Here is a 144,179-nt window from a genome sequence, read left to right as displayed (position 1 = left end):
CACACCAACAGAAATACGCCCATGCCATTACGACCCACGAATCCACGTGGCGGTCTTTCAACCGCGGTATTCCATTGGCGGTACACACCGCCGCGGTCGAAATACACGTACAAAACACTACCACATTGGACAATTCAAAATACACACACCTGATACACATACACACACCACTCCCACACACCCATTACAATATAAAACACACACCCACATCACCCACAAACTTCCACTCCTAGAGATTCGTGAACACGCACCGAGAAAAGACATCCGAGCACCCAGGCCCCCAATTCACTGTCACCCTGCAATATTAGCACGCACTTCACACAACACAACAATACACATCAGCACACTTAGCACCACACAATCCATCCCACACATCACCCACACCACCCCATGGCACCTCAAAGACACCCCAGGTTCTCAGATGATGAACTCAGGGTCATGGTGGAGGAAATTGTACGAGTAGAGCCCCAGCTGTTCGGGACACAGGTGCAGCACACCACCATTGCCAGGAAGATGGAGCTATGGAGCAGACTAGTGGACAGGGTCAACGCTGTGGGACAGCACCCAAGAAATCGGGACGACATCAGGAAGCGGTGGAACGACCTACGGGGGAAGGTGCGTTCCATGGTATCAAGGCACAACATCGCGGTGCAGCGGACTGGCGGCGGACCCCGACCTACTCCCCCACAATTTACAACATGGGAGGAGCAAGTCTTGAACATCCTGCATCCTGAGGGCCTCGCAGGAGTAGCTGGAGGAATGGATTCTGGTATGTCTCATCTTCACTACTTCATCCCCCCCACCCCACCTGCATGCCAACTCATACCCCCACCCTCACCCCCACCCCCATCACAACTACCCCTTGCAAATGTCTCACCATCACAACCCACCCATCCCAACCCCAAGCCCTGCATGCGACCACAAAGCATGGACACCCATCACCAAAGCATGCCCAAGGCACATCACCCCCCCAAAACACCGTCACAACAGCCCCCACAAAGGAATGCCAGCACTGGGGTACACGGGCACCCACCCATTGCACGCCATTGGCACACACAGAAGCAATAACCATACTTTTATACCCCTGCAGGACCCGAACGCCAGGTCACCGCGCAGGAGGATCCACAAATGTCCACTCCACCCCCAGAAGAGGCCCACAGTGAGGACAGCAGCTCTGTCTCCCTGGATCTAGATGACCAGCCCGGTACATCGGGGACCTCGGGACAGTCGGTTCCCCTCAGACAGCCACAGGCCACAGCAGACCTTTCCCCCTCTGGGAACACCGGCACAGCACCCACTCAGCGGGCCATACCTCTGTCCCCAGGACACGTCAATCAGCGGTGTGTCCACCACTACAGGGAACCCAGGCTAACCCAACACCCCAACAACAACAGGGACCTGGGGGCAGTGGTAGTGGGCACACGGTCCAGGGGACAGAGGCCCAGGGAAACAGGGGAACAGGGAGGGCTGCTGTGCGACAGGGGGCGGACAGGCCAAGGGAACCCACTCTCCACGAGGCCCTCTCCTCAATCATGGGAGCATACCACCACACCCAGGAGACGATGGCGACGGTCCTGGCCAGGTTTCAGGAGATCCAGCTTCTGCAGGAGCAACAGTATATGGGGTTCAGGGAGGAACTAAGAAACATAAGTTCCGCCATGGGTACCATTGTAGTGGCCCTGAATGAGTTAATCACCACATTGCGGGACACTGTGGCACCTCAAAGGGCCCCTGTCACTAGCATGGACCAAGAACTGGCTACCACCGCCGCCGGCGCTAGTGGACAGGAGGCCCCGACACAAGACCAACAGGCCACCAGAACCCCACCCCCTGCAGAAGGAGAACCACCCCGCAAGCGGACCCTGAGATCCAGGAAGAAGACAGAGTAAGATGTCAAGACCCCCGCCAGCAAAGGATACCGCCCTGATTGTCATCCCACTGTCCCACATTGTCACCCTGTCCAACTTTAAACTGCCCATGCTCCACTTTCCACAGGCATTTGGACAATGCACCTGTGATACTGATAGTCTGGACTCTGCCATGGACAATCCTCCACCATCACCCCTCACCGATTTGCAACCACCCATCCAATTTAGAGCACTTGAATAAAATACACTTATTGCACAAAACAATCTGGAGTCTGTCTGTGATTTTAACAAATGTATTAGACATGACAGTGCCAAAATGTTTATTCACATTGTGATGCCAACAAACCGCTGTCACACAGCTATAGTCCATGGGGAAACAAAGCAGATGTCACGCAGTGGGGCCCACATCTCTGAAAACGGAAGGGAAAGTCACAACACAGTTACCATACACTGGGGGAAAAAGTCAGACAGTAGAGAGGTAGGAGTCTTGAAGTAAATGTAATATGCCGGTGTGTACTCTTACCTGTGTGTCTTTGAAAATACTGCTCTATTACTGTGTTCCTGTTGTCTATGTCGTCCTCTTCGTCTTCCTCCTCTTCACTCTCCACAGGCTCCACAGCTGCTACAACACCACCATCTGGACCATCCTCCTGCAGAAAAGGCACCTGGCGTCGCAAAGCCAGGTTGTGAAGCATACAGCAGGCCACGATGATCTGGCACACCTTCTTTGGTGAGTACATTAGGGATCCACCTGTCATATGTAGGCACCTGAATCTGGCCAAAGGTGCGTTTGATCACCCTCCTAGTCCGCCCATGGGCCTCATTGTAGCGTTCCTCTGCCCTGGTCCTGGGATTCCTCACTGGGGTCAGTAGCCAGTACAGGTTGGGGTAACCAGAGTCCCCTAATAGCCACACACAGTGCCTCTGGAGTTGACCCATCACATATGGGATGCTGCTATTCCGCAGGATGTATGCGTCATGCAGAGAGCCAGGGAACTTGGCATTAACATGGGAGATGTACTGGTCAGCCAAACACACCATCTGTACATTCATGGAATGATAACTTTTCCTGTTCCTGTACACCTGTTCACTCCTGCTGGGGGGTACCAAAGCCACATGTGTCCCATCAATGGCACCTATGATGTTGGGGATATGTCCAAGGGCATAGAAATCACCCTTCACTGTAGGTAAATCCCCCACCTCAGGGAAAACGATGTAGCTCCTCATGTGTTTGAGCAGGGCAGACAACACTCTGGACAACACCTTGGAAAACATGGGCTGGGACATCCCTGATGATATGGCCACTGTTGTTTGAAATGACCCACTTGCTAAGAAATGGAGTACTGACAGCACCTGCACTAGAGGGGGGATCCCTGTGGGTTGGCGGATTGGTGACATCAGGTCTGGCTCCAGCTGGGCACACAGTTCATGTATAGTGGCTCGGTCAAGCCTGTATGTCAGAATGACATGTCGTTCCTCCATTGTCGACAGGTCCACCAGCGGTCTGTACACGGGAAGATTCCTCCATCTCCTCGTATGTCCCAGCGGACGGTGCCTAGGAAGGACAACAGCGAGCACAGAGTCAATCAAACCACAGGTACGTTCCCACAACTTGCACACAACACGATTCACTATGCATTGAATGGTTTGTATGAGTGTTGAGGAAAGGCCTAGGTATGTGTGACGCAGTAGAAATTAAGCCATGTGGGCCCTTGAAATGGCGGCTGCCTGACCTGTGAAGTGTGACAATGGGATGTGAGGTCAATGCGCTGGCGTGGCACACCGTGGCGGTAGGCGGTCGAAGACCGCGGCGCAAAGCCGCATTGGTTAACATTGAGCCCTATGGGTTTCACGAGCCAATGACGATGTGCGCCGGCGGTCACGGTACGCACCGCCGCGGTACGCACCGCCGCGGGCGTGACCACCATTTTCTATCAACTTAATCACTCGATACCTGATCTTCCACAGGAGAGGACCTACACTGCAAGTGCTGCTGTGACCTCGGTCTGGAAGAGACAATGGCTGCTGCGACTGGGCAAAGGGCCCCTGCCTTCACTTCTGAAGACAACTCGTGGATGGGGTCCTCCCCCAGTATGCGCTACTCTACGGTCCTCCAGACCAACAGGTAAGTACACTGGGACCATGCTTTGTGGCCAATGCCTGGGTTGAGTCGGGTGGATGAAAGATGGTGGGGAGGGGAGCGATTGAGGCATGCATCAGACGACAGATGAGAGCATGTGCCACATGGCAAGGGTGGGGATGGGGGGCCACTCACATCGAGCATGCAGAAGGTGATTAATTTTTTTCTCCCCCTGTACATGTCACATAGGTCAGCGCCCACCAGAAAGTCGCTATTTGGTGTGCCATCGCCAAGGACGTCCGGACCCTGGGGGTCCACAACAGACGGGGCACCCACTGCCGGAAGAGGTGGGAGGACATCCGACGCTGGAGCAGGAAGACGGCGGAGGCTCAGCTGGGGATGGCCTCCCAACGTAGGAGGGGTGCCAGTCGTCAATTGATCCCCCTGATGTCCCGGATCCTGGCGGTGGCCTACCCCGATTTGGATGGGCGTGTGAGGACATCACAGCAGACACAAGGGGGTGAGTACACTCTCATTCTGGTGACTTTGCGCGCAGTGGAGGTGTCTGGGTGGGGGAGGAGGGCTGTGGGTATCCCTAGGCCAGGGCGATTTCTGTAGGCTAGGCTCCTCCGTAAGGCATGGCCCTGTGCCCCCACCCACCACCTCTGTAGGGTGCCAAGTTCAGGTATCCATGGCCCTGTGTCATCTATGTGTGCAGTTGTCATCCATAGGCTTGTAGACCATGTCCCACTGATTGAGTAGTGGACCCCAAGTGCGCGGCGTAGTGCAGGGGCTTCTGTGTCTGTCCTCTCTGCCAATGGTGTCGCCAATGCATGCACTCAACATGTCTTTCTTTCTCCCCCCCCCTTTTTTGTGGTCTTCCTGTTCATGTGTGCATTAGCATCATCAGGCGGAGGAGAAGTGGCATCGGAGCACGAGGGAGCTGCATCCCACATGGCCCTGGAGGGCCATGCAACGGACTCTGAGTACACCAGTGGGACGGTGGGCGAGGGGAGCTCCACAGCGGGGACTCGTGCTGATGTCAGTGGCAGCGACTCGTCCTCTGAAGGGAGCTCCCTTGTGGTGGCGGCAACATCCGTGCCCCCCGCAACAACAGGTACAGCCGCCACCCAGCGCACCAGCACCGCCCTCCCAGAAGCCCCTCAGCGTTTGCCCCGTGCCCGCTCACCCAGGAAGGTGGGCATCTCCTTCGCCCCAGGTACCTCAGGCCCTGCCCCTGTCACCCCTGCTGCCCTCAGTGAGGAGGTCATTGACCTCCTGAGGACCATCATTGTTGGGCAGTCTACCCTTTTGAATGCCATCCAGGGTGTAGAAAGGGAGGTGCACCAGAGTAATGCATACCTGGAGGGCATTCATTCGGGTCAGGCTGCCCATCAGCGATCGTTCAACGCTCTGGCCTCAGCACTGACGGCAGCCCTTGTCCCTGTCTCTAGCCTCCCCCCTCCAACTTCCTCCACCCACACCCTATCACCTGTACCTCTGCCTATCCCAGACACACCATCAGACCAGCCTGCACACACCTCAACACCCAAGGGAAGCTCATCCAGACATAAGCACCACACATCACACAAGCATTCACACAAGCAACATCCACATGCAGACACACCAACACCCACTGCCTCCACTGTGTCCCCCTCCTCCTCGTCTCCCTCCTCCCTCCCTGTGACGTCTCCACTCACACTTGCATGCACAACATCTTCAGCCACTACGTCCATCACCAGCACACCCACCAGAACACTCCGCACACGTGCAGTCACCACCCCCACTACCATTTACACGTCCCCTGTGTCCTCTCCCAGTGTGTCTGTCACCCCCTCTAAAAAACCACACAAACGCAGGCAGCCACCTACCCAACAGCCATCCACCTCACGACAGCCTCCAGCCCAAGCACCTGCACCCAAAGACACCAGACTTCACACTCCTACAACCACATCCTCTTCCTCCACTCCCATACCCACTACACCTACCCGTCCCTCTCTTTCCAAATTGATTTTCCTTTCCAAACTTGACCTCTTTCCAACAACTCCCGCACCCCGTCCATCTCATAAGACTGCAATCAGCACCTCAGCCACCACAAAACCAGGACCTATCAAGACTGTTGTCGAAGGACTGTGGAGTCCCCCACCCTCAAGGGCGACTAGTTCTGCTAGGAGCCAAGGCACGGCCAGCCCATCCCCGGAAAAGCACCCAAAGATTACCAGTGCCCGGCGAGAGATGCCAAGGACACCAGGGACCAAAATCCCTACCCTGGCTCCGGCTGGAAGTGGGGTGCCACCTGGCACACCGCCAAAGGTGGGAAAGGACCACAGACGACCAGGGAAGGGTGGGAAGGGCAGCACGCCCGAAAAGTCCGGCAGCAGGCCAGCTGCCCAGGAGGGCCCCACCAGCCCCATCCCAGGTGTGCAGGAGGACACCCAGAGGCCCGGTCCTGCAGCCCAGGAGGGCCCCGCAAGCCAACAGACAGATGGGCAGGAAGGCCCCACCAGCCACATGTCAGGTGGCGAGTGACATCCATGCCTGGGCCGAAACCGCTGCACTGGACACTCATCTCAAGCACCGCTGAACTGGGCACCACCGTCTCAAGCACCGCTGAACAGGGCCCTTCATCTCAAGCACCGCTGCATTGGGCCCTTCATCTCAAGCACCGCTGAACAGGGCACCGCCGTCTCAAGCACCGCTGAACAGGGCCCTTCATCTCAAGCACCGCTGCACTGGGCCCTTCATCTCAAGCACCGCTGCATTGGGCCCTTCATCTCAAGCACCGCTGAACTGGGCACCACCATCTCAAGCACCGCTGCACTGGGCCCTTCATCTCAAGCACCGCTGCATTGGGCCCTTCATCTCAAGCACAGCTGAACAGGGCACCGCCGTCTCAAGCACCGCTGAACAGGGCCCTTCATCTCAAGCACTGCTGAACAGGGCACCGCCATCTCAAGCACCGCTGCACTGGGCCCTTCATCTTAAGCACCACTGAACAGGGCACCGCCGTCTCAAGCACCGCTGAACAGGGCACCGCCATCTCAAGCACCGCTGCACTGGGCCCTTCATCTCAAGCACTGCTGCACTGGGCCCTTCATCTGAAGCACTGCTGAACAGGGCACCGCCGTCTCAAGCACCGCTGCACTGGGCCCTTCATCTGAAGCACCGCTGAACAGGGCACCGCCGTCTCAAGCACCGCTGCACTGGGCCCTTCATCTCAAGCACCGCTGCATTGGGCCCTTCATCTCAAGCACCGCTGAACAGGGCACCGACGTCTCAAGCACCGCTGAACAGGGCCCTTCATCTCAAGCACTGCTGAACAGGGCACCGCCATCTCAAGCACCGCTGCACTGGGCCCTTCATCTTAAGCACCACTGAACAGGGCACCGCCGTCTCAAGCACCGCTGAACAGGGCACCGCCATCTCAAGCACCGCTGCACTGGGCCCTTCATCTCAAGCACCGCTGAACAGGGCCCTTCATCTCAAGCACCGCTGAACAGGGCACCGCCATCTCAAGCATCGCTGCACTGGGCACCGCCGTCTCAAGCACCGCTGCACTGGGCCCTTCATCTCAAGCACCGCTGAACAGGGCACCGCCATCTCAAGCACCTCCGAACAGGGCCCTTCATCTCAAGCACCGCTGAACAGGGCACCGCCATCTCAAGCACCGCTGCACTGGGCACCGCCGTCTCAAGCACCTCTGCACTGGGTCCTTCATCTCAAGCACCGCTGAACAGGGCACCGCCGTCTCAAGCACCGCTGAACAGGGCCCTTCATCTCAAGCACCGCTGAACAGGGCACCGCCGTCTCAAGCACCGCTGAACAGGGCACCGCCATCTCAAGCACCGCTGCACTGGGCACCGCCGTCTCAAGCACCGCTGCACTGGGCCCTTCATCTCAAGCACCGCTGAACAGGGCACCGCCGTCTCAAGCACCGCTGAACAGGGCACTTCATCTCAAGCACTGCTGAACAGGGCACCGCCATCTCAAGCACCGCTGCACTGGGCACCGCCGTCTCAAGCACCGCTGCACTGGGCCCTTCATCTCAAGCACCGCTGAACAGGGCACCGCCGTCTCAAGCACCGCTGAACAGGGCACCGCCATCTCAAGCACCGCTGCACTGGGCACCGCCGTGTCAAGCACCGCTGCACTGGGCCCTTCATCTCAAGCACCGCTTAACAGGGCACCGCCGTCTCAAGCACCGCTGCACTGGGCCCTTCATCTCAAGCACCGCTGCACTGGGCCCTTCATCCCAAGCACCGCTGAACAGGGCACCGCCGTCTCAAGCACCGCTGCACTGGGCCCTTCATCTCAAGCACCGCTGAACAGGGCACCGCCATCTCAAGCACCGCTGCACTGGGCCCTTCATCTCAAGCACCGCTTGTAGGAAGTTGGCTCTGTATGCACTATTTCAAAGTAAGGAATAGTATGCACAGAGTCCAAGGGTTCCCCTTAGAGGTAAGATAGTGGCAAAAAGAGATAATACTAATGCTCTATTTTGTGGTAGTGTGGTCGAGCAGTAGGCTTATCAAAGGAGTAGTGTTAAGCATTTGTTTTATATACACACAGGCAATAAATGAGGAACACACACTCAGAGACAAATCCAGCCAATAGGTTTTGTTATAGAAAAATATATTTTCTTAGTTTATTTCAAGAACCACAGGTTCAAATTTTACATGTAATATCTCATTTGAAAGGTATTGCAGGTAAGTACTCTAGGAACTTTGAATCATTACTTTAGCATGTATACTTTTTACATAAAACACAATAAGCTGTTTTAAAAGTGGACACAGTGCAATTTTCACAGTTCCTGGGGGAGGTAAAGTATTGTTAGTTTTAACAGGTAAGTAAGTCACTTACAGGTTTCAGTTTTTGGTCCAAGGTAGCCCACCGTTGGGGGTTCAGAGCAACCCCAAAGTTATCACACCAGCAGCTCAGGGCCGGTCAGGTGCAAAGGTCAAAGAGGTGCCCAAAACACATAGGCTTCAATGGAGAGAAGGGGGTGCCCCGGTTCCAGTCTGCCAGCAGGTAAGTACCCGCGTCTTCGGAGGGCAGACCAGGGGGGTTTTGTAGGGCACCGGGGGGGACACAAGTCCACACAGAAAGTACACCCTCAGCAGCGCGGGGGCAGCCGGGTGCAGTGTGCAAACAAGCGTCGGGTTTCCATTAGTTTTCAATGGGAGACCAAGGGGTCTCTTCAACGATGCAGGCAGGCAAGGGGGGGGTCCTCGGGGTAGCCACCACCTGGGCAAGGGAGAGGGCCTCCTGGGGGTCACTCCTGCACAGAAGTTCCGTTTCTTTAGGGGCTGGGGGCTGCGGGTGCAGGGTCTTTTCCAGCCGTCGGGAAATGGAGTTCAGACAGTCGCGGTCAGGGGGAGCCTGGGGATTCCCTCTGCAGGCGTCGCTGTGGGGGCTCAGGGGGGACAACTTTGGTTACTCACAGTCGTAGAGTCGCTGGAGGGTCCTCCCTGAGTTGGTTGTTCTACACCAGTCGAGTCGGAGTCGCCGGATGCAGTGTTGCAAGTCTGACGCTTCTTGCGGGGAGTTGCAGGGGTCTTTAAATCTGCTCCTTGTAACAAAGTTGCAGTTCTTTTGGAGCAGTGCCGCTGTCCTCGGGAGTTTCTTGTCTTTTTCGAAGCAGGGCAGTCCTCAGAGGATTCAGAGGTCGCTGGTCCCTTGGAAAGCGTCGCTGGAGCAGGTTTCTTTGGAAGGCAGGAGACAGGCCGGTAAGTCTGGGGCCAAGGCAGTTGGTGTCTTCTGGTCTTCCTCTGCAGGGGTTTTTCAGCTCAGCAGTCCTTCTTCTTGTTATTTGCAGGAATCTGTTTTTCTAGGTTCAGGGAAGCCCTTAAATACCAAATTTAAGGGCGTGTTTAGGTCTGGGGGGTTAGTAGCCAATGGCTACTAGCCCTGAGGGTGAGTACACCCTCTTTGTGCCTCCTCCCAAGGGGAGGGGGTCACATCCCTAATCCTATTGGGGGAATCCTCCATCTGCAAGATGGAGGATTTCTAAAAGTTAGAGTCACTTCAGCTCAGGACACCTTAGGGGCTGTCCTGACTGGCCAGTGACTCCTCCTTGTTGTTTTCTTTGTTTCCTCCAGCCTTGCCGCCAAACGTGGGGGCCGTGGCCGGAGGGGGCGGGCAACTCCACTAAGCTGGAGTGTCCTGTGGTGCTGTGACAAAGGAGTGAGCCTTTGAGGCTCACCGCCAGTTGTTACAGCTCCTGCCTGGGGGAGGTGTTAGCATCTCCACCCAGTGCAGGCTTTGTTACTGGCCTCAGAGTGACAAAGGCACTCTCCCCATGGGGCCAGCAACATGTCTCTAGTGTGGCAGGCTGCTGGAACCAGTCAGCCTACACAGATAGTCGGTTAAGTTTCAGGGGGCACCTCTAAGGTGCCCTCTGTGGTGTATTTTACAATAAAATGTACACTGGCATCAGTGTGCATTTATTGTGCTGAGAAGTTTGATACCAAACTTCCCAGTTTTCAGTGTAGCCATTATGGTGCTGTGGAGTTCGTGTAAAACAGACTCCCAGACCATATACTCTTATGGCTACCCTGCACTTACAATGTCTAAGGTTTTGCTTAGACACTGTAGGGGCACAGTGCTCATGCACTGGTACCCTTACCTATGGTATAGTGCACCCTGCCTTAGGGCTGTAAGGCCTGCTAGAGGGGTGTCTTACCTATACTGCATAGGCAGTGAGAGGCTGGCATGGCACCCTGAGGGGAGTGCCATGTCGACTTACTCATTTTGTTCTCACTAGCACACATAAGCTGGTAAGCAGTGTGTCTGTGCTGAGTGAGGGGTCTCCAGGGTGGCATAATACATGCTGCAGCCCTTAGAGACCTTCCCTGGCATCAGGGACCTTGGTACCAGAGGTACCAGTTACAAGGGACTTATCTGGATGCCAGGGTGTGCCAATTGTGGAATCAAATGTACAGGTTAGGGAAAGAACACTGGTGCTGGGGCCTGGTTAGCAGGCCTCAGCACACTTTCAATTCAAAACATAGCATCAGCAAAGGCAAAAAGTCAGGGGGTAACCATGCCAAGGAGGAATTTCCTTACACCGCTGAACAGGGCACCGCCGTCTCAAGCACCGCTGAACAGGGCCCTTCATCTCAAGCACCGCTGAACAGGGCACCGCCATCTCAAGCACCACTGCACTGGGCACACCCGTCTCAAGCACCGTTGCACTGGGCCCTTCATCTCAAGCACCGCTGAACAGGGCACCGCCGTCTCAAGCACCGCTGAACAGGGCCCTTCATCTCAAGCACCGCTGAACAGGGCACCGCCATCTCAAGCACCGCTGCACTGGGCACCGCCGTCTCAAGCACCGCTGCACTTTGTCCTTCATCTCAAGCACCGCTGAACAGGGCACCGCCGTCTCAAGCACCGCTGAACAGGGCCCTTAATCTGAAGCACCGCTGAACAGGGCACCGCCGTCTCAAGCACCGCTGAACAGGGCACCGCCATCTCAAGCACCGCTGCACTCGTCACCGCCGTCTCAAGCACCGCTGCACTGGGCCCTTCATCTCAAGCACCGCTGAACAGGGCACCGCCGTGTCAAGCACCGCTGAACAGGGCCCTTCATCTCAAGCACCGCTGAACAGGGCACCGCCATCTCAAGCACCGCTGCACTGGGCACCGCCATGTCAAGCACCGCTGCACTGGGCCCTTCATCTCAAGCACCGCTGAACAGGGCACCGCCGTCTCAAGCACCGCTGAACAGGGCACTGCCATCTCAAGCACCGCTGCACTGGGCGCCGCCGTCTTAAGCACCGCTGCACTGGGCCCTTCATCTCAAGCACCGCTGAACAGGGCACCGCCGTCTCAAGCACCGCTGCACTGGGCCCTTCATCTCAAGCACCGCTGAACAGGGCACCGCCGTCTCAAGCACTGCTGAACAGGGCACCGCCATCTCAAGCACCGCTGCACTGAGCACCGCCATCTCAAGCACCGCTGCACTGGGCCCTTCATCTCAAGCACCGCTGGCCCATTGGCGGAAGGGGCAGTGCCACATCTGTGTCGGGCAGGGCTGCACGAAGCACTCTGGGCACCAGTCCCCCTCCAGAACCAGTGGACACTGTCATCCACTTGAGAGTCTGTGGCTTTGCACTCCCCAGGATTGCACAGTGGGCATCCCACCCACTGTATGGACTTGAGAGACTGTGGCTTTGCACTCCGCAGGATTGCACAGTGGGCAACCAACCCACTGTATGGACTTGAGAGACTGTGGCTTTGCACTCCCCAGGATGGAACAGTGGGCAACCCACCCACTGTATAGACTTGAGGGACTGTGGCTTTGCACTCCCCAGGATGGAAAAGTGGGCAAACCACCCACTGTATAGACTTGAGAGACTGTGGCTTTGCACTCCCCAGGATGGTACAGTGGGCAAACCACCCACTGTATGGACTTGAGAGACTGTGGCTTTGCACTCCCCAGGATGGAACAGTGGCCATGGAGGCCCCTCGTGGATCTGGCATTGTGTACTCGTGGCTGAGGTGCCCCCCCTTCCCTTCCCCCTGTGGTGCCTGTAGTTTTTCTATCTGATGCCCCTGCAGTGTTCTCTCCGTTGGTGTCAGGTATCCTGCGTGGGCCTTGCCCATGTGATTTGGGCCCAGTGGTCCACAGAAAATGACTGCTAAAATTATCGGACTTTTAATATTTATGTATATAATAGTTTTAAATGTGTGATATTTTTATAAGCCAATAATACAATATATTCGACTGTTTATGATCATTTCATTTTGTCTTTGCATTCTTTCGGGGGGTTTGGGGGTTGTAACAGTGATGTATTGCTATGCATTGATGTGTGTGTTGTAGTGGGTGAGGGTGGTGGTGGGTGTGTCGCGTATGTGTGCCCGTAATATTTTCTCCTCCCCTCTCCCCTGTGTCGTAGGTGCAGTACTCACCGTTGTCTTCTGCGCCGACGTTCGTGCTCCTGGTAGAGGAGCAGGAAGACAATGGCTGGGAGGATGTGTAGTTCTGGTTCCATGCTGTCCAGATTCCTCGTGGGGTGTATGGAGGTGAGTGTTTTCCGTTCGAAATGGCTGTTTCCGCCGTGTTTTTATCGGCGGGGCTACCGCCCCGGAAAAGGTGGCGGATTGGTGGCTTGTGATAGGGTGGGCGGTACATTGACTCCCGCCTGTCTGTTGGCGGTGACCGCCGCGCTGTTTGTTTGTACCGCCGTGGCGGTCGGAGTGTTAAAGTGGCGTTCTCTGTTGGCGGTTTCCGCCAGGGTCAGAATTCCATTTTTTTAACCGCCAGCCTGTTGGCGGGTTAGCCGCCGCTTTAACACCAACCGACAGGGTTGGAATGACCCCCAAAGTATCTTAGGCAAGAGTGTCATTTTTACTGCCGCTAGCCGCCCCAGCCAGGAGAGACCATGTGACTTCCATTTGGTTAAGTCGGAGCGAGTAGTGTCCAGTATCTGATTGTAATTACTGTCAACTGTAGCCGCTATAGTGGGGAGGATACGCAAACCCAGGTACATAATCCCCTGCCTGGCCCACTGAAAGGGGAGGGAAGACTCCAAGGAGGTCTGGTCGGCCTCCGAGGTAGTAAGGTTTAGTAAGGAAGATTTAGTTAAGTTGCATTTAAACCCTGACACCAAAGGTGTCAGCTCTGCCATAACGCTGGGGAGCAAAGTCTGGGGCTGTACCAAGTGAAGGAGCATTTCATCTGCGTAAAGGGACAGCTTATGTTCCCTGCCACCCATTGGCACTCCTGAAATGTGTGGGCGTTGTCGTATGTGCTCAGCAAAAGGCTCTATGTATAATGCAAATAGTAGTGGCGCTAGAGGGCAGCCCTGACGAGTGCCCCTTTGTATGGGGAACTGCCAGGATAGGCCCCCAGTCACAGTAACTGCTGCTCTAGGTTTGTCATAACTGCACCCAATCCACCCTCGAAACCTGGGGCCCAGTCCAATACTTTTTAAAACTGCGTGGAGGTATTTCCAGTGAACTCGGTCAAATGGAGAGGAGCAGTGCTGGGATTTTAGCTTGATGGACCTTGTCCAGTAGGTTGCATAGTCTTTTGGTGTTGTCACTACAAGACCGTTCAGGTATGAAGCCGGTCTGATCTGGGTCAACCAGGTGCTGCATGTACGGGTTCAGCCTGCGGGCCAATATGTCCGTAAAGATCTTCATGTCTACAGTGAGCAGTGTAATGGGACGATAGGAAGAACAGCTCCGGTAATCCTTCCTGGGCTTAGGAATGACTGTCACTATGCCCAGTTGCATCATGGGCGGTAGTGAGAGAGATGGGCCCAATGCATTATAGAGTCTGGACAGAATTGGAGCCAACTGTGCGCCTTGTGTTGTATAAAACTCTGCCCCAAAGCCATCCGCACCCGGGGCCTTGCCTGGCTTCAAGCAGTGTATAGCCTCGAAGACCTCCATGGGCGTTATATCCTTCTCTAGTGGGGCACTATCCACAGGGGGGAGACAGGCCACCGGTGCAGAGTTCAAGAAGTCCTCAACTTCCGACTGGTCGACCCCCTCCGCGGTGTATAGGTCTGCATAAAAGTGTTCAAATTGTTGGCTGATTGGCTCTTCCCGGCAGGTCAGAGTTCCGTCAGGCAGCCTGAGATCTGCCACTCGGCGCTCCATGGCCTGTATACGGAGTCTATGTGCAAGCAATCATCCCACTCTGTTCCACCCTGTGTAGAATTTTTGCTTAGTGCGGAGTAGAGCATACTCTGCTTTACCCTCTCTAAAGCTCGTAGCTGTTTTCATTGGACGGCGAGCTGTCTTCTTACTGCCAGGGACCCGGACTGTCTATGTGTCTCTTCTAATGCTCGTATGTCATCCTCTAGATGTTGACGCTTGTCATGACGCAGGACATTCTGTCTTGCAGCTATCGCTATAAATTGTCCTCCAACGACCACTTTGAGAGTTTCCCAGAGGGTTGCAATACTGGTTTCAGGAGTATCATTTTCAGCCAAAAAGTGGCTGACCGTGTCCTTAATTTCCGTTAGGGTGCCCTCATACGCTAAAAGCCTTCTATTAAGATGCCATTTTCGTCTACCTGGTTTGTGGGCCAGTAGCGTAAGAGAAAGTGTGAATAGGGAGTGATCTGAGATTGAGGCCACTCCAATAGCCGAGCTAGTGGACAAGGTGGTAATGCGTGGTGAGGTGAGGAAGAGATCCATACGGGCGTGTGTTTGGTGTGCAGCTGAAAAGAAAGAGTACGCTATATCTGTTAGGTGTTGTTGTTGCCAGATGTCCGTCAGGCCCTCCCCCTGAAGCCAATCCTGGAAACCCTGTGTGAAAGCGTCAGTCTGACCGTATCTTTGAGCTGACCTGTCTAATTGGGAATCTGGTGCCAAGTTAAAGTCTCCACCCATTATATCTTCGTCAGGTGTCGTCAGAACCTTCCCCGGTGCATCCTTTAGAAAGCATTCTTGATAGTCATTTGGACCATATATGTTAGCAATCGTTAAGTGATGCCAGTGCATATCAATTTGCAGCGAGAATAGCCGACCAGGGATCTCAGCCTGCACTCGGATCACCCTTCCTGGGAAGTTCGTGGCCAGCAGGATCGCCACTCCCGCCCACCGCCCAGGGCCCGATGAGTGGAACTGTCGATCAAACCAACGCGTCCTCGTCTTATTCCAGTCTTGGCGGAGTAAGTGTGTCTCCTGCAGTAGGCATATACGGCAGTGCATGTTTCGAAGCTGGAGTATTAGGGCCTGTCTCTTCACCGGAGCATTAAGACCTCTCACATTAAGACTCAGTATAGTTATCATCTAAAAACTGACAGATGTTGCTGTGTTATATGTCGTCTTAGTGAGTAAAGCGTGAGGTGATTCCCCCCTTGTAGTCAGAATTGATAGGGTAAAAGGCGTCTGTCTCCTCAAGGATGGTGTACGCGATAGGGTAAGGTGAACAAATAACTTAGGAAAAACTTGAAACAACGTTCCCCGCCTGGGAACAGTCTTCAGCATCGTGTGGGGTCTGTTCCTGTACATTGAACCGCCAAGGGTTCGACCGTCTCTCCGTTGAAGTGGAGCTCCGCCATCCGGATATCCCAGTCCTTCATAGCTGTGGCCATGTCATTGGTTGGGCATTCACCAAGGCCACTCACGGGGGTCCAGTCCAAGAGGGCATATAAAATTGCGCATGGCTGCGTAATGTAGTTCAGTGGTCCGAGTCCTCTTCGGGCACACTATCTTGGCTGCCTGGGCTTCTAATTAGTGCCGCCTTCTCCTTTTGTCTCTTAACCGTTGAGGGTTTCTGAGTTGTGCATTGTCGATTATTTGGTTTCAGGCGGTCCCGGCCTGGGCTCCGTTGCTGCGCCAGTGGTGCTTCCATCTGGGCCCACTCTTCAAGATTCTGTAGCATCCCCTCCAGTCTCTGAGCTTCTACAAGGGTGCAGACACTGCGTAGTTCATTGTGCCATGTAAAGAGTAGTCGGAAGGGGTGACCCCATTGGTACTTGATGCCTTCCTCCCTGAGGATTTCAGTCACTGGTCTGAGCAGTCTATGGCACTGTAGTGTTAACGTAGAAAGATCCTGATATAGCCCAACCCGATGGCCTTCAAACTCGATAATGGTCGTATCTCGTATTGCCGCCATGATAACCTCTTTCTGTTTATAGTAGTGTAAGCAAGTTAATATGTTGTGAGCCTGTCCCGGAGTGCAGGCGGGTCTGCCCGCCCTGTGCATTCTATCAAGCACAGTGTCCTGCTCCTTCAAGGACGGCGCCACGTGACGGAAGAGACGCACCACAAAGTCTTCCAGGGACCCCGCCACTGCCTGAGCCGGAATCCCTTTTATCCGAATATTAGAGTGACGTGATCTGTTTTCAAGTGCCTCTATTTGATATTGCAAATCTAGTTTCTTATCCTGTAGGGTGAGGAGTTCCCTTCTATGACAGTCCAGCTCTTCCTCTCTCACATCCTGCGTTTGTTCTACTGAGTCCACTCGCTGGCCCAGATCTATCACCTCCTTTTTGAGGTCTTTAATGTCTGCCGCTATGTCTTGTTTCAGCATTGCAAAGTCTTCACGTAAGGACCCGAAGAGTTGTTCCATAAATGCTCTTGTCAGGGGAGCTCCATCACCCTCTGACGGTGCCGGTCCCATCTCATCACCACCCTTCGGTTCTTGACTGAGCCATTCTTTTGGCATAGGTTTTGGCGAAAAGATCTCTGAGGGAACCCTCCTTTTTGCTGTGCTTCTGGGATGCCATTCCGAAAGCCCCAACGTGACCGATGACATCTGTGGGTGTGCCGCCTCTCTAAAATTGCCTTGGCCGGGGTACTCAGCTGGGCTTTGGTTTACTTTGCACCACCTTCACTCTATTCTGTGGCCCGGCACTGCGGGGTCCGTTCCCGTCGGCTCCCCGTCGGCCACTCCAGGGGTCCCTCACAAGCCACCCCCCTTCCATACCTCTGGTTCAGCCAGCCTCTCACCTCTGCTCCACACTGTTTACAGCCAAGGCTCCTCCCCCGGGAGCGGCCTGCCAAGCTCCCCACCCTATGGGATTCCCGTCTTCCACCAGTCGCATGCTGTTTCAGCTTTACCGCATCCGGTAGGCCAGGCCGTCAAACGCCTCTCATCTGCGCTCCGCGTAGGCCCCTCAGGAACACCTCTGCACTGGGCGGCCCTGACCGGGTCCTGCCCCCTCACTCTGCTGCAGGTCCACTAGGTGGGCTTCCCCCATGCTGCTGCCGCTGCAATCAGGGGGGCAGTTCAATGTGGTGCAGTGGTCTCCCCCAGCAACACCGTTTCGGGGAAACCAATACAAAAGCTCCATCCCCGCCGCTGCCGTTTGTCCTGCGGGCTGTGACTCTCACGCAGCCGCCATTTTGAAGCCGCTCCAGCTGCGGTGCTTGGCGTTCTACAGCTCCGGGCCCCACAGGGCCCAGCGTCACCTTTCTGTGTCACCAAGCGAACACGGGAGCCTCCAAGGGGCCCAGGGCATCCCCCTACTCTCTCCGGCAGCGTGTTCCAGCTCCCGATCCGGGTTGCTGTGCCATCCGACGGCTGAGCTCCGGCAGGACGCTCCTACTCGGCGGCCATCTTGGCCACACCCCCCTATATATTTTTTTTGATGTAAAGTATAAGGTCTATTGCTGTGCGCAGTGAGATGTTGGACACAGGGCCTGTCCTAAAGTTTTTTTTAAACTTTAGGACAGGAGGCTAGAGTGCTGTAATGCCTGCCAGCCACAATTTTCCCATGCTGCCGGCAGCCAATCAGAGCACTCGCTCCCGCAAGAAGTATGACTCTCCCGGGAGCAAATTGGCCCACGGGAAAAATCTCTGTAGGCCAATCAGAATGCTCTACTCTTAAAAACTGCATTTGAGGAGCTCTTGTGAGAGTCCCTCGAACCCAAGCGTACCTATATACAAATATATTTAAACCTTAATTTGTCATAAACTGACACAAAGATTTACACCAAATCACAAAAAGCACAATCTGTGAAACAAGAACTAGCTTCCTGCCAAAGTTGGTGTAATTGCATTCAGCAGTTTTTGCTAAAAGCTTCTGACAAAAGTCAATGGGAAATGTATGGGGATCTTGCGTTTTTGGGACCACTCCCTTTTTTCTCAGACCCCATTTTATGGATCACCCCAAAACTTTCCATGCACTAGAAAAAAAAGATCACTTTTTAGAGAAAGTTTTGCGAAGATTCGTCAAACTATATATATATATATATATATATATATATATATATATATATATATATAGAGAGAGAGAGAGATATAGATATATACATATGTTTATATATATAGTTACCTTATAGCATGAGTTATAGTTACTATAACTAACTATAACATCCTTGTAATCTTTGTTTTTTTTAGTGAATTTCTAGGATTATTTTAACATAAAGTAATATTTAATTACCATACGTTAATCCAACCACTGCCTCACCCTGCATGGCTAATTACCCCACATATGAAATCACTCATGACAGGTTCAATCACATCATTGATAACATCACTGCCACATCTGAAGTGAGAGTACTAATGACAACAGTATGCATGGAGAGAGTTTGAGTTATAGTTACTTTCAGGTATGTGTTATTGTTGCTTGAGCTAACTATAACTGGTGAATTTCAGTGGTTTTGTTTGTTTAAAACTGTATGCTTAAATTAAAGTTTCCTATCACTGTATCTTCACTTTCACCTTTATGTATAAATCTGGTTGTAACTGGGTAGTTATAGTTAGAATTGAGTTTTTTGTTTTGCTTAATTTATTTGGCACTGCTTGACTCAGTCCTGAATCCTAGGAAGAAAGATTAAAACAAAACATAAGGGGGTAGGATAAGAAAACCCTGACTCCCTAGGTCTGGTTGTGGGGTCCTGGACGGATCCCAGCTAAGGCTGAAACCTTTATTTTAAAAATTGTGCTGCACATTCACGGTGGACTCAAATATTTGCACTTTAAGAAAATACCCTTTAGGTGCACCAGGGCTAGGGGTTGAAGCAAGCTATTTATTGTGGGGAGAGGGCACATACCCCCCTTCCCAAGCCTCTGTGAGGCCCCAGAGTCAGTATATAAAATTAAGGGAGGGGGGACACGGCCCCGTCCCCCAGCCCTGTTAGGCCTTGTGGACCCCATCCCCCGGGGCTGAATTCATAACCAGTTATAGTTATGTCAGGTAACTAGAACTCATGCCCTAAGGTAAATATAACTCATGCTCTTGTCATGTACTGCAAATTACCCCACATATTACATTACTCATGACTACTTCTACGATATTAGCAATTAAATTATTGATGAGAAAACTGTATAGGGCAGGGACACGAGTTCTAGTTAGCTCAGAGCACGAGTTATAGTTACTAGAGATAACTATAAAGTATATTTCTGTGGAATTCCTGTGGTTTTGTAGTTTAAAACATTACATTGTCACTGAATTCGTCACTTGACTATAACATTTCATTAACCTTTGTGTTTTTTCAGCGACTCTCTCTCTCTCTCTCTCTCTCTCTCTCTCTATATATATATATATATATAGATAGATATATACATATATATTTAGACATTTAGACACACGTATACTTACCTTAAATATACTTATCATACGTCCCTCTAGGCACGGATCACACACATTTGGGTGTGCTCAAGCGCAGCATAGATCATGCGCTTTGCATATAAATACAACTTTAGTTGTCGAATTTGTTCAATCGCAGTGGCTTGAAATGATAACAGAGAAGTTAAAGCCAGCAGTATAGAAGAACCGAAATGCACAGGTCGGCGCATGAATCTTCGGACTGTAGGGCAACATATGTCCTAAAATATTGCTTAAAATTGGATTTGATGTATTCTACTAATAGTTCCCTCAAATGTAGCTATGAAAACTAGAGTTTTCGAAGTGCTCGATGTATGGAACACATTTTAATGAAAAGTACAGTTTTTGAAAAAACATTATTTCTATGCAATTCTTTCAATTTTAGTTCATAATGAAATACCCCACGGTTATTCTTATCGTTTACATATCCTGTTTTTTATTTAATTTGTGCACAACGTTTTTTGAACAACCTTTTTAGTTGAAGGGGTGGACGTTCACTAAAAACCACTTCACAAATGCGAAACACATGGTAAAATCGCAAGAAAATGAACTGTTGAAATCTGATTAGATTTTCTCTTTGGCAATTCTCTTTTGCTGTCAGAGCACCCCCTCTAAGTAAGCGACTTGTTAGCTTGTCGAGAATGCAAATTTTTTCCAAGTAGCCCTGTGGCAAATATTTTTTTTTTACAAATGCTGATAAACCCAATGTAAAAGCATGACTGTTTTTGTAATGTTAATTGGTTATTTAAATCAGTAAAGTCTATCTTCAACCCTTTAACGGTGATGTAAAAATGGAGAATATCAGCTGTGGTTTAAATAATTAGGGGTTTACATTTTTAACTTGAAAGTGTGCACAGCTTTGACAAACTGCATTTACTTGAATTTTTTTGGAATGTTTGATCAACTTTTTCATTAAGCGCTGCTCTGGGCACATTTTAGTATTGTAAAACACAATCCACTAACTTCAACAGCTTTTGAGATGCTAAATCCGGCATTTCTATGGTTGGCAGAGTGGAAGCACATGTTTATGGTAATCATGATTGCCACTGGGAAATTTACGTAGGGTAGAGGCCCAAGCTGGGAAACCTAAAAAAAGTTGTACATTGGAAATCCTTTCAAAAGTAATGGAAAAAAGATGGCTATGAAACGAAGTTCCGTTGCACCCTGCAAGATGTATTCCAGTCATCATTTTGGACCAAAAGAGAAATGCTGCATTCATATCTGTAGCAGCCACAGGCAATATTGGTCGTCAACTTCATTAAATGTAATGCACGACCTTTGAGCTCAGGGGAGTTTATTGATATGAAATATCCACGAAAGCTGATCACATGTACGCCTGCCTGGTACTGAGTTCATCCAGATGTCATTCGCAAGACTGTGATGTTTTATAGAATTACGTTGTCTGGTTGCAAGCATTGCTTCTCACAATTGAGAAAGGCATTTTACCCAACATGCCTGATGGAGATAATTTGTGGGAAAGTGCTACATAGCACCGTATTATGCATTCTAAGTATGCATTTTTCTATGTCGGCGAATAGAAACATTGAATTTTGCAATTGCAAAAGAAGGCAGACTTCCCGCAATCAGAGCTAAAAAGTGCACCTTTACAAAATGAAATGTAGTGCTAAATAATCCTTTTGGGTAAAATATCACCATTAAGATAGATGTGAAAGGTAATGCTTTGCTGGATATTCATTTGTTAATTTTTGCATGCATTATTTTACTTATTCATTCATTAATTTATTTATGTTCTATTTTAAGCATCAGCCAGGCTTCATTTGAATTGTGCAATCGCCAAAGAAGTGCTTAAGTGCATACAGGACAATTATGTTCCTTATATGCAAAACTATATTCAGCTTATAGTATCATGCAGCAGTGGAAATTACCTTGATGCTCATCTCTTCTCGTCTGGGAGCCAAATACGAGGTCATCATACACACACATCCAAGCCACCTTGGCCGGGTGAGTGTCAGCACATTGCACATCCAAGCTGATGGATCTTTGGCTCCATTTGAGGCTTAACATCATCAGTTCAATAGCATATCAATAACAGTGAAGCACATTATGTCCCACAAAAATGACAGAGAGTAATACATTTGCAAACCATGAAGGTTTATTAGCATATTAGGTAATAAAACAAATCAGTCAAATTAATTTTAAATCAATATTCGCTTGGTTACAACATACATCAGATTAATCTAAATAACTCGGAACACAGTACAAGGTCAAGTCATATATAGATTATTGTAGGCAATTTGTAAAACTTGTTGTTTCCTTGGAGGAAACCTTCCTAATGCTAAGCTAAGGTTTCAGAAGTGAACCTAGAAAAGTTGTAAGTAGTAGGTATCCTTAAACTTAAAATAAAGTCTCTATGGCATAACCAAATAAAGGCCCCAATCAAGAAAAAGAGGAAAGGCTTTGTGCAAGAGATTAAGGGCCTCAGTAAGAGGCTGGCAGTCCTGAGACCGTCAGCCTTGCAGTGGCCTTCAGTACCACCGCTGCTGTGGTGGTCCGACTTTCACATTAAGACCCTGGCAGTTAGACTGCCAGGGTACCACCATCACCACCAGGATCCATGATCCCAACGGGCTGGCTGTCGTGGAGATCGGAATCAACCAGTTGATTATGCCCATGTTCTCCATCAGCCTTTTCATGGCGGCTTTACTTCAATGAAAAGGCTGGCAGAGAACAGGTGCAGGGGGCCACAAGGGGGTCTTGGCATGGGCAGTGCAGTTTCCCCCTGCCAAGAATCTTCGCAAGGTTCACACATGTCAAGTGTGTTGGAGCCCCCTGCAGCAGCAGCTTTGTCAACAGCTCAATTACGAGCAAGCGACAATGCTGCTACCAGTTGTCTGCTGGGCTGGTGGGCAGAAAACTCGGTTTCTGCCTGCCAACCCAACAGGAAAGTTGGAATGGGTCCAGCGGAGAGGGAGCCAGTGTGGCGGCAACCTCCCAATCGTAAGTTCAGCGGACTGTTCAAACCGTCCGCTGAACTCCTAATCAGGCCCTTTCTCTGTGAGCAGAAATAAAAGAAGCATGGGATGTCAACAGTGGTAAAGGATGTCCGCGTTCAAAGATGGACAGGAGCAAGCCTAACACAAAAATACACATTTGAATCAAGAAATTCATCCAAAAAGACAGTGAAGGAACCAATACAAATTAAACATTTATGAAACTTTCGGTATCAACCTTCTTCTCATGAGTTCTACAATGGAAGATTTTCAGGGCCTTGGCCTTAATAAATATTGCACAAGGAAGGCTTATTTTTCACTGAGTCATCTCACACATAGATTTACTGTTCAGTTCATTAAAAGATACATTTTGTGGCCTTCACACACAGTCTAACAATAACAATACAGGTAATGATTACACTGCTGGACTGTAGTTTCTGGAACAGGAGAACAGATTATGTACAGCAAACAGAAACACAACATTTCAATTAACATGACCTGTAGTGACTATGGCTAACATAACATAAACATACCCTATCTGTGGTTAATTATTGATGTAAAATCACTCAATACGGGCAATTTTAAAATAAAATCACACTGAAATATGAACAAGATTACATGTGAAGTAATATAACCTGTTGTAGGAAGCTGTCTCTGTATATACTGTATCAAAGTGAGATACAGAAAGTCCAGGGGTTCCCCAGAGGCTTAACAGAGGCTAAAGTAGATAATACTAATGCTCTCTTTTGTGGTAGTGTGGTCGAGCAGTTAGGCTTATCAGAGGTAGTAAAAAGCATTTGTTGCACACACACAGGAAATAAATGAAGCACACACTCAATGACTAACTCCATGCAAATGTGTTTTATATAGCAAAACTACATTTTGTTACTTTACTTTTAGAACCACAAGATTCAAGTTGCAAGTAAATATATTTGCAAGTAAGTATCCAACATATGCATCAATACCACTTTGTTTCAATTTGGCAATTTATACAGTTTTTGGATAAATAGCAATAATCTGTTTTAAAAGTTGACATTGCAATTTTCAGAACAGTTCTGGGGGAAGAAAAGTTAGTTCAGTTTCAAGGTAAGTACAAGACTTACAGTTCCAACCTTTGGGGGTTAGGATGTCAACAGATTGGGGTTCAAGGTCATCACAAACACCCACCACCAGCAACACGGGGCGGTCGGGTGCAGAGGTCAAATTTGAGGTCGATTTGACATGGGCTCTTATGCAGGCTGGGGCACTCAGATTCAGGGCAGCTTGAAGGTAAGAACCCGTGTCTTCAGAGGGCAGACCTGGGGGTTTAGTGGAGCACTGAGGGGCCAAAGGTCAGCACCAAACATACACCCTCAGTGCCACAGGGGTGGCTGGGTGCGGGGTGCGAATACAGCGTCGGGTTTCCAATGCTTTCCTATAGGGGAACCCCAGGAGTCACAAAGATGCTGCAGGCGAAGTTCAGGGGGTCGGTTCTGGAAAACCAAAGGCTGGACAAGGAGGAGGGCTGCCGCTGGATGTTGCTGCATCAAAGATGGGATTCCCCAAGGCCAGGGGGGTTTGGATGCAGGGCTACCTTTGGCATTGGGAATCTTCATCTGGTTCTGTTGCTGTAAGGGGGGTCCTCTGGACTTAGTCGACGCAGAATCACCTGAGGACCAGCTCTAGTCGGTTGGGCCACCTGGACATGGGCTGTGGGTGTCGGGTGCCGAGTGGACAGGATTTGCGGATTCGGGGAGGTTCTGGAGTCCTTTGTTGGTGTTTCTTCTTGGACAGGGCCGCTGTTCTTGGGATTTCTTGGTCCTCTGAGGTGAGGTTTTTAAGAGGTCGCTGGTCCTGCAGGATGCATCTCCTTTTGGTTGCAAGGCTTCAGAAGCTGGAGACAGGCCTGTAGGGCTGGGGCCAAGTCAATTGGTGTCTTCAGTCTTCTCTGCTGGGGGTCGACTTAGCAGTCCTTCATCTTTTCTTCTTTCTTCTTCTTGAGGTCGCCAGGACTCGGACAAGCTAGGTTAAGGGGAGCCCTTAATTCCTGGATTTAGAGGCGTTACAGAGGTTAGGGGGCAGTAGACAGTGGTGAGGGTGACTACACCCTTCCGGTGTCCACTCCCTTTGGGGAGGGGGACACATACCTAACCCTACTGGTCACTGTCCTCTAAACCAGGATGGACGATTTTGCAGGGAGGGGTTCATTTCAGCTCTGGAAACCTTAGGGGTGGTCCCAGCTGAAGTGGTCACTCTGCCTTGTTTTCCCTAATTTTCCCACTGGACTTGCTGCCAAAAGTGGGGCTTTGTCCAGGGGATGGCATCTCCACTAGCTGGAGTGCCCTGAGGCACTGTAACAAGAGAGCCTTGGAGGCTCACCGCCAGGTGTACAGTTCCTGCAGGGGGGAGGTGTGAAGCACCTAGTGCAGGCTTTGCTTCTGGCCACAGAGAGCACGAAGGCTCTTACCCCATATAGCCAGAAAGTCATCTGGAAGTGGCAGGCTGGTACAGACAGGTCAGTCCTGCACAAGACGTTTGGCTAAAATACAAGGGACATCTCTAAGATGCCCTCTGGCTGCATTTTTCAGTGAATTCAACACTGGCATCAGTGTGGGTATATTGGGCTGGGATGTGTGATACCAAACTTCCCAGACTTCAGTGAAGCCATTATAGAGCTGTGGAGTTCGTAATGACAAACTCCCAGCCCATATACTTTATATGGCCGCACTGCACTTAGTGCACCCTGCCTTGGGGCTGTAAGACCTGCTAGAGGGGTGACTTACCTATGCCACAGGCAGTGGTATGTATGTATGTCGACTTTGTCTTTTTCACCCCACCAGCACACACAAGCTGCAAAGGCAGTGGGCATGTGCTTGGTGAGTGGTCCGCAAGGGTGGCATAATACATGCAGCAGCCACTGGGGACCTTCCCTGGCCACAGGGCCCTTGGTACCATGGGTACCTTTTACATGGGACTTAACTGTGTGCCAGGGGTGTGCCAATTATAGGGACAATGGACAGTTTTTGGGAAAGAACACTGGTGCTGGGGTCTGGTTAGCAGGATCCCAGCACACTCTCAATCAAGTCAGCATCAATATCAGACAAAAGGTGGGTGGTAACCATGCCAAAAGGGGCACTTTCTACACCTGTGGTCAATCGAAAATGATAAATAGTGGCACACGCGGCATCAATTCCCCCCTCTGATGGGTAGCAGAACCATCATACAGAACATTCACAATCCCTTTCATGACTGCTTCAGATACCAGTTGTTGACTTGTACTTCTTACGTTTAGACTCCTCTAGTTCTTTCAATTCATTAGAAACATTGAATTGTCACTCTGCTTGCTTTCATTTCAGTCCTTCACTTTCATTTGAATCCTCTCCTTCTCTGTATTTTGACCCTACTTTGGCTATATCAGCTTAAATGCCTTCACCATCAAACACAAACAAATTGCACACATTGCAATAATCAATATGGACCTTAATATAGTGCCTAAAAGCCCTCTACGAATTCTGCTAAGCCAGCTACCTATAGCGGAAAATCCTTTCTCAGTTGCTTCCCAGGCTCCTGTCTCTTCAAACTCGTTTAAGCCTTTAGATAGACTGGTGATATTCTTCACATACTTGTTGATTTCCCTACTCTCATCTGGCACATACATGCAACATTGCTGACATGTAGCATTTTACAAATGCCCCCTACTTTGCGATCAAGATGTCTAAGGCAAGCATATTTTGCAAAACCATTGCCCTAATGGCTACTGTTAGAAATGGGGTCTTTGGTTGGCAGTCAGGTTACCCCCTGTCCAAGGAAGGACCCTCACTCTTGTCAGGGTAAGTCACACACAATCCAAATTATCCTGTGCCCACCCGCTGGTAGCTTGGAACTGAGCAGTCAGGCTTCACTTAGAAGGCAATGTGTAAAGTTTTTATGCAATAAATCATGCAATAACATAGTAGAACACCACAAAAATACACAACACAGTGTTTAGAAAAATATATAATATTTATGTGGTAAGATGCAGGTCAAAACGATTAAGATGCAATACGTATATGTTGAAATATCACTGTAAAAATGATATAAAGTGTCTTTAGTCTCTTAAAAGAAACAAATGTCTCTTGCAAGCACAAAGTACCTGGTTTGTGTTCAAAATCTCCACAAGGAACTACAGAGGATGAGATGCGTGGAAAACAGGGAGCTGTGTGTCGATTTCTCGGGCCGCACGTGGCGAGGAGCTGAACTCTGAAAAAACCGAAGTCCTCATCCTCGGCAACACCCCGTCCGCCTGGGACGACTCCTGGTGGCCCACGGCCCTCGGCACCGCATCGACCCCCACAGACCACGCCCGCAACTTCGGCTTCATCTTGGACCCTGTTCTCACCATGACTAAGCAAGTCAACGCTGTGTCCTCCGCCTGCTTCCTCACCCTCCGCATGCTCCGTAAGATCTTCCGCTGGATCCCCGCCGACATCAGAAAAACCGTGACCCACGCCCTCGTCACGAGCCGCCTGGACTACGGCAACACCCTCTATGCCGGGACCACAGCCAAACTCCAAAATCGCCTGCAACGCATTCAAAACGCCTCGGCCCGCCTCATCCTAGACGTACCTCGCAGCAGCCACATCTCCGCACACCTGAGACACCTGCATTGGCTCCCAGTCAGCAAAAGGATCACCTTCCGACTTCTCACCCACGCACACAAAGCCCTCCACGACAAGGGACCGGAATACCTCAACAGACGCCTCAGCTTCTACGTCCCCACCCGCCACCTGCGCTCCTCTGGCCTCGCACTTGCTGCTGTCCCTCGCATCCGCCGCTCCACGGCGGGTGGGAGATCTTTCTCCTTCCTGGCGGCCAAGACCTGGAACTCCCTCCCCACCAGCCTCAGGACCACCCAGGACCACTCCGCTTTCCGGAGACTCCTAAAGACCTGGCTATTCGAGCAGCGTTAACCCCCCCTTTTTTTCCCCTAGCGCCTTGAGACCCGCACGGGTGAGTAGCGCGCTTTATAAATGTTAATGATTTGATTTGATTTGATTTGATTTGATGAGTCGCAGAGAAGGCTTTGCGTTGAATTCCGGCACTCGGACTTGGGTTCTCTTTGGGTTGCAGGGTTTTCGGACGCCTCCGGGGCGATGCGTTGAAATCTGACGCTGGCAGGACGAAGTCACAGAGGCTGCGTCAATCCAGTGGGAGTTGCGTGGAAAATTATACCACACAGCAGGCGCTGCGTCAGTTCCTCTCAGGAAGATGGGCTGCGTCATTCCGGTTCGACGTGCGGTGATTTTCTCACCATGATGCAGGCTGTGCGTCGTTTCTTGCAGGCTGTGCGTTGATTTTCACCACACAGGGATTTCTTCTTGCAGGAATGAAGTCTTTTTGGTCCTGAGACTTCAGGGAACAAGAGGCAAGCTCTATCCAAGCCCTTGGAGAGCACTTCTCAGCACAGCAAGAGAGCAGCAAGGCAGCAGGGCAACAGCAGGGCAGTAGTCCTTCACAGGTCCAGCCAGGCAGTTCTTCTTGGCAGGTTGCAGGTAATGTTTCAGGTTCTCTTCTCCGGCAAGTGTCTATGACAAGAGTGTCTTGTCAAGAAGTGTCTAAGTTGGTAGGGTCAGAGATCCTGCTTAAATACCCAAATGTGCCTTTGAAGTGGGGGAGACTTCAAAGAGTGGCTTAGAAGTGCACAAGGTCCCCTTTCAGTTCTATCCTGTCTGCCAGGGTCCCAGTACAGGGTGTGGCAGTCCTTTGAGTGAGGACAGGCTACTGTCCTTTGACATGTAAGTGGCAGGGCCTCCACCCTCCCAACCCCGGAAAACCCATTCAATGTGCAGATATCCTCAAGTGTGACTGAGCATCCCATGTTTGGGGTTTGTCTGAGTGAATGCACAAGGGAGCTGGTCAACTAAAGCTAGCCAGACATGGATTGTAAAGCACAGAAGGATTCAATTGCAGAGAAATGCTCACTTTCTAAAAGTGGTATTTCTGAAATAGTAATATTAATCCAACTTCACCATTCTGGCCATGCTAAATATGACCTTGTTACTCCTTTCAGATCAGGAGCTACCACTCAAACAGTATATGAGGGTAGCCCTAATGCTAGCTTATGAAAGGAGCAAGCCTCACAGCAGTGTAAGGTGAAATTAGGAGTTTTACACTACCAGGACATGCAAACTACACAGGTACATGTCCTGTCTTTTGTCTACACAGCACCCTGCCCTATGGGTTACCTAGGGCCTACCTTAGGGGTGACTTATATGTAGAAAAGGGGGTCTTTTAGGCTTGGAAAGTGCTAAGTCGAAATGGCAATGAAATTGCACACACAGGCCTTGCAATGGCAGGCCTGAGACATGGTTAAGGTGCTACTTAAGTGGGTGGCACAATCAGTGCTGCAGGCCCACTAGTAGCATTTACTCTACAGGCCCTGGGCACATATAGTGCACTTTATTAGTGTATGATCCAATGTCATCATGCCTGTAAGGGAGAGAGCATATGCATTTTAGCCCTGGTTAGCAGTGGTAAAGTGCTTAGAGTCCTAAAACCAGCAAAAACAGTGTCCAAAAAGTGGAGGGAGGCAGGAAAAAAGTTAGGGGTGACCACCCTAAGGCTGTCAGGTCTAACAGCTACCAATCTTGTATTGATGGCTAAAAGGCCAGCAGTGTTGGCCACATGGATATTGACCAATGTAGACAGCCTTCTAATTTTCAAATCATTTAAGACTGGTCCTACTGAGGCCATTAAAACCTACTATTTCTGAAACACTATGCTTACTTCTTCCATAAAACACAATTTCCTGGTCACCTATTTTATGTACATGATACAGCTAGTGGAAAATGAATGCTAAACAAGAGCTCCCAGCCCAATTTGTAGGATGCTTGAAAATTGCATTCTTTCTACACACATAATACACTCCAGAAATCACAGGATCATCTCTTGTAAATATCAGATCAGTATATCCTCCTTGCTGATTTCTGATCGGAAGATACTAAAACCTCAAATCTGTACAGGCATTCACTCCAATCCATCATCTGATAGTTTCAAACATTTGACTTTCTCTTCATAAAGCATAATTGCCCTTGCTCCTGCCAATCTAAACTCAATTTCAGTTGAATTCCAGCTAATGTATATTCTTATTCTTCCTTTTCCCATTCACCCTTGGATTCTTCATTTACATTCTTTGCTTTCGATATAAGTTCTTCCTTTCTATCTTCCAGATCCTCAATGAAATCCTTCTCGACCTATCTCAGTTTGCAAGTCATATTTGGCCTATGGACTCAGGCAGTGTCAAACTTAATTTGAGGCCTAAAGAAGGGCCACACAGTGTTCATATATGTATCATTAGTATGATGATTTATATGTTTATACATGGGCGTCACTGAGATAATTAAATAATAGTATGAAAATAATATGTAAAATGGCCCGCTGGTACAAAGGACTAAAGATTACACGATAGTACAGTCCAGTAATAAGTGGAATGTAATGGTAATTCATGCCCTTCACCACAGAGGCAGGCAGATGAGTACATACCTAACAATCCTTTGCAAGCATCAAGCAAGAGTACTTGTGCATAAGATTTAAAAATACCTTCATCATAAAACTTCCCTCTGAACTATCTCTTAATGTTTTTTAGGTCAAATCTAGGTTGTTCCTCTAAATGAGTAAGGTTAGGTTTAGTTTTAGGGGTAACTTGCTCTAATGGAGAACTCAAATCTATTAATAAACAGATCATGGTGATCAAAAAGAAGTGATCAATACTAGTCCCTCTATTGCTCTACGTTGGATAAGTAAAAAAAATCACCATGGTTTCTGTCAAACCAGAAAATAATATTAAAAGCTCAAAAAATAACATAAAATGAACAATCCAGCTTGTCACCCTTACTTGTGCAAATCTGCAAAACTATTGATACATTCACAATGAATATCAGGAATAGTTAGATTCCTTAACACTACATAAATCTTCTTCTAAAATGACAGCCTTTCTCTACTATAGGAGCCTCAGCCCTACGAAAGTTGCAGAGTTAAATGTAAATGTTCAAGCACCTAGAAATATCAGTTGACTTCAGATCAGTCAAAAATCAGAATCAGTCAAAATGTATTGTTGCAGCTTTTATCATGGATGTTTTTGAAAAACAGTATGTTCATCCTCACTCTGAGTAAAGTATGTTGATTCAAGCGCTGAGTACCTTTGACTAGGCACTCGTGGTCTTCTTGATCTTCTGACTATTGGCTGGTCACTGTTACTGTCACTTTGGTCACTTGTCTCTTTCTCTTCATCGATGGTGTCTGGTATATGCTCTTCAGACACAGAAACTCATACTCTCTCATTCTTCCTAGGACATCTTTTACTTCTAGCCCCACCTGATCAAACTGCATGTCCCTTGTTCTGGCACTGCGCTTACAACTTCATTAGCATGATTCACTGTGGATACTCTTGACTTATTCACCACATGCTTTGACCTTATCTTGCAATAGCTTGTAGTGTGGTTAGTTTTACGTATATTTTGCGCATTAGCTTCAGGCTTTAGGCCTTTGTGCACTTTGTCCTGAATGTATTTTATTCATTTGCTGACAGCTTAGAGCCTCTGTGCACTTTGCTCTAAATGCTTTTTATTAGGCTTCGTACTGTTATTTTTCAAATAGCCAGTTCTACGGTGTTGTTTTTTATTCATATCACACTGTTTTGCCTACTTCAGCACTGGAGTTCTTCATAACATATTCACTCTGTGCTTCAGTCAAGGATACAGTCTGGTACATTGCCGATAGACGTGGTAGGAGTTTAGATTTGGCATTCCTGCGTAGGGACATTTTGTGATCACGATGACATGTTAGTTATAAAATCACTTCCTTGTCCCAATACATGCAAGAGGGAGATTCCGACCAGAGACCCACAGCTAGACGCTGACTGCCTCGTTGCAGATGCTGAACCAGATCACAGGCCTTTGCTCAGATATGAGGGCTTATGTCTCCCCAGTGATTCAGAAAGGCAAGCTAAAAGCTTAACATGCTGTGCTCTAAATAGAACAAGCAGAGGGAGAGTAGAAACTGTTAGGCAATATGATAGCTTTGTTCTTATGTTTTACTCTCCTGGTGACTATTTCAATCCTACTATGTTGTATTGTTCTGGTTATTGCGGCTCACGCCTTATTATCTAAAATACAGTTGTTTTATTAAAACATTATATAAAACTTATACTGTCTTTGTCATTTGTATATGAGACCATATTGTAAATGAGAGAGTTGGTTTGGATCTGAGTGACCACGACTTCCCTGAGAAGTTCCAAAGATGTCATGCGCTCGGCTGCCTAATCATTTCTTCCCCCTGGGAGAAATGAGGCACTGCTAGTTAGCCGGAGCAAAAACCGGATTTAGGGTGACAGAGTTCTTTACAAGTGGGTCAGACTCAGTCCCCTACATCGTTATCGATCCTGCTGCCTAGAAATCCAGTAGTCTCATTTAGGATAATGAGAGCCCACGCGACAAGCTTTGAGACACTTGTGTGCATTCTTCTTCTCACTCTGAGTGCTCTGATTCCACTTGAGCTCAATTCTGCAATTCAGTAGGTGGTTATCACCACATCTTCTCCAGCTTGTCTTACTCTTCTAGTGTGTGAGGCATGAATCTAGTTTGGAAGGCTTCCACATTTAACTGATGTGCTTGTTACCATACTTACCTAGTGTGAGAAAACAGGGCTGATTGCAGAGGCCCCATAACTTTTTGCCCCCATTTTCCACTTTTTGCTGGTGTTTTCCTGACTTTAAAGGTGCCCTGGGTACTGCTAACCAGTCCCAGGGCCTGTGCTCTGTGTAAAATGGATATGCAAATTAGGCTAATTATAATTGGCTAAGTTAACCTACCTATAAGTCCCTAGTATATGGTAGGGCATGTAGGTTTAGGGACCACAGCATAGGTGGTGCACACCTAGGTGCATTGCTGAGGTGCCCAGTGTCATTTTAAAAGCAAGCCTGCCTTGCTGGCTGCTTTTAAATTAAAGTTATATGCAAATTCGACTTTGGAATTAAAGGTACTTCCAAAGTCTTAAACTACCTTATTGTTACATATAAGTCACCCCTAAGGTGTGCCCTATGTGCCCCTAGGGTTGGGTGCCATGTAACTATAAGCAGGGACTTTATAAAAATAGATTTATAAGCCCTGGTGAGGTAAAAACAGCCAAATTCGTTTTTCCCTCATTGAATTAAATGGCCTTCATAGGCTAGAATGGGCAGACTTTATTTTAAATTTTAAAGTCTCCTTAAATGTTACATACCAAGAATTTGGTATCAAATTAATTGTTGTAATAAATCCCACAACTTCCAGTTGTTGGATTTAATATAACTTGTTCAGGTAAAAAGTTTAGACTTTACCTAAAAAGTTGCCAATTTCAGCTCTGCATTGTTTTTGCTGCTGTGCTCTGATTGGCCAGCCTGCAGCAGCTTCTGCCAGGCTGCCTTGATTAGGTGTGAAGTGGCCTGGCTTCACACAAAGGAATGTGCTTGGGGGAGAGAATCTCCCCTCAGCAGATGGTGAGACAGGAAGGGGGAGGGCTGCCAAACTGGTCTTCAAAGGCAGAGAAGGACATTTGCAGCACCCAGCAACACCCCCACATCCTGCAACCCCAGACAGCTAGGTGCCCCCTTGATTAGATTAGGAGAAGGCAGGAGAGGGGTGTGTTTATGATTTTTAGCCACACCAGTGGGTGGGCTCAGCCAGATGTAACCTCCAAAAATCAGATTCATCCATGTTGGATTTTTAGAGACTGTTGCCTTCTGGGATGGATTTTTGCCACACTTCCCAGGAAGTGGTCATCACAGGGGGACGACCCTGTCCCTGATTGGAGAACCAGGGCCCCCCTGCTTTTCACCCAGGAGCAAGGATAAAACTGCCAGACCTGCACCCACGCCTCAGATCCCCACCAAATTTCAAGATGAAAGAACTTAAGGAGAAGAAGGACTGCCCTGCTGGACCCCTGGCCTGCACCTGGAACCTGCACTCAGAAGGACTGCACCAGCTGCACACTTGGGCTTCACCACAAGAAGGACTTTGCCTGGCTTCAACTGGTTCAAGGAGGGACTCCCTGTTTGCTACAGGTGAAAAATTGCTATCCAGAGTCCCCTGCACCAACTCCTCAAGAAAGCGACCAGCTGACCACTGTCCAGTGGCCAAAAAGGAGTTTGCGCCAGGTGCATTCTGGGAGTTGAAGTCCGCACCCCCCAAGGACCATCACAGAACTTCTGGACCCTTGGGGTGAGCTGTGGACCCCAAAAGAACCTTAAAAGAACATCTGGGTGAAGCCCCAGAAGTTTGGAGAAGATTTGACAAATTTTGTAAAAAAGCTCCAGAGAGGGACCGACCCGCCGCGGAAATTCTAGCCGGCTTGCCTCAACTGCGACCCGGCCTGACTTCGTGGTTCGTCCCGGTAAAGAAAAACATCCAAAAAAGAGACTAAGTCCGAACGTAAAAAGTTGACCGGGACCTCCCAGCCATCGTATCCGAGAAGGGCTCCATGGACGTCGGATCAAGATCCAGGTTTACCCCGGTCGAAGGATTTTCATCTCGTAAAAACGACTAAGTCCGAAGGTAAAAGTCTCCACCGAGGAAACCCACATCGCGTATCCGGACAAGGGCTCCAGGAGGTCGGATTCAACTGGCAGGTTCGTCCCGGTGAAGAAAAACTTCAAAATAAAGACTAAGTCAGAAGGTAACTTTTTAACCGAGGCCTCCCGCGACTTGTAGCCGAGCAGGGCTCCATCGCGGTCGGCCTGAAACTTTGACTTTGCCCCGGTCCTGGTGCAACCAGATGACCCGATTGCCGCTTTTTGTTTCTAAGCGCTAGTAAAATAATAATACTTTAAAAATTCATATCTCCGGTTCCCCTGAACCAATTTTATTCGTTTTTGTGTCATTTTAAAGATAAAAATATAAACTATTTTTATAAATTGGTTTTGGATTTTTAAACTGTTTCCTGTGTTTTATTTAATTACTGTTTTGTGATATTTGAATGCTTTACACTTTGTCTCCTAAGTTAAGCCTTGACGCTCGTTGCCAAGCTACCAAGGGTTGAGCTGGGATTAATTTACTGAGACCTAACTGTACCTAATTGGAGGTTAGTGGCTTGTTGCTAGGTGTAGGTACCTACCTGCCCTTACCAATAACCCATTTTCCAACACCTAGTAGAAGCCACACTATTGGGAGCGAGACACAACTTCCTCACATACTCCTTAACCAAAACCCTGTCACCAGGACCAAGGTCACTGCACTAATCTGGCCTTGGAAGGGGAGGAGCTAATTCAACTTGATGAGAGGCAGAACACACCACATCAGCCTTTGTGGTAGTCAAAAACCATATCATTCATAATAATTACAAGTGCATATGTAGGCACAGCAGGAAGTCTCGTGGCTCTGACCGTAAGGATTTCATGGGGGACAATCCCGCCCTCCAACCCCGATGCTTTTCAGACTGATCAGCACCAGTGGAAGGGCATCGGGCCACTTTGAAGATGTGGATGAGCACACTTTAGCAAGACAGGATTTCAGCGTGCCATTTATGTGTTCCACTATGCCTGTAGACTACAGTCTGCAACTATTATGGAACCTCTGATCAACTTGTAAAGCTGCCTACAAAAGGTTAATCAGCTCATTCTGGAAGTGACCACCACGGTCTGATTCAAGAGAATCTGTGATTCCAAAATGAGGGATCAATCTCAACCTATATGGGTGGCACCATGCAAATGTTGGACAATGGGGGGGTAACAAAGAGTCAAGCAAAACAGGTCAGCCACCTACTGAAACCCAAACATTGTCCTCATTTTTCATACATCTTGCTCTGATCCACCTATCCTGTTCACACTCTGATGCCTCTTCTTGCAATTCCTCAACCTCTTCCCATGTATCCGCAACAGTCAAAAACAATATCATGGAAGTGTCACTTTCTGATTTGTTGTAATAGTCTCCATTCAATGTGCAACACCCAAAACCGCAATACCTATCTATTTCATCTGTGTACCAATTCACAGTGGCCACAAAATCACTTCTGCTCTTGTGTCCTGCACACTTCACCACAGCCACCGCAGCAGGAAGTTAATGTGCCTCAAGCAAGTTTATAATGTAATTTCTGTTTCAAATAGAAGGTCCAGACAAGGTCATAAAACCCCTCTCAGATCATAATTGCATAAAAGCATGGACCATGCCAAACTAGTATTCACTATCAGTGTAGATGGTGAATCTTCAATTGTCAGAGACACAGCAAGCTCTAATCAGAGTGATCAGTTCAGCCACCTGTACAGAAGATACATTGCAAAACCAGGAGGCTTCCTCTTCTTTGAAAAGAATGAGGGATTCAGAGGAAATAGAAACAGACACCAAAACCTCAAAAGTTATGCAGCATTGAACCATCGAATTCTGTCACTTAAAGACAAAACCACGATGTGTTTTTGAGGTCTAGGGTAATATAATTAAAGTCCACAAAAAGAATAAAGATGTGGTATTGTTCAGGCCTGAAACTATAAAGACTGCGTGAAAGGCCTGAAACTATAAAAACAGTTTGAAAGAGCAACAATTAAATATTTGTAATGTTGTTTGATAAGCGATTAAATTCAATGAAACCGAACAACACCACACCTTTACTCTTTTTCTGGAATTTATTCATATTAGTCTGGACCTCAAAAAATGTCTTGTTTTTGCTTCCTGTACACCTTTTAAGGTACAAACGTTATAGGCTGCTTTCAAAACCGTTCTTAATCTAAGAGCTGTCCACAAACAACATATAATCAAGCTCTTCCGGAGGGGCATCTCGAATGTTGGCTTTGGCTTGGTATGCAATTCTGTCACATCAAGGCAATCATGGTCTGTCCCATAATCATCATTTTCATCAGTGACAGGCAAAGGTAACAATGTTGCAGGTTTGAGACAGGAGCACCTCTGATATTCTCTACAGAGAGGATAACCTGCTTATACTGAGTCAGAGTGCTGTTGGCTATTTGTTGTGTTCAAGTGCGAGAGTGTAGAATCAAAACTATAAGAGGTACCCCATACCAATACCCTCATATTGCTGAATACTGACACCAACTGTAACCACCACCTTTAGGCAACCTGGCAATGCTGCGGCTAGTAGATCTAGAATGGCTGAGAAGTATGCAATTAGTTGTTTAGGGTTACCATGAATCTGTGTTAGTACTGATAGGGAGCACCTTTTCCTTTCATAACAATACAAAATGAAAAGCTTCTCATAATAAGGCATTCCTAGAGCTAGGACACTGACTTTCTGTCAGCTCAAGGAAGGCATTCCTGCATTTGTTGTCCCATGGTAGCAGATCAAGCACATTTGCAAAGGCTGTGCCACTAGGGAAAAGTTAGGAATCTATTGATGACAGTAGCCCACCAATCACAGAATTATCCTGTGGCTTGGGAGGGTTAAGTTTTAGTATGGCAGAGATTCTCTCTTAAGACACTTTCTTGCTCCTTTCTAATATGATATCCTAGGTATGGGACTTTTAAAGTATTGTAATTAAGGACCTGATTCAGATTTCGGCAGAGTAGTTACTCCATCACAATGGTGATGGATATCCCATCCACCAAAATCTAAATACCACAGGAATCAATGGGCGGGATATCTGTCTCCGTTGTAAAGAAGTAACCTCTCTGTCGAAATCTAAAACAGGCCCTTAGTTGGGGACACTTCAGGGCCATTTTCAGTCAAATCATTCAAGAGGACAGTAGTATTTTGTCTGCATGCATCTTGCATTTTTGACGACACCAATAGGTCAGTGATGTGTTAAACCAATACTGAATTGTACTGCAACTGCAGGTTCTCCAGATTCTTCTTTAGTATCTGATCAAAATTGAAGGACTTTCTGTATACCCTTGAAGAACTTAGTATCATGCCAGAACTTTATTTTGGAATGGGAATACAAAGAGAATCTGATTTGCTCATGCAACAGAATGAAAAAGAATATTCAGCACAGGTCAATGACCATGAACCACTCATCATCACAGGCTATTTGAAACAATATGATGATTCGGTACCACAGGACAATATAGAAAAACAACATTAATCTTTCACAGCTCTTACAAGATTCAACACTTTTTTTGGTTTCTGCAAGCCCCTTATTCTGGATTTACAAGTGCTCCCTAAGATTTATTTTAGGATGCCTTTATCTAACATGGACTCAATTACAGAAGTAATTCCTGCTACTGTGTCTGGTGAGAGGCGATACTTGGGCATTCAGGTATATTCTTCATTCGGGTTTCCTGTTATACTCATCTGCTCAACATCTTTGATCAGATCAATGTCCTTGCCAGTATACAACCAGACTTCCTACCACACAGTCTATCTTTGCCAAAATGGGGACCAGCCCAACAGCTGCTTTTTGTGTGCTCAGTTTAAAGTCTGCATCCTCATGTGTCTGAGCACAACACCATCCTGTCTAGTAAATCATGCAATTCAGTCTACATAAAGGGTTCCTGGCAAATAAGTTGGCTGGGCTTGAGTCACATATTACACATCACAAACTGATGATCCTCTTCAAGGGGACCTATGTTCCCAGGGACTTTAACCAAAACAGAATTTACTATCTGCTTAATTGAAATTCCTTCAACTTGGACTTGTTTTCAAATGAGGGGTAGGTTTGGGAATTCTACAGTTCTTACAGTAGAACAGGAAGCACCTTTGTCTATAAGAAAAGACACAGGGTGGCCATTTACCTCTCCATCCACATATGGGCCACTTTGGTCTACTTCAAAAACTGTACCAAGCACACAATTTTCATCCCCTTTCAGGCATTGTCATTGTGATTGATCGGACCCTTGATCTCTGAAACTGCTGAAGAATGGGAACTGTTGATAACTTTTAGAATTTGTGGAGGGGTGCTATTGAGCTCGGTGTTTGGGTTCACATAAAGTCATGGGTTATTTAAGTTATATCACATTATTTGGGCTAGGGGAATATTATGGTTCTGGGGACTTGGCATTTGCATGTTGTGAGCTGGGACAACATTTGCATCTAATTTTGGGTTTCATCTACACTTTTTCTTTCAATAGCCAAACTTGCTACAATAATGACAGGGCATTGTCTTCTTTAACATGGCTATATCCATTCCTGAATTAGGATCGATAGGCATTCCTTGTCTTCTACCCTGTGGGGCAACATTCACATTCTGCATCATCTGAAAGCCACCTTAATATCGATCTCCATGCATTCCAGCACCAAAATCAGAACTATATAATGGATTTGCCAGAGAAACATCATTTTGAAATCCCTTCGGGGCTACCTTTGTTCGAGACATTAATTTCTCTGTGATTTCAAATCATCACTGCAATACTTTGTGTATCGCTGGATTGTATATAAGTGCTGAGATTGACAACAAATCACATTCTGATCTACATATCAGCTGATCTCTGGCTGCAACCAAGTAAAAACTAGGATGTAAAATCACATGCATATCTAGCAGGCTCTGTACACAGAAACAAAAACTCTTCTGTGTTGTTCTTGTTTATAGATTTCATCTTCAGAGTTCCATTGAAGATCTCTTCAAACTCTATCTTTGTTGTCACAACAACTAATTCCTTTGCCTGTGTCTGCTCATCTTCCGGGGCATCTGACTTACAACTTTCCTCAACCTTGGCAACAGGTACACTCACAATCGGAGTTGGTACTGTTTGGGTCATCCACCTGGATCTATGGAGGCACTACTGTTTAGGGCAACAGGGCAACAGGGGCAGTTATGACTGGGGGAATGACTGGGGCTGGGGTGACAACAATGGTGCTTGAGGGCACTGATGATGGAGATGGTGAAACCAATAGCAATCCTGTAACAATAAGCAACCCTTCCTCTGGGGAAGCCTGTTCTTTTGGATCACTCACAACTAGGTCAACAATGGGTGGCAGTCCGCTGATTGCCTGGCTTTCTGAAAATGGTGGATTCCCTCCTCCTGGCTGAACAACATTATAAGCAGGAGGTCAAAAGGCCAACAGGTCATCTAAAAAGTAATTTCTAGATTCATTGTCAATAGTTTCATCATTCTTTCATTCTATTCCCATCTCATCTGTGCTTTCTTTCTTCCTGTTCTAGTGGCTAGCATAGGGTAAATTCTCACTCTCTCAGCCATATGTTTCCTCCAAGTCTTCTGTTCAGCATTGCACTTTGCTTCCATCCAACCATGCACTGTCTTCTTACCTTTAGTCCAACATTTCCACTTCACGTGAGCATTACTCTCCCATGCGTTGAAGGAATCATATTGAGCTGGTCTGGGTGGATGCTCCATCTGATACACTGCTGTCCTCAAGTCCTCAATTATTCCCACACTAAAGGTACCATGTGGGGGAAATTGCAAGGACCCTTCATTCGCAATGATCTTATTCCACTGTTCGATCCAGATACACATGTGTAACCCGACATTGGTTTTCATGTAATGCAAATGAGTCCCACGGAAGGGCCTCCTTGCCCTCCCAGACAGGCATTTTCACATCATCGCTGAGAAAAGTTCTCTATTTCTTAAAAAAGCAACACAAAGTCAATACCTTCAACTGAAATAACCCACAGTTCTCAGCAAATGACAAACAAATACGCAACAATTCCAACATCCACTTTCAGAATGAAACTGCTAAACTTCCCACACACAGTGTGACACCAAGTGATGTAATGACACTTCCCAGCACAGAACACAAACCAACAAATCAATATCAGTGTACATTCTATGATGCAAATTGCAGCACCTCACAGCAGCTCTCACTCAACAGCAATCAGCTTTACACTAACAATTATTTAAATAAAGAGCCTCATTACGAGTCTGGTGGTCTGAAATCTGGACCGCCAGACCCACGGAGAGGAGACCGCCCGGGTGGCAGTGGCCGGCATGTAACCAGCCATGACAGCACTAAACTCAGCGTTGCCTGGTTGATTACAACCCCACTTTCCACCAACCTCTTGGTGTCGGAGACCCCGCAGAGGCTGGCAGAAAACCAGTGCTGGGACCCACAGGACTATCAGAATGTGCATTGTCTCTACTGCAGACAATGCACATTCCGATGGTGCTGGGGGCCGCCCTATGTAAAGGCTTTGGCCTCTGCACCACGTGGAGCTGAGGCCAATGCTGCCACACAGTTTCCACTGACCTGATGGTCAGCCCAGTGGAAGCCTTGTAATGGGTCTGGTGGTGGTCTGCTGCTGGGTCAGCTTTTGCAACCATCAGCCTTATAATGAGTCCCTCATCAAAACCCACAAACACTGCAAAACACAACTACAGACAATCAAAGATGCACAACCCTACTATACTCACACTACTAGGACACTCTAACCACTTCAAGAATACCAGAACACCACCAATTCTCCAAGCATGACCTTGCAATCTTGGGGCATGCCTGGCCTGGGGCAGATTCTAACTGTCTCTGGGACAAGTTCTAACTTTCTATGCACCAATGAGAAACATCCTCGGCTACCATCTGATATAGAAGATAAGGATGGTGTTTGCAACATGCAAACATTGGAGCAAATCTCAAGTCTCCGCTGTACCTGATTGGATGGATATTTATCTTGAATTGAGGCTTACTATCTTCAGTTCAATGGCATACCAATAGGAGAGAAACATATTTTGCCCACAAGAATGACAGAGAGTGATAGATATGCAAACTATAAAGGTGTATTAGCAGATTAGCAAATTACAAACTCAGATCAGTCAAATTAGTCATAAATCAATGATCATTTGGTTACAACATAAATTGAAATAATCCAAACAAATTAGAACAGCATACAAGGCCAAGCTATTAGACTATTATTGGAGGCAAATTGTAAAAGATTCAGTTCTCTTGAAGGAAAAGACCCTACTTCTAAGGTTTCAGAAGTGTCTTCTAGGACTTTTGAAACATTTGTCAGCTAAATAAAGCCTCTAAGGCAGAACCAAATAAAGCCTCCAGTAAAGGAAAAGAGAAAATGATTCACTTGAGAGACTAACTCTGTATGCAGAAATAAAAGAAACATGGGGTCTCAAGAGTGGCAAAGGGAAATTCGGATTCAAAGGTGGACAGAGCAAGTCTGACTACCTACACAAAAATGCACAATTAAATAATGGAATTCAACCAGAAAGTTACTCCTACAGCTCCTTGGCCTTTATAGATATCACACAAGGGAGGCATCTTCTCCACTGGGTCATCTCATGCACAGATACTAGGATTTACTGTTCAGCTCAGGAACAGATACACCTTGTGGTCTCGTACATAATCTAACAATAACAGTACAGTTACTAAGTACACTACTGGAGTGTGGTTTCTGGACAAGAGAAAAGAGTATGTAGAGAAAGCAGGAAAACAAACAAACTCTAACTAGGGTTAACAATTAGGGGCATATTTACTAGAAATTGGCACCGTGCAAGTCTTTCTACTGTGCTGCCCTACTCCAAGTTGAAAGGGCAGAAATGCACTGTATTTACAATATACCATGCTTTCCTGTCCTTATAGCCAGCACTGGTTTAAATTTGGTGCCTAGGGCCAACCCAGACACCCCTGGACCATGGTGCAAGTGTAAGTGTTGTTGGCAGGATTGTTTCCTCCACAGAAACAATCCATGGAGGCTTTTTCTTCTTTCTATGTGTGCTGCAAAATGCATCACACATCGAAAGAGGAAAAACAAGGAGAAATAAAGATATTTCTCCTTGTTGCATCTCCCTTGGGGAGGCGTACAGTTTTGATGCATTCCCAGGTTTACAGATCCTTGTAAATCTGTGAATGTCTCAAAACCCATTGTTGTTGAGTGGGAAAACCCACTGCAAAGCCCATGGAACGCCCGTCTCATGCAGTGTAAGGTGACTCAGCGACTTGCATACTGCAGATCTGTGAAGCCATGAAAACGTGACCTCATAGATATGGGTCTGCACTCTGAGCCGCCGGAGCGTCACAAAAAGTGATGCATCAGCAGGGAAAGGGGCTTGCAAATATGCCCGTTAATGTGAAAATCAGTCATTATGGTCAACCTAAATATAAAATCACACTGAAATCTGAATAAGCAGAGATTAAACATGAAGCGAAATAATGTGTGGTTAAACAAAATTAAAAACAGTGACAAACAAATTACCACAGAGGAGCTTTAATAATTTTAGGACACCTATTTAGAGGTGTTTGTCTCACAGTTGTGCCTATGCTCTCTATACCCTCCTGACAGCTCATTATGTGGGTGGTACTGGCCATCAGGCTCTACTTCCCAAAATCCAAGAATTCCAAGGGGCTAACTTATTTAAACTATCCTAAACCAAGATGGTTGGCTTCTATTTACCTTCTGTGTTTTGCAGCCTGACTGAGGTGAAGAGACAGTGATTCATGGGATACTTCCTGTATTTACTCTATAAAACAAGGGTCTTTACATCACTTCCTTGGACTGCAAAGTATTCTAAGTACTTTTTTCATTGCTTACATCACCCCCTAGTCCAAATTGTGGCCTAGGTTTTTTTCTTTGCTGTATTTTGATTTGTTCCTCATGAATCATTGGCTCCAGCATCCACTTGCTCCAGGTTTTACTCAGCTCCGGCCCTGACATTCTGCTTTAAAATACTTCCATTTGTCACTGGTCTCCAGGAGGCTTTTTGTTTTCTGTTGTTTCAACATTGAGGATCCTTCTGGAAGGCACTGCACTAGCATCATCATGACCAATGGAAGTATTGGCCTTACCTTTAGCAGGTAGGAAAGTGTGACCAGACATCAGGTATTGGCCTTACCTTTAGCAGGTATGAAAGTGTGACCAGACATCAAGCCCTTGACATACAGTACTTAAGCCAAGGTAATTTGAATAGATAAGTGGTGATAATAATACATACAATAGGTACATAACATCATGAACATTATAATAGCTAGGAGGGTGTTCAGACAAAATATTGATGCAAAAATATTGAGTTACAGAAATGTCAAGTTTTTATTATCGTGACACAGACAGATCGTGTGCAAAAACATTTTGACAGAAACATTGATGCCTTAAGGTGAGAAATATCATTTTTTAAGTTTCTTTATTGGTTTAATTTATATTTTAATTGTGTATGTTTTATATTGTTTGTGTAATTGCTGTTGTTTTTAAATATAGTTTGTAATTTTAAGATATTTATATTTTTTATTTGATTGTGAAATAGTAATTTATAGTTTCATAGCGGGTTATGTGGTTTGTAGGGGTACAGAGTGGGAAGTTACGTAATGATAATTAATTGATGTATCTAAAAAAACAATATTAATTATTTGTGTGATTATTAAGTATGTAAGTTGTGTAAATAATATTTTTTTAAGTTATATTTTAGGTGTGGCTTGTTGGGTTTGTAGGGGCATAGGGTGGGAAGGTGATTACATATTAATTGATTAATTATTAATACATTATGAATTCATTATTTGATCATTATATATGTAAATTGTTTAATTATCATACTTTTATAATTTATATTTTAGGTGTGAGTTGTTATGTTTCTAGGGGTATAGGGTGGGAAGTTGATGAAATAATTAATTGCTAATTGTTCATAAATTATTAATTAGTTAAATGTTAATTAATTATGTAAATTGTGTAGATATTATAATTTTTAATTTACATTGTGGGTGTTGGTTGTTGGATTTGTAGGGGTATATGGTGTGAAGTTAATAAATTATAATTCATTAATTATAAATTATTTATTTATAATCAATTAATTCATTGTTTATTTATTGTGCAAATAATATATTTGTTTATTTAGATATAATTTTAATGTGCATCTATAGAGTAGAAATGTAATTAAATAATTCATAAATAACATGTTGTTTGTTGGAAAATGGGTTATTGGTAGGGCAAGTAGGTACCTACACCTAGCAACAAGCCACAAACCTCCACAAAAGTACAGTTAGGTCTCAGTAAATTAATCCCAGCTCTACCCTTGGTAGCTTGGCATCGAGCGTCAAGGCTTAACTTAGGAGACAAAGTGTAAAGCATTCAAATATCACAAAACAGTAATTAAATAAAACACAGGAAACAGTTTAAAAATCCAAAACCAATTTATAAAAATAGCTTATATTTTTATCTTTAAAATGACACAAAAACGATTAAAATCGGTTCAGGGGAACCGGAGATATGAATTTTTAAAGTATTATTATTTTCTAGCGCTTAGAAACAAAAAGCGCCAATCGGGTCATCTGGTTGCACCAGGACCGGGACAAAGTCAAACTTTCAGGCCGACCGCGATGGAGCCCTGCTCGGCTACAGGTCGCGGGAGGCCTCGGTTAAAAAGTTACCTTCTGACTTAGTCTTTATTTTGAAGTTTTTCTTCACCGGGACGAACCTGCCAGTTGGATCCGACCTCCTGGAGCCCTTGTCCGGATACGCGAAGTCGGTTTCCTCGGTGGTGATTTTTACCTTCGGACTTAGTCGTTTTTTCGAGATGAAAATCCTTCGACCGGGGTAAACCTGGATCTTGATCCGACGTCCGTGGAGCCCTTCTCGGATACGATGGCTGGAAGGTCCCGGTCAACTTTTTACGTTCGGACTTAGTCTCTTTTTTGGATGTTTTTCTTTACCGGGACGAACCACGAAGTCAGGCCGGGTCGCGGTTGAGGCAAGCCGGCTAGAATTTCCGCGTCGGGTCGGTCACTTTATGGAGCTTTTTTCCAAAATTTCTCCAATCTTTTCCAAACTTCTGGGGCTTCACCCAGATGTTCTTTTAAGGTTCTTTTGGGGTCCACAGCTCACCCCAAGGGTCCAGAAGTTCTGTGATGGTCCTTGGGAAGTGCGGACTTCAACTCCCAGAGTGCACCTGGCGCAAACTCCTTTTTGGCCACTGGGCAGTGGTCAGCTGGTCACTTTTTCAGGAGTTGGTGCAGGGGACTCTGGTTAGCAATTTTTCACCTGTAGCAAACAGGGAGTCCCTCCTTGAACCAGTGGAAGCCAGGCAAAGTCCTTCTTGTGGTGAAGCCCAAGTGTGCAGCTGGTGCAGTCTTTCTGAGTGCAGGGTCCAGGTGCAGGCCAGGGGTCCAGCAGGGCAGTCCTTCTTCTTCTTGTAGTTCTTTCTTCTTGAAATTTGGTGGGGATCTGAGGCGTGGGTGCAGGTCTGCCAGTTTTATCCTTGCTCCTGGGTGAAAAGCAGGGGGGCCCTGGTCCTCCAATCAGGGACAGGGTCGTCCCCCTGTGATGACCACTTCCTGGGAAGTGTGGCAAAAATCCATCCCAGAAGGCAACAGTCTCTAAAAATCCAAAATGGATGAATCTGATTTTTAGAGGAGAGATCTGGCTGAGCCCACCCACTGGTGTGGCTAAAAATCATAAACACACCCCTCTCCTGCCCTCTCCTAATCTAATCAAGGGGGCACCTAGCTGTCTGGGGTTGCAGGATGTGGGGGTGTTGCTGGGTGCTCCAGATGTCCTTCTCTGCCTTTGAAGACCAGTTTGGCAGCCCTCCCCCTTCCTGCTTCCCCATCTGCTGAGGGGAGATTCTCTCCCCCAAGCACATTCCTTTGTGTGAAGTCAGGCCACTTCACACCTCATTAAAGTAGCCTGGCAGAAGCTGCTGCAGGCTGGCCAATCAGAGCACAGCAGCAAAAGCAATGCAGAGCTGAAATTGGCAACTTTTTAGGTAAAGTCTAAACTTTTTACCTGCACTAGTTATATTAAATCCAACAACTGGAAGTTGTGGGATTTATTATAACAATCAATTTGATACCAAATTCTTGGTATGTAACATTTAAGGAGACTTTAAAATTTTAAATAAAGTCTGCCCATTCTAGCCTATGAAGGCCATTTACTTCAATGAGGGAAAAACGAATTTGGCTGTTTTTACCTCACCAGGGCTTATAAATCTATTTTTATAAAGTCCCTGCTTATAGTTACATGGCACCCAGCCCTAGGGGCACATAGGGCACACCTTAGGGGTGACTTATATGTAAAAATAAGGTAGTTTAAGACTTTGGAAGTACCTTTAATTCCAAAGTCGAATTTGCATATAACTTTAATTTAAAAGCAGCCAGCAAGGCAGGCTTGCTTTTAAAATGACACTGGGCACCTCAGCAATGCACCTAGGTGTGCACCACCTATGCTGTGGTCCCTAAACCTACATGCCCTACCATATACTAGGGACTTATAGGTAGGTTAACTTAGCCAATTATAATTAGCCTAATTTGCATATCCATTTTACACAGAGCACAGGCCCTGGGACTGGTTAGCAGTACCCAGGGCACCATCAGAGTCAGGAAAACACCAGCATAAAGTGGAAAATGGGGGCAAAAAGTTAGGGGGCCTCTGCAATCAGCCCCAGTTTCTCACATTGTTATTATATTTATTATTAAAAAAATATATAATTATTTTAATAGTTAATTGTTTTTTCAATGTATATATTTCATTTTATGTTAATAGTTTTACATTTTATGAAATTAATACTTGTATTAAATTAAAGTATGTGTTTCAAGTGAAGTACTTTCCCTACTGTTGCACTGACTGAACTGGAAATAATTATTTTTCCCGTAATGAGTCCAAATCTTTCCCAACGGTTGCATTGACTGGAGTAGGAATAGTACATTTTGCCCCTTCTGAGTCTAACCCTTTCTCTACTGTTGCTCTGACTGGAGTGAGAATATCAAATTTACCCCTCCTGAGTCCAATGCTTTCCCTACTGTGCACAGACTGGAATGGAAATAGTTAATTATACCCCTCCTGATTTTAACACTTTTCCTACTGTTGCACTGACTGGAGTGGGAATAGTACATTTTACCCTTCCAGAGTCCAGCCCTTTCCTTACTGTGGCGCCGACTGGAGTGGGAATAGTAAGATACCCCTTTCGAGTCCACCGCTTTCCCTAATGTTGCACTGACTGGAGTGGGAATAGTAAATTCTATATCCTTCCTGAGTCCAATGTTTTTGCTACTGTTGCACACACTGGAGTAGGAATATTAAATGTCACCCTTCCTGAGTCCAGTGCTTTTCCTACTGTTGTACTAACTGGAGTAGGAATAATAAGTTTTACCCCTCCTGAGTCCAACACCTTCACTTCTGTTGCACCGACTGGAGTGGGAATAATAAATGTTACCCCTCTTGAGTACAAAACTTTACCTACTATTGCACAACTGTAGTGGGAATAGTAAATTTTACAGCTTCTGAGTCCAACGTTTTGTCTACTGTTGCACAGACTGGTGTGGAAATAGTAAATTTGACCCATCCTGAGTCCAATGTTTTCCCTACTGTTGCACAGAGTGGGGTGGGAATGTTATGGGGCATGTTTAAGAGCCCCTAGTGACATTCTAATGCCAAATTAGTGTCATTTTGTATGCTAATTTGGTGTTTGAAGGCCACAAACGCTGCACCATATTTACAAAGTGGCACAATGCATGCATTGCACCAGGCATAATGTATGCAAAGGGGGCGTTCCCCTGCTAGAGGGTAAAAAAAATGATGAGATTTCCTTGCGCCATTTTTTCAGCACGTTTAACCCTTGCTCAGAGCAGGTGTTAAAAGGAGGCTTCCATTGTCTTCAATGGGCCTCTCTGTGCTTTGCAGGATTAGCGTCAGATTTTTTATGCTAATCCTGCAAAGCTCCAGACTAGGGTCAACAATTCAGACGCTAGTCCCTGAACTACCACCATGGTGAGCCGTATTTTAAATACAGCGCACACATGGTGGCATTAGGGGGGCTCACGAAAAGTGGCACTGCACTGTGTGCAGTGTAATTTTTCTTAAATATGCCCCTATGTGTATTATTCCTAAAACATTTAGTTTTTCTTTTTATATTGTTTGAAAATATATTATTATTATTGTGTTTCTGTGCATTTTAAATTTCATTTTTAATTGCTAATGTTTTTAATGTATATTTTTAGTAAAATGTATTTTTGTTATATTTTTTTATTTTTATGTGTAATTAAGGGCCTCATTACGAGTTTGACGGTCTGACCGCTAGCAGTCCATGGTAGTGGCTGCCAAATGAACGCCATGTTGGCGGTCATACAGACTGATGTATTACACGTCACAGTCAGGACCGCCAAAAACTGACACTGCCAGGACTTCAGAAGGCGGGAAAGAGGCAGCCCCACTGTTGTGTGGGTTCTCATTATCCAAATGAGACTGCTGAATTCGGGCGGCAGCATCACCTGAATTGTCCAATCCCACACCAAGTGACAACTGTCAGCCTAATCAGTTCCGAGCCAGCTAGCAGCACCTTAGCACTGCCCAAGAGCAGGGACTATTGGGCACATGACAAGATGCCTTCTCAGGGAAATAGTGGTGGACCAATGCTCATCTTTTTCTCTCAGTTATTTTAGTCCCACACATGCAAAGACAAAGAGAGGCAGGAAATGGTTCAATAAGATTTATTGAATTAGCTGCGTTCCAGATAAAATGGTATGAAATGCAATAATTTGAATGATGAAACATACCAGAAGAAAGATGGTGACAAGGAAAGTGAAACACAGTAAGAGTCCCACCATACTGTCACTATGCACAATATATGCAATTCCTATTTAAGCTATGTTAGAGCACAGCAAGGTAAGCCTTAATTCGCCCTTCAGGATCCCCATGAAGACATCATTCCCCATACCTGAGTATGACAATAGTGAGGAAGCCTGTAGTCTATATAGACACCATCCCCATGTAGGCCAGGGAACTGGCAGTCTCAGCAAGCACCTGTAATTAAGTCAAACAGCATGCATTTGTGGTCTTCTGGCTTGAACCGCCCATTAACGTGCACAGGACAGGGAAATGTTTTTATAATAAAACACCTGATGTTCTGAAAAAGTGTCCCCACATAAAGATGTGAGTGCTTCTGAGACAAAGTGTACCACTTGTGCCGACAAAGCCATCTAGCTGCAGCCTTGAGGACAGCACAAAATGAAAAGAATGTCATGTTGAGAAATGTAATGCTTTCCTAGATGAAAGGACAATTAAATTGAGAAAATAAAACATCACTGCAAATGTGGCCGATTTCTAAAATAATAAAATGAGGCAGAATAAAATGTTTCTATGCTAAAGGGAACAAGCAGCAGGCCTAGTTGCCAAAATAACGTGCCCAGAGACATCACTAAAATAGCTATAGAACACCACCACCAGCACTGCCAGCCCATCAAACAACCACTGAACCTATCACTACTCACAAATCCTAATGGCAGTCCTTCCATGGAGGACAACCAGTGGTGGTGCCAACCACAGCAGTCGGCGGTCACCTCAGTATAACTCACCACATTCGATGGATTCAAAATCCACACAGCTGACACACATTAACACACCCAACATACTTACAGATGGTGCTATAAAACATACCCCTCACACACCACAGTCCTTTGCATTGACAACATCACACATAGAAGCCAGAGCCGAAAAGCAGAGACACACAGTACCATAGATTAGTCCACACTTCACACTCCACATAGCACTCATCCCACACATGGAAAATACACCCACCACACAAAATAGTACCTCTAAACATCACACATCAACCATCACACCCTCACAACACAGCTCCCATACCTCATCATCCATTTTGGACTTTTCTGTCTCGTGGACCACCACCATGTCACCACAGAAAAATCCCAGTTTCACTGACAATGAGTTAGGGGCCATGGTGGACGACATCATCAGAGTAGAGCCACACCTATTTGGAGCCCAGCACACTTCCATTGCTCAGAAAATTGAATTGTGGCAAAGAATAGTCGACAGGGTGAATTCTGTATGCAGCTATCCATGCACAAGGGAGGATATCAAGAAGAGGTGTAATGACCTCAGGGGAAAGGTGCATTCCATGACCGCCAGGCAACATCTCCACCCCCAATGTTCACATCATGGGAGGAGAAGGTCTTGGACATCCGACATCCTGAGGGCTTGACAGGAATACCCGAGGGAGTCAAGTTGGGTAAGTCACATCACTAAAAAGGGCATCCCTCAGCCCAAGACACATAAACAAACGCCCTCACTCAGCCACCCAAAAGACACCCACCATACACAAGCACACATCCCACAACCATGCACCCAAGACATCCACTCCAACACATCATACAACAACTCCCTCACCCTCCACACCCAAACCCCCTCTTAATGACTGTCCCAATGTGTTGAAAAAAATGGTCCTTGCCAACCTTGACCTTTTCCGTACTCCTTCCCTGTTACACCCCCAAACAAACTGTTTCACTCCCCCAGGTAATCCCTTCCACCTCCAAGGCTTCCACTACCCCCCTGCCAGCACCCATGCCCCTCCCATTGCCAAGAAGAGGTCCACCTCTCCCCAGAAAGTCCCCCCTCCCAAACCTAAACCAAAACCTTCCCCTCCCAAGCCCAAACCCCCTTTCCCTCCCACCAATACTCCCTGAGGTTCCTTCCTGTCCCCTTGATGTCCCTACCTGTGGAGGTTACATGGCAGTCAGGAATCAAGATGGGGCACCATTTTGTGCCTTTGGTGCAACACAGACTATTGAATATGGACTGGCCAATGGCCTTGGACTATTTTATTTGTGCCAAACAATATATAATAATATGTGACCAACGAGTTGTTAGTTTTCTGGTTACATCTTTATCCTGCTTTTCCTTTCATAAGTTTGAGTTGTCCGTGGTTGACATTGGTCATGTGCCAATGTTTTGTTGTGCATTCTGCTTGCTGCTTTATGTATCATTTAAGCAGTATGTGAGGTTGTGTGCAGTGCTGTTGTCCCCCAAGGGTAGGGTTTGTGTTATGTGTAATAGATATGTGTATGTAGCTGAAATGTTGGTGTCATGATACTGTGTTTTGTTTGTCATGATATCTGTTTGTTGTTGTGCTGTGTTGCTTTGTGTGTTTTGACTGTTTGAGTCTGCTTGTAATGTGCATAGAATGATAAGTTTGATGTACTGCGTGTGCATGTGATGTGTGTGTTGATTGCTAGGTTGTATGATGGTGTTGTGTGTGTTCCATCAAACATGGTTGTACATTATGTTGTATGTGTGTCGAGTACGTGTCTAGTTTGGTTGTGAGTGTGAGACAGGAAAAAAACATGTTTTCACTGATTACATGCTTTGTGACAAATTCATCAACCTCTCTATAAACCTTACTAGATGATCAACTGGTTTGTGCTGACGTTCCCACTATGAAACCCATGTTGTCCCTCATTGACCATTGGGGCATTCCCCTTGTCATAGGCCAATATAAATTTGGTGGTTGTAGCGTCTGTCAATTCACTATTGAGACAAACGTGTTCACTCACAACATTACGGTCAGCTTACACTCTCCAACTGCAATACTGTTCATGTTACATAGGTCATACTCTGATATGCTCCCTACTTTTTATTGGTCAGACTACGCAAAAAGTGAACATCAGAATGTGTCAACATCGGAGTAGGATGCGATGAAAGGCCATCACTGCCCCATTGGTTGCTTACTTTATTGATTACAGTTACTCTGAAAATGAACTGAAATGGTTGGTGAGTCGTACAATATTGACACCAGAAAGAGGAGGAAATGTTGAAAAACTCCTGAACAAACAGGAGTAGATTTAGATACTCAAATTAGACACAATGAATTCCAGACTCAGCTGTCACAAAGACTGGACATCATTGATCTAAAGACTCATGCTTACAGAAGTTCTGCGGCATAATATACTATGCAGTTTCTTTACTGTAACCAGACTGCACATTTGAAACAAAAAGACTAAGCTGTCTCTTGTATATATTTCTTGTGGTTGGGGTCTTGTACATATCTTTCTATGTTTTACTGGTTATGCAAATAACACATTTATGTCTTAATTCTTCATTATACCCTTATGCTGCTCCACTATCCTTCTCCTCCATTTTGGGGACTGCTAGTTGTCTCTTCAAGTCTTTCTTCAATCCTTACCATTTCATTTATACCTCTGATATGGCTGCTAAATAGGTTTTTCCTGGTTTTCTGACTCCTCATAACATGGCTGCTATCCCCTGGTGCCAGTTGCAGTCCTTCCTCTGTTTTCTTGCCTTTATCACTCTTGCAGCATGACCACCTGCCTCATGATTATTCCACACGCAATCACTCACAAGCAGTCCCAAGCAACAAGACCCAGCCTTCTGCCATTTTGGCTTATAAGGTAACACTTTTGTGCATATAATTCCTGCTTTTTCATAATACCTTAGCCCCTTCAATTCCCTTATTGCTACCATTACCACTCATAGGCTATTCTGATTAATGTTTTCTCCATGGATGTTGGCTGGGGAGTTATTATGCTTCTCAGGTGAGCTCACTTACTTTCCCTCATTTCTGTTCCTGGACAGCATTGCTAATGATCCTGATATTTGTTTAGTATTGGTAAACTATCAACTGATTACACTGCAGACACAGTTATGACTATATGATTTGTTATTTGAGGGCTGTGTTGTTTTTCGTATTTTGACATATAAGATGATCTGCTTTATCACATGTGTGTTATTGATGAAGGAGAACAGAGCATGATGTTCTACACTTGCACTCACTGCACTGTTTTTGTAACTTTAATTGTTTACTTCATTAAAGTTGTTATTTCACTGCACATAATGTATGCTTATTCCTTCAACTAGGGACCTCTGTTCCTTGTTCGGCAATTGCTCCACGTCCCTGGCAATTACTAGGTTTCTACTGTATTAAAAACTACCTATGGAAAAACTAACAGCAACAATGAGGGACCGAATGACCCACTTCAAGAGGATATAGACTTTCTTTCAGGTATACATTAAGAGACAGACAATAATATATGCTCATGCCAGCCACCACAACTACTGTTGGCAACAGGTATCACGCTATCACCACGTTGTGTATTAGGAAGAAAACAAAACAGAATATGCATGCGCTCCAAATATCTTAAAGTATAGGAAAGAAGAATGGGGAGCATTGACTGAGGGTCAAATGTAACTTCCTGTCCTTTTACTAAATAGCCTTGAGGAGCAATGGCATCAATCGAAGTTTAAACTCAATGGACTGTGGTAACACATGGAACAACCCTCATGTTTTCAGTTTATACACAAGGAGATGGACTGATGAAATTGGACTTCAACTCAGTTTAGTTTGTGAAAGGAATTTTGTTGGATGTAGTATGGACATTAATTAGATATTTTTTAGATATATGCTTGTTGTGTATATTTTTGTATTCTTATTAGTCAAATAGGTGAGTAATTGTGCATATGGGAAAAAACACTTGCATACAAACATTTTTATTACTGACACTTTACTCTAGGGCGACGGGTGCCTCAGAGTGCATATACAGAGGTCAGTGCTAAACTGGCGGTATCAAAACCCACACTGTTACCCCAACAGAACAACGCCCATCACATTATGGCCCACAAATCACAACGGTGGACATTCAAAGAGGGAAACCATTGGTGCTCACAATGGCCACCCATAGACAAAACAACACCACATTGGACAATTTAAACAACATGCACCTGACACCCATAAACACACCATATCCACACATCCACACCACTATAAAACACACACCCACATTACCCACAACCCCTTGCAAATACAAACCATTGCCACCAGAGAGACACCAAGACCACTGACACAACTAGAGCCACACACTACTCACACCTATACACCACTCACACACTCCACATCACACACCCCAACACATTACCCAACACATCCTCACCAACACACCTCAAATAACACCCATGGCACCACAAAGACACCCCCGTTTCACAGAGGAGGAGCAAAGGGTCATGGTGGAGGAAGTCGTCAGGGTAGAGCCACAGCTGTTTGGAGCACAGGTGCAACAGATATCAATAGCTGGAAGATGGAGCTATGGTGGAAAATTGTGGACAGGGTCAACGCCGTGGGACAGCACCCCAGAACTAGGGATGACATCAGGAAGAGGTGGAACAACCTACGGAGGAAGGTATGTTCCATAGCAGCAAGACACCAGCTTGGTATACAGAGGACTGGCAGTGGACACCCATCGCCTCCCCCACAACTCACAGCATGGGAGGAGCAAGTCTTGGCAATACTGCATCCTGAGGGCCGGAGTCGGAGGAGGATTGGACTCTGGTAAGTCAACTCTCTACTATTATCTGCCCCCTACCTGCATGCCATCACATACATTCACCCTGACCCTCACTCCCATCACTCCACTACATCCCAAACACTCAACCATCACATCTCACTAATCCCAATGCCAAGCCCTGCATGCTGTACCAATTTATGGACACCCCTCACAGCCCTGCATGGACACTCATCACTAAAGCAAGCACACCATAGAGAACTAACAATCCCATCATACACTAATATACACAAGTGAAAGCTGGCAGGACAAATCCAACCACAGGGGGAAGCCACAGAAGTACAATATGTCAGACACATAAACCATAACACATCATTTACATCCCCACAGGTTCCCCAGCCAATGTCACCGGAGAGGAGGTGCCAGCACTATCCAGTCCCCCAACTGAAGAGGCCCACAGTGATGACAGCAACTCTGGTCTTCAGGATCTGGATGACCTACCTGGCCCATTAGGGACCACTGGACAGCTGGTTCCCCAGGCCCAGTCACACACCACCACAGAGCCTCCCCCATCAGGAAACACCACCACAGCACCCACCCAGCGCACCCACGCCTCTGCCGTCAGGACACCTCAATCAACTGTGTGTCCATCTCTACAGGGACCCCAGGCCACACCTCGCCCCCAAGACAATCAGGTACCTGGGATCAGTGGCAGTGGGCACACAGTTCAGGGGACAGAGGCACCGGCCACTAGGGACACTGGGAGGACTGCTGTATGCCAGGGGAAGGACAGGCCCAGGGAACTGACTCTCCTGGAGGCACTCGCCGAGATCTTGGGAGCCTATCAACATTCCCAGGACACAATGGGCCAGATCCTGGACAACGTGCAGGAGAACAGGTGGCTGCAGGAGAGACAGTACCAGGGGATCAGGGAGGACTGGCAGGCCATCAACGACACCCTGATCTCCATAGCAGGGGTGCTGGCAGACATGGCCAACATAATGAGGGAGTCAGTATCACACTAGCAGGCCCCTGCCAATAGCCAGACATCTGAACAGCCTTATACCTCCGCTGCCACTAGTTGCCAGGAGGCCCCACCACAGGACTCACAGGCCACGAGCACCCCTCCCCCTTCAGAAGGTGAACCACCCCACAAATGTTCCCTGCGATCCAGACAGAAGCTACAGACACTTGTCAAGACCCCCGCCAGGAAATGAGACTCTCCTGATTGTCCCTCTTGTGTCCCACTCAGTCACCCTGTCCACCTTGAACTGCCATTGCTCCCCTTCCTATGTCCCCCTGGACACTGCACCTGTGCTACAAACAGACTGGAACAATACCCTGGACTTTCCTCCATCATCACCCTATCCCATTGCACTTTCCCACTACATGTTAGCACTTCAATAAACACCCTTTGAAAAAAAACAATTTGGAGTATGTCATGTATATCAAATATGTATTCATTGAAACAGGTACAACAATTGCAAATTAACTGTGCATAGAATGAGCATAGATTAATGACCTGTAGCTGGCTGTAGTGATCACACCAGGAGTATATGTCAGATCACCAACATCTGCAAAATGAATTGCCAGAGGGAACAGTAAGTGGGCATAGAAGTGGAAAATATCAGCATCCCATTGCCACATAGATTACAACCAAAGTCATTGAAATGTAAAGTTACACTGTCCTACCTGTGTGTCATTGTAAGTATGGACGGATCACAGATGTTCTGATGCCCTCATCCTCATCCTCACTGTCCACAGGGTCTACTGCTGGCACACGGGTATCTCCAGTCTCCTCTTCCTGCTGAAAAGGGACATGGCATTTGAGGGCCAGGTTATGCAACATGTAGCATGCCATTACTATCTGGCAGACCTTCTGGGGTGAGTAGCACCTGTTACCTGTTAGATGGAGGTACCGGAACCTGGCCTTCAGGAGGCCAAAGGTCCTTTCAATGATCCTTCTGGTTCACCCATGTGCCTCATTATAACGTTCTTCTGCCCTTGTCCTGGCATTCCTCACAGGGGTCAGCAGCCATGATAGGTTTGGGTAACCAGAGTCACCTGCAAATATTGAGGGAGAACATTTAGCCACACACTTTCCTATATGGCCCACACCATACCCATACACCAACATACACTGGGTGGGGAACAGGGCTCACCTATTAGCCACACCCTGTGCCTCTGTAGTTGGGACATTACATTTGGGATCCTGCTATTCCTCAGGACAAGGGAATCATGCACCGACCTAGGATACTTAGCATTGACGTGGGAGATGTACTGGTCTGCCAAGCACACCATCTGAACATTCAAAGAGTGGAAACTCTTACGGTTCCTGAACACCTGTTCATTCTGCCGGGGGGGAAGGGACAAATGCAATATGTGTTCCACCAATCGCACCAATTATGTTGGGAATATGTCCCATTGCATAAAACTCAGCCTTCACTGTGGCCAAATCCTCAACCTGGGGTAAACAATGTAGCTGCACATGTGTTTTTCTCAAGGTAGACAAGACTCTTGTCAGCAAGTTTGAGAACATTGGCTGTGACATTCCTGCTGCTAAGCCCACTGTCACTTGGAAAGAATCAGTTGCTAGGAAATGGAGTACTGATAGCACTTGCACAATAGGGTGGATCCCAGTGGGGGGACAGAGAGCAGATTTCAGGTCAGGCTCCAATTGGGCACACAGCTCTGTGATTGTGGCCTTCTCAAGTCTATAGGTGAGGATAATGTGCCTGTCCTCCAATGTTGCCAAGTCCACAAGGGATCTGTACACAGGGGTTTGTCTCCATCTCCTATTCATCCACAATGGTAGGAATATAAGGGACAAAAGAGTGAGGAGCCGGTCACAAACTAAACAATGGAGCTACAACAGTAGTTTGCATTCTGTAAACATGAAATGGGTCAGCGTGATTTGTCCAGTATGTGCTAATATCTCTTGTGGCACGGCATTATTCCAGAGGCCTGCCCCCCTCCCCTGAAATGTCATTTGCCTGTCATGTGTGGAGGGACTGGTGGAAGTGAGGTAACTCCGCTGACGGTGTGTGCCACTGCGGCAGGCAGTCGGGAACCGCAGTGCAAGTCCTCTTGGTTAACATTGGGCCTTATGGGGTGTAGTGGCCAATGGTGATCTACGCCAGTGGTGACTGTATGCACCGCCGTGGACGTGACCGCCATTTTCTATCATATTCCTCACTTGCTACCTGACCTTCCATAGGAGAGGACCTACACTGCATGTGCTGCTGTGACCTGTGTCTGGAACCACCATGGCCTGTGTGACCAGGGAAAGGGCCCTAGCCTTCACTTTGGAGGAGTGGGAGAGACTGGTGGATGGGGTCCTACCCCAATACGGACTGTTGTATGGGCCTCCAGACCAACAGGTGAGTACACTGTGCGCACAATGCATGTGGCATGAATGCATGGAGTGGTGTGTGTGAAGGCCTTGTGTAAGGGAGGAGGGTGGATGTCCTCTTGGCAGCATACAGGTTGTGTGTTGGGCTATGTGTGTGTGCCAATGGTGATGGGAACGGGTATGGTGGGCCATATGTGTAACAGGCTGGACTCGTTTTCTAATGGTATTTTCCTGTGTGTATTGCCTCTGCAGGTTAGTGCCCATCAAAAGAAGGGTATATGGCATGCCATCGCCAAGGAGGTGCGGATCCTGGGGGTCTATGGTAGGTGGAGCACCCACTGTCGCAAATGGTGGGAGGGCCTGAGACACTGGGTACGGAAGACGGTGGAGGCCCAGCTGGGGATGGCCTCTCAACGAGGAAGGGGTGCCCATCGAACCCTGACCCCCCTGATGGCCCGCATACTGGGGGTGGCCTATCAAGAGCTGGATAGGCGCTTGAGGGCATCACAGGAGCCACAAGGGGGTGGGTACAGTGCCCATCATTACAACTTACGCATGGTAGGGTGGTATCCAGGTGGTTGATGTGTGTCAGTGGGTGCCCCTAGACCAGGCCTGACATTGTAGCATAGGTCTCCAGGTGGCTAGGGTTCTGAAGGGATAATCCTGCTGCCTTGCTCGTAGGCATCCACTACTGGTCAGGGCTGCGTGGGTCCCAGGTGTGCTGCAATTGCCGGTGTGTGTCCCTCCCCATGCCTTGGTGGCTAACAATATCACTGGTAGTGCAATGTATAGTGAGTAGGCCTGTTCCCTGTGTGTGAGGGTGTTGTGCACGCTAACGGTGGTGTTGGTGCAGCCATTGACCCAGTGTATCCTTTGTCTCTTCCCCCCTTTCTTGTTTTGTCATCCTGTCCTTATGTGCATTAGCATCATCTGGTGGAGGAGCAGAGGCACTGGCAATGGAGGGAACTGCATCCCACAGGACCCAGAAGGCAGAGTCCACCGACGGTGAGGGCACCAGTGGGACGGAGGGTGAAAGGAGCACCACGGTGGAGATTGGAGGGGACACTTCAGACACAGATACCTCCTCCGATGGAAGCTCCCTGGTGGTGGCAGACACTTCTGTGACCACCCCAGCTACAGGTACATCCGCAACCCCCGTACCAGCACCGCCCTCCCAGCAGCCTCTCAGCGAGTTGCCCGTGCCCGCTCACCCAGGAGGGTGGGCATCTCCTTCGCCCCAACCACCTCAGGCCCTGTCCCAGTGAGCCTTGCTGCCCTGAGTGAGGAGGCTATTGACCTCCTGAGATCCATCTCTGTCAACCATTGTGAATGCCATCCAGGGGCTGGCAGCCCTGATGGAACAATCTAATGCATTCTTTGAGGGCATTCAAACTGGATTGGTGGGCCCAACAGAGATTGATTCAGGCTCTGGCCTCCTCTCTGATGGCAGCCATTGTCCCTGTTTCTACCATCCCCCATCCAACTTCCACAGCCCGGTCCCATTCTCATCAACCCCAACCCATCCCAGGCACACATACAGACGAGCATGCGCACAAGACAACACCCAAGAGTGTCACAAGCAAACACAAGCACCACACTTCATCCCACAGGCACTCACACAAACACCATCCACCATCCAGTTGCAGACACAACAACAACATCCACTATTTCCACTGTCTCCCCCTCTTCCTCCTCCTCCACCTCCCGCCTAGTTACGTCCATACTCACAACTGCATGCACTACATCATCATCCACTACCAGCATCATCACTACACCAAGCAGAACACACACCTCACTGGCAGACACCTCCACAACATCCATGCACACGTACCCTGTGTCCTCTCCCACTGTGTCTGTCCCTTACTCCTAAAGTACACAAACACAAGCACTCAGACACCCAACAGCCATCCACCTCACAACAGCATACAGCCCATGCACCTGCACCCAAATCCAGCAGACAGACACCTCCAACAACCACTCCCTCATCCTCCACTCCCATTCCTTCTCCCTCTTCCCACCCCAATGTCCCTGAAAAACTGTTCCTATCCACCATTGACCGCTTCCCTACCCCTCCCCCATCCTGCACGTATAGCCAGGGTATCACAAACCCAGCCAAGCACCTCAGCCACACAGTCCACGGGCCCAGTCATGGTGGAAAGGAATCCAGGCCACATTTACTGAAGGGGAAGAAGCCTGCACCACCCAGCCTAAAGGGGAAGGAGCCTGCACCAGCAGGCAGGAAGCCGAGGAGCCTGCATCAGCAGGCAAGAAAGGCAAGGAGCCTGCACCAGCAGGCAAGAAGGGCAAGGAGCCTGTACCAGCAGGAAAGAAGGGCAAGGAGTCTGCACCAGCAGGCAGGAAGGGCAAGGAGCCTGTGCCAGCAGCTGTGACGGAGCCCCCACCACCAACCATGTTGTGCATCCATCAAAGGGTGTAGAGGATGTGCAGGAGCCTCCCACCACCAGCAGCACCACCACAGTGCATCCATCTGAGGGTGCAGGGGATGTGATGGAGCCTCCCACCACCAGCAGCACCACCACAGTGCATCAGTCCGAGGGTGCAGGGGATGTGCAGGAGCCTCCCACCACCACAGTGCATCCATCCGAGGGTGCAGGGGATGTGCAGGAGCCTCCCACCACCACCAACACAGTGCAGCCGTTGCCGCCAGTGGATGCAATGTAATCCTGCGTCCATGGGCTGCTGTGCAGCCTGTCCACTCCAGAACCAGTGGGCAAGTCACCCACTCGAGAGACTGTGGCCTTTCACTCCTCAAGACAAAGCACAGGGCATGTTGCCCACTCCAGAACTAGTGGACAAGACACCCACTCGAGAGACTGTGGCCCATCACTCCCCAGGACAAAGCACAGGGCATGTTGCTCCCTCCAGAACCAGTGGGCAAGACACCCACTCAAGTGACTGTGGCCCATCACTCCCCAGGACAAAGCACAGGGCATGTAGCCCCCTCCAGAACCAGTGGGCAAGACATCTACTTGAGAGACTGTGGCCTTGCACTCCACAGGACCAAGCACAGGGCATGCTGCCCCTCCAGAACCGGTGGTCTTGTTTCAGCCCCCGGCTGAGGTGCCCCCCATCCCCCTGAGGTGCCTGCCTATTTACCAACTGATGCCCCTGCAGTGTTCTCTCCATGTTGATGCAGGTGACAGGGTTGTGTCCCTTGTTCTGTACAATTTTATATATATCTGTTAAATTGCCTAAATTATTATTTCTACTGTGTTGATCTTATTACAATCACTTTGGTAAAATATTTTTGTCATTGCATTATTCAGCCGATTTAGGGGGATTCACTTGTTTTCTTGGGCAGCTGGTTGTGTGTATGACAGTACTGAGGCACTCGTTGAACTAGTGTCAAATAACAAAAAAGATTACGAGAAGTTCCTGCAATAATGAAACCTATCAATATCTGACATTGGTAGAATCAAAGAAAGGCAGTAACAGTCATGGTCCAATATCTCAGAATGCTCAAATGTAATTCCGTTTAGGTATGTTACTTCCTTATATCTTCTCATAAGTTGTCTTTAAAGTCACAAATACAAATAAAAATTCCAAGATCTTAATTTTCATTCATTCAAATTAAATGTCCTCACATAGGATTACATATATTACCACTCTCCTCAGTGTTCAAAACATAAGTCCATTTCTTATACCAAATAAACTGTAGAAAAGTTCCATGTAATTTTCCTAGTCCATTGATGTTTATGTTTAACAGGTCATCCAGCCTTCTTGTAAACAATTTCCTGAAAAAATGTCAAAATTTCTTACAATGATCGCACAGCCAACATGTGTTTCGTCGCTTGACTTCTTCAGGGCTGAAGTTTAGTCGCTTCATAACATATAAACCTTCCTAAATCCCAAGAATCATGAAAACACAAGCTGGTTGTGTGTATGCTGTTTGTGTCTGGGGTGTGTCTGGTGCGTGTGTGTGTCACTCTCGTTTTCCTCCCCCCTCCCTTGTGTGCTAGGTGGCTGTACTCACCGTTGTCGTCTTCGCTGGTGTTGGTGTTCGTGCTGGAGCAGAACATAGAATATCATCGGGAAGACTTGCAGTTCAGGTTCAATGGCGGCGTGGTTCTTCCCTGTGTCACCAAAAGTGAGTCCTTTTACTTCTGAGGTCTGTTTCCACCAGGCTTTTGATGTTGATGGTACCGCCCCGGAAAAGGTGTCGGATTGTGTTGTTGTAATATGGTGGGTGGAACTTTGACTTACGCCTGGCTGTATGTGGCTACTGACGTGGTACCTATTGTTTGCTCCCTGGCGGTCGGTGTGCTACATTGGCTATCTTTCGGAGATCTTTCTGCCATGGTCATAATTTGGTGGTAGTTACCGCCAGCCTGTTGGCGGTATTACTGCCACTTTATCACCGACCGCCAGGGTCATAATGAGGGCCGGAGTCTAGCACTCACCCTAAATATCTTCTTTGCAGAACTTGGAAGCCTCAAGTTCAAGTAGTTATAAATCTGCAAAAATTCAACTTGAATAAATGTGTTTTAGCAGTATGATGCCCCACTTCCAGGATCTTAGGTTATAGACCACCCAATTTATAAAAGACATGGGAAAATTCATTCATACACAACGTCTAAATCTACCAGTCTCATTGTGCCCGATTACATATTAATGGTCTCAGGACACCAATTTCACAGAGGTGGTCGACTGCCACATTCCCAGAAGTCCGACTGTCAGAGTGCGATCCTGGTGGTCGGACTACCAGGAGACTACCACCACCGCCAGGATCATGGATCCTGATGGGTTGGCCGCGGTCGGAGTTGTAGTCAGCCATGGTGTTGCCTATGTTGTAATGGGGTCGGTGGAGAGACCCCCAGCACCGTGTAGGTCTCCTCATCGGGAGTTTGACGGTTGGATGTTTCCGACTGGCAAACTTGTAATGATCCCCAGTGTATCCTAGAAGCATGGAAATAAATAGATAAAATATATTAAAAGATGGAAACTGATGGAGTGAAAATTAGAAGGTAGTTCAACACTGCATTATTAATGAAACTGTTACATTTAACCAGGCACTTAAAGATATTGAGTACTGGCAAAGGTCATGGGCCATTGCAATAGCATAAGGAGAGTGCCAAGCTCAGGGCTGTTATTGATTAGTGAAACCTAGGTAGCTTCATTGTGAACAAAACCACATGGTTACTTTTACTGTAGGGTGGGTGGAAAATTCTTCTCCGCCAGCGGAGTTCTGGCCACTCCGTGCTATGGGAGTATCGCGGAGTTCCAGCAAAGCTCCACCAAGTGCCACATGATGGAGTTTTTCCTTGCAAATGGCTCGCCAATGTTAAGTTGGCAAGCACGAGTGAGAATTTGCACAATTTTGACGTGCTAGAATGCCACCTGGTGGGCTTTTCTCAACTTTGGTGCTTTTGTCAGGTCGTAACCTGCTTTATTGCCAGGGAAGAAAAACAAGTAGCATTTACTACATCATATCCATCAATGCAAGCTTAAGAGACCATATTCATTTCAGGTTTAACTTATGGAGCCACTTTGTGCTTCCCATGTTAAGCCTGGTCTAAATATATCCTGGACCATTAGATATGAAGGTGTATATTGGGAATATTGGACCGTCAGCACCTATTGACTCAAGTTGTTTTGGCTGAGCTCCTTTGTTGGGTCTGTGCCACAACCACAGCTGCTTCAGGATAGCATGGATTACAAAACCAACAAGGTTATTCATTTATGTATCCTGTAAAGCATGATCATCCTATAGAATCATACGTAAACTGCTTCAGAATATTTCCTTGCCTGCTAAGGAATTATTAAAAGTTAAAAACAATTGAGGAAGTATATAAGATGCTGAGGATGAAATATTATGTTTTAAGGAACTGCAAGTCCCTAACTTGCAATAAGGTAAACAAAACCCTGGGGACAAAATAATAATCCCCAGATGGTGCTGAATCACAACTTTATACTGTACAACACTCCTGCACCTATATTAAATTTGTTTTTAGTTAATGGTGTCAGAGTGTTTTAAGACTTAAAACACTCTGACACTGTGAGAAAGTCACCCTTTTAGAATGTTCACCTCAATGTTTCTGACTGATCCTGATGGTAACTGACTGCACACTGGGCTCTGCTTAACAGACCAGTGCTCTGAACAAAAGGTATACGGTCAAATGGCACAATGTTATAATTCCAATTGGCAAAGAAAGACCCTGTAAAATCCGAGTAGATAAAAGGGCAAGGGGGGATTCAAACTACCTATAAGTCTCTAATATATAATAGGGCAGGAAGGTTTAGAGGCCCAATATATTTCCTATACTGGAGTGTGCACTGCTGTGTGCCTGCTGTCATTTCTAAAGGTATCCCTGCCTTGTAGAATGTCTCTAAAATGTAAAGTGTATGCAAATTTGACTTTAGAATTAAAGACACTTCCAAAGTAACAAACGACCTTATTTTTACATATGAGTCACCCACAAAGTCTCCCCTAGATGCCCCAGGGGTATAGTGCCATGTAACTATAAGCAGAGACATTTTAAAAAGATGTTTTACATACCCTGGTGAGGGGAAAACTGTACCTTTCATTTTCTCCCACTGTAGAAAGTCAGCTCCATTGGCTATAGTGACAATATTTGTATTAGCCTAAATATGGCTAGGAAAATGTTAAGTGCCATGAAAGGGCTCAAATAAACGGCAATGGTAAATGCAACAATTTGCAATTGTTCAATTTAGCATAACAGATACAGAAAAGAAGGTATGAGACTTTCTTTACTGTAAGTCAAACTCCAGCCTGCTAGTGGTCTCTCCTGATTGGTCAGCCCGAACAGGATTAGCCAGGCTTCTTTGATGAGGTGATAAGTGGCCTGCACTGAGCAGGGGTTATCTGATGGAGGAGGTAGACAGATGGTGAAGCCAGCCCAGGAAGGGGCTGGGTGAATCAAGCTGAGATTGCAAAAGGATACCAGTCAGGAAGTATGCAGCCAGACCTGCCCTCTCACCCCTGTACACCACAGACAGATGATTTGCTTAGGAAAGGAATTTGTAGATTTCCAGAGGGGGGCGTTAATGAAAGGGGGTTATATTACTTCTCTGGGGGAAAATCATCCATCTTGGAATGTTAAAGTGCAGTGCTTTATGGGACAAGAAGATGTCACAATATGGAAGAGGTTGTCATACGTCTGGGTGGCACCTTGCAGCTCATTGGACAAGGATGCCCATGACTGTCCCACAGGATGACTGAATAAAAGTGGCTGTTCTGCATTGGAATTCAAATCTGTTGCCTGAAACCACAAGAAGACGAAGGACTGCCCTGCTAAAACCGTAGTTTGCAACCCAGAGGCCTGCACACTTAAGGACTGGGCCTGTTGTACACTGGAACCACAGCCCAAAGGACTTTGCCTTGCTTCAAAGAGGACTCAGGAGTGGACTCCCTAAAGCAACAGGTTAAAAGAGCTTCCCTACACCAACTTCCACAAATGTCCCCAGCCTAGAGTGCATCCAGTGGACTTGAAAGGATTTGGCCAGGTGCATTGTGGGAACTGTTGTCCCAACATCCCATGGAGCGACTCAGAGATTCTGGAACCTTTGATTGGGGTTGTGAATCACTTTCTTGCATCAAAAACACTTCTGGAAGTAAGTGTCAAAGTGTTACATTGCAGACGGCTGGAACTCTTTACTGTGTTCCGGTCTAGTTCAACTTTCACTTTGAGCGGCTATTTACTTCTAAATGCTAATTTTACTTTTAATCTTTAAAAAAGCATATTTTTACTTCCCTATGTTGGATTTTTGTTGTTTTTGTGTCATTTTAAAGATAAAAATATTTCCTATTTTTATAAATTGTGTGGGATTTTTATTGTGTGATGTGTCCTGCTTATTTACTGAATTAGTGTATTTAAATGCTTTACATACATGTCTTCCAAGTTAAGCCTGTCTGCTCATTACCAAACTACTAGGGGTTGATGCGGGGGCTAATGGTGGTGTATGTGGTAGGTTTGTACTTACCCTTACCAGTACCCAGCCTTTAACAGGCAACATTCACTACATGTAACTTTAATTTAGGTGCAGGAATGATGTACAGTGTGAAGGTGTGACTTTGATATCCTTATTTTCTTTCTGTCTCCCAATTTTGCCTCTATGTGTTTTGATACTTGTGTAGGGTGTCCTGTAGGGGTAGGTTCCCCTTATACAAACTTTTTAGTGTATTTTCTATTAAATGTGATTTTAACCGTTTCTTCAACACCTCCTGGGATTTAATATTTTGTTCCCAGTGTATTGTTCACCTTATTGCTAGTTAGGGACCACTCTGCATTATAATTATAACATAGCATTACCCTTGGTCCCTAATTATCCTTGTTCCCCTTGTGTCTTGGAGGATGAAGCACTAGCCAGTAGGCCATCACATGCACTTTATTACAAATTAATGTACTTTTGCTAAAATCTGTGGGAGCATGAAAATAAGAACATTTATGAGATTTGATAATAGTCCATCCCTTGTAGGATCAACTTAATGTATATCGCTACCCTGTACATTTTGTATATATGAAATGCAATGGGAACTATGATTTCTTTTCACAGCTGTGATACGAAACTAGATACCCTGTTTAAATATAAGAATAACTACAAACGAAAATGTCCTTGATTTGGAAAACATTGTTTATATGAATTATTGCTATTTGTTTTAGTTTTGCTCTGAGGTCGTCTGAAGTTTTCTGATATTATGGGGACATTTTCGATAATATGTAGCTCTGTTAATCCAGTGTCTCTCCACCATTATATGAGCTGGGTGAATTTACCAAAACCAAAGCGAGAGCATCTGCAAATGCTGCTTCTGACTAAGAGTTCAGAGAGGGCATGATGAGTGTACAGTTATGATGCTCTTGGCAAGATTAAACACAAAAAAGAGCAAACTTACATATCAACAAGAAGTAAAAATTCAGTGTCACATCTCCTGAATCTCCAGTTTGTCCACTTTGTTCTGCCCCACTTTTAGCCCGCAGCAAGGCACCGCCCTGGCTGCCAGTATTATGTGGCTTTAATTTAGTGCCCAGGCCTATCTCAATGCCCTGGATATGTGATGAAGATATGGGGGGAGGGTCTGTGATATTTACAGATCCTATCACAGGGTAGAGTGTTACAAACACAGTGAAGCCGGAAAGAAGGGAGACACAAACAAGGGAAGCACAGACATGGGATTCGGCACCATAATGCAATGCGTCGTCGTATTACACTCATGTCTGACTAGATGTGGCTCTGGAAGATGGAGTTATCGGAGTGTATGTGCTTGGGAGTCTGCCTTCCCGGGGTGCCTCTCTTGCAATGGCAGACACTGCATGAGGTGAGAGGTACTGATGGCACAGGCCATCTCTCCTGGGATCTTTAACCTAGGCACACGAGCAGGAACAGAGAGAGAGCCACGTTGGTGACATTTGTCGCACCTACCCCTTCTTACCATGAATAACTGTTGTAAAGAACAGCCAGCCCCGGGGCAAAATAGGCTCCTGAAACATCAGAAAGCGTTTCCGTCTCCTATTTAGAAGAATGCAGCAGATGTCCTGACTCCCGTGTGTGCCTAGACTTCTCTGTTCTAAAATAATTCTGTCATGTGTCCCGAGCACCTGTCTCCAGAGGCCAATTCAGCTCAAACTCGCTGTCTAGGAACACTTCCTGGTGGGATTTAGCAGTGCCTGGCTCCCCAGTGAAGGCACTGAGGTTTCTAGCGATGTAGCCTATTCAGCAGATGGGTATTCTCTAATCTCCACGGATTCAGTGGGCAGAGTCCCAAACCCTTCACATTCCTTCCCTGAGAGAGGACAAAAGTTTCATGGAATGGATGGGAAGTGCAGCAATCACAGGCCCATCAGCCTGCCCCAAAGCCAAGACTACCATGACAGTGGAATCACTGGAAAGAGAAATGCAGTGCACAGATGCCACAGGTGAAACACTGCCCTTATGGGCCACTCTGGCTCAACAATACGTTGAAGTAAACGTGTAAATAGGGCACAAATACAGCAGTTTTGGTTTTGTGTTTGGCGTACAGCATTATTGACAACTAAGACATGTGCAGCTACATTTAATTCACAAAGGACATCTTCCAAGTTTACCACAGTAATAGAACGGACAAAGGGCACATTTATAGGGTTAAATGATTGAATTGTGGAGTGAGGGAGAGGGGCAGGGATGCAGCGGGTAACCTCGCACTGTGATCGCACTGTGACCAGTTTTCTAGATAGCCGCACGTCACTGGGTTTATGCACAACAGACAGACATCTAGAGGACTAGCTCAAGAAGGAATACAGCAGAAGATAGGTGGTTCACTTACAATCCTTACACAACTCCCAATTGTCATTGTAAATGAGAAGCCTTTATACAGTAGATGCAACCATGGTCACACAAAGAAAAATATATGACCACTGAGCATGGCAAGCATAATGGTCTTGACCTGGAAAAGGGAAACTGTGTGGAGGTATGTGAGGTTAATCAAGTCCACCTGGACAGTGGTGTTCACGCTGGGGGATGGAAACATGACTTCAGCACTTTCCTCTGCAAATACAAGGGGGGGTTATTTGTTAGAATCTCCCATGTGGGGGAGGGGAGAACGCTAAATCTATTTTATCATTTAGTACCCTTCACTATCACTGATGTGGGAAAAAGCTCTGAAATCCAAATCTGTATCATGGGTTATGTTATTTTTATGCTATGATTTATGTTTATTTATAAATTCGAAATGTACGCTGAAGCTTCATGGCGCTAGGGATAACACATAAGACAAGTAAAAGTATGGAACGCACTAGAATAGATTACTAATCTATTTTCATATGAGGGAAAAGGCATTAGGCCAATAATCAGATATGTGTTTTGTAAACTCCAATAGCTGTTGTCTGGCATATCTTTGGGGATACCTTCTTTGGTCTGTTTCACTGGATTAGCCGGTTTAAAGCGCGATTATAAAAAATATTGAAAAGTGGGTCATAATCACATATTTTCGAACTCTGAGCCAAAACCTGTCCTGCATATCTCCAAAGGGAGAATATTAGGTTTTAAATAATTTAGAAATCAAACCTCCTGAAACAGATTCAGTGTCTGCTCTGAGCAGTTATCTTGCTGCTCTCCCACGTGATTCATTGCTATTCAGAAAACAGCTGGGTACCACCGTTTCTGTTCCCTTGCATGCAGAATGAAGAGTAAAACAAAAAATGTGAATACAAATGAGCAAGACACATAATGGAATAGGTATCCATAAAAAAGTAAATGATTTGTACCGAGGATACAGAGTACAGCACATCTTTAAAAAACAGCAACAATGCTTCTAAAACCAGTGACTGACTGACTGAAGGCATTTTTTGAAGGCAATGCAAAGGTTAAAAATGAGTGGATGTCAAAGGAAGCCTTGTTCACATTACTGAGGTTTACAAAAAGGTTGAATTTCATTTCATGAATTCGAAACTTCTGAATGGTTGAAAGAATCACATATTTCTGAAAAGTGCTGCTGCCCCCTCTGGGGCGGCTCCTCCATTAGGGTGGAGGAGTGTTGCAGAGGGGCGGGGTCACGGGGGTGACTCACTGCGCATGTAGGTTTGGCCAGCTGTCTCAGGCTGGCCAAACCTACATGCGCAGTGTGCTCCCTCCAGCCCGGCAACACAATTGCCGGGAGGGAGAAAGCCTGCACAGGCTCCCAGTCAATCCTTATGCTGCTTTGAGCAGGGGCGGCAAGGAGCGAGGTAAGTGGTTTTTAAAATAATTTAATTTATTTTAATGTTTATCCCCTCCCGCGTGCCACCCCGCCCTTTCCACAAACCACAAACCACTCCTTGATGCCAGAAGGATTCTAGATATCAACTCAGATCAACCAAAGTTGAGCTCAGTTTAAAGTTTGCTAGCAATGAGAAAGATCTTTATGTAAGACAAGATGGATAGCTGTACGCCGAAGCTTGGGAGAAATTCATAGAATCATTAGTTGTGTTGTTACTAATTGAGAATTATACTCAATGGACTTGAGCACAAGTCTGTGTCTGGAAAGGAAAATGGAACTAGATGTTAATTGGAAAGGGGAGGCAGTGGCCAAGAAAATCCCCCTGGACATCCTCAAAGCGTAACGTTTTGGGTATTCACATTGGTTTCCATGCCATTTCCAATTTTGGCAGCATGTAGAAGTCTACTCTTGCATAAGACTCGGTAAAGGAAGAGTATACTATTATATTCAATGGGGTTATAATAGAAGGAGAATGAAAAGGAGGATTCAACAGAAAAGTGAAGAACACACAGTAAACCTGCTCTTGGAATAGGTGATGGTTTAGGCTGGGAAGATTTAAGGGGTTGAGACATGCGGTTACCGCCGAATGACCGCCCCGCGGTCAAAAGACCGCGGCGGCCATTCCAACTCTCCCGCTGGGCCGGCAGGCGACCGCCAAAAGGCTTCCCGCCGGCCCAGCGGGAAAGCCCCTGCAACGAGGAAGCCGGCTCCGAATGGAGCCGGCGGAGTTGCAGGGGTGCGACGGGTGCAGTGAAAATCTGTATGGGGCCCTGCACTGGCATGGGCAGTGCAGGGGCCCCCAGAGGCCCCACGACACCCGTTCCCGCCATCCTGGTTCTGGCGGTGACAACCGCCAGAAACAGGCTGGCGGGAAGGGGGTCGGAATCCCCATGGTGGCGCTGCAAGCAGCACAGCCATGGAGGATTCCCTGGGCCAGGGGAAAACCGGCGGGAAACCGCCGGTTCCCCTTTTCTGACCGCAGCTTTACTGACGCGGTCAGAATAGCCCAGGAAGCACCGCCAGCCTGTTGGCGGTGCTTCCGCTGCGCTCTGCCGTGGCGGTCACAGACCGCCAGGGTTGGAATGAGGGCCATAGTATCTCGCAGGACTTGGCCCTCAGTCCCACCCTGTTTTATATACACGCTTCTCTAGTCAAAGTGATGGAAACTTGGGGGTCAATATTGTGTCATATGCCGATGACACTCAGTTGATGCTGTCCTTCCGCCAGATTGATGAAACTGCGTTTGTGAGATTCCAAGGTTGTTTGAGTGCAGTGGCAAATTGGATGCAGAGGTACTAAAACGTAATTTTCGTAAATCCAAGTTACTATTGTTTGGAAACTCCCAGCCAACTGAGTTATAGAGTTGGTGGCTGTATTACTTATGGTAACCCATATCACCATTGTGATGAACCTAGGAATAAAATTTGACCATGAGCTTCCCTTCAAATCCCAGATTCAGGCCATCACTGCCTTCTGTCTTGCCCTCATAACATTGTTTAAGAACACCCTTCCATTTGTGCCAGTCTGTTCCCACAAAACACATGCTCTGGTGAGTTCTAGATTAGATTATGCCAACTCTCTATATCTAGGGGCCCGACTGTCTTTTAACCTCAGATAATGATACCGATGATTGTCTCCAGCAGTTGTTCCACAGACATAAAGCTGCAATATGGACCAAGTGTGATGGCAACTACTGCAGTTTATGATTATTAATGACAAATCATATTGACAACCAGGGGAAGTAAAAAACATCCACAATCAAGTATTTATTTTCTTTTCTAGACCTCAGGCACAAGGAGGACTTTCTGTTATTTTTGGTGTGTTTGTAAACCTGCCTGTTTTTGGTTACTTGTTTAACGGTGCCTGAGTTCAAGACTTATGACCAATGTGCACTCTTGCCCAGTCTTGTATACTACCCCCGCTTGCACTATATCCATCCAGCATGCCTGAACTGGAAACCAAAAGCATCCATGTAAAAAACATGTTTAAACTAGTCTATCGCTCTCTCTCTCCCCCCCTCTCGTTCTCCCCCCTTGTGCCCCACATTGTGCCTGATTCCCAGGGAGAAGAAGGTGTCAGCAGTTGGTCGTTACAACTTGACTCTAAGGGCATCAGCTTCCTAGGTAAATGCCTGATTGTCGGTCCAGCCCTGCTAGTGGGCAATTACCATTTAATCCCTCCCACTTATCTTGTGACGTACTTGGAGGTGAATACAAAACGATGGAGTATCTAAGAATAATCTATATGAAATAAATATAAGAAAAATTAAATGGACAATTTTCCCATCATTCCCACTAGTTTGATTTGAACAGAACTAACAAAAATTGGCAATGCAAATCGCTTTGACTTTTCAAAAAAGTGTTATTAAAGAGGTAGCACTTGGGTGTAAATTACAGAGGTATGTTTACCTTCACTTTGATGTACAGCCACACTACCCTGACTTGCATCACCAGCCTCTGGTATTCTTGCTTCTCAGTTGCAGCCTGGCCTACCTAATTACTTCAGTAGAAGCTCCACTGTTCAGAGATGGAAGCTCCTGAGCGGGGGGAGAGGGATACGGTGGTGCTTGCAGGACCCGGAGAAGGGGATGCTGTGGTTATGGAGTGTTCCCATGCTCAGCAACACAACCTCTACTCTTAATTGCAGTCTATGATGAACCACTAGGACCCTTACCATGGTCTGGTGCCCCAAACTGCAGAGGAGGTCTGGGTGCCATGGCATGAAACTCTGCTTCTCAATCCACCTTCAGTGCCTGTATCTATTTGGGTGGGGAGCTGGAGGCCATATAAGGCTATCAAAGCTGTGCTCCTGGTCCCATGATTAGCAGTAGCCTCTTCAGTGGCTCTGTGTTGGGGCGGGGGGGCTGGCGGCCATGTTGAGGGAGCTGTGCTGACTGGCCCCATTTACAACAACTTCTCTGGGGCCATCAAGTCATGTTGATGGTGTGCCATTCTTGGGATTTAAGGGTGCTACTCAGCTTGCAGCCAGGCTCCAGCTCACTCTGGTGGAGGGAATATTTTTGTTAGTCAGGCTGCAAATACTGTTAGAGGAGGTTATTGTATTCCATGGCAACGTCATTTACATGTATTTGTGTTGCGAGTAATTATTTTCAGAAAAAACATCAACAAAATGTTTACCCTCAATGGCGCTGCTTTTAATCAAGCCACTTTGAGTAATGACACTGTAATACCAATAGTTTGCATTCTCCATTAAAGCATCTGATTCGCCTTAGATTCTCCTCTCACCTAGTGTATCATTTTTGCTGGTCTTGTGAAGTCTTCTATATTCTCATGCACAGTATTCACATTGTAATCTGTTTGTTTTATTTAATTCCCACGATGTTACTCCTTTCCTTATTGAAAGCAACGGGCTTAAAAGTCTAAGGTTGTAATTAACACTGGCCCCATCACATCAAAAGCCACGCTAGCAGCCTATTATCGTATCGCAGGCTAGGAGTCAAAGACAAGACACAAGATCACACTACAGAGCAGATTCGTTCTTCATTTCTCCTTTTTTTTAAAGTAAGCCATATGCAATTGAAAAGGAACTATCTATCTTCTTCTGCCATTCTCCAGTCTGAATTATCTTTAAAATTCGTTTCTCTGACCAGTCCCTACACTTTTTTTAGATCTCAGTCTTTCTCCTTCCTGCTTAATATGGACAGTGCTCTGTTGTTTGACAGCTCAATTAGTTCAAGAGATACATACAAAGCTAAAGTAAAATATTTGTTATGACTTTGTGTTAACTTAAAAAGCAATGTTAAGTATTTGTGCATGCAGGCCTCCCTGGCCCTCTAATTGAGTCTGCCTCGAAGGCTCAAATATTGAATTATTCTTACTCACCCTTCTTTCGGATATACCCTTGCTCTACACCACCCGACATGGTTTAGAGCTATGTCTATTGATTTCTCATCAGTTGTGTTAGATTGGGTTTAAATCTTGTTGCTCCTGTGATTAAGGTCATTCAAAAACAATAAAATAAAATATAGATATTGCAATTGTGGGTTATTGACCGCAACGCTCAATACTTGCCTTGCTTGTTACTTGCTGGTTCAGACTATGTATAGCACCTGATTTAAAATGTTACACCAATATCCCTCACTTGGCACCTGGCCTGGACTTGGCACTTGCAGCAATTCCAAATACTTACTGCTGTGTTCATAACTTGGGTGTTACCGCTGTGTTCATAAGCTGGGTGAATAGTGTTGCATTGGCTGCAACTGTGCTGCAAATGCAAATACCCTTAGCAATAGCATTTGCATGCATTGCTAGGGGACCTATGCCTTTAAGTACTTAAGATTGCTTCAGATCCAAACAGCCCAGCAGTAATCTGACGGACCTACAAATTACAATTCTAACATGGTTCTTAGGGAGTAACATCTCTTCATTAAATGGTGTAGAGAAATTGTAATGACTTAGTAAAATGTTTACTCTCCTGGGTCTTTGAAACCATAACCCCAGGAGAAATTACTATGGGGGTCATTCTGACCCTGGCGGCCGGTGACCGCCAGGGTCACCGACCACGGGAGCACCGCCAACAGGCTGGCGGTGCTCCCTCGAGCATTCTGACCGCGGCGGTTCAGCCGTGGTCAGAAACGGAAAGTCGGCGGTCTCCCGCCGACTTACCGCTGCTCGGGGGAATCCTCCATGGCGGCGGAGCACGCTCCGCCGCCATGGGGATTCTAACACCCCCTACCGCCATCCTGTTCCTGGCGGGTCTCCCGCCAGGAACAGGATGGCGGTAGGGGGTGCCGCGGGGCCCCTGGGGGCCCCTGCAGTGCCCATGCCAATAGCATGGGCACTGCAGGGGCCCCCGTAAGAGGGCCCCACTTAGTATTTCAGTGTCTGCTTTGCAGACACTGAAATACGCGACGGCTGCAACAGCACCCGTCGCACCTTCCCACTCCGCCGGCTCAATTCTGAGCCGGCGTCCTAGTGGGAAGGTTGATTTGCCCTGGGCTGGCGGGCGGCCTTTTGGCCGCCGCCCGCCAGCCCAGGGCAAATCCCAAAATACCCTCAGCGGTCTTGCGACCGCGGAGCGGTATTTTGGAGGGGGAACATTGGCGGCGGAGGGACCCCCTATATGTTTTAGAGAATTTCCCTGGCTGGGGCCTTTGTTGCACAGCTGGAATTGCACTGCCACTTAGGGGCAGGTTGCATTTCATGTGGCCTGTCGAAGTATCACCTAAAATACAAGGCTTTTATGTTGTTGTTTTTATAGTTTCATTTTTTGGGGTGTAAAATGTTAAATTGTACACTAAGAGACATGTTTGTTTTATTATTGTTTCTAAAAAAATAAAAATAACATGGGTCTCAGTTGGAACTCTCTCTCCTTCCTCCTTTCCTTTGCGGTCAGGCTGTGACTTGAGACACTGCTCCCTGGTCTAGCAGGGGGCACAAATCCATGGGTGTCATCCCCCTTGCTGTTGGCAAATTCTCTGGAGAGCCCTCCTCTGGCTCTTCCACCTCAACATCCTGTTGTGAACGGGCTTCTGCCCAGGCTGACAGCGCCTTTTAGTATTCATCCTTTCTGGAGGCACCCCGGACAGGTACTCCAATCCCTTGCAGAACCCTTTCAGTTGGCTGACAGTGTATGCCGCCAGCTTAGCAAGGTCAAACTCTCCAGCTCCTCCTTGAGACCGAGTCAGAGACATGTTGTTTAGGATCAGATTAAAATGTCAAGCAAGAAAAATTGCAGCAAAACGAGAACACATCAAATTGACCTTTATCTGTGGGTAGGCAGTGTACACATAGCTATTGTATGTCACTGCACAAACACAAGTCCTATCCCAGCGCTGCCACCAATGTTAGAAATGGGGTCTCGAGTTGGCAGAGGTATACACCCTTGTCCAAGTAGGGACTACAATCCTAGTCAGGGTAAATCAAACACAATCCAAATTATCCTGTGCCCACCCTCTGGTAGCTTGGCACTGAGCAGTCAGTTAACTTAAAAGGCAATGTGTAAAGTATTTGTGCATTAAATCATACAGTACCACAGTGAAAACACCACAATATTACACTCCACAGGTTTTTAATATATATGATAGTTATCTGGTTAAATTAAGGTCAAAACAATGAATATTCAATAAGCACAAGTTGAGATATCACTTTTGTAAGATTAAAAAGAGTCTTAAATCTTAGAAATCAACAGTTGGGGGGCGTGGTCTGGCCACGACTAATGATGGCCGCCTAAGTGAAGGGCTCCGCAGGACGGCGGGCCGCGCGGCGAGAGGGGCGATGCCGGAGGCGCTCTGAAAGCCCCCCATCCCACGCCAACCCTGGGGCGTAGGATCGGCAGTGGCGAGTAGCCACAAGACCTAAAGGGAGACCGCGCTCCCCGTAGAAAACCTGAGGGGAGCGAGGGGGGGAGCCGAGGCCCGCGGCGAGACGGGAAGCCGGGGCCTCGAGTGAAGGAGGGAGGCCGCTCCGAGAGACGCGCTTCCCACTCCGCGGCCAATCGACGGATGACGGACGGCGGGACCTGGAGGGAGGTACTCTGCACCCTCCCTCCCCCCCCCTCCTAGCCTACTGCCGTGGCTCCCCACACGGCAGGACGAGTGGAAGAGCCGCAAAAAAAAAAAAGAAAAAGAAAAGACACGCGCTCCCCCTCCACGCACATGCGAGAGTGGCGAGGCTGGGAGCGTTTTGAAGGCTCCCATCCCCCGCCAACCTTGGGGCAGAGGACTGACAGCCGGGAATGGCCACGGGAGACCCGCGCTCTTCATAGACAAGCCGAGGAGAGCGAAGGAAGAAGTCGAGGCCTGCGGCCAACCGACAGACGACGGACAGCGGGACATGGAGGGAGACACCTTGTAGCACCTTTGCACCCATTCCTCCCCGCCTACTGCCGCGGCTCCTTACGACCAGGGAGAGTGGGGAGTCCAATCGGAATCCACATCGGAAGCCAACGACGGACAGAGGAGCTGCTGAACCGGGTGCATGGAGATCGCACCGGGGAGCGCGCGCCCTCATCTCCCCCCCCCCTGTTGGGGACAGCCTGAAAGCCCCCCATCTCTCCCGCCCCTGCCGACCAAGAAGACGAGCCGTGAACCGCGGTGGTACGAGCCAAGAGATCGGCCGGAGAACGCCCGACCCCCTCTCGACAGGAGGGGGGAGAGAAAGACCCTTTGAGGACTCTGGAGGGGTGAACACTCCTGCGGCAGACCGTGTGGGAGGGGAGCAGAAACCGGAGGTGAGACCCTTGTCACATCCATGCCTTTTCCTCCTTCTTCTTAAACCCTGCTCCCCACCCCCCCAGCCAGGAGAAGAGGAGGGAAGCCGGGCCGGGAGATAACACCAGAGACTACCCGAGACTGTGCCTAACAAGCGGTGCCAAACCTTGCCTTACCGCTGAGACTACCCTGGGAAACAAGGAAGTACCCATCTGACCTTGCCTGCCGCCCGAGGCCTTCCTGCTCCCCCCCTCCACTCCCCTAACACCTGCCACGTCGCTGAGCCAAGGACGCATACCCCCCCCCAGCCGCATGCCAGCAAGGGGGGACCTAGCTACCATGCCCAGAGGAAAAGCGACGGGCAAACCACCGGGTAACACCGCCCGTCAACTACTCTTCTCGGAAACCCTGCGTCAACAGAAGCATCCCCCGGTAAAAGACCCAAAGGACCCTCCGCCCCACTCTCACACCATCACTGGTAACATGGAAGAGAGCCCGCAAGGTGCGTCCATGGACCGTATTCTGCAGGAGATCTCGGCAGTTGGACGCAAACTGGAAGGTATGGATAGCGCCATGATGGCGCTGACAGCAGAGACAAGATCTATGCGCCTAGAGATAGCGGGCTTCCAGTCGCAAATATCGGGCCTGGACCAACGAATGGCAACAGTGGAAACCCAGGTAGCCTCCTGCACTGACAATGGCCAAGAACTGATGCACCTCCGTAGCAAACTAACGGACTTGGAGGATAGAAGCCGCAGGAACAACATCCGCCTAATGGGATTCCCGGAGGGCATGGAGGGCACGGACCTGACCTCCTTCCTCCGGGACACACTCCCTAAGCTAACGGACACAACATTCGACCCTCCTTTAGAATTCGAAAGGGTGCACAGACTGGGTCCAAAGAGACAGGACGGAAAGGGACGTCCCCGCTCAATCATAGCCTGCCTCCTGCGCCATGGTCAAGCTCGCCAACTACTACAGACAGCCCGGGCACAAGGCCCACTGAAGCTGGGCACTACGGAAATCCGACTCTCAGCTGACTTCTCCAAAGAAACTGTAGACCGTAGGAGAGCTTTCCTTTCTCTCCGCCCCCGCCTCCGCCACTTGGACATGAAATTTGGCCTGTTCAAACCGGCCAGAATGTGGATCACCAAAAACGGCGACTCAAGAACCTTCTTCGACCCGGAGGACCTGAGAACATTCCTAGACAAACTTCAAGAACAGGCACACCCTATGGAAACGACAACTCTGCCCCTCCAGGACATACGAGGTACACCCTCGGAAACCAACCACCCTGAAGCCATCTTCAACCCAGAGAGAGGAACAACCATGGATCCCCAACCCAGGGGAAGAGACTTAGAGAGACTCACAAAGAGCCACGACGACAGGGGTCAAGTACTACAGGCGGCGGCGATGTACACCCAGATGTCGGACAGAGATAAATCCCGCTCCCCCCTGAAGCCCACAGCTGCCCCCATCTGAGGCAGACCGGACATCAGCACCTTTCCCTCCTCCCCCACCGCCCCTCGGAGCCCTCGGACTCATGGTCATGACTATTGCGGTTGAACCCAGCAGCCCTGGAGGCGGAGGAGGAGAACAAACGGAGAGATGAGTACCTGATCTTGTGAACTTATGGGTCATCCCAAAACTATGGGTCTCTGCCTCAGATTGGCCCTGCGCGAAGTAGCAATGCTACTGATGCTTTTCCCTACTCCCTCCTTTTCTCTCTTTTTTCCTATCTCCTAACAAACACCCCTTTTTCAAACATCACTCCCATATGACCAGATTTATCTAGCAATGGGCCAGCGCGCACCCTCTCTCTCCCCCCCCCTCTTGGCGCGGCGGGAACTGCAACAGGGTCTCGCTCCGCCCCCCCCCCCCCCCTAGTCCCGAGGGGGTTTGATGGGCGGCTTGTTTGTCTGCTTGTTTGCTTGCCTGCTGGTTTCTTTTTTAGTGGGGAGTGACACGGCCGACCCATGGAGTGTACTAGAGTAACGTAGGTCTGAGACGCGGAGTACGTAGCGATATAGGTAGAATGAACCCCATAAAACTGGCCCTCACGGCTCCCCCTGGCAACTGTCAGCCATCAACTATGGGCGTAGCGGACCCACACACACCTCCCTATGGAAACAACTAGGACCAAGGGGGACCTGGACGCCAGACGCGCGTTGCCTCTCTGGACGCGCGGCCCGCTGGACGGGCAGCAGAGCTCGACAGACTTGGGTTTTAGACCCGCAGGTCACAGTTCGAGAACACCAGGACTTGTGTCCCGTTTTTCTTTATCTTGGTTTTTGTTTTCTTTTTCCCTTCCCCTCCCCTCATTACTACACGCGCTTATAGCCTCTCCCACCCCCCACACCACTCTCTCCTCCCCCGCTTTTAGAGGTTCATTTTCTCCTCCCTTTCCCCCTTCTATCCCTCCCAGTTCCTCCTTCCTCTATCCTTGATACCTACTCCCTCCCCCCCCAGGTAAGCCCCTCTAAAAGACCACGATGCCTGACTCAAACAAGGTAGCACCCTTACGGATCATGTCATGGAATGTGAATGGCTTTACCCACTTCATAAAAAGGAAATAAATCCTGACCTACCTTAACGACAAACAAACCGACATTGCCCTCTTACAAGAGACGCACCTGGACAGACTGGAATCTGACAAACATCAACGGGACTGGGTAGGCACGGTCCTATTTAGCTGCAATCCACCCTCACCCAACACGGAGAATACCACGAGGAAATGTGGGGTGGCACTACTAATACGTAAAACCCTTCCCCACAGGATCACCAAATCATGGTCCGACCCCGAGGGTCGCTACGTATTTGCTAAGCTAAAGATAGGAGACTCCTCGCTATGCGTGGGCTCCGTTTACGCACCAACGGGCCCCAAGCACTTTTTCTTTTTACAAATCAATCGGCTCCTGACGGAGATAGGAGCAACTCGCTATGTAATAGGGGGGGACTGGAACATAGCTAGGGACGCAGTCCTGGACAGAACGGGACCCCTTGACACAAGCAATAATGCAGACAGAGCCCTACAGACTGATGTCCTCTTGGACAACGGCCTCGTGGACCACTGGAGGCTGACCCACCTGACGGAACGAGAATTCACTTTCATTTCGCCGGTACATGGCACTCAATCCCGACTCGACTATTTCCTCCTGGCCGATTGCCTCGTGGCCCAAGCCCAAGATAATACCATAATGGAGGGTGGCCTCCCAGACCACTCCCCGATCAGTGTGGCTATCCAATTAGGACTAGTATCCCCAGGCCGCAAACCCTGGAGGTTCGTGGTCCATCGCTACCGATCCCCACAAGGTAAACTACAGCTACAAGATCATGCAGCCACCTTTGCTCAGGACAATAAAGGCAAAGTTGAGTCCAACCGCATATTGTGGGCCGCAGCCAAGGCCACGATACGCGGACGACTCATGCGAGACGCGGAGCTGGCGAATAGAGACAGAAAGGAACAACAGGCGGCACTAGAACTGGATATTCGTCGTCTTACCAGACAATATACGATGCACCCCTCTCTATCAGGGCGTCGAACATTGGAACGCGCCCAAATGGCCCTCAATGAGCTATACACCACACAGGCTGAATATGCATTACAGAGAATACAAGGGAGACACTACAACCAGGGTGAAAAAGCGGGACGCCTGCTGGCAGCCCAACTGCACCAAAGAACGGCAGCCCTTGCCATACCGGCCATACGCACTCCCTCGGGAGAAACACTGATACACCTGCAAGCCATTGCAAACGAATTTGCGCTGTTCTACAGACACCTTTACACCCCAGAAATAACATTTAGCCCAGGACAGACCACAACCTTCCTAGAAGGCCTCGACTTACCCTCCTTGTCAGACACAGGTCGTAGTCTCCTTGAAGGGGAAATAACTAGACACGAATTAGAGAGCGTCATCTCCAGCCTCCCCTATCACAAATCGCCCGGGGAGGACGGTTTCCCAGCGGAATTCTATAAATGGGCAGGAAAAGAGGCAATAGATATCCCACACAAAGCTTTAAACAAAGCCTGTTCCACGCAGACGTTAGGTGCCATATCCAACAACGCAACGATAGCTGTTATACCGAAATCCGGGAGGGACCCCTTGCTATGTGGCAGCTTCAAGCCTATATCTCTTTTAAACGCAACGTTAAAATTCTAGCAAGCATCTTGGCAAATAGGTTGCGCAAAGTCATGCCATCCTTAATTCACCACACGCAGGTGGGGTTTGTACCAGGACGCACCTCTAGGAACCACTTGCGCACCTTGTGTCATACCTTATGGGCCGCAAAAGACTTGCAGGAGACCGCATTAGCTCTATCTCTAGACGCCGAAAAGGCGTTTGATCGCATAGAATGGCCCTACCTATTCACGGCCCTAGAGAGATTTGGTTTGGGAGACAAATTAATCTCAATGGTACGACTACTCTACGACCAACAAGAGGCAAGAGTTAACTGTGGGGGCTTCTTCTAAGACCCCTTCCCAATCCGCACAGGCACACCACAGGGCTGCCCTCTCTCCCCTCTCTTGTTCCTACTTGCTATGGAGCCTTTGGCCGCAGCTATCCGATCTTCCCCCCTTATAACTGGCCTAGCACTTCCTGACGGCCTATCCAAAATTTAGCTGTACGCCGATGACATCCTGTTAACACTTACGGACTTAGAAAGCTCTATACCGGCCCTCTTGGATGTCATCGACGGATTTGCAGCACTGTCCAGTTACTGTGTCAACTGGGACAAGAGTGAAGCCCTCCCCCTCTTGCGGGTGACTACAAAACCGCACTCCTAGGCTTTCCATTTCGGTGGACGCCAAAACACCTCAAATACCTGCAATTGCTAATCAAGCCGAGTATGGCGCATATGGTAGCGGACAATATCGACCCCCTCATTACACGGATGAAACTTGACTTCGCCAAATGGACCCACCTAGGCCTGTCCATGTGTGGCCGAGTACAAGCGACCAGAATGGTCACGGTGCCTCGCTTCACCTATATCCTGGGGCTCCTCCCCTTACAATTGCCCCTTCACACACTACGACGCATAGACTCCCTCATCAGATCGTTCGTATGGGGCCCTATGCGGCCACGACTATCACCCGCCAAGCTCATAGCCCGCCGCTCACATGGGGGTATGGGACTCCCATCAGTGGAGCACTACTCGCTAGCATTACAATTATCACAACTGTCCCACACCACGCTCGTGATGCCTGACCCACCACAATGGATTGCGGTGGAAAGGCGAGTACTATCCGCAAACGAAGGGCTTGGGGGACCTTATCGCGACGACCTCCCATCGAACAGCCCGGTGAACCCTATCTTGAAAGCGACTAGAGCAGCATGGCGAAGGGCCCACAGATTATTCGGGGTGCACCCCCTTATCCACGCTCAGGCGCAATAACGGATTCCGGATAGGTGGGAAAGTGATTAACTGGTCGCAGAGGAGGGAGGCTGGTATTCACACCCTCTCTCAGATACTGGAGAACGAGGCGCTCAAACCCTTCCCAAGGCTAAGGGAAGAATTCGGTCTGCAGCCAAACCAAGAATGGAGATACCAACAGCTCAAACACTGCATCTCCCAAAGGATTGAAGCTACCCGATGGGGGTCCCAACCCTCGCCCTTAGTGACCTACCTACAGCGGTGGGCCCAACAAAAGGGAGTTATGTCGGGTCTCTACGACCTAATCACCAAACAACTCTACTCCCAACCCCTCCTAGATAAACTGCGTTCGCACTGGCAAACCCGGTTACAGCAACCCCTAGATCCAACTGAATGGGAGGATGTCCTGGAAGCCCTGGACAGAGGAACCCGTGAAGCACAATTAAAGTTCTGCCTTTTTAAGGTCTTACACAACTGGGACTGGTCCCCGGCGAAACTGCACAAGATTGGTCTTCTCCCTCATGCGCAATGCTGGAGATGCCCAGAGACACACTGCAACTTAAACCATATCTTAATTGACTGTCCAACGGTCCGACCACTGTGGGACGCGGTGAGCTCCACCTTGGCCGAATCACTGACACTCCCGTCACCACTCCCCCCTTCCTTAATACTCATACAAGACACGACTGCCCTACCAGACCTCTCCAGGCCGCAAAGAAGACTGCTACACACAGCACTAGCCACTGCAAAGATCTGTATTCTCCGTCATTGGTGGTCAGAAGTCTCCCCAGCCCCGAAGGAATGGATCATAGCCATGACCCACACAGCCACATATGAAAGAATTATCTACAACCTGCAAGATCAAGCCCAAATCTTTACCCAGGTGTGGGCCCCCTTTCTGACTGGGGGTGGGACGTAGTAGGGGTAGTAGTGCGTGGTATGGGGAACGTAGTATAGAGCGCGGAGCGCGTAGAGGTTGATACGTAGAACACAGCGCGTAGTTCGTTTGATTGCACACCACCCTTTCCCCCACCTCTACTCCCCCCCTCTAGCGACACCCCCCACAGACTTCTCCCCAAGTGCCGCCGATAGGACATTTGCATTAAATGAAAAACAGGCAGAGCACGGCCAAAGGCTTTCAGCCCCACCCTCCCGATGTACCGCCCTCCCCGCCATCAACTCAACACCGCTTCAGAGTACGATACCGCCTGCCATGGCGACCCCCAGACTCGGTACGGACCCAGACCCTTAACGACCGACATCCAACCCAGGCGGCGACACGGCACAGAGCTTACCCCCTCACTTGCCTACTTACTTACTTACTTCCAGATGCCTTATGCCCATGCCACTAGGCTGTCCTGGCTAGCTTGCCTACCCGACCACAACTGTTTGTATTCCACACTACCCTACAACCCCACCTCCGAGAGCCCTACAATTTTACAACCTAATAGACTCACAACTCCACAACCACTGTAACCTGACATAACTAGGCATAGCGCCCTTACCCGATTTCACACCTCATACTTTTTTTTTTTTTTTCTTCCCTAACGCCTTCCCCGTCCACTGCGTGATTTGATACAATATGTTTACGTTTGATAACATCCTATTGTTCCACCCATTTCCCCCCGTGCCACTGTTTATTGATCATTGTACACAACCATTGAAAATTGTTGGGGCTCCGACCCCATTTGAGTTTTGTAAACGTTCATAATGAAACCTTAATAAAACAAAATAAAAAAAATAAATCAACAGTTGTCTCTTGTTTGCACAAAGTACCTGGTTTGCGTAAAAAATAACATGCACAGAGACCGCAGAGGAGGAGATGCGTTGAAAAAAAGGGTGTACGTTGGATTTTCTGGCACAGCACAGACGATGCGTCGTTTGTTTCCATGCTGCAAGGGGCTTCGCGTTGATTTTAGAATGCGTATTCTTGGTTTCTCACTGTGATGCAGGGATCTTTTTGACGCCGAGGGACGATGCAGGGAAAATCCTGGGCATGCAGGAAGAAGTCAAAGGTGTTGCATCTATCCGGTAGGCGATGCGTCAAACTTTCAGTCGCACAGCAGGCGCTGCATCGATTCTTCACTCGGGAACTCAGGCTGCATCATTCCGGTTTGGCTGTGCATCGATCCGGTAGGATGTACATCGAATTTCGGGCTGCAAGGCATTCCAGCTTGGCTCTGCGGTCATTTCTTGGTCACAAAAGGGCTGTGCATCATTTCCGTCAGGCTGTGCATCGAGTTTCGGCACACAAGAAGTTTAATGAAAAGATGGAGTCTTTTTGGCCCTGAAACTGCAGAAAAAAGGAGGCAAGCCCAATCATAGCCTTTGGAAAGCACTTCTCAGCAAAGTCCGAGGGCAGCAGTGCAGCAGGGCAACAGCAGGGAAGCAGAGTAGCAGTCCTTCTCAGCAAAGCACTCCAGATGAGTCCTTTGGGCAGCAAGGCAGTTCCTTTTGATAGGTTGCAGGTTCTGGGTTGGTGGGGTCATGGTCCCAGTTTATATGCCCAAACATTCCTGTGAAGTGGGGGAGACATCAAAGAGTAGTTTTGAAGTGCACAAGGTCTCCTTTCAGTACAGGTCTGTCTGCCAGGGTCCCAGTAGGGGGTTTGGCAGTCCATTGTGTGAGGGCAGGCCACTACCCTTTGAAATGTAAGTGTTAGGCCCTCCATCCTTCCAGCCCAGGAAGATCCATTCAGTATGCAGATGAGTGCAGGTGTGACTGAGCATCCTTTGTTTGTAGTTGTCTGGGTGAAATGCACAAGGAAGCTGTCAACCAGCCCAGCCCAGACGTTGACTGGAGACAGGCTGTAAAGCACAGATGGATTTTAAGTGCAGAGAAATGCTTACTTTTTAGAAGTGGCATTGCTAAAATAGTAATATAAAATCTAACCTCACCAATAAAGCAGGATTTTCTATTACCTTTCTGGCCATATTAAATATGATGTGGTAATCCCCTTCTGATCAGAAGCAACCACTCAAACAGTATATGAGGTTAGCCCTAATGCTATCCTATGAAAGGAGCAGGCCTCACAGAAGTGGAAAACATATTTAGGAGTTTTCCACTACCAGGACATATAAAGCACAGATGTACATGTCCTGCATTTTACCAACGTAGCGCCCTGTCCTGTGGTTTACCTAGTGCCTACCTAAGGGGTGACTTATTTGTAGAAAAAGGGGCGTTTAAGGCGTGGCAAGTACTTTTAAATGCCAAGTCAAAGTGGCAGTGGAACTGCACACACAGGCCTTGCAAAGGCAGGCCTCAGATATGGTTAAGGGGCTATTTATGTGGGTGGCACAACCAGTGATGCAGGCCCAATAGTACCATTCAATTTACAGGCCGTGGGCACATGTGTGCACTTTACTAGGGAATTACAAGTAAATTAAATATGCCTTTTGGGTATGAGCCAATGTTACCATGTTTAGGGAGAGAGCACATACACTTTAGCACTGGTTAGCGGTGGTAAAGTGTCCAGAGTCCAAGAGCCAACAAAAAGGAGGTCATAAAAAGAAGAGGCGGAAGGCAAAACGTTTGGGGTGACCCTGTAGATAGGCCATTTCCAACAGATATCTATTTATGCCCACCCTACAATAAAAACTATGTAAAAAGGAACAGTCAAAAACATGTAGTGTAGCTTTATTAAATATTTTTAAGTATTTCAATAATATTTAACATTTTGTACATTTAATCAAACTTTTTGGTATTGGTCATTTTTTACAGAAAGATGATAGGAGGAGGGGCTTGGCTGCCTGTGTGGGGGTCAGCACATGTGCGGCGTGGGATTGGCTGTCTGCGGAGCGTTGGCCATAAACCCTGCAGCCAACCACCCCACCTTTCATAGCATAACATTATTTTGATTATTTCAGCCTTATTTGTATATATTATTACATTGGTGTAGTGTCACTTGGCTACTCCAACAGTATATTTTTATTTTACACTAAAGTGTTGAGCACTAAGATGAGCTAAAACACCATGGGGCAGATTTAAGAAAAGTGGTGCTGCACCTACTTCTGCGCCACTTTCCGTGTGCCCCTTAGCGCCCCCCCACCACCATCATGTGTGCACCGTTTTTAAAATACGGCGCACCGTGGTGCAGGTTAGGAGGCAATAGCGTCATTTTTTTTTCACATAGGGGCACATTATAAATAATGGAATCCCCCTTTTAACGCTTGCTCTTAGCAGGCGTTCAAAGTGGCAAAAAAAAGTAATGAGGAAATCTCTGAGATTTCCTTGCACCATTTTCTCAGTCCCCCTAATGGAGGAATGCCCCCCTTGCATACATTATGCTTGGCACAGGCATATTGTGGCGCAAGGGTTTACAAAGTACTGCAATTCACGCATTGCATCACTTTGTAAATATGACGTGGGGAAAATGCCACTTTAGCGCCGCTTTAGCGTAAAAACAATCACGTTATGGCAGACCTACGGTGGCCCTAGGGACTCTTAAATCTGCTCCCATGTGTGTACATTTTCCCTGACCAATGGCCAGGCAGACACGTTTGTCACAACGCGTTTTGGGCTACGGATGGTTTCTTGATAGTCCCCTGGATCAGGAAATGACTACCAGTTTGCCTATGATTGGATGCATGGGGGCTCGCAACCCCACCATGGACTGCCACTTCTAAGAGGCAGGGGAACTTTGCAAAATGAAGGCTAAATGCAAGAACAGAATTCACATTTTGCATGTGAAGCAAAGACACCAAGAAAATCAGATCAGATTAATAACAAATTAATAACAACATTTAACAACATATTCTGCGGAAATAAGCAAACTTCACCTCATATTTAGGAACCATTGGGCATTGCTAACATTGAATCCAATAATTTCAACCATAGTGGGTGATCACACAAACATAACTTATAGAAGAATAGCAAATCTGAAAGATAAGTTATTGCACTGCCACTTTAAAATCATTAATAAAACATGGATGAATTCTCCAGGTTTTTAGAAATGTAACAACTGTAAGGAATGTAAAATAGGACTTAACGCAATAGAATTTACCCTAGCTGCTTGTCACTCGTAGAAAATACAACAGCAAATTACATGCAAAAGCAAATGTGTAGAATATGTATTTGAATGTTCATGCAAACTAAAATACGTGGGATTCACCACTTGTGAACTAAAAAAGAGAATTCTTGACCATTTTCATGCCACCACTAATAAATACAGGAGCAATGCTGTAGCCAAACATAAGAAGCAGAAACATGACAGCAAATGGGAAGATCTACGGTACTATGCAATAGATAAAGTAACACATACAGAAAGAGGTTGAAACAGGAAGAAACTCCTTCGACAGAGGGAATCAAGATACATAATTTCACTGTGTACCAGACACCACAATGTCTTAACTAAGATGAGGAATTATGCAGAGAAAATACACATACTTGCAGAAAATTCATTTTAGAAAAGTTGTTCGAAAGTGGACAGACATACCAATAACATTAAAATCAAGGTAAATGAAACAATGATGAGAAGCAATAAACATCCTGATAATTGTGGAAATTGCAAAGATTCCTGATGATTGGAATTAAATTGAAGTGAAAATGCAGTAGGGGCTGTTATAATGCAGTATAACTAAATCTAAATCAACATGAGCAGTAATTTTTCTAGTAGAAGCACCAGGAGCCATGTACGCTTGAGGAAACGAATCACAAAGGATAACACAAGTGTGAAACATCATCAAGCGATCTATTAAAAAACGTAAGAAGCGCACATGACATACAGCTCTGAAAACAAGAACCATCAGTACCATCAACGAGCTGAGTGGGATGGACCAGGTAAAATCAACAGTTACTGTACATTAAGTTACCCATAAAGGAGTTTGCAATGAACAACATGGGAATCATGATAAGATTGCAGAGTGTAAATTGTCCAATAAATGAAACCTTAGGAAAGTACAAGTACTTTGATTGACCGGACAGCGTGGCACAATGAAATGATCAGTGTGGATCAACAGGTGTCAAATAGGTGACAAGAATGTTGTTTCCCATTGTTGTAAGAAAAACAATATATAGTAACGGTGAAAGTAATAGTACATTTCCTACTAGAGGGTCAAAATGGAAATCATGTATAAGGCATGCAACATAAGGATCACACATCCTTAAGGCATTGTTGTGCACAATCAGCAAATCTGGTAAAAGAAAGAAACAGAAAAATAAAAGTAAAAGAAACAAACAAAATCTGGATAAATTATAAAATGTCCCAGAGCATCTCTGTATGCGTTCAATGAATCATGGTGGCCCAATGGAAACAACGAGGCAACAATTGGGGAAAATAGTAAATGATGGAACGGCCAATTTTGAGACTATGCACAAAACATTTACTGAAGGCACTTGGAACTTTAAGAGAATAATTTGTGCCTCCTGCCAAGATATTGTTACATATGAGATTTGCCAAAGCACAAGAAGTTGGAATGGCAAACTTTGAGACTATGCACAAAACATTTGCTGAAGGCACTTGGAACTTTAAGAGAAGAATGTGTGCCTCCTGCCAAGATATTGTTACACATGAGATTTGCCCAAGCACAAGAACTTTTCTTTCACCTAAGCACTTTATTGACACTTTTTGCACGTAGCACTAATCACAGTTTATAGACTTGCCCCACCATTCAACAGGAAACATCTACTCCCAGTATACACTGTGAGTGAAAACTGAACTGACAAACATCCATGGGCACAATAAACGGTGGTGAAGAACTAGACGAGCTGAGCTCCAGAGTGGGACTACATATCCCAGACTGCTTTGTGGTGGGGCCATTTTCACCAGCACCTGCATCCACTTGACCAGACCAACGAGCATTATAAAGCGTGTAGGGGCACATCGCAGCACGGGACGCGCTGAACTCAGAGTGGGACTACATATCCCAGACTGCTTTGTGGCCCCAGGAGCCGGCCATTTTCACCAGCACCTGCATCCACCTGACCAGACCGAGAAGTGCTATAAAGTGTGTGGGGGCACTTCGCAGCGCGGGACACGCTGAACTCCAGAGCGGGCACTATACATTCCAGACTGCTTTGTGGCCCCAGGAGGAGGCCATTTTCACCAGTTTTTGCATTTTTATAGACTCTGGGTACGGCCGTCTTGTCTTTTCCTAGTGTAAGGGATCATTCTTTGATGGGCAAAAGGAAAGCGAACGAGGGCAGGGCTGGGGTGGCACATAGTAAAAAACATAAACGGCAGAAGCATGCAGCAAGTAACTGTGTAGTGGATAGTATATACAACCTCCTAGTTGACTGTGAGGATATTTTTACCTCCTCTCAGGACAGAGCCCCTAAATGTATTCAGAGTGAAGGTTCCTCAGTAAGACCAAGGGAGGGCCGCAGAAAAATCCCAGAGATGTTAAGAAAATGTGGGGCCCCAGATTTAACTCCTACAGGGCAGGGCAAAAGTAGTAAGGCTAATACTCATTCACCATTGTCACCAGCGAGTGCGACTAGAGCTTCCAGAAGTGAGCCCTTTCATTGCACCAACTGCTTCAGTCCCTTAATTCACATATCACATGATGACCCTGAGCTAAGTGTTTTAATGGGTGGGACAGCAGACATAGGAGCAACAGACACAAGCCCAGACCTGCCTAATTCTCAGTATATCTCATGTATAAAAAACCTACACAATGAGGTATCTGAGCTCAAATCCATGGTTAAATCCCTGCTTATAATGGTCAAACAGCTAACGTCCATAGACGTGACAGCCAGTAGGGATCACAACGGTAGCACCACTCTGAATCCCCCAGGGTCCTTAACATTTCTGACCAAATTGCCCTCGAACACCGGTAACAAGACCTGCAATTGCGCTCCTCCCCCATTGCTGTAAACCCAGTGCCCGGCACTGGTCACCCTACATCAGCTGGTGGGATCATAAATTCCAGCCAGGCCCGACGTACAAATACCTAAACAGGGGTGGCAAACTAAATTCTTCACCTTCAATGGCTTCAATTAATGAAATATATAGTTCCAAATGATGTTGGACAGCCTGCTCCCAATCAGGGCTAATTCTAACAACACTGTCCTAATGGTTAATGTCCCCAACCTACACCTACCAACCCAGAGGGAAGAGGGTGATTCTGTGAGAAACAAGGTGATCCACTGGATCCGTCATGTGAGGGGCTGTTACTCTATAATACGTGAGGACATAATTGATGCAGTTAGATGACCAGATCCGGTTACCTGTCTTGACACTTTTGAGCTGACACCTAGGATAGGAGCTTGGTTAATAATTTGGTGGCCTTAGATGCATGGACAAGTTCCCCAGGGTACTCACACATTTCGTTTAAGCATCCCAGTATCCTCCCGCATGACAGGCCCGCGTTCACCAACTTCTTAGCAGGCACATCTTCTAATCTAGATAGGAATGATTGACTCAGTGCACCACACAACGTCCCTGCTGACCTACTACCCCTTCCATGCAACATAACTACACCTGGTGCGACTGCTTCTCTTACTGCTGACTCTAAAAACACCCTCCCCCTCATCCTGGACATACCCAATCCACTGATTTAGGACCACTTGGTTACTTATGAACCTGAGGGAAATATAAGGATAGCATTCTGGAACATGGCAGGTCTACTCTCTAAGGTTGTTATAGCAGACTAGAGTGACTTTGACTTTGTTAATAGTTTCACCGTACTCTGTGTACAATAAACATGGGCTGTAAACTCAATCCACCTAAACGGTTTCAGAACCTATCATACCTCGGCGGAACCATTGAACTCTGGGAGAGCAAAATAGGGGATCTGTACTTACGTTTCAAACACCCTGAGAGCAGCTAATATAACTATGCTGGCTCCACAACCCTACCATCACATCGTTGTTGTAGAAATATCAGCAAAATGGATGCTGGCCTTAATTAATAACAACATCCCGAAAGCTGAGTTGAAAACTGCCTTGACTCTACTAAAAAGAGATATTGAAGCTCTCAGGAATAAAAAAATCCAGGATTTGGTATTACTATGGGGGGGTAAATTTCAACATGGAAGTTTGCACTAGGGCTTCCGAAAGGCCTGCGGTTTGAGCTAAAGGGGGAACGCTAGGCACTAACACATTACACACTCTACCTGTGGGGAACAACTAAATGATCTTATATTCAATATTGACTTTGCATTCTTTAATGAAATTTGCTGCCCGCCAATCCCATTCCCATCTACGTTAAATGGACATGGGAAAAATTCAGTGATAGATTACATATTGGTCACAAACAGACACATCGCAAGGGTTGGAAATTTCATTACCCACACAATTGCATGCAGTGACTATTTCCCCCTGAGAATAGACCTGGATATGGCATCAAGAGATTTTTTATCCCAAGTGCCACTTCTAAAGTATTGTACGGTGGGAGCTTTGGACATTAACAGGCTTGAAGGGTACACCTTGCGCTGGTCAAAGATTGCTCCCCTAGAGTTTCTAAAACAGTTGACCTGTGGTTGTACGCAGGCTTTTGAAAGCTGTCTAGACCTGGGATCTGACCCAGAGAATATCATTGAGAGTTTCCAAAAGATTGCTGGGTACGCCAAGGAGGGACTAGTAATTACAAGTAGGGACAGCAGCAACAACAGGACGAGAGGGTGGGTTGATGAACATTGTACCAAGGCCCATAGAACACTGAAATTAGCACTACAAAAAAAAAGACCACACTGTGCAAATGAAGTCAGGGCGTTTAGGAAACACTACAAGCGTGTTTTAACACAGAGGAAAACAGCTTTAAAAGAAGATCTACGGGAGAAACTGCATGATGCAAGCATGAGTAAAGACCCTGCAGCTTTTTGGCAATTAATTAACCCTACCCCCAGCCTGATACCGGTCCATGCCTTCAAATAGCCATTCGTGAGGGAGACTGGATTAGTCACTTTTCTAATATTTATTCCAATCCTACTAACAGGTAAGGGCTGACAGTAGATGCTGTGTCCGATAGTGATCTTTCCCCTCCTGTTACCTTCCTTATCAAGCTGGCATTCACCTTGGATGAGATCATGGCTGCCTTGAATGCTGGCAAAACCGGCAAGGCGTCAAGCCCGGACTTCATCCCTGTAGATCTGTTAAAAGCCAACATGACCCTATGGGGGGCCACTGCTTACTCAAGTCCTGAATGTGTGTTGTGAAATTGGCCTATTGAAATCCTGGAGGTAATCAATTATAGCCTCTATCTTCAAAAAGGGAGATTATGCATAGTCCAACTTGCTACTGTCCTATCTCTCTCCTAGACTCAATGCTAAAAGTGGCAGGACGCGATCAAACAATTTCTCAGGGAAACATATCATGGATGCAGCACCATAGTGCGGTACGGACCCAAGAACTAATGTACCCAGCCATTTGGGATGCAGGGTTGTGTTCTGGCACCATTGTCCCTCTCCCCGGACACCAGAATAGATTAAGTTACTTACTTTTCCTACCTGGGGATCCTTGTTTGATATAAAAGGGACGTGGCAAGTGGCAATTCGAACTAGAGGGCTACACTTCCATTAAACTATTGCAGCCTTTTGCAATTTTGTTTGCAAGGTTGGTAAGAAACCCCCAAGGGAGATACTAACAGTGTACAAGGCCAAATGTGTGTCAACAGCTATGTACGGGGCTGGCCTCTGGAGGCACGGAAACAATGTTTTCCTACAGTTGATAGAGAACGTGTTTCTGAAGTATCTTCTTTCTCTGCCACAGAGTAGACCATCACACGCATGACACTCGTAATTAGGGGTCCCGCTAATTTTAAATCTAGTCAAAACCCAACCGATCTTGCTATGGCACAAGATATAGACTTCTGAGTATACAAAGCTGAACCAAGAGTTTATACGAGATTGCCTTAGGTCCTCTAATGTAGGAAAAGTTAAATGGTTGGGCTATGTAAAAAAAATTATGAGTGATCTAGGACACTCAGACTACTACCATAAACCAGAAACATTATGAGCTGTCAGTAGAAAAAACCTAAAGAAAGACTGCTTGTCACATCTAGAGGAACTAAGTCTAACCGTTTAACTGCTTGAGCCAAGTGTTCTTAAAAATTAGCTGATCCTAACCTCACCTGGGATACAGCCATATCATGAATAACGAACAGCACAGATTCGTTTTGACCAAGTTTAGGCTAGATCTTTTCCACCACTTGGTGAGTTTTCCAACCATAAACGACTGGTCGAGGCCTATGGCCAAATGTCCGTGTGACACAGCCACTGAGCAAAGTCCTTTCCATACGATTCTATTCTGTTCAGTGTACAACTTGCCAATAAAGATACTATTGCTGCCATTACTGAGATCCATGAACTTGAGACAATGTCATCCAGCTTATGTGTTCCTACTGTCTTTGCCAACCATATACATCTGTAACATCATGTCTAAATTCCTATGGGCTATCCTTAGACACAGAAAAATAATACATTTTGCTAGTGACTGAGAAGTAAATTCCATATCTATTGCCATTTGCAAACTGCTGGGTGATTCTTAATAACTTTTACTGTGTTATACCTCGCTTTTTTATTATAGTATTCTGAACACTTAGGGGGTGATTCCAAGCTTGGCGGGCGGCGGGAGCCGCCCGCCAAGCGGGAACCCCCAGAAGACCGTACCGCGGTCAAAAGACCGCAGCGGTCATTCTGGGTTGCCCACTGGGCTGGCGGGCGACCGCCAAAAGGCCGCCCGCCAGCCCAGCGGGAAACACCCTTCCACGAGGAAGCCGGCTCCGAATGGAGCCGGCGGAGTGGAAGGGGTGCGACGGGTGCAGTAGCACCCATCGCGAATTTCAGTGTCTGCTAAGCAGACACTGAAATTCTAAGTGGGGCCCCCAGGGGCCCCACGACACCCCATCCCGCCATCCTGTTCCTGGCGGCCGAAACCGCCAGGAACAGGATGGCGGTATGGGGGTCGGAATCCCCATGGCGGCGTAGCAAGCTGCGCCGCCATGGAGGATTCCCCTGGGCAGCGGAAAGCCGGCGGTACACCGCCGACTTACCGTTTCTGGCCGCGGCTGTACCGCCGCGGTCAGAATGCCCAAAGAAGCACCGCCAGCCTGTTGGCGGTGCTCCCGCGGACCACGGGCCTGGCGGTTTTTACCGCCAGGGTCAGAATGACCGCCTTAATGTGTATATATATACATATTTATTTTATTTTCCTTTTAATATTTTTTGCACAGTTTTTAAAGACAAAACCCTGTATTTCACAGTTTTATTCTGTCTCAACACCATCCATTCAACCTGAGTCTTAATGTTTTATTTATATGTTTGGTTTGTAGTTAATGTAGTGTTCTGTATGTCTGCTTTTATGTCAGACATCTGCTGAATAAAACTTATTTGATTTGATTTGCCTAGACAATCTTATCCCGTAATCAAGGTCCCAGGAAGGACCGAAATACAATGGATGTAATACTTTTTATGCTATTATTTTTTTTTAAACGGTTACTTTTTTAAATTCAGCAACAATAGAGAGACAGAATGTGTAAATATATATATATATATATATATATATATACATACGCATATATATACATATACATATACATATATGTATATGTGCATGTTCTCTCCTCCAGACCAGAAGCACGGCAGCACAGGCACAAGCAGCAACTCAATTTAAATTAATACTGTAACATTTTATTTCATTACAGGTGTACCAAAGTCCATTCGAAAAAAGTGCAAAACATATTAAAAGAAATGAAATGGCCTATGCATTTCAGCTTTATGCCTTCAACTGGGCCTCTAAAACACCCTGTTAGGAATCTGTAAATATATTATGGTCCCTCTTTCCTTTCAATGGCCCGAACACTAAAGCTGCAACCTCAGACGTCCACTGCAGATCAAAATAGCATCTGTTTTTACTCCAAGTCATAATTACTTATGATAATGCTCCATCTCACTTCCCCTTTACGTAATATTATTCACATTTTGACAGAACATCATATAACATGATTGTAGTGAGATTTTATAAAATTCCCTTGATCACTCCTTTACATGTTATTCTCCAATTCCATATGCATTCATGTTACAATCCTAAATCTCATGGCATGTACTTTCTTAATTTCAATAACCTTCTATTGATGAATTCCAAATATAAATACGCAATGACGTTCATAAAGGTCCAAGATAAAGTGCTAATGTGCCATGATATTAAGGGTACTAAGTAGAGTGCTAATACGTAAGGTCAAATTCTGAGTGCAGTTGCATACCAGTATACATGCATATTCAAATGGCTATGTATCTCATCTCCGGATCAGTTCACAATATTAAACCACAATCTAATGTTCCATGAGGTGTGGGACAAGAATGAATATCTCAACAGGAAATATATCACATATCTAAAGTGGGGGTACTGAATAAAGTGCTAATGCATAAAGCTAAATCCTGGGTACAATTACATACCAATCTTCATGGGAGTATTAATTTCAGTGCAATATAATATTGTAAGAGCAAATATGCAATAATATTCAAAGGAGTATGTATTTCAACCAAAGTGCAGGTGCTTCAAATTATTTTACAGTGTTAGACCACGATCTCATATTCTATAAAATGAACGGATATCTCGAGAAATGACGTATCATACATCTAAAGTGCCATAATTTTGAGAAGGTTCATAATTTTGTCAGTTATGGCCAAATGTATATATGACATGTACCCTGTTCTAATTGCAAATGCATTATGGTGCTTTATAATATGCAATTGAGCAACAAATTGCCACAGTTCACAAATGTATACATAATTCAGCATCCAATTTGTGAGCATAAGGATCCTCCATTCCCAGCATCAATATTATCCTGGACTCCTCCTTTCTCAATATTGTCTCCCTATCACCTCCTCTCGGGTGAGCCCTAATATGTTTTATCCCAAAATATTTAAAAGTATCCAGGGAAGAGGCATGATATTTTTCAAAGTGGACTGCCATCAGATAATTCTTATAACCATTTACGATGGCTCTCATATGCTCGAGAATCCTAATCTTCAGCTTCCTGGTGGTACTCCCAACATACAATTTGTTGCACCCACACTTTAGGCCATAAATCACATGATCCATGTTACAGGTAATTCTCTCCTGAATTGGCAGATGTTGTCCCTCAAAGGTTTGATAGCTTGTACAGTTCAAACCATATCAACAGGCTTTACAAGGGGGGCATTTATTGGAGCACCAAGTGTTCCTAATTAAAAGCCAATTTTCACCCCTCATCTCCGTATCCAAGAAACTTGATGTCAAAATGTCTCCCAATGATTTTGGTTTCTTAAAGGTTGTCTGTGGCCCGCCTGTACTATTGTTTTTAAGTGTTCATCTTTGTATAATACATTACAAGTCCTGTACAGTATTTTCCTCACACTTGACTGTGCCAAATCATATTTAAGAACGTTCTCATCATACCAGATATTTCCTTATTATATTCATCACCTGTTGAGCACACTCTCTTAGCTCTCAATAATTGACTATAAGGAATGCTCCATTTTAGAGTCCCTAGATGTCCACTATTAGCATGCAATAATGTGTTAGTGGCAGTCGGTTTCCTATAAATTGTAGTCACCAACTGATTATTGAGGACCAGCATCTCAACGTTCAAGAATTCACAATGTGTTCTACTATATGAACTCATAAACTGTAAATTCATCTAATTTTTATTCAATTTCTCAATAAAAGAACACAACTCTCCTTCATCGTCAACCCAAAGTATAAAAAGATCATCAATAAATTGTGTCCACAAAGTAACCTTCTGCATGTACTCATCATTTTCTTTAGTCCAGGGTACCTCCTTCTCCCACCACCCCCTGAATACATTTGCATTAGTGGGGGTGAAGGACACAACCATTGCTGTACTTTATTCCTATAAATAACATATCTTATGAAAGAGAAATACATTGTGTGAGACAATATCTGAGCATCTCCATTAACATCCGCATGTGCCCTAATAACTCTATGGGTGTTTCTCTCAGGAAAAAATCACAAGCTTGCATCACTTGATTGTGATTAATAGATGTATATAGAGACATTACATAGAGCATCACCATGATGTACTCCTGTTTCTAAGGTATCCCATCCAATTTTCTCAAAAACTCTGTAGAATCCTTCAAATATGAGGGCAAGTTAATCACATAATTCCTGTAGAAACGGATCTAAATATCGTGATGTATTTTCCAACAGAGACCCTATGGAGCTTACAATTGGTCTTCCAGAGGGGAATTTTCTTTTGATGAATTTGTGTGAGAAAATATATTGCTGCCATAATCACATGCTCCACTCTCAAATATTGATATTGTTCCCAATCGAATAAGCCACAATCAAACCAAGATTTAAATTTTGTATGATATTGCTCAGCTGCCTCTTTGCTTCCAATTGATATGAATCAAAATCCATCAACACAATGTTATCCCCTTTGTCAGAAGGTTTAATGATAAGGGAGGGATTGTTCTTTAACTCAAGAATATCTTTCCAATCCTTAGCCGTAAAGTTGCTCTTTCCTCTCTTCTTATGCTATTGCTTCCTCAATGTATTAAGTTGTTCCACCACCAATTCTTGAAACAAATTAAAGCGATTTCCAGCCAGTAGCTGAGGGTGAAATTTGCTCTTAGGTTTCAGTCCACTCATTGCCTGGTGATCTGTTTAAAATCCCTTATTCCTCAGTTCTTCTAGATTATTCATCTTTAATCGCACCAGTAACCAATCAATTTCCCTCACTACGAGACTGTTATAAGTCTCCATTAGCTTCCATTGCCAGGTCTCGAATTTCCATTAGACTGGTGATATCTAATATCCTAAACGATGAATACTTATTCTCTGTAGACACGTTTACAATTTTTTTTGTAGTCCTCATCTGATAACATTTATGCAGTTTGAGTTTGTGGATATGTTTATAAATCTCAATTCTCATATCTACAAAACCATGATGTGGGGTAAAAGGCTAGGCCTAAATTCAAAAACCTCTTTTGATTGTCATTTAAAATGACTGATTATATGTTTATAACTAGAGGTTGCTTTTTGGATGCACCTATCATTTCTTTTGTAGTCCCTTGTTCTTTTCTTGTCCTCTTACTCTTGTCTCTCCTTGTGTTACATTTTCTCTTCCAAAGCACATCTGAGGTCCAGTTCTTCCTCCCTGGTGTGTAGCCATGTGTACGAGGTGACATTCCTTCTGAAAATCCAGTTTCTCCACTACTACCTCATCAGCAATAGAGTCAAGGCCTAAACTGATATCACTTTCAGTGGGCGATCGGCTCTTTGACACATCCAATTTTTCATTAGATCTCAGACTGTCATATTTCTTTGAAAAAAGTGTATACTCGTCTGTACTGGTAATCCAGTCAGCCCCTCGTAAACTTCCTCGCCTTACGTTTCATGATCTCCCCATCATATTTCTGTAGAGACATCTGCATTTTAATCAACAAATCTTTCAGTTCTCCAACCTCTTTAAATCTCTCTAATTCTTTCATGATCGTTTCAATCTTTGCTGCCTGCAATTCCAAACTTTATTGAACATTCCTCCGTTTTCCTACACCATTTATTGACCAGATCCTCATCCATATCTTCATATGTAGGTAAAAGCATGATCCTCAACCTCCTAGGCACTCGTTTGCGCTCCAAATATTTTGTTAATGATGTCATCACCCACCACTGTTTTGCTTCCATTCTCCTCACTTTCTCCAATTCACTAATCCATTGTGTAGGGGTTCTATTCTAAGTGCCATTGGGATTCTCATTGTCATATATATCATCTAGTGACGGTCACCACTAGGTAGTTATAGTTAGGACCAGTTTTACTATGCATACATTTTGTTTTACCAATAACATTGGTGCTGTTTGATGAATATTCACAAAATTTTCAAAATGTATACTTTGGTCATTCAGCTGTTGGCTAGAAAGTTTTGAGGTGATCTGTCAAGCGGGGGCTGAGAAACAGGGGATGGGTCCCAAAACATTTTTTCCCGATTCAATAGCAATTGCACTTTTCACATTTTTTAACATTAATACAGATCAAACTGCTGAACAGATTTACACCAAATTCGGCAGAAAGCTAGATCTTGGTCCTAAAAGCACACTTTTTGTGATTTGGTGTAATCCTGTTCAGTAGTTTTGGAGAAATTAGAGTTGAATGAATATAGATATCTAAGAATGCAGATCCTCTGCGGATCCGACTGACCCCACTCAGGTATCTGATTGGCTGTCAACACTTCAACAAGAAAGTCATGGCAGCCATCTTGGGGCTTCAGCTGAGTCCCAGAAAAAAGATTAAAAGAAAAGGGGCAGGGTGGGGACACCCTGACACCTTAGCTCTGGTGCTGGGGTCTGAGAGGAACCCCACCAGGGCTTAAAAGCATTTTTTCTAAAGCTGCAGAAAGATTCCCAGCCCCAGAGAGGTTTGCATAGCTAAATTTAAATAATTTCAGACCCTCGGCCATGGGGACCACCACCTCCCGGGGCAATTTAAGTTGGATGGGGGCTGCGCGGCCTCCTCAGGGAGCCAATGATGGGCCTGGGGACCACCAACCCCCATGGCTGGCTCCTGCTATGTCCCAGGGTGCCCACCCCCAGGACGCACTTCACTTTCTGCAAGTGAGAGCTGTCAAACAACGTGCAGGGAAACAGATGAAAACATTGCTCCTGCAAGCAGGGTGCTGCTATTTAAAGCGGGGAGGTGGCTGGTCAACAGGGGCCTTGAGGCACCCCCCTCGATCCTGTCACTCTGTCTCTTTCTCTCTCTCTCTCTTCCATCCCATATTGGGATGGAAGAGAGAGAGAGATTGTTATTGCAATGGTCACTCCATAAAATGACGTCCAGCTTGTATTTGACTATGATTTTAAGATGACTATAAATAACATATATGCCAGGTCTGTCTCCCGGGGATTAGAGTCTCAGAGACTGGCACAGTTGTCTGAACATATGGACACCCTGCATTGTTCAACTAAACTAATGGTCGCAGGGGATATAAATTGAAATTTTGAACCTCTCTGCTTAAGTAGCGATCTGACGGCAGAAGAGGATGAATTCTGGGGCAATTTCACAACTGACAAACAAGCCACAGTGTATTCGCTCAGGTGCTGCCTTACATTTGACATCCCTGTGTTTTAAATATGGACTTGGGGCCTGTAATGGACGTACTTGTTCCAATTTGAATATTGCACCTACTTTTAAGCCAGGTCTGTTCTCTAGCGCTATAGACTATTTTTTTGTGGATGTCAGGCTTTGGCCATTATTAATAGACATGAAGGTGGATTTTCGCCACGAGAGTGACCATAATGCCCTGCTTCTCACCCTATATTGTAAAGTATTTAGGAGATTGGAGAACATCCATCTCACTGTTTTTCCAGGGCCTCTTTTGGACAATAGTCTTACTCGTGTCAGCTGGCCAAAAGTAATGTCTAATCCTTATTTGATTAAAAACATTTATCAACTGTTTATTGATGTCTTGGCTGATTATAAGGAGCGTGAGGTCTGTGACATTTCAATCCTCAGCATTCATGAAGAAATGATGAGGAAACTACAGGATATTTTGTAGAGGAAGACTACTACTAAGCAACCTGTTGATAATTTCCAAACTAGGGAATGGTTTAATGAGGATTGTTCTAATGCCAAATCAGCTCTAAAATCAGCCATTATGACTCACTCACAGGGGGCGGTTAGATCAGCTAGACTCGCCTATAATAAAAACTTAACACAGGCAAAGAAAAGTTGGGAAGACATAACCTGGCAGAAACTGCTTGATGCAATTAAATACAATGATAACGTGACATTCTGGAAGCTACTGTCCAATAGACATAGAGGGGGTAAGTGTATAATCCCCACTTATATTCAACCAGAAAGTTGGGTGGAACATTTTTCCAAACTTTATGCCCTACCTACTGCTTTTGTGACACAGGAATCCCACCCCCCCGGCAGCCAGTTAAAATGTGCTATCTGCCCAACGATCATGGAATGGATATTTCTAGTCATGATAATTTTATTGTTTTTACGCTGGGGGAAAGCACAGCTGCTATTAACTCTTTAAAATCTGCTAAAGCACCAGGCCCAGACAAGATACCGGGGGATCTTTTTAAATCTGAACCGGTTTTTGGTCCTGGTACATAAACATGATCTCAAATACCATAGCTGCAGGAGGCCCAATTCCTAGCACCTGGAAAGGGGCTGAAATAACCCCCATTTACAAAAAGTGTGACGTGAGCTCCCCTGCCAAATACAGACCAAGTAGCCTTATTGTCAACCTCCAGAAAATTTTCACTAAACAGCTTTTGGATAGGCTATTGGACTGGGTACAAGATCATCAGGTGCTATCCCCACTTCAGTTGGGCTTTCGCCTGAAAACCAGTACGGTGGACCAGGTTTTTAGGCTGACCCTCCTACATTGGAAATATGTAGTCCTGGCGAAGCAAACCCTATATGTTGTTGTTGTGGATCTTCGGTCTGCCTTCGACATGGTCCCCAGAGAAAAGCATGGGATGTTCTGCACAAAACAGGTACCCATGCCAACATAATTTATTTACTACAACGGTTACATGAGAACACATATACCCAGGTGAGACGGGGTAGTCAGGGAGAATTAACTGATTAAATAGCCATTCAGCGAGGGGCTCGCCAAGGATGTGTTCTTGCACCAACTCTATCTACTTTATTTATAAATGAGGTGGTGCATGCTGTGTCCTCTTGCCAAAATGACGTCCGTTCCCTTAATGCGCAGAAAATTCCTATATTACTTTTTGCAGATGATTCCCTCCTCATCTCTAAAACCCCAATGGGTCTTCATATTCTTATTGATAGGTTCAATGCTTTCTGCGACTATGGCATGGAGCTTAATGTTAGTAAAACTAAACTGATGGTGCTTAGTTTAGGAACAGTTAGGAGATGTACCATTACTTTAGACGGGGCCCCCTTAAGCAAGGTTAGCTCAATAGATTATTTGGGAGTGAGAATTACAAACAACTTACATTGGGAGGATCAGACCAGTAAAAGTGTATCACTTCTTCATCATAGGTCTGGCGCCATTCTGCACTTTTCTAAAAGTGCTGCCATGAAAGCTGTCTCTCCGGCTATTAAGATCTATTTGGCAAAAGCGCAGAGTGCTGCTGCCTATGGTGCTGAGGTGTGGGGTCTCTGTAATACTAACAAATTGTCTGTGGCTGAAAATAACTTCGCCAGAGCCTTACTTGCATGTCCACATAGTACTCCCCTGATTCCAGTCTTTCTGGATCTTGGGCTTATTCGCATTTCTGACGTACTAGCTTTGAGACCCTTACACTTTTGGGTAAGGATCTGGACCATTCCAGAACTCATCTTTTACAGGGACTCCCTCCTTGACATTCTAAAAAGACCTAATGCAGCTTCCATTCCATGGCTCAGGTAGTGTCAAAATGGTTTCGCACATCGGGGACCTGGGTACTATTAGGAGAATCCTCGGAATTTAGGAAATCTACCTATTGGTCCTTTGTTAGAAATAACTATCTTCTTTGCATATCATATGGATGACTGGCTACTCAATTTCTTGATTTTAAGTGGTGTCCCCAGTTTGAATTTTATTCAGATTTTATTCCTGATTTATTGGGCAAAAGCTTGTACGCTCACTTTCGATTCAGATGTTTACCTCTAATGCACTTAACCAGTAGCTGGAGACCACTATCGATACCTGATTTATGTCCTGGCTGTAATGATGTTTCTGAATCTGTTGAACATTTTATGTTTTTCTGTCCAGCGTATGCCCTCTTCCGGCGTAAATGGGTTCGTTCAGTTTGCCGGAATATGGACATAAGACAATGTAGTATCACCCTAAGGATCTTGAAGAGCGATACCTCACCTGCCTTAATTTGTGCTGTTAGCAAGTTCCTTGTGGCCGCATGACATACACGTACTCGTCTTTTAAAATACAGTAATTTGTAAATATGTATGCTGCAAGGTTAGGGAATGAGAGTTTTACCCTATGTTACCCTATTATAATTGTTGATTGATGTCTTTTTTTCTTTTATATATATATTTTTTAATCAAGTATGTATTCTTTGGCTTGTTGTGATTTTATGCTTTGATGGTTATTTATGACCGAAAAAAGCTTGTGTTGATTGATTGATTGACTTCAAAAAGTCAGACTAGCACGATGTTTTGTACGAATGTTTTAGTTATGCTTGGAGGCAGAGTGGAACAGAGTCACTTGTGGCCTAATGGTCAAGATCCTGTGCTGTCACTCAGTAGGCGGAAGGTTCAAATCCTAGTATTACTTAGTTGTGTGTTTGTTTATTTACTAGTGTTTTGACTGTTAAACATTCCTGGTGATGGAACATTCATGTTACTTTCCAATCATATGTGTGGGTTAACTGTCAAAAGTATGTCTAGAAGCATCACCACAAAGAGACACCTATGGCCTAAAGGTTAAGGTCACAGACCCTCACACTGAAAGTTGAGGGTTTTACTCCGGATTTGTCCATGGTCACTTTCCTTCTTTTATTTCATTTAAACTACAAACGTTTTATGGTGCATACATCTTTTTAATTGGCAAATATATTTTTCTTTTCAATTTGTCCATAAATATCTCATTCTAAGTATATCATTCATCAAAGCCTAAGATACTCTCTATCTCTCTCCCTCTCACTGTCTTTCTCTCTTTCTCTCTCAATTTCTCTCTATCAATCTATTTTTCCAACTCACAGACCTACTCAGACACTTACGCATCCACTAACAGACCCACTCAGACCCATGGGCACCCACTCACAGCCCCACTCAGACCCTCACGCACCAACTCACAGACCTACTCAAACACTCACAGAGCCACTCAGACTCTCTCACACAGACCCACACAGACACTGATGCACCCACTCACAGACCCATTAAAACAATGATGCACCTACTCACACACACCAGACAGACACTTTCTCACCCAGATACACCCTCTCACACCCAGAGACAGGCCAAAGGCTGTGCGAGGTGCAAAGTTGGGTTATTTAGGGGGGTTGGTCTCAGTGGCTGGCCGTGCATAGTGATGGTTGGATTAACCAATAGTAATAAAAATGACTTTACGCTACAATCAATTCACCAAAAATACAAAGGTTACAGTGACATTATAGTAAGGATATAGAATTTAAAAACATAGAAATTCACTTGAAAACAAAGGTTATAGGGTTGGTATAGTTAGGTTCTGAATTTACTCTCATAAAACCATAGAAATTCAGCAGTTATAGTTATAGATTTCTCAAGTTAATACAACTGGCGCCCTAAGGGTACTATAACTCGCGCTGCCCCAACGCACTGTCAATTACCCCAAATATTACAGCACTCATGGCATCTTTTGTCACATCATTAAAAATATTACTGTAACATTAGCAGTCAGATTATTAAAGAGAAAACTCTGCATGGCAGGGACACGAGTTATAGTTACCTCAGGGCGTGAGCTATAGTTACTTGAAATAACTATAACTACCTATTCACTATTCAGTGAATATATACATATATGTACATATATATATTTTACTGTATACATCTGTTTTGTATATTTCCTTTTAAGTAGTCAAATGCGAACATCCATAGTCAAGATGTAACAAACTTAGTCCCACAGCTAACATGTTTTGTGAGTTGACACTTCTTTAGGCTTCTTGTAGAAATAATGGTATATAAAGAAAATTACTAGCTAAAATTCCATATGGCAATGATCACCTTTATTTCCTTTAGCTTATCACATCTTATGGTATAATGGTTCTCTCATGTAGTCCTAGGATCCTATTTTCAATAAGTATCGTAAAATAATTCATCAATTTATATCTTCTGCTATTTCCCTCACTTTCCATTGTAGTGGGCTAAAAAATAAGTAGTTCTTCATTTTTCAAGAAGCACAAGCTCCCATTACACTAGAAGAACAAGTTATCTAAGTCTCCCATCATCATTCATACATGATAGCTGTAGCCCACATCATTATCACTTCAGTTTGTCCAAGCACTATACATTCCTATTCTGTGTGCCAGACATGTTCATTGGTGCTGTATCTACTGAAGCAGTCTCACCTCACTGCATTGAGGATCTGGGGCCTGAGTTCATCACAATAAGATATGCAGCTTACAGTGCCACTGTGAACCAAAACTGGGACAATTATTTCAGGTTTGTACAGAGCTGGCTTTAGTGCTGGTGGTGCCCGATGTGACAATCTTCATGGGCAGCTCATCATTCATCCCCTTCTCCACTGACTCCCTCACTACCCCTCTTGAGAAGTGCCCTTCATCTCTCCACAGTCCTCTCGCAAATGTATTTCTTTTATTGTATCGTGCTTCTCATACCAGTGTAGGGTGTCTGAGGACTTTAGATCACAAACACTTTCTACAGAGACAATGAATCATACAAGTGTGTAATCCAAGGAAAAGGAAATGTTGTATAAGACAATGAGGAGTAAAAGATGGAAGAGTTACATGTCATCAATCCTGGTCGGCAGTATAATTTAAGAGTGTGTGGTCTGGAGAAGCTCAAACTCTGGATATAAAACATAACAGTAGTTGGGGTTGGCTTTCCTAATGAAAATGCATTTCTACCCAAACAAATCCTTTTTAGCAACAATAGGATTATGAAAGACTGGGGAAAACATAACATTACCTTGCAGTTTGCATGCAGCTCTTTGATGTTAGTTCTTAGCTCACTGTACTTTATTATGATTGTAACTTGTGAACAGCATGCAACAAAAGGATCTACATGACAAAGGCAGTAACCCACTGAGCTATTTACACAAAATACACATTGTTGATCAGCATAGAACATATGCTTTATAGCAGGAATATTAATCATCTGCACTACTTTACAATGAGTCAAAACTGCCATCAGACAAAACTCCAAACTCTTTCCAGCAGGATCATTAAACACTAGAGTTATCCTGACATTTTATTTGCTGTAAAAATTGCTGTAAACAGAAGGAACTGTGCAGCGGCGCTTTTATACCAATACAATATTTCAAAACACTGTGCTCCCAAGCTTAGAGCCCAGTGCAGTTGCATGGGTCACATGGCCATAAAGCTGGTCCTGTGTAGGCACATTTGCTTTAGCTTATCCTGGTTATGCATTTTAGAATTCCTACAAATAGTTTGTCTCTATTAATGCTTCCATTTTGCCTCTATGAACCCCAAGGGGTACTGACAGAGCCAATCCTAACGCGTTCACCACGGTTCAATCACTGATACTGTCCATATTCTATGTTGTGCTAACACTTCCCAATTTTTATTTAACAGAACATCATTTGTTTTCTTTAGGTGACCTTCTATCTTCCCTCTGCAGCAGCGCTTCGAAATCATGAGTTTCTCCGCAATCCCTAATTACTCCTCAAAGTGAACCACAAAAGAATGGCCCGTATTTATACTTCGTTTGCGCCGAATTTGCGTCGTTTTTTTCGACGCAAATTCGGTGCAAAACTAACGCCATATTTATACTTTGGCGTTAGACGCGTCTAGCGCCAAAGTATGGGCAAATAGCGTCATTTTTTGGCGTGAACGCCTTCCTTGCGTTAATGAGATGCAAGGAAGGCGTTCCCGTCTTAAAAAATGACGGCGACGCAAATGCGTGGTATTTATACTCCCGGGCAAAAATCACGCCCGGGAGTGGGTGGGTCAAAAAACCCCGCATTTGCGCCACTTTTTAACGCCTGCTCAGGGCAGGCGTTAAGGGGCCTGTGGGCTCAAAATGAGCCCAGAGGTGCCCTCCCCTGCCCCCAGGTACCCCCCCTGCCACCCTTGCCCACCCCAGGAGGACCCCCAAGGATGGAGGGACCCATCCCAGTGAAGTACAGGTAAGTTCAGGTAAGTATAATTTTTAACTTTTTTTTTATTTTTTTTGGTGGCATAGGGGGGCCTTATTTGTGCCCCCCTACATGCCACTATGCCCAATGACCATGCCCAGGGGACAGAAGTCCCCTGGGCATGGCCATTGGGCAAGGGGGCATGACTCCTGTCTTTACTAAGACAGGAGTCATTTAAATGGCGTCTGGGCATCACAAAAAAATGGCGCAAATCGGGTTGAGGCGATTTTTTTGCCTCAACCTGACTTGCCCCATTTTAAGACGCCCTAACGCCATTTTCCCCCTACGCCGGCGCTGCCTGGTCTACGTGGTTTTTTTCCACGCACACCAGGCAGCGCCGGTCCGCTTGCGCCGGCTAACGCCATTCCATAAATACGGCGCCCGCATGGCGCTTCAGAATGGCGTTAGACGGCGCTAAAGTTTTTGACGCTAAACTGCGTTAGCGCAGTTTAGCGTCAAAAAGTATAAATATGGGCCAATGTACTTATGGTCAGATATACGGAGAGACAAGTTGCAAAAAGTGTTGGAAAACAGAATACCTACTTCGTACAACAGTGATACTACCTACGTGCTGATAGATTGTGTTACAAAATGTCCAGTTGCATGGTCGCAGAGCAACCTGCCAAATAAATATTAGTTAGTCAGACCTCTATTTTCTACCCCTGTGATTGACTACAAACACAGGGAGGTTGCCCTGCAAGGAAACGTATGCCAACATCCCTGTGCTGTATTCCCAAGCAGGAAGCTTTTTTTAAGTAGCCTGTGTTCCTTAAAAGAACAAGTGCTGCTTTAAGAAAAAAGTCCTGTTTTGGAAGACATAGGGAGCAGGCACGTGGCCCACTGGACCATGGACCACTTCCCACTTCCCTCATTGCTGTCGGATACAGTTCCAAAAACACGAGGTGTGCAACAGGGACAGCTTCCCCTTTGCAAATCTGTTACCACCTCCTTTGAGGAGTCAATAACATTGCAATGGTTTGCAACAGCAATTGTGGCTGCCAGTTATTGATAATTCTCAACTGCACATCCCAAAATATCCTATTTTCGATATTTTCAATCGTTAATTAATCGTTTTCCATATTTTCAATCGTGAATTAATCGTTTTCCATATTTTCAATCGTGAATGAATCGTTAAACCCATTTTGCGATTTTGAAAAGCTTTACCGATTTGCAAAATGGGTTTAATAGATGGTACAAAAATGGCTTAGTGCGCCTAGCCCCGAGATACCTTGCATTGCTTGTTTTAAATTGCATTGCGTACATTTTAAAATATATGTATGTATATGGTAACTATATAGTGGAAAGTACGCCAAAAGTTAGCGCAGCACTCTAGAGGGTCAAAGACAAGGATTGCTGTAATTCTGCAAATGGTCTATAGACTTATTACGATTTCTTTATAATGCAGCAAGGTCGGTATCCTGAATGTGTATATATATATATACATATATATATATATATATATATATATATATATATATATATATATATATATATATATATATATGTATATATATATATATTCTTTCGGCTTTCACTACTTCGCCCCCCTACCTACAGCTGGCCAGTTAAACCCAAGGGTCTCTCTTTCTCTCGGTTTTGGTACAAAGAAGAGGCCCCCGGCATTTTCTCCAGAGAGTTGGTTCATGCAAAGCGCTGCCAAGCTGCGAGAGTGGAAATGTACCCACAAAGCATTCTTCCAGCAGCAAGGCTCCGGAGGAAACCTGATCGGAATTTATAAATACATCGCTCGACTTTTTTTTTCTCTATAATCTCTCCAAAGTTCCTGCAGCAGGGAAAAATAATCGTGCTCTTTCTGCCTGGCTACAACGGCAAGAAAATGCAGGTTTGGAGCAGAATTCAGAAAGCCTTCCCTGCTGCCACTGTTCCGTGCCTCCGCTGCAACGTATTTAATTTTTTTTATTTGTTCAGTGTGAAGCGATTCGTTTCATTAGTTCACCTTAAGGCACAGAGACTATCCCTATTCCATTTGTAAAGCTGCCCTGCAGTCAGCATCACCAGCTCCAAATTTGCCCCGGTCTCATCCATTTCTCGAAATTTCTACCAGAAGAAACATTGCACTTGTATTTAAAAAAATAACAAAATCGAGAAAATTCGTTGTGAAGGCAACACAAATTGGTGTTAACCTTGTAGGTGTTGCTGTTCTTCACTAATAATAAATGCTTGCAAAATATGAATACTGTGCTACGCTTCCTTCCAGCTTGAAGAAAGCGCTTTCTACATCTTGACAGGGTACCCGTCTCTGCCAATCTCGAAATCACTCCCTAAAATCTGTTGTTTTAATTCTAGTGTTTTTACTAATGTTGCCACAGAAACGATGGCTAAAAAGATAGAGGTGCAAAGGGTGAGGAAATCACTGTGAAGGATGGACGTGTAGGCATTGGTTCATCATTCGCAAAACATTGAGATTCTCACATGAGGGGAAGGTATATAAGCTCACACCAATTCAGCTGAATCTAGTTTTTATTAATTGATAAATGCGTAAGAATAATTCAAAAACTTAAGAGAGATTCGCAGTGAAGGAGAACCATTACTAGACTACAAATGTATTCAAAAGCAGCTTTTGACACCTAGCACAGATGAGAATCTTGCAATCATACTTTTCGAGAGCAAACCAAAGCACAATGACGTTCTCCAGAAGAGAGGAGTGAGCACAGGTATATAACCAAACACATTTAATAAAGATATAGACTGAAAAGAAGTATTTTTCAGATGTATACTTCCAATTGAGCTGTAAATTTAATAAAGCCATATTCAGTCAAAATTATAATCAAAGAAGCCGAATAATGACGTCATAAACTACACAACCTTATAACCTAACATGTATCACCATCATAAATACATTTAGGCTGCCTGTTCCTGAAAAGTGAAATTTGGTCCATGACTGAATGCGCCAAGGTAAAATCTTAAAATAATATTTAAATCTCATCATACCTAAGGAAGCTGAGGCCACTCAGACAGAAAAATGAAGGGCGACGTATCTTCAGAGAAGAAATGCTCATGTGTCTGAAGGACAAACATGTTTTTCCACTTCTCTGTGTTTTGTTGCTTTTAAGCCTACGGGATTGGCTGTGACTTCAGGTTAGTTTTTTTATTGCCATTTAATTTCACAGAAAGTTCCTCGTTAAAGGCCGAGTATCACCTCAACTTGGTTAACACATTACCTCAAAGTAGAGAGTTTCCAGTTTCCTCTGTCTTTTGGCCAGGCACAACAACATATGTTTTTCACTTTTACTCTGAGCACTAGTATGTTAGTTGGGCCAGTAACTGCCCCATGAAATGTTCACATTTTCTCGTAATAACGTGACTTGTACAAGTGGAAATGGCTTTTCTAGGAGAGGTTTTCCACCACCCTCTCAACTAGCTACTGTGCACACCGCCCACCATTAACATTCAGGTGATCATCACCTTAACCACCGAGAACCCACTATTGATCTTCATCACCGCTCTTTTCAAGTGAGAATACATTTAAGTGGCTATCATCATACTTAGGAAAAAACTTTTTGACTCTATCTATTTTCCCACTTCACTGGACATGCAAATAGCAGATTCATTCTATTTTTTCATAAAATGCTCTTTCCTTTGACAACTTATCTGCTTCTCACTTTCTCTTTTAACAAAGCCTATTCACAAATTGAGTACTGACATGCACTCACAAGTCTGGTAATAAAGAAAAACGTGTGAAACCACAACACTTCTAAGAATCATCTTCCTCACTTCTCTACTCTTGCCATTAAACCTTCCCAATCCCGTAGCCTAATATCTTCATGCCATTGGCACACATTCATCCCTCTCAGAATCCCCAGCCCTTTCTTATACTATGTAAAATCACCAGATATGAAAACACTACTTATCAAGATCTGATCCGCCACACTCTATTGTTCTATGTTCCTCATAACCTTTCTTTTTCACCTTCAATGACCACACTTGCTGCTACTTTGCTCTCTGTCGTCTGTTCATATAATCTATGGCATATCCTCAAGTGTCACCCTACAAGCCCATTGATCTCTTCACCACAGTTCAGCAAGCCCTTCCAGTTATTTCCACAATAAGAAAAAAATCCCTAAGGTGATTCTTCCACCTATCCAACCAGTCCCCTTTGTTCCTCAAAACATTTTTTTCTAGGAGACTACTGAGACAGTTATAATTTATTGTGAGAGTAATTCCATTTTCGTGGATGCAAACCCAGTTGTTTTGCTTTCTTGATCTCTATGTTTTTATTTCTGCTGTGGTCTCAGTTCTGCAAAACAGGATACCTTCTCTGACTGGTCCCGCTTAGCAAAATGCATAGGGATATACAGACATGCTACCGAGGTTACCAGTCTGGGGTTTCTACCATAAAGTAGTGAGGTACGATTAGGATTGATGCGAAAGGATGGTCCCTTGTAATAGTATGTAATTGAGGAGTGTCAAGTGTGTATTATTTAAAGGTTTTTGTTCTTGTTATTCCTGGTCCTGAGGAGGCCTGAAAGGGGCATAGGCTGAAAAGTGTTGACTTCTTGAGATAAGAATTCCCATGAAAGATAAATCAGTAAACTATGATTGAGGTATAAGGAGAAAGAAAAAGGTGCCATTGTATTGTGCTTCTTACCTATATTGTCAGCCTCTTGGTGGTACAACATTTGGACTTGTAGGATTGAACCACCTCTGTGAAAAACAAGAAGGAAACAAGGAGGAACTGTGTAATTTTCACACACAGGATGAATACACAGGAGGACAGATGACACTCCTGATGATATTAGTGTATATATGTAATATTGTGTATAATAATGTGTATATTATTGTCATTGATTGTATTATGTACATTTTTCACTTGTAGATTGTAATATGCATATATGAATATTTTGTAATGTGAAGTTGTGTTGCCTGTATCACAAATCTTTAGAATCTTCAAAGTATTACAGAATGTAAATGTATATGTACACGCAGGAGTTCACACATCAAGAGATTTTGTTTGAATTAAATTTGTGATCCTGTGATAATTAATGGTTTCACTGTTGATTGGCTAAGTTAAAATATTTTTTTGTCTCTACCAACACCATGCTTCAATTGCCCAGGTTGCATAGGCATATGGACAAACTTCCTCTTTCTTTTTATACGGATGCCCTGCCATAGAGTCAGAACACTAAGCCTACTTTGGGAGGTGCGAAATTTCAAGAACTATCACATTGTAAAATAATGGTAGAAGTGCTGGTAGTCATGTTAAGTTACGAATATGAAGACATTATAGAAGATGATAGCCTACTGAAGTAGGCTCCTTTATGTGGCAAACTACATTAGGAATTCAACCTCTAACATCATAACCTGCTAAAGGTGACAGTAAGAAATATGAATGTGTCAGTAAGTAGGTTATATTGCCTAAATGCCCAAATTCAAAGATGTATTTAGAAGATTTGTATTACTATTTTGAAATATAGGAGCTTGAAATTGTACTATTGTTCAGTTCCTGAGCCACTGAAGAATTGCAAGATTAGTAACATTAGTAATTAGTTTAAGTAAACAGTCCTTCTGTGGGGTCTTCCTACTTAAGTGTGAAATGCAAGAAAGAAGGTACAGATCTGCCACAGATTTACTGTCTCTTCCAGGAACATGTGACTAGTCCTTTCAAATATGCATTTTTCAATGAAAGACAATTCCAGCCATATTGTCTTAAATACATTTTTTGATGAGAGTCAGTCTTTTGGTTTCAGGGGTAGGTAAGAATACTTTAGTTCTGCAGTTTTTAAAAATGTTTTCTGAGGGTGAAAAGAGTGTTCATGCTTGGGTGAGAGCTATTTTCCAAACAGAATGTTTTCCACCCTTTTCCTTTTCCCAGAAACCCTGGCAAGCCTGAAAACAAACCACATACAAATTCAGTTGAATTATACTGTAAGAAACATGGAGTCCTGAGTGTGGAAACTGGTGAAATATTCTGCTCATTTCTATGCCAAAGATTATACTCAAATAAACCCCCTTCAAACAAGATTAGGAACTGACATGCAAATGTGAACATCCTTAAATTTGTCAGTAATGAAGCCTTCTCTGTGGAAGAGTTACAGTGGAAAAGCTGGACATAGTCCAAAACCTGAGAAGTCAGTTTCCTGATTTAGCCTTCAGGGATGGGAAAGTCTATGGCCCGTATTTATACTCCGTTTGCGCCGAATTTGCGTCGTTTTTTTCGACGCAAATTCGACGCTAAACTAACGCCAACTAACGCCATATTTATACTATGGCGTTAGAGGCGTCTAGCGCCAAAGTTCCCGGAATGTGCGTCATTTTTTAGCGTGAACCCCTTCCTTGCGTTAATGATATGCAAGGGAGGCGTTCCCGTCTTAAAAAATGACTCCCAGGCCTTTACGTGGTATTTATACTCCCGGGCAAAAGAGACGCCCGGGAGTGGGCGTGGCTAAAAACGGCGCATTTGCGCCGCTTTTTAACGCCTGGGTCAGGCATGGCGTTAAGGGACAAGTGGGCTCAAAATGAGCCCAGAGTGCCCTCCCCTGCCCCCAGGGACCCCCCCTGCCACCCTTGCCCACCCCAGGAGGACACCCAAGGACGGAGGGACCCATCCCATGGACATTAAGGTAAGTTCAGGTAAGTATTTTTTTTAAAAATTTTTGTGGCATAGGGGGGCCTGATTTGTGCCCCCCTACATGCCACTATGCCCAATGACCATGCCCAGGGGACAGAAGTCCCCTGGGCATGGCCATTGGGCAAGGGGGCATGACTCCTATCTTTACAATGATAGGAGTCATGTTGATGGGGGATGGGCGTCGAAAAAAAATGGCGCAAGTCGGGTTACGACGATTTTTTCGACGTAACCTGACTTGCCCCATTTTAAGACGCCCATACGCCATTTTCCCCCTACGCCGGCGCTGTCTGGTCTACGTGGTTTTTTCCCACGCAAACCAGGCAGCGCCGGTCTGATTGCGCCGTCTAACGCCATTCCATAAATACGGCGCCCGCATGGCGCTTCAGAATGGCGTTAGACGGCGCAAAATTTTTTGACGCTAAACTGCGTTAGCGCAGTTTAGCGTCAAAAAGTATAAATATGGGCCTATGTCTCTTGTGTACTGGCTCCTTGACTAGCTGAAGATGTGACTTCTAGAAGCTGATATTGGTGAGAATGACTTGTGAACACATAGAGAGTTGGTGGCCTGTGGGGCATTCCCAGTTATCTTGAAATAAGGACTGGAACCGGTGGTGTGGAGAGAGCTGATCTGCTTTGGTTTGCTTGTACCTGCTAAGGGACCTGAGGCCTAGAAGTGGTCCTGAAGAAAAATCCCCCATGTGGCCAGTAGGGAGATCAAAGATAGCTTATGTATTGGGAGGAATTTTGTGGATTTAGCTCCAGTGAAGCTCTCCCCCAAAAGCAGCCTTAGGATATAAGGCTGACATCGCTGGTACATGTCCAGAAAATTGAGATGAACCAAAGTTTTTAATGTGGTTAAGGTGCAGCCTGGTTGGATAGATGTTGAATCTTGTCCTGATTAGAGATTTTTTATAAAGAGTTTTATAAAGTCTCCACAAAGTGAGATGGCGACCTTGGGGAACTCTCATTGGAGCCCACTTAGCTGCTTAGGAGGTGCAGGGATAGAACATGAAATGCTCCTTGTTGTTACTTATGCAAGAAATAAGAGAGTCTGGCCATTGCTGCAAAATTAGATTGTCCTTCCACACATTTAAATATTCTTGCACATTTTTTTGTCTTCTAGTTGCTACAGAGATCATTTATATCACAAGTAAGAAACCTGAGATTTTCCATATTTTACTCTAGTATTCTGTCTTTGGGGCAGAGTTATGAGCATAGAAAGTATTACTACAGGCATACTTTGCGAATCATCCCTGAAATGTACATCTCTCTATTACTAAAAGTGCAAACAAGGCACTGTCCTTACCTTTTGGTTACATTTTTAACAACCTGGAGATAACTCACATAGGTATGTAGGAGTATGTAATACAGAACTACAGGAATACCACTGTAATACTCTAAGATGCCTTTGTGAATTGACTCCTATGTTTATCACTTGATGATCTTATTTTTTCATATTCCAGATCGCTGGACTGGTAAACAAAAGTAGCTCCAGGAAAAAGGTAAATACTCACTTTACATCATCCAAGTAACTCAATCGTTTCTGTGGCTATTTGAAGGTAATCCCCTACCAACAAAATATTTAAAAAAAATGTTTGTATATATTAGGTGCATAATAGCTTTGATGCTCAAATTGTGATTTTGCACAGACTTTTCTGCCGTCACTACTGTCTCTGAACTTCTTCTCAGCTCAGTTTGGGCTAGATTTCTATTAACTAACACTGTATATTTGTATTTGCAGGATGGCCCAGAATAATGTTATCACTTCTAAGTGTTCTTTCAGGAATGGATTGACCTCAACACTTGATTGTCAGGACTCTGGACCCTCAGAGGGGCTTGCTGCTGTCTTTTACATGGGGGCAACTTCAGGAAGATATATTTCTCTATCTGGTTGTATTGTGTGAGCCTGGTCTCTTTTTCCGCCGGCATATTTTGTGTCTTACCACTTGAAGTAAGGCCTGTTCTCCCAGATCAAATCTAAGTTGTATGCTGTGACATTCCCTGTGTTGTTTGCTTGTGATATACCTATCTATTACTTTTAAGAAGATCAGGGGGGTTATTTTGTGACTGTCATTCAGACTGTATGCATCTTCATCCCCCCTTGTATTCTTAGAGGAGAGTCGGCATAGCTTCCAGTTCTGGAGGCTTTGCCCTTTCAGAGGCCTCTCCCAATTCCAGTTTCTTCCTCTTGAATTCCTAGCTGTCATATATGGTTTCTGTTTTTCTCTTGTGTGACTAATAAAAAGGGATGAAAGGTTCATAACCAAAGCTTGCTGTCATTTCCTAAGTGTTCTTAGGATGACCACTTTAAGTCCCCTTACCTCCAGCTTCTTATGTGTCATCATTTGCCTGTGGAAGGCCGTTTCCCCTTCTACCCCAAGCTTAGGGTGTGACTTCCACCTACTCCAACCTGTTCCTTATTAGGTGCCTCCTTGTCCCCTGTCTCTGGGCCACCAGCACTTCCTAAGGGCTTTTGTTACATGTGAACGTCTCACCATTAGTACTTCCTCTGCTTACTATTTTAGCATCCTGAATGGATCCTCTTACCCTCTAACTTTCTGGTAGCAGGGGGTTCCAGTAGCTCAGTCTCTCTCATCTCCATAGAGCAAATTGCAGACTCCTGTCACTCTGATCTTTGCACCCCATGAGCACCGGTCTTCTGGTAGAAGGGTTTCACCAAGGCTGCGTCAGTCCCATTTTGTTGATATAGGGCATATGTTTGGTTTGGTTTCTTCTTGATTCCACTGCTGATCAGGATCACCTGCTCTTCACAGTACCTTTTCCCTTTTGAATTACTCTTTCTTAAAGCATATGTAGAACAGAATTTGCTGATTTTAGCCAGGAGCTTGGGTCTAATCTCATAGCCTGCTCAACTGGTCATGCCCCATCAGATTGTAAAATCATTGATGACAGTGCTGATGCCCATTTATTTTCTGAGGTTATTTTAAAAAATACTATTACCAATAATACTCCAAAAAGAAGAATGGGCTTAGTGGAATCATGTTCACTACTTGCATCATACCAAAACGATTACCACTCTCCTACTCATTCTTCAATACAGTTGTATGCTTTGTGGTACAGCTTATCGGATAAATTTACCATGTGCTCACTAAGTGAGTTTCCCAATCTACAATAATATAATGCTAACCAATTCAACTTTAAGCTGAAGAATAACACAATCATGGATGGAAGACTGCTTCTTGTACATGAATTGAGTTGGAACAGAAGCCATGGTGATGGGAAGGTCCAAATAGCATTCCTTGCATTTAATTTGGCTACAAAAGCTTGGACCATTACCATGACAAGCAAAAAAGTTCAGAACTTGTGGAAACTCTTTGACACCAATCTCTCCTTTGTGCCCAATAGATTCTTGTCCAGAAGAATTATTCCCTACCAGAAAGTCTTTAATACATATTGAAGACTAACTATAGCAGTAACTAGAGCATCTAAAATTCACTAAACCATGCAAGTTAATAAAATGTTTTCTGCTGCAGTACTGATCATCACCTTCCCTATCACTAATGGTAATTTTGCTTCCAGGGTCAGTTGGCTTTGATGCAATGGGATTGAATACTAATTGATGTCTAATGTGTCAGGTTGTCTCTCAGTAATACCCACCAGTAGTGTTTCCCCTGCTCTTAATATCAGGCAATTTAAAATGCAAGTTGGATGTTATTCATAAAGCAAAATGTATTTCAGATCTCCTTTTTAACAATTAAAAAATGAAGCAGGAAAACAAGGCCTTGTTTGAGGTAAGTCTTGATATGTTACATGTGCATTTGCCTACCGCCCCCCTCCTCTCCCCAGTTCTACTTGATCCCAGGTATCAAAATGTAACACTGCTTGTAAAGTCAAGAGGGGTGATGCCATTATGTTGTCACTGGTATTCTTCTAAACCCTGTCAATGCTGTGAACCAATAGTTGAGAACTTTATATCAGTGTCCATGGCTTCTCTGAGGCAGGCCCATGAATACACATGGAACAGTACCCCAAGAGTCTCACATTACATACAATAACATTATCTCTCAATGAGTTTGTTATACCTTTGCCTGGACACTATTTTACTGTGATGAACTTTAGCTATCCCCTATCATAAATCTATATTCAGGAGCATTATTCCTACAGGATGTTTAAGCCTATTTTGTATCTTTAAAGAGAAAGTTTATTGAAAATTAACATAATATTCAAAAAATATATATAAATAACATTTGATAACAGGAATTAAATGATACAAAAGCAGTTCAATTTCATGAGAAACGCTTATTTGAAGAGCACACTAAATATATTAATACTTCAAAACATAAATATATATGCATATATTAAAAATATTATGCGAGAAAGTTATAGAAACAAAAATTATAAGTAAGTACAATAAAGTAGGGAAAGAAACACAATTCATGGTGGTTTAGAAACCTCCTGATTTCTAGGGAAATGATTGCACAAAGAATAAGCCAAAGAGTTTAGGTAATAAGTAATAGGGAAACATAAGCTCTATCTGGCCTATGATTAAAACATACACCATACCACCAAGCCTGAAAGGATAATTGAGATGAGTCCTTCCAATTTTTTTGTAATTTGTTGAAAAGCAACAGCCAACAGTAAATCAAAGATTGCAATAGAATTCTTTGGAAAATGAACCCAGTCAGCTGCAAGGCTACCTAAAAATATATTTGCAAAGCTTAGGGCAATTTGAGTTTTAAAAGTAGTATTAATTTGACTCCATACTTTAACCCAAAATTGAAATTTATATGGACATTCAAAAAGCATGTGTTTAAGATCAGAGACCGGCTTATTACAGGACCAACAAGAGGATGAAAGGTTAGAATTTGTTTTATGTAAGGAAGAAGGTGTAATTAATAACCTATTATATATAAAAATAAAGTTTGAGTTGCATTATCTGCTCTAGAGGACTTTCGTATTTTAATCCACATTTTATTCCATAAAGAAGTTGAAAGTGAAATATCTAAATCTTTCTCCCATTGCATTTCTTTTGCTGATTTAGGTCTAACTTCAGGAAGAGTTGTAATAGTTTGAAAAAGACAAGAAGCTGACGAAGACTGTTATAACATATTCTTAATTGGGAGAGGATGGGCTGAAGGTGCTTGCTGAACTGGAAAAGATTGATATGAACTATTTATAACATGTATTAAAGCATCAGATTTTTTGTTAAAAGAGGTTGGAAATGAAAAAAGAAATGGTGCCTGTGCAAAAGAAAGTGGGGAATCATTTTTAAATAATTGATACACCCACCTTAACCCTCACAAATGCCATGATTTCCAGTAGATGATTCTATTATTCAACTTAATGAGCTTATTGTACCAAATTGACGAATTTAGAAACTGCTCTCTATCTTCATTGTATGAGGCAAAAATAGGATTCAGATTTCTACATGAGTTGTTCAAAATCGGGAGAGAGATAGATGTTGGTTTATTTGACATAGTCAATACCTCTGGGAATGTAAAGGGAACAACAAATGACTTTTCAACTTCAACCCATAAAGGTAAAAAAACAGAATCATCGTCCTTCAATAAACAAGAAGCTTGCTTAAGAGAAAATTCCATATGATAAGAACAGAGATTCGGAAAGTTAATCTCTCTGCCGCATTTAGGTCTCATTAACGTTTGGAGGGACATTCCAGGTTTCTTATTATTCCATGAGAATTTAGTTAAAATAGAGTTCAGCTTCCTGAAATAAAAACAGGGGATGTTAATTGGAATGTTCGATAAATAAAAGAAGATTACAGGAAGTAACATCATTTTAAGAGAATCCAACCTACGCCACCAGGATAAAAATAAAGGGTTCCATTTAGATATAAGAGAATCAAGAACAGAAAATAACTTCAAAAAATGACAAGAAATTGTATCTTTAAAAGAAGGTTTAAACCACATACCTAGATATTTAATTTTATCATTTTTCCAGTGAAAATTAGAGGATTTAAAATCTTCAGGAAATCAGAATTTATTTAAAGGGAGTATTTCACACTTATCTTTATTTAACTTATACCCTGAAATAGAAGCAAAATTCTGTACTTCTAATAGAAAGGAAGGAAGTGAAGATTTCGGATTTGATATAAAAAGTAAGATGTCATCAGAATCAGCCAAAAATTTTATCTGTCTTTCCTCATATTGGAAACCATGTAAATTTGGATTAGCTCTAAGTTTCAATAAAAATGGTTCCAAGGCAAGAACAAACAAAAGCGGTTACAACGGACAAGCCTGACGAACTCCTCTATGGAGTGAGAACGAGGGAGTGAGGAGACCATTTAGAAAAATAGTGACTTTATGAGAAGAATACAATAATAAGATAACATTTATGAATTTAGCTTCAAAGCCAAACCATGAAATCACTGAAAAAATAAAAAAACAATTAACACATCAAAAGCTTTTTCAGCATCTAGAGCCCTTGCAGACAGAGAGTCCTTATACGTCACAGACTTACTTAAAATATTAAAAAATAAATAATAATGTTATCTGATAGTAAGCGTCCTTTAACAAAGCCAGCCAGACTGCTCTTTACCAATTAATTTAGGGAGAATCAATTCCAAACGCATAGCAATAATTTTAGCAAAGATTTCATAATCCAAATTTACTAGAGATATAGATCTATAATTTTTAAAAAACTTTGGATCTTTGTTATCTTTTGCTATAAGAACTATTAAGGCCTCTTGAAAAGACCCTCCACAGGATTTTGCATCAGCAAAATAGGTTAAAAGTTTAAATAATCTTGGAACTAATAATTTAGAAAAACGTAAATAGAATTCAATAGTAAAGCCATCAGGACCTGGGGCTTTACCTTTTTTAATAAGATTTAGTGCGTTGAGAATATCATTAATAGAAATATAATTATCAAGATCAGAAAAATTAGAAGAGGGAAGTTCAGGTGGATTAATGGTAGACAAGTATTGATCAATAAGATCCTGTGTGGGAACAGAATCAGGAGTATACAATTGTGTGAAAAAATGAATGAATTCATCTAAAATGTCTTCGTTCTTATGTAATAAAAAGTTGGAGGAATTATAAATAGATTCTATCTTTGTTCTATCTTTTTTGATTTTAAGATAATTTGCTAGAAGTTTTTCTGATTTATTTTGGCCCCCGTAATACTAAGCACTGGACTTAAGAAGATAAGAATTTACAATATCAGTCGACTTTTTATTGAAAGTAAATTTATCTTGAAGTAATTTATTGAGACAAGCTGTAGATTTGGAAGAGTAGTATAGGTTTTCTAATTGCTTGCTACGATCCATTAAACTAAGTAATTTTGTATTAGCCGTTTTCCTTTTAATAGCAACATAATATATAATAAAATCCTTAGAGGCCACCTTGAATGCATCCCAAACAATTAAAAGTACTTGCCAAGCCTAAAACTCCCCTTTTTCTACATACAAGTCACCCCTAAGGTGTGCCCTGGGTAACCCCCAGGGCGGGGTGCTGTGTAGGCAAAAGGCAGGACATGCACCTATGTAGCTTACATGTCCTGGTAGTGTAAAACTCCTCAATTCGTTTTTACACTGCTGTGAGGCCTGCTCCCTTCATAGGCTAACATTGGGGCTGCCCTCATACAGTGTTTGAGTGGTAGCTGCTGATCTGAAAGGAGTAGGAAGGTCATATTTAGTATGGCCAGAATGGTGATACAAAATTCTACAGACTGGTGAAGTTGGATTTAATATTACTATTTTAGAAATGCCACTTTTAGAAAGTGAGCATTTTTCTGCATTTATGTCTTTCTGTGCCTTACAATCCACGTCTGGCTGGGGTTAGTTGACAGATCCTTGTGCATTCACTAAGACACACCCCAAACACAGGATACTCAGCCTATCTTTCATATATCTGCATTTGGAATGGGTCTTCCTGGGATGGTAGGGTGGAGGGCCTGCCCTCACACAAAGGGCTGCCACACACCCTACTGGACCCTGGCAGACAGGATTGAACTTAAAGGCGACCTTGTGCACTTCTAAGTCACTCTTTGAAGTCTCCCCCACTTCAAATGCACATTTGGGTATATAAACAGGCCCCTACCAACTCAGACACTTCCTGGAGAAGAGAACCTAAACCAGAACCTGCATCCTGCCAAGAAGACCTGCCTGGCTGCTCAAATGACTCACCTGTCTGCTTTCTGTGAAGGACTGCTGCCTTGCTGTTGCCCTGCAGCCTCGCTGCTCTCTGGCTGTGCTGAAGAAGTGCTCTCCAAGTGCTTGGACAGAGCTTGCCTCCTGTTCCCTGAAGTCTCAGGACCAAAAAGACTTTGGGGCATATTTATACTCCGTCGGCGCCAAAAGTGCATCAAAAATTTTGACGCACATTCGGCGCAAACCTTGCCCCATATTTAAACTTTGATTCCCAAGCCCGCGGATGTCAACATTTTCTGGATGCGGTAAACCGCCTTGCGTTTATCATATGCAAGGTAGGCGTTCCCATCCCAAAATTGACTTAAACACCCCTGCATCGTATTTATGCTACCTGGCAAAAATCCCACGAGGCCGGGAGGCGGAGGCGGAAAATGACGCACAGGCCGATTTGCGTTAAAATGGGGCAAACACACCTGTATTTTATCAGAACACACAGAAGCAACAACAGAGCAGCAAAAGGAAGACATGGAGGTGCTTCTCATCGAGCGTGCACGCAGACGCAGAGCACAGCAACAACAACAGCAGCTACCACAACACCAGCAGGGACCCCAAAGGCAATGCAGAAGGCAGGAAATGATATTCCACACCAGGACAACCCTTCATGGCCTCAGGGAACATGACATCATCCAGAGGTACAGGTTGAACTGGCAAGCCATTCAGCAGCTGCTGCGCAACATTGAGCCACAGTTGGCACCCAGCTTGCAGACACCCTGCACCATCCCAACAGAAACCAAGCTGCTAGCTGTACTACACATGTTGGCAAGTGGCTCCTTTCAAACCACTGGTGCCCTGGTTGCTGGGATATCACTGCCATCATTCTTCGCCTTCCTGCCCAAGGTACTGGATGCCATCATCAGACTCACACCCCACCACATCTGCTTCCCAAACACACAGCATAAGCAGCAGGAGACAAAGCAGGGGTTTTACCTCATTAATGGATTCCCACACGTCCTTGGTGCCATTGACTGCACACATGTACGCCTTGTGCCACCTGCTGCAACTGAACACCTATACTGCAACAGGAAGCACACACACTCCATCAATGTGCAGGCCATTGTGGATCACCAAGGATTGATCACCAACATTGTGGCAAAGTATCTTGGGAGTGTCCATGACTCATTCATCTTCCGTCACTGTACCATCAATCAACACTTCCAGGATGACGATATGGCAATGGGCTACTTTTTGGTAAGTACAGAAATCTACTTATATACACACTGCTCAGCAACCCTCTAGGACAAACAACACATACACCACGACAGCAACATGTGAACAGGAACACACTGAGGACGGGACACCGCTAGGCATGTTTGATAGGTCTGCAGTGAACCTGTCACACATCTGAAATTAGTGTACATCAAATGTTAAGACGTCAATGATCACAACATATGGAGAGGTTTGGCTAATTGTCATCTTGCAAAATGTAAGCATCTCACTGATGTTTAAATTAATCCATTGCATATGTCTAAAAGTATGAGATGTCCAGGGTACATAGATGCTAACGTGTTACCACCACTGTCAAACTGAATTTGTTTATGGAACTATCATCTCACCCCCCAGTGAAGACACAGGAACACCTGTATCACAAGTCACAATGCTAGGGAGTACACACTGTACTGCAAATTCCAAAACATACTGCTGACAACTGGTCAGCAGGCAAACACTTGTTCAGCCAAGGAAACAACCCAATGCAGATGGTACACCCTAGAAGCCTAGGAATCAACACAATAGCACAAAAGAGTCACAGACAACACAAGACAACTACTGCCATGCAAGGTGATATTAATGGGGCAAGCTACATCAACATGATCCCAATCGCTTTCTCTTTCAGCTGATCAGGGGTATGGGATCCAGCCAAGGATTATGACACCATTTGGCAACCCAAGCACTGCAGCAGAGCGTTCCTACAATGAGGCACATAGGAGGATGCACCATAGTCGAGAGGACCTTTGGCATCCTCAAGTCGAGATTCAGGTGCCTTGACATCACTGGTGGCCGCCTCTTATACTCATCAGAAATGGTCTGCAAGATCATTTTAACATGTGCCATCCTGCACAACATTTGTGTACGAAGGAACGTTCCCCTATTAGAACCAGAGCCACAAATGTCTGAAGAGGAGGAAGAGGAGGATGCTGGCCTGCAACATGAGGGGGACGAACAAAACACAGCTGCTGGATTGCGTAGGCGCCAACATATTGTGAACAATTTCTTTTGAAACAACTCACCATCACCACTGTATCAACATATGTAAATAAACACCTATAATAATCACCATATCACGGTCTGGGTAATCATTTTTGCTCACCTTTATCTCTAACTATCAAAATAAGAGGCTAGCCTCATGGAGCATTGCTGACATACCGATCAGGACACAAAAATTTCCAAAGCAATTGTGATGCGTATTATACAACAGTCACATTCACACACACTGTAAATTACACATATCCTGTGCATTTCACCTTTGAAAGCCAATAGCAGAGGACCACACATATTTCACACATACATTTTGGCAACATGGATCATCGCAGCATATGGCACACAAGTAAGACACCATCAGTCAATAAGGGAAAAAAAACCTCATACATGAGGCAGTGGATGTGCTATTGCATTGGTAACAGGAATGTATGACCAGACCCTTGACAGCAGTAAGTCGTACAGCACCTATCTTTGCAATGACTATCTGTGACTAGAATTCCATATAAGCAGAACATAGACAGCACAAGTGCCACACCTATGACACGCATTGCGCACATGGCATTCCGTGTACATGTCAGCATGTCCTAAGTCCTGGCACACCCATGCTCCTGGTCTCACCCCACCTGTCTTAAGAGGTCCCTGGAATGGTAATATATGTACCCAGATATTCCCTCCTCTACACACACACAGACTAACAATAGTAATCCAGTGTGCTTCACCCTTTAGTATGTATGCCATAGTCATTGTACATCTGTCTGCATGGACGTCAGGTTAAATTATGCACTGGCTTGTAGTCTCTAAGCCCTGTTATCACCTGTAGTTTGCTTCCCATGTGAAAGGTACTGTTGGCCATTTGAACTCAAATCTCACCTACAGGACTTGTGAGAAACTGATGCAGCACACACATGTGAGCACCTCCATGCAGACCAGCCATTTCAACATGTACTGCCCTTGCAGATGCTTGGAACAGCATAGAAGCTGCCATTTTGTCGATTACACTGTTATGCATTGCTAGAAAAATTAAGCTGTGTAACACAGCCCTTGGGTTTATGTGTCACCTTCCAAAACACAGGACAAACACAGTTTTTCATGTCAACTGTTTTGTTCTTCCTCCGACCTGTCTTAGTCAGACCACTGAGTATGTACCTTGTGAAATTGCTGGATCCTGATTGACCCTGCATCCTGTCAGCCTGACTGGCACCTGTCTGTGCGTTACCCTAAAGGTTCCTTGTGGCTGCATATGTATCATACTTGCTTTCCCAACCCTCACATTCCTCCGGGGGTATTTTGTCAGGTGGCTCTTCAATGTATACTCAAATGCATTGTATAGCATAATCTGCTTATTTATCGTACCATAATTGGGAACTTGTCTCCAAATACCCAAATCATGGCCTATCCCTTGTCTGGATCTCGTGTATGCATGAGCAACAAAGTGTGTCAGTGTACCATGGCCGTATGCAGGGATTGGGTATGGTGCCTCCAGCAGAAACAGCAATGTCAGATAATGTGCATGAAAAGTCTACACATGTTAGGACCCTGACAGTTCACACGCTGAATCACATTGCTCACAACATATTGATGGGCTGTGCGTGCTGAATAGCTGCAAGATTAATCAACACAGAGGGTATGATGTTCCCAGATGCAGTGGGAACTTTACAGGCCAACCTGTGTACAAATGTTGTAATGACACCTGCCGGAACAAGACTCCTGAGATATGATCTCACTCAGCACACCAAGGTTGCCCTGTTGACAGTCTCATAACACGTCTGCAGTGACAGGGTGGGACCATCCCCATGTAGGTTCTTATGTCCTCATTGGCTTTACTTCCATTGATCTTGGAAGGATACTCAGTAGATACAGGAATAGCCACCACTGACTCATGATGAGACCTGGACGTAACTGTGACAACATAGACCCCTAAAAATATACAGGATCAACATTGGACCACACACATGAACCAGACACCTCTGTGCAATTGATCACTGGAAATATGTGGCCACGTGCTGCTTCGTCTGCTGGTCCACCACTGCCACAGGAGAGTTGTGGCTCAGTCATATGACCACAACTGTGGCATGATATTACATTTGTGGTTCACCTTTGGCTTTCCGTGTCAATAACATGGTACCCACTTAGGCTGTACATGTGCCTGACTCACGGTGGGTTCACCAACAAGTGCCTTGGAAGCAGTATCCAAATTTCTAGGACACGTGATGGGCAAGTTTTGGACCATTGACATGAACAAGTATCTGCCATCTATCCGGTTCATGCTTTGTCATTTGTGGTGTTTACGTTACCCAAAAACTAGGAAGTGCATAGAACAGATGTTGCTACATGTGTGATTAACACATGTCCTCTCTCATTTCCACACTGACTTGCATCTGAGGGTTGGACACATTGACTTTTACATTCATACAAGCATATTTGCAATGATGCATCTTGTAATGCACACACAGTGGGTCAACAACTACATTAGTAGCCAATGCACACACATTGAGCTATAGGCATTGAGGTATTGTACTTATGTGTGTCACATTGCTATCCTCTCCTGACGCCAAACATGCCCAATTTGTGCAATACAGATATGTAGGCCACACGTTTGGCCATCTAGTGCATCAGTCAAGAGTGAAAATCCTGTAAATGAAGTAGCGGTTCAGAGTCCGCAGTAGTATGATGTCTCACATGTGCCCATACACCGTCATGACCAAAGTGGGTGCAATCAGCCTATCTCAGTATTGTCACAACTGTAATATTACATCAAAATGGTAAAATGACCCAAACCCAGTTAATGCCTGAAAATTTGACGCATACGTGTCAAAAAATGACACACAAGCATCAAAAAAAGACACTTATGCCCAAAAAACAACGCATAATGGCCTGAAAAAAACATTGCCCCTGAGCTGTATCTTCCACACTGGTCCTCAGAAAATTGGTTAAGTGTAAAAATATTTCCAAACATATGGATGTGGGTTCATTTCTACTCCTGTGCGTCAAAAAAAATGACGCGCAGACTGTATGCGTCAATTTTTTTTGACACATAACGATAAAAACGCCCGCCATTTTAGGCAGGAAATGATGTAATAGGATATCCTGTTTACAGATTATTTACAGTGGGTGTACTTTCACTTTCACTTTGCAGTCTGTGATACTTCCTGACTGTGTGGCTGTGTTGAGAGTTTTGTCTGGTCAAATTGTGCTTTGGTCTCCTGTGTGGTCTATTTATTGTCTTTTTGTGAATAAAAACGTGTTGTTGTATCCTGTCTGAGTGTTTTTTGTGTACATTTGTGTTGTAAAGTATTGTCTTTGTTTTGTTGGGAGTCTGTTGTGGGTAGTGTTAGTTTGGGTATAGTTGGGCTGTGTTAGTTGTTTAGTTTAAGTATTTCCTATTCTACTTTCCCCCTATTCTCCTTTGTTCCCCTTTATCCCCTTTTTATCTGTTGCTGCAAAGATGTTGGGTAGGCCTCGTCTTGGCAAAATGGGTGAGGAGGAGCTAGGTGGTTTTATATGGCTGGTGCAGTGGCAGCCCGTCCTTTAGGGCAGAGGGGCCACGCCCCCCACCTTTTGCCCCCCATGAAGAGTGTCTGTCAGGCTGAACAAAGATCAGCCTGACAGACACTCTTCATGTTCAGGTCAGGCAGCCAGGAGCAGACATGCGCGATTTGCGCAGACTCCTGGCTGCCTGAGCTTAACTTTGCTGAGCTGAGGAGATCACAGCTCCTATGGGCGTGACCTCCTCAGCCCAGCAAAGGTGCCTCGAGGCCCTCCCCTGGGCGACGAGGAAAGCGTCACCAATTGACACTCTCCCTGGGCGCTTCAGTTTAAGCCCTGAAGTGCCCAGGACGAGTGTCAATCCGTGACACTTCGTCACAGAGTGGGGTGGGGTCAGCAGTCTCACTGACCCTATCCCACTCTGTGCAGAGGCTGGGACTGCTGCCTTCCCTCATTGACTGACCTAAGGTCAGCCAATGAGGGAAGGCAGCAGTCCCAACCCTCCTGGGACCTGGAGGCCGAAGGTAAGTGTGTGTGAGTGTGTGTATGTGTGTGATGTTTCAAACTGAATGTTTGGTGCATGCGTGCATGTTTGAATGGTATGAATGTTGTTAATGGATGTGCGTGCGTGCCTGTGTGAAAGAATGAATGTGTGTGATATTTTATAATGAATGTTTGGTGCGTGCGTGCATGTTTGAATGGTATGAGTGTTGTTAATGGATGTGCGTGCATGTCTGTGTGTGAAAGAATGAGTGTGTGTGCCCCGCCCGCCCCCCTCCCTCCTAAAGCTGCCGGCCACCACTGGGCTGGTGTGACATTTCCTACCCCTAATGATTGAGGCAGGTGGGCGGGTGATACAGGGTATCACACTGAGGCACGGAGGCTCCGGTGGGCAAAGGTCTTGCATCACCTGCAACGGATTTATCGGACACCAAGGAACGACCACCAGCTGCAGCACCGCTGGGCTGACCTTATCTCCAGGGAGCAAGATCTGCTGGACCACCTGGGGATTGTTATTGGTGGCCCTGTTGGTGAGTATTAATCATGTAAATGTGCACGATTAAATGCTCTGTAGTGACATCAGTTGATTTTTACAATATCTGCCGGCAATGTTGTTGAGTGTGTGGAATGCTACTTTTATCTTACAGAGTCATGTATCTACTTTTTTAAGGACCACAATTGCTAGCTGTCAGGAAGGAAGAGCTCCGCAAACTTACTGAATACTTTTGCATTAAGTAAGTTAGTGCCACCTTTGTGTCCAATAGCAACACAAATCAGGAGCCAATTATGTATAGATATAGGTCACAGTTGCCTGTGAGGTATAGAAATTCCCAATAATTACCAACATTTGTTGACACAACAGCTAGACTGACTTTTGAAACACTACATGAGGATGAAAATGAGTGCAGGCTTCACGTCAATTGATGATAGCAATGTAGCCCAAACATATGTCTCATATGTGTCTGGTGAGTGTGTAAGGAAACCTATCACAGAAATTCCAAAAATCTTAGGGATTATTGTGCCCCTCCTTCATTTCTGATACATGTCAGATCTGGATTTGGACACATAGGTAACAAGTTCTAGCTGCGCTCAGCTAACATCTTAGACTGGTATTTGGAGTTTGTAGTGCCGCAATTCGTTTAGGGATGGCTGGCCAAAGGTATGCACATGGGTTCATATTTCTATGGTTGGTGCAACTCATCATAGCTGTGCCACATCAAATGAAGAAACGGTAACAACATGAGGGCTAACAACTGTCCCTGGCCCTCTGTACGTTGTACCTGTGTGTCATAAATGTGTCATGGTCACAATGGCTGGTTGACTGGTAATGCAGTCCTCATGGAAAGTGGATTTGGATGTCTCTCTTGGATACACATGATGAGACGAATACACTCCATTATTATGTCTGCTCACTAATGAAGGAGCATGTTTGCCACCACATGATAGTTAGGGCCACTGCATGTGTGCAGATATGTGTGTAACACTCACTGGAGACCCATGGTATGTACATGTTAGCCATGCTATATCAGATGCAGTATCATCATGTCTGAGTGGCTTTACTTACTTATTTAATCTTACACATAGTATTTGTCTTTGGAATTGTTGTACAGTGCACAGTGTCATGACCACACAAACTTGCCAAGTCAAATCAAAGAAGTGCATGAGAAAAGCAAAGAGATATCCTCAGTGGAGACAGCAAAGCCCAAACCGGAAGAAGGTTTGCAGAGTAATCTTGCGCTTATTTCAAAGGAAGAATCAAGAAGAGAAGATCCAAGATGGCCGCTGTGAGTCCTGAAGGTTAGTTACAGTTCTAGTCTTGCAATCGGTTGGTTGCTAGGTTACGAGCTCTCCAGCTGGAAGCCTTGCACTTCAACTGAGGTCTGACAGGAATCAGCTGTGTGGAGAGAGAGCGCGCTTCAGAACAGAAACTCCTGTGAGGTAAAATTACATTTGAAGATTATATTACAGAAAACGGATAAATATTGTCAAGGTTTATTCGAAGAGTTTGATAGTAGACCGTTCCCGTGGAAGTCGGCAAGGCTACAGAGTTAATGTTTGAATTAACCTTATGTTTACAAGGTTCTTGTTTAAGATATTAAAGTCAAAGAAAAAACTAACTTTAAAAGAGCAAGTATCTACAAATGTCAAGGTTATAAACGAAGGCCAAGTTTAAAGGAGAAACGAACTGTTAACAAATAAGCATTTACAAATTCAATGGTAATAAACCAAAATAGAGTTAAAAGAGAAACAAACTTAAATAAACAAGCATTTACAACTACAAGTTATCGACAGATGTCGAAGTAAGGAAGGAGAAACTAACTGTAATAAACAAGCATTTACAAATACAAGTTATCAACAAATGTCGAAGTAAGAAAGGAGAAACGAATTTTAATAAACAAGCATTTACAAATACAAGTATTGACAGAAGTCACAATAAGACAGGAGAAATTAAATAACATCAGCTGATTTGAAGAACGCATTATCACCAACTATATATATATATATATAGCAACATAAAACCAATCTCTAACAAAGGTTGAGAAGTTCTTTCAGAATCAGTAATAAGCATTTATTTTAAGAAGAGCTATCATTTATAGAGAGAAGCAAGGCTACAAAGAACTCAGGGTGCTGTATCCAATCTTAGATGTGAAGAGGCAGACTGAGTACTGGCGTTCATCATCTCTGTGGCAGTCTCTCTACCATCCCATTCCCCTTTCCCCCTCCGGGGTACTCAGCACGAAGGATTAATATTCGTTGTGAGTAGCTCGGGTCGGGACTGAGGAGTTATCTTCTGCTTCTGAGGAAATCGAATTGAAGTATCCTGACACACAGACATTGAGCACATTTCTCCCTTCCATGCCTTACAGGTGGACCGTCACCCTACACTGTTTGCGAGGTGGCTCGATTCGAGGACCCAGACAACTCCAGTAAGTGTTGATATGTCTGTTATGTGTTGTGTTTGCTGGTGATGTGTGATGGACTCCTGTGTGTTGGACACATAGCAAGGTGTGATGTGCTTGGCAATCTTTTGTTTTGTTCCATGAGTGTAATATCATTTTATCACCATCTTTGAGTTGGCCAATCCTTATCCTATTGTCTTATTTAGGGATTCTAGGTCAGTCCTGTAGGCCCGCAATGTGAATAGGGATGAGTCATGTGGATAACACTTGAATCAGAAAGAGTCGCACTGGACCTAATTTGTGATTTAGTCAGCCAGTCAGACCCAAATTCTCACAGAATGGGGCTGCCAAATGCTTACCCACAGACTTCTGCTTCCCAATTCACTAATGTACTTATTAAACTGTAGTTCTAACTTCCTAGCAGCATGTAGCTCCACATGTAGTGCTACGAGTATGTGGCACTTGAGTGCAATTGCCTAGGTGTGCATGCAACTCATGGCCAGGGGTGTTCTTGCATCTCTGTGTTTGTTGTAAGTCATGGCTTACTGGTAGTAAATAATGTGGACAAAGGTCTGCATTTCCAAACATGAGTCGCGCTGGGATTGGTCAAGGGTTTGCTGTCTCCTATTTGGAGATACTCCTTACCTGTGGTGTGTGTGTGTGTTGAGCCAAACACATTTTTCAGCTTTCCTAAGCTTCCAGGGTGTCCTTGTTGTTTGAAATTGTTAGTTGTTAGTCCACCCCCCCACCCTCAAACACAGGCATGGGTTTGTGAATAGTGTCCCTAGGACTGATGATACAACTTTGGTACACAGACATGTAAATCAGTGAATCTTTTGTCTGAACCTAGTATACACACTCATGTTTTGCACATGAGTACTATACTAGCAAGTCCATTTACAACTTGCAGATCATGTGGCCCTAGATTTCCATCCCGTACAATGACATTTGTAGCCCTGGCATTGGCGGAGGATGTGCAGCATGATTGTTAGCTGACAACTGGCAGAACATAGATGCCAAAATCATTCCAGTTGTTGCCCATCTTGTAGGGTTTGGATGTGCTATGTGTGATAGAACCTTTGTAGGCTGGCTTGCCATGTACTTCCTCAGGGACAATCAATGATCTGTATGATGATATGAGCTGTTACAAGTACAATTGATGTATTGTCTGATTTACTTCTTGTGCCATTTCACACAATGTAGTACCTAATGTTAGATTTTTTATTTGTCTTCACAGCTGCAAATATGACACCCATCCAGGTCAGGGAGTTTCAACGGCGGGCAATGAGGTATCAGCACATACTTCAAGTTGAGTCTGGGAACCGAAAAATGGGCTGCAGATACCGGCATGAATGGGCCTCCGGAGCCTGGAGGGCATTTCCACAAGGCGGCCCTTCTTTGCTCACCACCAGCACCACCACCACTATCACCCAGGGAGCACCACCAGCACCTGGGACCATTGCGGCAACATTCTCAGCAAGCGCTTCAGGCCCAAGCACAGCACCACCTGCAGGGCAGCCCACAGCCATGGACACTACACGGCCCCACACTTCCTCAGCTGGCACCCAGACCACCCCAGCTGCAGCAATTGACCCTGCTGCTTTTGGACATATGCAGCTTAACTTGGACCGTGTCCTACGGAAGATGAGTCGACTGCGGCAGGAGGTGCGACATGTCAACCGGTGGGTGCGGTCAATCAAGAGGACCCTCCTGAGGGCCAATCTGTAGCAAATTAGACGGACATGATTCCCTCCCCTCCCTCCTCTTTCCTGGTTCTTATACTTTGTGGGTTTAGTGGGCTTAGTGTTAGGTTAGTATAGGGTGTTAGTTTAGTTAGTGTTAGTGGGTGGGCCGCCCGCCGAAGTTCCCCCGTCAAAATACCGCTCCGCGGTCCAAAGACCGCTGACGGTATTTTGAGGTTTGCCCTGGGCTGGCGGGCGGCCGCCAAAAGGCCGCCCACCAGCCCAGGGCAAACCAACCTTCCCACGAGGACGCCGGCTCCGAATGGAGCCGGCGTAGTGGGAAGGTGCGACGGGTGCAGTGGCACCCGTCGCGTATTTCAGTGTCTGCACAGCAGACACTGAAATACTTTGCGGGGCCCTCTTACGGGGGCCCCTGCCGTGCCCATGCCATTGGCATGGGCACGGCAGGGGCCCCCAGGGGCCCCGCGGCACCCCCTACCGCCATCCTGTTCCTGGCGGGCGAACCGCCAGGAACAGGATGGCGGTAGGGGGTGTCAGAATCCCCCATGGCGGCGCAGCAAGCTGCGCCGCCATGGGGAATTCCAAGGGCAGCGGTAAACCGGCGGGAGACCGCCGGTTTACCCTTTCTGGCCGCGGCAGAACCGCCGCGGTCAGAATGCCCTTCGGAGCACCGCCGGTCTGTCGGCGGTGCTCCCGTGGCCGGTGACCCTGGCGGTCACCGGCCGCCAGGGTCAGAATGACCCCTTATGTGTTTAAAAGGTTAGTATCTGTTGTCCTCCATGTGTCCGACTCATAAGGGGGGTGGGGGGGCTGATGTTTAGATCGTTTCTTTAAACGTGATAAGTAAGTTTAGCTTAGTTTAGTTAGGGACAGTTGTGGGTAATGAGTAGTTAGAGTAGATTAGGGTAGGTAAGGCTTTTCCCCAAGTTTTCACTTCTGTTTCCACTGTTTAATAAATATGTAGTAAACCCTTTACAGTATGTGTGACATGCTTGTAGATCAGGACCTTGGTATGAGTGTACAGTGTTTCTTTTGTATTACATTTTGTGTCCTATGCTGCTAACAAATCCCAACTGAGCTGTAACATTGGTAGCTACCCCAAAGCTACCTTGCAAAGATTAGACCATTCATTTCAACCACCAATCACAGTTACTATGGATCCCAACGTGTTTTTTTCATAATGTATGTTTTCGATGTCACATGCAGTGCTTCCAGATTTATGATTGGGGACACTGTGTTATGTCTGACTGCAGTCTCATGTCCAAGGAAACCCTTATAAGGTGAGTGGTAGTAAGCTCTCTTGTAGTATAGTGTACATAACTCACATAGATCATTTGTTACACTGTTCAGCATGATTACTTATTTGGATTGTAAACTCATACACCTCCATTCATGCAGTTTGGTGACTGTTCACTTATATTTGTGGGCAATGTTACATGTGTTAGTTTTGCATTAAAGCAACATTTTGAAGGCACTATTTTATGGTTTAGATATCCCTTGAGGAAGCATTATTCTGTCCAACACAGCATAATGGTGTATAGTTTCTCTTTTCCTCAGATATTACCTCCAGGAAGGGCAGAGTATGGTAGAATTCAGGCCATTGTGCATAGTTATCAGCCTACATTATTTCAGGACAGTAGTATTGACAAGCTATGATATTTGACAGGAGGCAAAATTCACTGATCTACTGCACGGTTGATGTGTCACATTACACAGAGACAAAGTGGTTGTTTAAGTGCTATTTATTGAAAAGTGCTGTAGTGCTATATGTACATTGTCCATGATAGTGACATCTTCCATTGTGATCCTACACAAGTGCAAAAGGACATTTCATTGGACATGCTGGGGTGAAGTGTCAGACAGTGCAGAGGGACGGGATTTGCCAATGAGTTAGTGAGAGACAATCACAGGGCAGGCTGACAAGATAGACAGTGGTTTGCAGAACAGTGCTTGAGTACAGTTGTTGCAAGACTGGCATGTTACGAAGCGCAGGACTTTGGTAATAGGTGGCCATGTGGCAGGGACTAGTGCTTCCGAATTATTTTACGTGTGAAGGTGATCTGTTCCTGGTCTTCATCTTCTGATGTGTGTGTTGCCTCCTCTGCCCTTGGTGGTGGTGGTTGTGAAGGGCCAACACACACCTCAGTTTGTGTAGACATGGAGTCAGACATCCCACTAGCTGCTATCTGTGGGGGTCTTAAGGGCAGTACTGCTGCAAGGAGGATCTGCTGGTTCTTCAGAATAGCAGCCACATCACGATGGTAGGCAGCCAGGTCGGCCCTGAGGGGGTCGTAATTGCATTCGTGCATGCAGTGAAAGGTTTGGGATGAGAGGTGTTGTGGCGAATCCCTTACTGCAGTGGTGAATTCCTTTACAGTTTGTTGTAGTCCTTGCAGGATGGATGTTAGCACTTGCATGGCTTCTGCCTGATCTGCAGATTACATCATGCACGAACGCATCCCCTAAAGGCTGGCTGCCATATTTTGCATCCCCACCCGCACCTCCTTGGCCAGCTCCGGCTGTACTCCCACTACAGTTCTCTCAAAGCTGGTGCCTGTGTCGTCAGAGTCCTCAGCTGTATTGGAACTGGCATGTTGTACAATTGGTATGGATCCTCTGCGATGGCAGATTGTTCTGTGCTCCTCCTTGTGACTGAAGGTGGGGTCTGGAGGGTTCCAAGGACATCTTGGAGGGTCTGCTGACTGATGTTTGTCAGCTCGTCATCCATGTCATCAGGGTAGTCTTGGACAGGCATATCCGCAGGAGATCCATCGTCCTCTGCAATGAAACAGGGTACAATTAGTGTGTCTGTGTTGTGGCATTTGTGTTGTGACATGCCTGCCTTGTGATGATTTCACATTGTGATCTTGGTTCCTGTTCATTGATCCAGTCTTTCAGATGGGCATTCTCCCAGGCCTATGCCCCACCTGCATGTCACATGTATTGTGGTCAGTTAGTGGACTTGTCAGCATCACATCCTCTAGGTGTTGTTTTTTGCCAAATGGTGAATTGCCACCTTCTTGTCCTACTTCCATTCTCATGGTGAGACCTTTCAGTAGCTGTGGGTGCTCTGATGGCACTAGCAGCACACTTAACAATCTGGACCTGCCCCAGTCTCTGATCTTTCACATTCACTTATATGTAGTTGAAATGTAGCGTATACTATGCTTAGCATTGTTATTGCACGATATGGATGTCAGCATTGGTAATGTGTACAGCTGATGTTGGGGAATGTGTGGTACATTGGATTGCACTGATTGTCGTAGCAGTGTCCTATTTCCTCCTCTGACTGTGTAGGTGTATTTCAGTGACCAGTTACATGTGTCCTCCTCCTCAATGCTGTTGTCTGAGCAGTATGACATTTGGAATGTTGCATTGTGACCCAGGCACAGGGTGGACCCTGACATATGTAGCATGGGTATGACATTAGTGCTGTGTACCTCCTAATGTTGATGACATTAGCTGATGTTTGCGGCAATTATGGGCATTCACATTTGACAGTACTGGAACATTTGTCTTGTTTCAGGGGATTGTTAATGTTGTCATCCTAAACCCTCTAATTTAGGTGTGTATGATCCATGGGGACGTTACTGCCATTGGCTACTTGACCAGCACACACAGCGGAGGTGGTAGTGGCAACTGTTGTCAATGTTAAATTCCAGTTGTCAGTATGGCTAGAGGTTGTTAATTGGGCCCTAGTTAATGTATGGGGTATAGTGGCTGATGTGTGACGGGATGTCCGTTTGACGTTGTGCCCTTCCCTCCTGGCGTGGCTTTACCTTTGCAACATCGTTGGCATGGCAGCATACCCCCATGGAAAGGTTGTTGGTGTTCTGTTATGGTGTGCCCCTTCTTTTCTCTGTACGGGCCATGCCCCCGTGCCATACCCCTTTACCCATGCCACTCCATGTATATGATGACTTACATGCATTGTGTAGTAGGTATCCGGCCCCCCCCGGTTGCAGTTAACATTAGTGCATTTTAGTTTCCCATGCGACTTACCATGCATGTGTGTTGTCTCCTGGCAGTCTGTGCTGTCCTGTCCTTGAATCCCTGTGACAATCTCCTCAGAGATGACGGCTGCCACCATCTCCTCCATGTGGTCCAGGGGCTCCTGGTGTGCTGGACTCCCACCTCCAGTCTGCAGTGCTGCCTTCCTGTTCCTGGCCATCTTTTCCTTGGTCCAGCGCTGGCCGTCATGCCAGCGTTTCTTGCACTCGATGACTGTTCTGCGTACTTCTGCCACACTGTTAATCTTGTCAACAATTTGTTGCCATATTGCCTCTCTCCTACTGATTGGCAACTTTGAGGTGACAAACAGTTGGTGCTGGTGTTCCGTCACCTCTTTTACCAGAATTCCCTGCTCCTCTGCACTGAAGCAACACTTTTTTATCTTCTTCTCCCTGTCCTGGTTCTTGTGTGGGTCCTCCTGGCTGGTTGCTGGTCTGTTGTCATCTTCCTGGGGTCTGTACAGGCATCTGGGATCCATTTTGGCTCCCCTCTGCTGAAATGGCTGTGTTTGCGGGGAATTTTGACGCTATTGCGTCAAAAAACACCGCATATCCGGTTTGCGGTGTCGTAAATCATCTCCCAGTCATTTCCGCCACGTTAGCGTTGTTTTCCTAAAAAAAAATGACTTACACCTGTGGTTTGCGCGCCATGCGTCAAAGTATAAATTTGACACCCGCACAGCGCACAGAAATGGCATTAGCCGGCGGTAATATTTTAGATTTTGCGTCAAAAACTATAAATATGGCCCTTCATTTTTACAAGAAGGGCTCTTTGTGCGGCAAAATTCGACGTACAGCCTGCCAGAAACGACACACAGCCTGCATTGCGGTGAAAATTTCACTGCACGCCAAACCGGAACAACGCAGCCTGTCTTTGTAATGATAAGATCGACATAGCGGCAGCCTAGCGACTGGTACTTTGACGCACGGCCTCACCGAATCAACGCATTGCCGAACTGGAACGATGCAGCCTGACTTCCAGAGAGGAATCGACGCAGCGCCTGCCGTGCGGTAGAATATTCGCTGCAATGCCTACCGGATTGATGCAGCTCCTGTGACCTCATCCTAGTAGCACCGGAAAATCCACGCATCGTCCCCGGGGCGTCTGAAAACCCTGCAACCCGAAGAAGATCCACGACCGAGCTCCGGAAATCGACGCACAGCTGTCCCTGCGTGAAAACTAAACAACGCATCGCCTTGAGCGGCCCGAAAAATCAACGCACACCCTTTTGTTTCCACCCATCTCCTCCTCTGTGGCCGCTTTGCAGAGATTTTTCACGCAAACCAGGTACTTTGTGCTTGAAAGAGACTTTGGGGGTGATTCTAACCTCGGCGGGCGGCGGAGGCCGCCCGCCGAAGTTCCCCCACCAAAATACCGCTCCGCGGTCGAAAGACCGCTGAGGGTATTTTGGGATTTGCCCTGGGCTGGCGGGCGGCCGCCAAAAGGCCGCCCGCCAGCCCAGGGCAAATCAACCTTCCCACGAGGACGCCGGCTCAGAATTGAGCCGGCGTAGTGGGAAGGTGCGACGGGTGCAGTGGCACCCGTCGCGTATTTCAGTGTCTGCATAGCAGACACTGAAATACTTTGTGGGGCCCTCTTACGGGGGCCCCTGCAGTGCCCATGCCAGGGGCCACACGGCCCCACGGCACCCCCTACCGCCATCCTGTTCCTGGCGGGAAACCCGCCAGGAACAGGATGGCGGTAGGGGGTGTCAGAATCCCCATGGCGGCGGATCGCGCTCCGCCACCATGGAGGATTCTGCAGGGCAGCAGGAAACCGGCGGGAGACCGCCGGTTTCCCGCATCTGACCGCGGCCGAACCGCCGCTGTCAGAATGCCCTGCGGGGCACCGCCGGTCTGTCGGCGGTGCTCCCGCCGACCCGAGACCGCCGGGGGTCAGAATGACCCCCTTTGTTTGCTTTTAAAAGCCACCCGCCAAGATCTGACCGCTGGGCGGCCGCCAATGCGGTCGCACTCCCGCCGCGGTCATTATGAGATCCCCGCTGGGCCGGCGGACGGAAACCTGGTTTCCGCCCTCCGGCCCAGCGGGGATCTCGCCGCAACACAGGAGCCAGCTCCAAATGGACATGCAGACAGTGAAAAGCTGCATGGGGCTCTGCCAGGGGGCCCCTGCACTGGGGCCCGAGGGGCCCCGTGACTTCCCGTACCGCCAGCCTTAAAAGGCTGGCGGTCGGGGACTCGTAATCCCCTGGGCAGCGCTGCAAGCAGCACTGCCCCGGCGGATTATCATCGCCGGGGCAAATGTGGAGGGAAACCGCGGCGCTTCCGCCGCGGTCATAATTCCCTGGATTGCACCGCCAGCCTGTTGGCGGTGCAATCGCCACAACAGCAGGGTTGTAATGACCCCCTTTATATCACATTTCAGTGATATCTCTACATTTACTTATTGTATCTTTGATCGTTTTGACCTTCATTTATCCAGATAAATATTAGATATTTTTCTAAACACTGTGTGATGTATTTTTGTGGTTCTATATTGTTATTGTATGATTTATTGCACAAATACTTTACACATTGCCTTCTAAGTTAAGTTTGACTGCTCAGTGCCAAGCTACCAGAGGGTGGGCACAGGATAATTTGGATTGTGTGTGACTTACCTTGACTAAAGTTCGGGGCCTTGCTTGGACAGGGGGTAACCTGACTGCCAACCAAAAACCCAATTTCTAACAAGAAGGAAAAATTAAAACTACAGAAAAAACACAAAACAAGATATAAAAACATACCTATAAGACAAAAACAACATGAGGGTGGTGAATCCACAAAGGGAAGACAACGCAACCTTCACTCCACGACGGCAGATACGGAAGGGAAGAGAGACCTAGCCATACAGGATGCTACAATAGAAGATGGAAATGTTAATGAATGAGGATCTAAAAAGAGAGAAACATAGAAAACAGTCACATCCTTTAAGTAATCCAACACACTGAAGATGACATGAACCAGTAATGGGCAAATACAATAAATAAGAGCAAAAAAGAAAAACAAAAATCAATACATTATTCAAGTTTCTGATATTTTGGAAGTATCCATTGTTTCACCTCTACAAGAATCAAGAAATCACTGAAGTAATACTGGATCTCTTTATATGTTGTGGTCTCATTATTGTAAGTCACCTTGAACAAGCATGGATGAAAGAGACCTTATCGAGCATTAAGTGACTTCAATGCTGGACGCATATCCAGGAATTTCTTTAGTTTGTCCGCCATTGATTTAGCATAATCCAGAGCAAAAATCAGATTGGAACCTGACCACGTAATCTCACCTTTAGCTCTTGCTGCTCTGAGAACCTTTAGTAGGTCTACATATTCCAAAAAATAAAGTATCATTCCTCTTAGTTTCTTTGACGTCGGAGCCAAATGTGAAGGATGATCAAGTCTATGCGCTCTTTGTATATTTAAAGCAGGAGAAATAGGCAGGTCTAGAATTTTGGGCAGAAACGATTGAAAGAAAGATAAGAGTCTGAACCTTCAATTCCTTCAGGTAGACCATAAATACGTAGATTAATCCTTCGGTTCTGATTTTCTATATCCTCTGAGTTTCAACATAGTAACTTCAGATTGTAGAGATTGGATAGATATAACTGAATCCTTAAGCTCTTCCACTCTTCGTGCCAAATGAGAGACTCTGTTCTCCACAAGAGACCATTTGTCATCCAATATTTGTAATTGTTTATTTGTATCTTCCATGCATGGTTTAGGCGCCCTCATTTTCTCAAGAAGTAATTCCATAGATATGGTATCTACAACTTTAATAGGAGATTGAGGATCCTTTTTAGCTCTCTTATTCATGGACGTCGAAACTGTTACTGGAAGCTTGGATGATACTTTATTAATAACAGTAGAAGGAGAAACAGGTGTTGAGAGTGTAGCATCGAAAGTAATAGCCCCCGCATTCTCCATATTTGACAAAGGAGCAAATGAGTTTGACAAAGGAATATTTTCAGAACTTTTCTTGCTCTGTACTTTGTTGTTAGTCAATTGAAGTTTCCTAGATCTGCCCATAAGCAAAGATATATACTTCTGCCCAATATATAGTAAAACATATATTTTATGAAGTGAGGACCATCTCACAAAAGAGAGTAGTCCAAAATACACATTAAACTGGACCAAATCTTCCAAAAAGCAAAATATGATGAATAGAGAGCATAAATATACACTTTTAAACCAAAAAGTGAAAAAAGAAACTCACAGACTGTGATGAATAAAGCAAAAAATGAAATTGTGAGGTGAAAAATAAAAAACAAAATGGCGGTCGCAATAAATTCCTCAGATGATGTAAGTCATTCAAATAAGGCATAAAAAATACCTTTCACTTCATTTTAAGGGGAATAATGCTGCCCAGGCATATTCTCCTAACTTTTCCTCTCTTCAGAAGTAATAAAATATTCACAGGAACGCAAGCCGGCTCTCTCTGCTCTCTTAGTGGTCATGGAGCTCCGATGAAGGTGGCCATCTTCTTACAGCGCCAAGCCACGCTTCGTTTAAACCTATTTTAATCCTAATTTTTCCTATTCCTTTTCTCAGCATTTTGTTGATGATTAGTAAAATCAATCTTACATTTTTGGTATACCATTATCTGGACATCCATGCCTTTATATCTTCATTGCATTTCGTAAGCTATTTAGGCCTATATTTATACTTTTTTTGTGCCGCATTTGCATAATTTTTTACGAAACTTACAAAATACAATCATATTTTGTGAGTTTCCGCCACTTCTGCATCAAAAATGTAGATTTTCCTAGTTTATGACGGAAAGTCTTAATTTTATTAAAGACACGGAGGCGAGTATTATGCGTTTCTTTTCTTGCTTTATTTAATGAGCAGCAGTCAAGAAACTACAAATCCCATAAGGCTTAACATCTGTAGCCAATGGGATTAAAAAGATAGTTCAAAACACACAGAACCAATAGTAATTACGATATGGCATTATGACGTCACTTGACTGCAAGCAGCCCTCTTTTCTTGCAAATGAAGTCAGTTAACTGTGAATCAAAGGAAATAACAAGCAAAGAATAAACAGAGCCATGAGGAAAGCAAAAACATCAGAGAAAAAGTCCAGGAGCTTGCAGAAGCGAGGGTGGTCCGGCCAAACCGACAGGGATGATCCAAGTCCTGAAGGGAACGAAATGTTTGGATGACCTGACGGGATCTGATTAGGACGTTGTCTGAGTGGTTGAAGCCGGAACTAGAGAAAGGGAGGGAAAACAAAGTTATACAAGAGGTGGGATAATACTCGCCTCCGTGTCTTTAATAAAATTAAGACTTTCCGTCATAAACTAGGAAAATCTACATTTTATGTCAAGACCGGAGGCTCCTATTATGCGAGTTTAAAGCATATTAATCACGTTGAAAGAAGCATTATCAATTGGTTTGCAATAAAACACTTTAAAAGTATTATCATTGGACCAATCCGCAGATTTTAGAATATCCTCCAAACGGGAACCCGTCCAAAAGGCTTTGGAAGCCATAGCCCCCCTAGAGGAATGAGCTCCAAACTTGGAAACATCAATACCAGCCAAGGAAATAATCAGTCTTACCCAACGTGCTAGTGTAGCAGAAGAAACAGGGTTATGGGGTTTTCTGAAAGATATGAGAAGTTGGGAGGAGGATGTTCTCAAATCTGCGGTTCTATGCTCATAGACTTTGAGACATTGTCCTACACACAATTTTGGTTGAAGCGGAAAATAGGGATAAAAGACTGATGACAAATTCGTCTTAGTACGTCTTACAACCGAAAACAACACACCCGACGGGGTGAATTGACGGCTGGAGACGTCCAAAGCCTTAACATCTGATAACCGTTTAATAGAAACTAAACATAATAACATTGTTAATTTAGCAGATAAAAGCTTTAATGATAAACTTGAATTATCTGGTAATGCAATCAAATATTTCAAAACAATATTAACATCCCACAAGTGGTTGTATTTTGGTAACGGAGGTTTAGAAAATTTTACTCCCTTCAATAATTTACAGACCAACGGGTGCTCGCCTACTGGTTTCCCGTGAACATGAATATGGTTGGAAGAGATAGCAGATCTGTAAAGATTGATAGTGCGAAATGCTTTACCTTTGCTAGCTTCCGAGGCTAGAAAATTTACGACAAAAATAACATCTGCTGAAAAGGGATCAATTTGTCTTCCCACACACCAGCAATCCCATAGAGACCAGGCCGCCTTATAGGCTTTTTTGGTGCCTGGGGCCCAGGAGTTTGAGATGTAATGGGAAGCTTCTGCCGAAATGACAGGGGAAGACTGGGGATTCCTGATATTTTCCAAGCGGATAAGGTTAGGATATTGTTCAGAATAAGGGGGTGAGCACGGTGAAGAGGGTCTAGCAGCAGATCCGGAAAGGATGGAATTAGCAAGGGAAAATCTATTGACATTTCTAAAAGAGTGGGGAACCAAATTTGAGATTGCCAAAACGGGACGATAAGAGAGAGAGAGGCGTGTTGACGTCTGGCCTGAGCCAGAACCCTGTTGATCATTATGAAAGGAGGAAAGGCATAGTTGAGGGAAAACGACCAGTCTTGAGAGAAAGCATCTGATGCTAAGGCTAAGGGATCTGGGCGCCAGCTGTAAAATTGGGGAAGTTGTGTGTTGAGTCGGGATGCAAAAAGGTCTATGGAGAAAGGGCCCCATAAGGATTGAATGCTGTGAAACACGGAAGGATGAAGTCTCCAATCGCTGGAGTCTCGAAGGTGACGAGAATGCCAATCCGCCACTGTGTTGAGAGTCCCAGGAAGATACTCTGCATGTACCGAAAGATGGTTTGAGAGGCAAAACTCCCAAAAGCTCTTGGCTAGATCTGCCAAAGGTTTGGATCGTGTGCCCCCAAGATGGTTTATATATCTGACTGCAGATATGTTGTCCATCCTGAGCAGGATTGCACAATGCACTTTGTTCTTTGCAAGACTTCTGATTGCAAAGGAGCCTGCAAGCATCTCTAAACAATTGATGTGCAATTTGGACTCCTCGCTTGACCATGTACCTCCAGTCGAGATGGGTCCACAGCGGGCCCCCCAGCCTTGATGACTTGCATCGGATTCTAACACAAGATCTGGGGCTGATGGAAAAATACTTCTCCCGTTCCAAGCAGCTAAATGGTCTATCCACCATTGAAGCTCCGTGCGAGACTCTATGTCCAAAGGAACGAGATCGGAATACGAAAGCCCCTTTCTCAGGTGTTGAATCTTTAATCTTTGAAGGGCACGATAATGAAGGGGACCCGGAAAGATTGCTTGGATGGAGGAGGAGAGAAGACCTACAACTCGGGCTAGAGTTCGGAGGGAAATGAGGGAATTTCGGAGAATTTGCAGAATTTCTGATTTTATGGATTTTATTTTTGACGATGGTAGAAGAAGGGTCGCTGAGAGGGAATTGATTTGAAACCCTAGAAATTCTACGACTTGGGAAGGGATAAGAAGGGATTTTTCTCTGTTTATTATGAAACCCAATTGCTCCAACAGAGAGCAAGTCGTTTGCAGGTGGAGTATGAGAGTCTGAGGCGATTGACTTAGTATGAGGATATCGTCTAAATAAATTAATAATCTTATCCCTTGAGCTCTTAGAAAAGCTACCACGGGTTTCATGAGTTTTGTGAAGCAC

The 144,179-nt window shown here is 45.5% G+C and overlaps 1 protein-coding gene across 1 annotated transcript in view; it reads right to left on the bottom strand.

Annotated features, from left to right (window-relative positions):
* Positions 1-141,360: 141,360 nt before the first annotated feature.
* LOC138248588 (uncharacterized) overlaps positions 141,361-144,179 on the bottom strand; it is a 4,502-nt gene continuing 1,683 nt past the window's right edge. The window contains exon 2 of the mRNA XM_069202289.1: positions 141,361-141,757. Within this exon, the coding sequence (XP_069058390.1) occupies positions 141,726-141,757 (32 nt within the window). The 3' untranslated portion in view covers positions 141,361-141,725. The remainder of the gene's footprint in view (positions 141,758-144,179) is intronic.

The sequence above is a fragment of the Pleurodeles waltl genome, chromosome 1_2 (genome assembly GCF_031143425.1).
Source record: "Pleurodeles waltl isolate 20211129_DDA chromosome 1_2, aPleWal1.hap1.20221129, whole genome shotgun sequence".
In the NCBI taxonomy this organism is placed as follows: Eukaryota; Metazoa; Chordata; class Amphibia; order Caudata; family Salamandridae; genus Pleurodeles; species Pleurodeles waltl.
Note: the sequence above shows the minus strand (reverse complement) of the source record. Positions and strands in the feature narration are given on the sequence as shown.